The sequence below is a fragment of the Gigantopelta aegis genome, chromosome 7, assembly GCF_016097555.1.
Source record: "Gigantopelta aegis isolate Gae_Host chromosome 7, Gae_host_genome, whole genome shotgun sequence".
Lineage (NCBI taxonomy): Eukaryota > Metazoa > Mollusca > Gastropoda > Neomphalida > Peltospiridae > Gigantopelta > Gigantopelta aegis.
In genome coordinates, this window is record NC_054705.1 from 37,665,120 (window position 1) to 37,809,298 (window position 144,179).

The following is a 144,179-nucleotide window of genomic DNA, read 5'->3' on the forward strand; positions in this document are numbered from 1 at the left end:
GAGACTTGTTAACGATTGTAATTACATATCAAATATATTTTTCTGCGCAAAATATTAGTGGCTGTATATTAAACGAGTTTCTGATCGTTCTAATATTTGTATTAGGTTAAATTTCATCTTATTTCCTAAAATATAGTTTTTTCGTACGTACGAAATTATTTGAAGACAAGATCCTGTTTGGGCTTCTTACAAATATTAAGACGACCAGAAACACATTGAATATACAGACACTGATATTCTAAACAAGAAAATATATTTAATATGTAAGTTTAATCGTAGAAATATTTTATTAGTCGGAAACATCTTACAATGCAGAAAACTCGGGAATGTCCCTTTAACCCAAATGTGGCGCATAGTCAGTGTACACTGACAGTGTTTACACTGAGGAGGAGGGTTCTTCTTTAATATAAACGAATGTGTCAAGATGTGTGTGGCCGATGCGAGCACGGCTCAACACAACATCATTTTTCCTGCACCGTCTGTAGGAAGACTGCCACTCTCCCAGGACTGGCTTGACAGAATGAAGCTTGTTCCCAACCGCGCCATTCCAATCATCTTGCAAAGTTGAAAGAGTATATTGGTTAATGTGATATTTAAAACCACTGTAGGGAACACCAACACTGGCATGGGGCAGATTCAAAGCAGATTTGACAGTAGAATCTGCCTTTTTCATTGCCCTAAATGCCAACGTGGCTCGGTACCCAACAAAATATAACATCTTTATTGGCAATGAATACAAAGACACACTTTCGTATCAACATCCCAGCCAAGAGATGATCCAGCTTCATGTATTGTAATGCCTGGAGACACGAAAGTGAGTCTGTAAAAATAATATATTTGGATGCATATAGGTCTCACTACACAGATCATGTTCGGGTGAGATTCATTGATGACGGTCCACTATAGTTCCTAATTGTGACACAAGTTATGGTTCACATATTCACGTCTAGGAAATGGTGAAGAATTAAAACAATATGTATGTTTAATGGTAATCCTTCTGACTGTATTTTGCCCATGCAATTTTGTAATATTGTGCATTGACCTTTTGGGATGATGGATGTATAGCGCAAGAGACAGCCGGGGTGAATCGGTTAATGAACCACCTGTTCGGACCGGTACTACAGCCCGATGCAGTCATATAGCAAACAACTGAGACAGAAATGTTCTCAATTTTGGAATGAAAATAAATGCTTATATAATGTATGATCGCAATGGCGTATGTTGTCAGTGCCAACGAGAACCCGTTCTATTGGCAATCTTCATTTGAAGTTGGGCAATTTAACATGGGTTTCAATGGCAGATGACATCTGTGTAGTGAGACCATATGAATCCTTAATTTCTTCCAAGGCCTTAATGATTGTCCATGTTTCTGCAGTAAATATGGATGCCGAATCAGGCAATCTCATGGAAATTATTGTTTGATGGGGGAAAAAAACCCAATAGCAGAAGTCACAGAATTCCCATCCCATGATCCGTCTGTGTAAACAGGAATGTAATCAAGTTTCCTGTATTGGATTTCCATAAAATGTTGCTTATACATAACTGCATCTGTGCGATGTTTCTTCAGATGCACAAGGTCTTACCCAATTTTGGATGGTTTGATACACCAAGGTGACATTACAAAATATGAAGGAGTTAAAATCTCCGTTAAATCAATGTTGGAAACTGACAAAAAATGCTTAATGCGAAGACAAAATGTTCGAATGGCATTCGGCTTCGCATCAAACAACTTCATATATTCGGCAAATATTTAATCTTAGTAGCATACTGCAAAGAAAGATTTGCACGTCTTACACCTAAACTAGGTTCGTGAAAAAAGAATCAGTTGAATACAAAAAAAACAGTGCGTTGCGTTGCTGTTCATAACGTTTGGACCCACCTACCTCCTCGAGCGTTGTTCAATATTTGAATGACCCGAAATAGAATACTACATTCGTGTCCGTTAAATACGTGTCCGTTATCTTACAACTCGTCATTTAAAAACGTTTCAAACTAGCTTTCGCTCGTACCCCAGTGGTAAAGCGCTCGCTTGATGCGCGGTCGGTCGGGGATTGATCCCCGTCGGTGGCCCCATTGGGCTATTTCTCGCTCCAACCAGTGCACCACGACTGGTACATCATCAAAGGCTGTGGTATGTGCTATCCAGTCTGTGGAATGATGCATATAAAAGATCCCTTGCTACTAATGGAAAAGTGTAGCGGGTTTCCTCTCTAAGACTAATTATGTCAAAATTACCAAATGTTTGACATCCAATAGCCGATGATTAATAAATCAATGTGCTCTAGAGGTCTTGTTAAACAAAACAAAATTTAACTTGAACTTTAACAAGATGCATGCTTGTGCCAGGTTACCGATGGCGTTACACGCAATACTACTTATGATACTTCGTGTTGTGCGCGTTGGAAGATAGCTCGAGTCACTTCTAGCCCTCCCCCTTATTGATGTGTTGTAAAGGGGGGTCTAGAGTTTACTCGAGGTTCTAAAATCCAAACCTATACGTACCTTTTATTCTTTAGAACGACCATCAAAATTGCGCCAAACTTCCTTCTTCAAAATGCGCGCCCATTTCCCTTTGGCTTAATCCTACGGGACTTTCCAAATTACATAGCACTTTACCACCTTCCGCCTGTTACCGGCTACGGTTGGACTGCTGGATCTCCCTTGCACCTGCCAGTGCAGGCGGTCCCTCCTTTACCCACCCCAACTCTTTCCTGTCCTGGACGGAAGAACCGGCTGAGGCCGGTACTTGTGCCCAGGAGAGGCGTGCGCTACAACAGCTTGCTCTGAATGTGCACGTTAAACAATTTCCCTTTCCCCTTACTCGAGGACTTCCGCCTGTTACCGGCTACGGCCGGACTGCTGGGTCCCGTTCCACAAAGCGATCTTAGCCCTAAGATCACCTTAAGTGCATAGCTACCTTATAAGATCGCTTCGTGGAACGGGGCCCTGGTGCTCCTTTGTACCGGACAGTGCAGGCGGCCCCCATCCTACCCACCCCACACCTTTCCTGTCTTGGACGGAGGAGCCGGCCGAGGCCGACACTTATTCCCAGGACAGGCGTGCGCTACAACAGCTTGCTCTTAATGTGCACTTTAAACAATTTGGTCTTGGTCTACTCGAGGTAATTGCAAGATATATCTATACTAAACACCAAAAGAAACGCGAATACACTTTTCAGATTAAATTCTTTTATTAATATATTTTTATTATTATTATTATATATAGAAGTGTTTAACACATATTGAAATTAAGGAGAACTACAGATTGATACACAGTTTCAAAATTATTATACTTAAGTGAGGGTTTGTAACCAAGTAAACGTAGTCTAAGTACAAGTTATAACCACAATCCTGCCAGGCGCGTGTAGAAAATTGTACGAGATGGGGTTCTAGACTGTGGGGGAGTGAAATTTCTATGGGTGTATATTAAAAAAAAATCTCTTTCAGTAGGGTGGGGTGGTGGGTCCTGGGTCGACCCCAAACCCTCCCCTGTACACGTGCCTTTGCGTTTATTTTGATGTTCAGCATATTATAAATAATTGTGATACAGAAATACTTTTTTTTGCAGTGCTAGTCAGAGGGTACTCACACGGAATAATCATGGACCCACCCAGGATTCTGTCGGTCCGCCCTTGTCAACAATTTAAAAGTTCGTAAATTCCTGGGCCCCGTTTTACGAAGCGATCTTAGCGCTAAGATCACCTTAAGTTAATAAGCTAGTTGTTCACTTTAAAAAGGTGATCCCCGTCTTGGACGCATCCACCGGGGCATCTCAAATAATGTGCAGTCGTGCCTGAACCTTCAGTGGACGTAAGCACGAGACAAATGGTTGATTGATTGATTGATTGATTGATTGAGGTGATCTTAGTGCTAAGATTGTTAGGCAAAACGGGGTCCTGGGGATTAGCACGAAATTAATTAAACGGAGTATGATCCGTTCAGCAATTACGCATCGCTTTATAGTGGAACGACACACCAGTATAGACAGTTTGTTTTGTTCAATGACACTATTGACTATTGGATGTCAAACATTTGAGGATCGATTAAATACCGATCACGCATCAGGCGAGTGCTTTACCAGAGGCGGATCTAGGGGAGGGGGCGGGGGCCCGCCCCCCTAAATTTTGCGAAAGTTATAATTTTATTATTATTATATTAATTTCATTTTTTTTCACGATCCCCCTCCAAACCTCCCCCAAAGTTCCCTTGGTATTCCGCCTCATGTCATTACCCCCCCCCCCCCCCCCCCCAATTGGATTTTCTGGATCCGCCACTGTTTACCATGTGCGACGCCCCGGCAACCCTGTTTTTATTAACAAAGGAAAATCATTGTTATGTAGCAGAGTATTTTGTATCTAGTATTTATTACCCCCAACCCCCCTCCCCCAAAAAACCAACAAAAAACCCCAACAAAACATTTTGTAAAATTTTATCTTAGTGTTACGTAAATTTTAGAGGGACGAGTGGTCTTATCGTTACATGGGGAGAGGTATAAAAACAGGGTCCGTGTAACATGATAAGGAAGGGGTGGGGGGTCATGGCTCCCCATTGCCCCTCTCCCCTCCGTTACTGAGCTCAGAAGGCTGGAAACGCCGTATTTTAACAGCTGTAATTAAAGTTTTTCTTGGGGAAGCATGCCCTTCCCCTACCCTTTCCACTGACCTGACTGTACCACCCCACCCCACCCCCCGCTACTTTTAAATACACTCTGCCATTGTTTGCGTTATATAATTGTTGAAGTTTTTAAAAAGAAAAACGTTAAATAATTATTTAAAAACCAAGACATTAATTGTTAAGTAGACCTGTCTGAGGTTAATCGTTTTAAGGTCGACAATAACGCCAGATTCATATTATGTAAAATTGTTCCGGGGAGGGGTAGGTGGGTGGTTGGGTGAATCCGACATTTAACAAAGACGTATGACATTAAAAAAGAGCAAACACTGTATTCACAAGTACACTAACATTATATACTTGGCAGTATTCCACCCGTCCCCAGATGATCTATCCAAGAAAACCTTTAGTTACCACCAATCACACACCCCATTAAAACAAATAAATTCATTGAATTTATGAGCTAAACAGGTTTTCGAATCACTTTGAAATTCGGGATGCGGGGTGCTAGGTAGCGCGCCCCCGGAACACTCCCCTAGGATCCGCACCTGGGGGAGAAGGTGGGGGGTGGGAGACGAATCACACACACACATAGCGGAATACTCTCCTACTATTAAAATCCCAAGTACAACATATTTCGATACTAATAATATAAATATTTTGAACGCCAAAATAAAGAAATACAATATTCAGCGTTTTTTCTCTTTCGGCTGTTTACTTTTGCTGGCAAGTTGCTTCCATTCTTGTAAATTTTTCATGACTTTATTCAACAACGGGTCGGTATTTGAAAATACTTGTTGCAACGTTGTGTACAAAGGCATGCATATGCATTTTAAGAAGTGAACTTGCTGTTTTGGCATCTCGTGCCGGAAGTGCCGATCCATCATGGCTGTCACCTGCAATCCGTGTCTCCTCTCCTCATCCCCCTGCTTGTAGAACTCTTCGTATATATTATCAACAGTCGCGTAGTGCACATCCCAGTCCTTGGTCACACTACTCAAATCGGCCCCTAGCATCACGAGTCCCTTGAAACACTTTCTGCAGTCATCCTTGCGAATGTCAAAGCTTTTGCTCTTCAGCATTTTCGACATGACTCTGTGGTTGGCGTAGAAATTGGACACGTCTGTAGCGATGGTGTTTTGACAGATCTCCTTCAGCAGTAGCTTGTAGTCGTTTTTGGAAAGGAACGAACAGATATCATGGTCATCCATTTCCAGAATAGTGACCGTGTGTTTGTAATGGCTGTTCTGGATGATGGAACTGCTGTAGAGTTTGGCCAGTGGATGGTGGAATTCCTCATAGTATTCGTTGTTGAAGCCTTCGTGCTGAATATCGTGACACAATCCAGCAATAACCAATGCCATCATCTCCACCGTGTTAAACGTTTTTTTATTTCCCTTTAGTATACAGTACAACGTATGCACCGTGTGGATAGCGTGCAACCAGTTATGAAAAGGTACTGAACGGTAATTTTTCTTTACGGTCAAAACAAATCTGCACAATGTTTTCAGATGAAGCTTATGCTTACCGAACAGATCGTGCACCATATAGATGAACAGCTGCGGAAGGACATTCTCGTGTTCGTATGCGACGAAGGAAAACTGGCTAAAGGAATCGGGGAGCTTTTTAACGGGTACACTTTTTACGAGTGTCATGGCTTCTTCTTCCGACGAAACCATATGGAAGCGAAGGACTTCCATGCAAACCTTGCATCGGGCTTCGGATATCTTCAGCAGATCTGTCAACCTGGAACAATGAAGAGCCAGTGCGCAGTAGACTGCGTACGTGTCGAAGGCGTCTCCGTCCGAAGGCGTGAAGTGGTCGTTGCTGAGGCTGTTGATCAGTTGCAGGACCCCGACCACGCGCGACTTACACTCGACCGGCATGCAGAGGATGCTTGTCGTGTGGTAGCCGGTCTCCTTGTCCACCTCGGGGTTGAAGCGGCCGTCGCTGTAGGCGTTCATGACGTTCACCGTCTCGCCCGTTCTGTAAACGTAGCCGGCGATACCCTTGTCGCACGAGAAGCGGATGTTCTGCTTCTTGGAGAACAAGCACTTGCCGTTCTCCGTGAAGCCCTCGTCGAAGTAGTGCGCGTACAGCTGTCTGTTCTCCTCGTCAACGAGAAACATCGTACAGCGGTCCGCGTCCACCAGCTCCTTGATGGACCTGAGGATGGTCTCGACAAGATCTTCGAAGCCCATCTTGTCGTCGAGGACTTTCTTCGAGTTGTCCAGAAGGAAGTTGTTCAGCTTCGTCTGGTGATCGAGCAGCTTGATGATCTTAGCCTGGTACATGGAGGTGACCATCCAGTCAAAGAACGTGTCGCTCAACTGCAGCTCATGCTCATTGAAGGGCTTAGTCTCGCCGCTCCTGCAGAACTCCACCACGCCCAGAAAGTCTCCAGACGGGAGACACAAGGGGATGGAAAGGACGCGGTGCACGTCTCTCTCCGGACGACCGACACCTTTAGGGTACGTCCTCAACTCCCTGGGCAAATCCTTTACGTGTATGATCGAGCGGTGCACAGCGGCCTCCGCGCTAACTGTCGTCTTAATTGCTATCGGACCGTACGGCCGTGTGTCCCCGCCTTCGACGTATTCTTCGAGCTCCGAGTTACTGGTGCACGGCAAATACAGCGCAAACCAGTCGGCGTGTAGCGAGGCTGCCAGGATACGCGCTGAATTGAATATATGGTTAGGAATACTCTGCTGGTCGGTCTGTTTCAGGAAGAACTTGCTATGTAATTCAATAGACTTTATGCGAGTCGGATCGTTCAGGCCTAGCAGCTTAATGTCACTATTATTGGGACTGCCCATCGACGACCTCCTATATGGTTTCGATGAAACTAAATTGCGCATAACATCAATCAAAACACCCGGGTGATGGTTGAGGTAGTCCTTAACAGTTCTTGGGTTAACATCATTTTTTCTTGAGGGGTCCCGCGACGACTTGCGCTTACCCCAGCAGCAAACCATTTTGTGTAAGTTGTCTCTAGACCCTGACATGCCGTCAACCTAGTAAATTACCCTATACTTAACTATCTTGCAAACGACGTCATTTGTTTGTGACGTCACGTTCTTTGTGACGTCATTGATATGGTTACTGTATATAATGTGGCCCAGGAAATGGTATTTTCTGTTCGGGGCGTTCGAAGACCGTCACGTCGGTACTATCAATTACTCGTTGACTAAATGTTTGAGACAGAGAGATGCAGGCGCCGATGCAGGCGCCGATGCAGGATTTCTGAAAGGGTGTGTGTGTGTGTGTGTGTGTGTCCAAATATTCTTTTACACAGAACAATTAATATAGTCACGTTTCTCCTTAAAGGTTATGGTGGTTTTTGAAAAAAGGGGGTCCGAACTCCTGGACCCTCCCCCCCCCCCCTTGATCCGCTACTAGAATGGGGGGAGAGACAGACATACAGAGAGAGAGAGAGAGAGAGAGAGAGAGAGAGAGAGAGAGAGAGAGAGAGAGAGAGAGAGAGAGAGAGAGAGAGAGAGATGGGGAGGGAGTAAGAAAGACGACGGACCATTTCGTTTTCAACTGATACCATACTCGCCAGATCCAGACTCGGCTCCAGTATTTTAAGGACCTATTAAAGTCTGGGACGCCATTGGTTGGTCACATTATTACACTCACTTCGATATCATGTGACACCACAAAGAAATGACGTCACAGTAGTAACCGATCACCATCAAGGTGAAAACAAAAAATAGTGTTTGAAAAATAACCAAAAAAACTAAACAAACCCCCAAACAAACAACACCCCAAAATTCCCCACCTCCCACAGACCACAACAAGCAAGTTTTCAAGAACTCAGAATGGGAAATGCAGAAAGCGATCACCACGAAGAGGACTCAGCGTTAAGTGCGGTACACGTCAAGGCGTATCTCGAGGCTCATCCCACGTTTCTGTACAACCTGGTTCAAAACCGCCAGCCTAGCCCGGGATTAATACACGTCCCGCGGTCCCACTTGCACGAAAAGCGAACCCAATCGCCTGTGTCAAAACAAATTGATATCTGCACGAAAGAATGCAGCGATGTAAATTTGCACCATCTCGTCTACAATGAAGTGAAAATCTTCGCAAAGTCGCAACTAGCGGATTGGGTCTCTTTCTACGTGCCGACCGCAGATAGCAAGGATCTCGAGCTAATGGAGTACGTGGAAGACGAATCCACAGTGCCACGCTTTTGCGTGCAAGAAGGAACGACCGTGAGCGCTGAAGCGGCTCTACGCCGCACAACACTGTTGGTAAGGAACTTGCCCCAGGAAACGAAGTACGCGAACGGCGTTGGCCACCCGGAAAGAGACGTGCGCAGCGTGATGGCGGCGGCTCTGCACCTTCCGTCGGGCGAGTTTCTTGGGGTGATAGAACTGTGTAGGGATGGGACAAAGGATCCATTTGGAGAAGATGATATGCACCTGTGCAATTCCTACTTCGGTTGGCTGATTATCGCGCTGCACCAAGCGACGACTACACAACTGCTTCAACTTCAGGTGAAATTGAACAAATTTCTCTTGGAATCCTCGAAGAAACTTTTCGACGACAAGATCAGCATCGACAGCCTCGTGGAGAACATCCTGCAGTTCACAAAGACGCAGGTGAACGCCGACAGGTGCGCGATGTTTCTGGCAGACGAAGAGCGCAAGCAGTTGTATGCTCACTACTTTGACGATGGATCCATGGAAAACGAGAGGTCCGTGTTCACTAAAAAGCAGCACATTCGCTTTCCCTTTCACAAAGGGATCGCCGGTCACGTGTACCAAACTGGCGAACCCGTGAACATCGCGGATGCCTACACGGACGAGCGATTCAATCCGGAAGTGGACAAACAAACGGGCTATCGCACTAAAAGTATTCTGTGTATGCCGATCATTAACAAGTCTCGAGTGGTGGGTGTCCTTCAGATGGTCAACAGTCTTTCTAGCGACCACTTCACAAATGCCGACGAGAACGCTTTCAAGACGTACGCAGTGTACTGTGCCCTGGCGCTGCACTGTTCCAAGTTGTACGACCAAATCAACCAGTCGGACGCACAGGTGGAAGTTACCCGAGAACTCATGCAGTATCATATCGCCTCTCCCGAAGACGAGGCCAAAACGCTCCAGGCAACTATTCCCCTGAAAGAGGTACCGGAAGAAGTCCATATCTTCGACTTCAACGCTTACGCTTTCGCCGACAAGCTGCCGCAGCTGTTCGTCTACATGCTGCAGGATCTGTTCGGGAAGCACGTGTTCGAGTTGGGTACACTGTGCAGGTTTGTGCTCACGGTGAAGAAGGTGTACCGGCCCGTGGCCTACCACAACTGGTTCCACGCCATGCACGTGGCGCAGTCGCTGTACTGTATGTCGAAGAAGAACCGCCACACGTTCAGCACCCACGAATTGATGGCTCTAGTGATCGCAGGCGTCTGCCACGATCTCGATCATCGAGGATACAACAACACGTACTTCAAGGAGTTCAACCGCCCACTGGCCGTGCTGTACAGGTAGCAGTATACAGTTAGCTCCCTTGTGTACCCTTTACAGGTAGCAGTATATAGTTAGCCCCCTTGTGTACCCTGTACAGGTAGCAGTATACAGTTAACTCCCTTGTGTACCCTGTACAGGTAGCACTATAGTTAGCTCCCTTGTGTACCATGTACAAGTAGCAGTATGCAGTTAGCTCCCTATGTACACTGTACAAGTGGCAGTATACAGTTAGCTCCCTTGTGTACACTGCACAGGCAACAGTATATAGTTAGCTCCCTTGTGTACCCTGTACAAGTAGCAGTATGCAGTTAGCTCCCTTGTGTACCCTGTATAAGTGGCAATATACAGTTAGCTCCCTTGTGTACCCTGTACAGGTAGCAGTATACAGTTAGATCCCTTTGTGTACCCTGTCCAGGTGACAGTATACAGTTAGCTCCCTTGTGTATCCTCTACAGGTGGCAGTATACAGTTAGCTCCCTTGTGTATCCTGTACAGGTAGCAGTATACAGTCAGATCCCTTTGTGTACCCCGTACAGGTGACAGTATACAGTTAGCTCCCTTGTGTATCCTGTACAGGTGGCAGTATACAGTTAGCTCCCTTGTGTACCCCGTACAGGTGACTATACAGTTAGCTCCCTTATGTATCCTGTACAGGTGGCAGTATACAGTTAGCTCTCTTTTGTACCCTGTACATATGGTAGTATACAGTTAGCTCCCTTGTGTACCCTGTACAGGTGGCAGTATACAGTTAGCTCCCTTGCGTACACTGTACATATGGTAGTATACAGTTAGCTCCCTTGTGTACACTGTACAGGTGGCAGGATACAGTTAGCTTCCTTGCGTACACTGTACAGGTGGCAGTATACAGTTAGTGTACTGTAAAAGATACCTTTCTACTAATAGAAAAATATAGCGAGTTTTGTCTAGCTAAACAAAACAAACTTTAAGTTTGCTTCTAAAATAAAAACATATACTGGGTTTTCTCTCTGAAACTATGTCAAAGTTACTAAATGTTTGACATCAAATAGCCGATGATTAATAAATCAATGTGCTCTAGTGGTGTCGTTAAAACACAAACTTTAGCGTTATATTTTGTACTTCTAAAAAAAATTATATGATGGAAAGCCCAATTATATAGTAAGACTAGCAATACAGTATTATAAATTCAAACCACTGCATCATTTCCATTACACATGTCATCAGTGATGGAGGAACACCATTCCAAGATGGCCGCCCTCATCTTGCTACTGAAGGTGGCAAATATAGCTTATCCCTTGAGGGTGGCCATTACCAGTACCTTTTGGTGTCGTTAAAACAAAACAAACTTTAAACTTTTCTACCAGTTTTCAGTGATGGAGGAACACCATTACAAGATGGCCACCCTCACCTTCCAACTGAAGGTGGAAAATATATGCTATCCCTTCAGTTGCAAGATGAACATGGCTAATATCCCTTCAGTTGCAATATGAAGGTGGCCAATATCCCTTCAGTTGCAAGATGAACGTGGCTAATATCCCTTCAGATGCAAGATCAATGTGGCTAATATCCCTTCAGTTGCAATATGAAGGTGGCCAATATCCCTTCAGTTGCAAGATGAAGGTGGCTAATATCCATTCAGTTTCAAAATGAAAGTGACCATTACTTTTTTGGTGTCAATAAAAACAAAACAAATTTAACTTTTCTACCATAGATCGTCAGTGATAAATGAATACCATTACAAGATGGCCGCCCTCATCTTGCAACTGAAGGTGGAAAATATATCCTCTCTTCAGTTGCAAGATGAAGGCGGCCAATATCCCCTCTGTTGCAAGATGAAGGCGGCCAGTATTTCTTCAGTTGCAAGATGAAGGCGGTCAATATCCCTTCAGTTGCAAGATGAAGGTGGCCAATATCCCCTCAGTTGCAAGATGAAGGCGGCCAGTATTTCTTCAGTTGCAAGATGAAGGCGGTCAATATCCCTTCAGTTGCAAGATGAAGGTGGCCAATATCCCTTCAGTTGCAAGATGAAGGTGGCCATTACCAATACTTTAAATTTTCTACTACAGGTCGTCCGTGATGGAGGAACACCACTACAAGATGGCAACAACCATCTTGCAACTGAAGGGACACAACATCTTCTCGTTCCTGTCGAAAAACGACTACAAGACGATGATGCAGGAGATGTACGACGCGATCATCGCAACGGATCTCGCCAACTACTTCATTAACCAGAGCGCCCTGCTGGAGATTCTCGACAACGACGCGTTCGACATCCAGAACAAGGAATGCAGGAAGCTGTGCAAGGCGATCATGATGACGGGGGCTGACCTCTGTGCGATCGCCAAGCCACTGGACTCGCAGGAGGTGATCATAGAGGCCATTTACACAGAGTTTTACAAGCAGGGCGACGAGGAGAAGCAGAAGGGCATGCAGCCGGTCTGCATGCTAGACAGGAACAACAAGAACCAGATCCCGAAACAGGAAATCGATTTTATCAAGTTCATATGCAATCCTCTGTACACCACGTTAGATAGGGTGATCGTCGGGGTGAAGCCGTTGCTGGAAGGGACGCTGGCGAGTCTGGCACTGTGGCAGAAACTCAACGAGGAAGCGGAGAAGCCGAGCAAGTCTATCTGGTTGTAGAATTAAAATGATTGAAATCGAATTAACGGAATTACCATTCATTTCACACTGCCCCCTTTCGTTTCTCTCCTTTTGAATTCCATCTCATTTCTTCCCGATCTGGCAACTCCTTCTATCTTTCAACTTCTTTCAATGTCCACCTCCACATCCCAGTCCTTGTCTCTCAAACCACGACAGGTGCTCGTTTCTTGTGGCTATGTCTGCCACACATCTGCCATTCCCCCCCCCCATCAGCTTTTAGCTGTGGGCTTAGTCTGACCACTTTGAGGAGTGTCTACTAGTTACTTCTGGCATTGTTAAGAGGCACCTGTAACCACCTACTACGCTTATTTGGCAATTCGGAGCAGAACATAGCCCAGCGGTAAAGCGCTTGTGGCATTAAAATGACTGAAATTGAATTAACGGAATTACCATTAATTTTTCCTCATTTAGACTTATTTGGCAGTTCGGGGCAGGACATAGCCAAGCGGTAAAGCGCTCATTTGATGTGTGGTCGGTTTGGGATCAATTGTCGTCGGTGGGCCCATTGGGCCATTTCTCGTTCCACCCAGTGCACCACGACTGGTATATCAAAGGCCATGGTATGTGCTATCCTGTCTGTAGGATGGTGCATATAAAAGATCCCTTGCTACTAATAAAAAAAAATGTAGTGGGTTTCCTTTCTATGACTGTGTCAAAATGACCGCATGTTTGACATCCAACAGCCGATGATTAATAAATGAATGTGCTCTAGTGGTGTCGTTAAACAAAAATAAACTTTTAAAAATTAATTTGGCAATTCACTACAGGAAAGTCAACAGACTATTTTTTGTGTGGTAATTATGGTACATTTAATGTATACTACAGTCAGTCTATGGACGTAGCCCAGTGGTAAAGCGCTCGTGGCATTAAAAGGATTGAAATCAAATTAACAGAATTACCATTCATTTTACTCATTTAGGCTTATTTGGCAGTTCGGGGCAGTACATAGCCAAGTGGGTATGGCACATTATCCATGTTACCCTCTGGCAGAAACCTCACCTCCACCAGAAGAGAACTAAAAAGAAATTAAGAAAAAGAAGATTTTCTTTGTTTCCGAGATCCTCTGATGACCACTCTAGTAGCCCGTATTTTAATTCAGTTGCGGATCCAGGATTTTTGCAGGGGGGAGGGGTAAGGAAGGAAATGTTTTATTTAATGACACACTCAACACATTTTATTTACGGTTATATGGCATGTGGTTAAGGACGACACATATATCGAGAGAAGAAACCCGCTGTCGCCACTTCATGGGCTACTCTTTTCAATTTGCAGCAATGGATCTTTTATATACACCATCCCAACAGACAGGATAGTACATACCATGGCCTTTGTTACACCAGTTGTGGAACACTGGCTGGACAGAGAAATAGCCAAATGGGGCCACCGGCAGGGCAGCAGGGGGGTGGGGGGGGGGGGGAGAGAAGGTCTATATGTAACTTAGATAGTTGGATCACTGAATGCAGTTTAAGGTAAGTGAAAAAAGCATTTTGATCGTGAACAGGGGTGGTGGCTGAGACTCCCCTTGAAGCCCCTGAATCTGCATCTGGTACTAGTATTTTCAACCAAACTACATGTATGTGTTAATAAGGTGTGGTTTATTGCATTAAAAATACACACAAACTCAACAGTAAAAAACAACACAGAAAATGGTTAATAACAAGAATAATAAAAGCATATTTTAAAATATTATAATCACAATATTGTAACACACAATCACACGTTTGATATGTTATATAAACAGGAACCACAGGACTTAGTCGACAAAAGTGGGGGTGGGGGTGGAGAAGAGGCCCCCCCCCCCCCCCCCTCACAACAACTCGAAGTATAGGGGCAATCTAAATATGGATTTTAATTATTCTTTTATTTTTACTCAAAATTTCATCTCATTATATCACACTGTGAAAAAGTCCAGAAAACCTATGTGGGACAGACAGACAGATGAATGGCCCCTCAAATTTTAATGTCTCCTTAAGGTTGACAACAGTCACTTTTCGCACCCTTGTTTTGGCTTTGTACAAAATAAATTAAACATGTCCAACAATAATTTTTTGATATGATATATTTGACAAAAGGTACTTTTTATTTCTTTCATCTTTTAAAACTTAAAATTAATATTTTGTCCAGAATAATGAAAAAAAACCCAACCCCAACCTGTAAACAGCTTTGTCTGCTTGTTATAGATATTTGACAGGGGTCACGGTTAGTAGACCAGTTTATTAAAAAATTGTACCTTTACGAAATACGGATTTCAAGTGAAATTATGGTAAAATATGCTACATTTATTGTGTACGAACCCAAAACATGGGTGCGAAAAGTGACTGTCGTCGACCTTAATAACTATATTATAAAGTTAACCTTGTAAGATGTTTCCAAATAACAGATCATGTTTGGCGACTGAAATTACAAGTTAAATATGTTTTCTTATTTGGAAGGAAGGAAATATTTTATTAACGATGCACTCAACACATTTTATTTATGGTTATATGGCATCAGACATATGGTTAAGGACCACACAGATATTGAGAGAGGAAACCCGCTGTCGCCACTTCATGGCTACTCTTTTCAATTGGCAGCAACGGATCTTTTATATGCACCATCCCACAGACATGGTAGTACATACCACGGCCTTTGTTACACCAGTTGTGGAGCACTGACCGGAACAAGAAATAGCCCAATGGGCCCACAGATGGGGATTGATCCCAGATTGACAGCGCATCGAGCGAGTGCTCTACTACTGGGCTACATCCCGCCCCCTCTTATTTGATATACCAGTGTCTGTATTTATCCTGCAATCATTGTGTTCATTGGCAAAATATGATGACTAGATAAATCTCTATATTTTTTGGTCACTGACCAAAACATATAGATCACGTGACATAAGTCAGACTTGACTTGAGTAGTTCAGACTAGATTTTTTAATAAACATACTCATTAAATCATTTGTTTTAGTACAGTAAATACAAATAAATTTTAGTTTTGCGATAACAATACAAAACTTGTATATTTATTTATGAATTAGAGTTTAGAAACGCTTTATAAATGTGACAGAATGTAGCTAGTGTCTTACAAAGAATGATGTCATGTATATTGTATGACGTCATACAGCAAATGCCTTGCTAGGTTGACAATACTCGATTTGCGTACACAAAAAAGGAATAAATAATGATTTTCTGACTATTCCTGTAAGATTGCAGGATAAAAGAAATAACTAGTTACTGTCTTAAGATATCAGCTTTATCCTGCTCAGGTGGAAAGTTGAAGGAAGGAAAGAAATGTTTTATTTAATGATGCACTCAACACATTTTATTTACGGTTATATGGTGTAAGACATATGGTTAAGAACCACACAGATATTGAGAGAGAAAACCTGCTGTTGCCACTTCATGGGCTACTCTTTTCGAGGGAGCAGCAAGGGATCTTTTATATGCACCAGTTGTGGAACACTGGCTGGAACGAGAAATAGCCCAATGGGCAGGTTGAATGGCGAATGCAACTTGGTAGAGCCTCGCTGTATTCGCCATTCTAACCTTCGCAAGATAAAGCCGATATGTTAGGACAGTAACCACTTATTCCCTATATATTCAATATGTTTGTGGTCATAATACTTGTGATAGTAATTTTTCATTTTACTTAGTAATATATATTTTTCCTATGTACGAAATTATTGGAAGGTAAAATCTGACTTGGGTTATTATAAACATTAGGACGACCACAAACACCTCGTTTATACAGACACTGATATTCTTAACAGGAAAATACATTTAATAAACAATTTTTGTCATATCAGAGCTACACTGTATTGAAATTTCCTGTATTTCTTCAGTACTGTAAATCGGTATTGACATGATACCGATACTAAAAGAATCCTTCATATGTGTCCCATGTGGGACAGGGCCATTCCACCCGAGGGTACATAATTTGTTGTCAGGGACAAGGCTTGTCGAATCCCCGACATCATATTATGTATCCGAGGGTGGAATAGCCCTATCCCAAATGGATACATAACGGAGGATTATTTTTCTCCCATCCAGTAGATGAAAAGCAAGCATTTTGGGAAAATGTGAAAAACCTACATTTTTTATTTTACAATAAAATAATCTGAACTACTGAAAAGATCGTACCCAAAAATGGTTTATACTTAAAGTATAAACCGAAAATGAGGGTACAATTCCATTACGACAGCAGGTTTCCTTGTTTTTATGAAATATAAAAAAGCATTTCTTGTGTTATTGCGTCACCCAATGTTAATATCAGTCAAACAACAAAAGTCACATGGTCATGCAAGACCAATTTATTCCGCATGGGCTGACATCATGGAATACGGCTGTCTTGCATGGCTAGGGATGGGAGAATAAATGGTATATATATATATATATATATATATATATATATATATATATATATATATACACACAGTATAACCCCCAGCTCTAGTTGTCATCTAAAAGACTGTTAGTCATCAACAGGTTGCCATGGCAGCAAACTCAGGACAGTCCCTTTAAAGAAATGATTATCAGAACAATGAGGTACGACTATCACAGAATCCATACAGAATGTTCACGGGTTTTGTCCAAATCCTCAAACATTTCGAGAAACGAGAAGGAAGGATGGAATGTTTTATTTAAAGGTACAGACCCTAGTTCAAGCCCGTGAAAATGGAGACTAAGTTTTTTTTTTAATGTACAACCCTGCAAAACACATTTGGACAAAGGCTATCACAGAGAGAAGCTAAGTCTGTGATGTTAAAAACAAATCAAAAGAAAGTCGGTGATGTTTAAACAGGGAAATACCATCTAAAATAACAAGAACTTGTCCAATGACCATTACTTCTCTGACGAACGTGTCTTTTTAGAATTATGAAAAATGCTTTTTGGGGAATTACAAAAAACTGGATAACCAGAACCACTTCTGGTGTACAAAAAATGAATATTCTAAATAATAAAATGTAAGCACTAGTAATTTAAATGATCAAAAATGGCTTTAATAGTGAGAAATACATTGTAGTGTTTAAAAACTAGGGTCTGTCCCTTTAACGACACACTCAACAGATTTTGATTACATCCAATAGATGATTAGAAATAAATAAATTAATGTGCTCTAGTGGTGTAGCTAAACCAAAAAAAAAAAATTATTTGAGTGCAACATATTTCTTTTTGTCCTGATCACAGTGAAGGAAGGAAATGTTTTAACAATGCACTCAGCACATTTTATTTATGGTTATATGGTGTCGGACATGGTTAAGGACCACACAGATATTGAGAGAGGAAACCCGCTGTCGCCACTTCATGGGCTACTCTTTTCGATAAGCAGCAAGTGATCTTTTACATGCACCATCCCAGACAGGATAGTACATACCATGGCCTTTGTTACGCCAGTCGTGGAGCACTGGCTGGAGCGAGAAATTAATCACAGTGAAGTCTTTTTGGCACATCGATATTATTAATACCTTGAAAACAATTTATTCACAAATGCATTTCTCATTATCATAATCTAATTAATGCTTAACATTTCTGTGATTCCGAGGTGTAAATTGGCACTATCTGAGGTCAGCTTGTTTGTACTTACTAGGGGTGCAGAAAGTACTCGCCCACTCACCAAATGCGAGTAAACATTCTGACGGACGAGTTAAAGAATGCAACTATCAGTCTGACGGGTGGTCTGTCTTTTTGATCTTGTTTGCTATGTGATGTTGATCACTTACCAGGTGTTCTTAATAATGTGTTGTCAAAATATCTATCTTATCTTATCTTATCTTATCTTATCTTATCTTAATTATTGTATGTTAGTAAATTTTAGTTGGTTATGGCCCGGTGGCCTAGTGAAATATGTTCCATTTCTGCACCCCTGTTTACTATGGGCATGATTATTTTGTGTATATGTATTTTGAGCACAACATTTATGTCGATGACTTTACTGACATCCAAAGCCTGAACTATTTAGTATCACACTCTCTCTGTGGCGAAAGATTTGATTTTGTGCATATTACATAAAGAATACTACACTCATTTTCGCTAGATAAAATATTTACGAAATGAGTGAACTTCCCATGTTAGTATCTGATCGAACAAATGTGAGGTATGATACATTGGGAAGTTCACAAGGTTTTTTTTTTTTTTATTTAATCTAGCAAAAACATGAGTGATATTTTACTTATTACCCACCATCAAATAATGCTAAATCTGACAATAACTCAACAGGACATGCGGATGCACACAGCTTAGACCAAAGAAGATGACGTCACTTTCTTAAATGATGTGATTTTGCTAATAGTACACCAGAGAAGATGAAGTCACTTCCTTAAATGACATAATTTTGCTAATAATACACACCACCAGATTAGTACAAAATTTATATGACGCATTCAGACGTTCACTGGGTGGGTAATAAACGACGTTTATCACCATGACTTCGGTGCAGTCCGAAGCCTTGACGTTTCAACATCACACTATTCCTGCGGAAGGTTCGCTGAATTTGTCCGAATCCTCTAACGTTTTTGGAGTCCACACAGCGATCTTTCCATCCTTACTGCCTGCACCACTCATGACATAGCGGAGTTCGGCACAGCAGAGCGAGCGAACCGAGTCATCGTGGGCCTGAAGCTGTTTAAACTGCTCATGCGTGTCCGTGTTGTAAATGTAGATGAGGCCGACCTGATTTCCTTTAGTGCCAATCCAGAGCTAAAACAAGATTAAAAAAATAATATCTGATTATTAGTACCAACCCGAAGATAAAAAAAATTAAAACAATATCTGATTGTTAATACCAACATAGAGCTATAGAGATATAAAAACAGAATCTAATTTTAGTATCAACCCAGAGCTAGAGAAATAATAATAGTATCTGATTATTAGTACCAAGCCAGAGCTACACAAATAAAAATATATGATTATTAGTACCAACCCTAAAGTAAAAAACAACAAAACAATATCTGATTATTAGTACAAACCCAGAGCTAGACAAATAAAAAAAATCTGATTATTTGTACCAATCCGAAGCTGAAAAAACAAACAAACCAATATTTGATTATTACTACCATCCCAGAGCTATAAAAATAAAAATAATATCTGATTTTTAGTACCAATCCAGAGCTTTAAAAATAAAAATAATATCTGATTATTAGTACCAAACCAGAGCTATAAAAAATCCAAAAAAAATTAAATCCAATTTTTAATACCAACCCAGAGCTAGAGAAATGAAAACAGAAACTGATTTTTAGTACCTACTCAGAGCTAAAAATAAATAAAAAAAAATATTTGATTTTTCTTATCAACCCAGAGCCACAAAAATAAAAATAATATCTGATTTTTAGTACCAACCCTAAGGTAGAAAAACAAGCATTCTGAGAATACTGCTAAAGCAATACATACATATATGTTCCATACAGTGCCCAACAAATTTTAGTTTTTCCTAAATTCAAGGGCCATAACTGTGAAAAATGGGTAAATTACCATGAAAGTTAAAACTTGATCTGTAACAGAACATGATAAACTATATACAAAATTTCAGCTCAATATATTGAAAAATTGTAAAAATAAAAAAATCCAGAAAACTATATGTGGGACAGATGGACAGTCAGACAGACAGACAGACAGACAAACAGACAGACAAACAGACGGTCAATGATGAAACCTATAGTCCCCTCCAGTTGGTCTGGTGAGAGACTAAAAATTAATCTTTATGACTTATGAGTATCTTCCAACTATGCCGAGTTCAGACATAATTGTCACCGTAATTAAAAGTCAGTAATAAAAAAGTATTGAGGTACATGTTTAATCTTTGGAATTAAGAAAATGTCCATGGCAAAAAACATGCCGGTAGTAGGGGTGCACATAGTAGGTGGTTAACAATGCCAGAAGTAACTACTAAACACTCCCCAAAGTGGTCAGACTAAGCCCACAGCTAAAAGCTGATGGGGAACAGGTGTGTGGCACAGATAGCCACAAGAGACAAGCACCTGTCGCGGTTGGAGAGACAAGGACTGGGATGTGGAGGTGGACAACAAAAGAAGTTGAAAGATAGGAGGAGTTGCCAGATTGGGAAGAAATGATATGGAATTCAAAGGAGAGAAAGGAAAGGGGGCACTGGGATAAAAAAGAAAAAAAAAAAAAAAAAAACAAACAAAAAAACAACAACAAAAACAACATGCCGTTTAGGGTAAAAATTGAATATAGTCCACAGCAAAAAAGTGCTACGAAGAATTAAAAACTCTGCAGCAATCTCCTCGGCAATGGGTAGTTGTAGGGCTTGAATGTTACCTTAAATATTTTGATTTTATATAAAGAAAAATGTAAACACCCCAAAGGTCCCACCTTTTTCTCCGACAGAAGCATGGTGCTGATCCCCATGCAATCAAGCTGTATCGTGGACTTGAGCTGAGCCGTGTTTCGCTCCCACACAAGCAATAGACCTTCACGACGACACCCAGCCCACACCTAGAACACAAAGGAAAGGAATGTTTGTCTCAGGCGAGCTCTCCAACGACGGAGCCAAAACTTAACCCAGTGGTAAAGCGTTCGCCTTATGGACGGTTGGTTTAGGATCGATCCCCATCAGTGGGCCTATTGGGCTCTTTCTCATTCCAACTAGTATACCATGACTGGTATAACGAAGGCTCTGGTATGTGCTATCCTGTTTGTGGGATAGTGCATATAAAAGATCCCTTGCTACACATGAAAAATAACTGTTTTCCTGTCCTGGACTGAGGAGCCAGTCGAGGCAGGCACCTATGCCCATGACAGGCATGCGCTACAACAGGTTTTTTCTCTAAGACCATATGTCAAAATCAGGGGCGGGAATTGGTGAGGAAATCTAGAGGGGTCCTGGAAATTCTTGAAATCCTAGGTTAAAATCTGTGCCATCTGACACATTTTGGAGGAAAGGACGATTAAAATGTGAGGAAACGCAATGTTCCATGAGAGGAAAACAGCTGATCTGAGGAGAATTCCCACCCTTCCAAAAATAATGCTCTAGTGGCGTCATTAAACAAAACAAACATTTTCTACCGACTGATCGAGTTACATTTCATCTTTCCCTCATTTACCCACTCCACAATCCAGCTTGTCACCTCCTGTTTCAGTCAAAAGTTTGTTATCATTTGTTTCTCTTGTTCAACAATTATGTGGATTTTTATTGACATGGACTGTCATGGTAGAAAAGTTAATGTTTGTTTTGTTTAACGACACCACTAGAGCACATTCATTTACAGAGGCAGATCGGGGGGGGGGGGGGGGGGGGGGGGCCCAGGAGCCCGCACCCCCACTAAATTTTGCGATAGTTATAATTTTATTATATATTAATTTTCATATTTTTACGATCCCCCTCCAAACCTCCCCCAAAGTTCCCTTGACATCCACCTCATGACACTGGGGCCCCCCTAAATGGATTTTCTGGATCTGCCACTGATTTATTAATCATCAGCTATTGGATGTCAGAGTAAATGATCCTAGAAGAAACAAGCTACCGTCTTCCATATTTTATATGCACTTTCTCAGACATAACAGAACATACCTGGCCTTGATATACCAGTCGTGATTAACTGGTTGGGACGGGGGAAAACCCCACTTTCTTTTAAAACTAAATGTGAGTCAATATTATAAACATTTTGACAAATATTAAGTAAAAACATATATTTACTTACGTTCAATATTACTCCTTTTATACAGGTTAAATGAAAGCCTATAAAAGACTTACTTTTTAAATTAATCATGTTGCAGTATTTCCAGTGAATGCGTCAATATTATAAACATTTTGACAAATATCCAGTAAAAACAGACATATACATGATTTTGATATTTCATGGTCTTCCTTTCATATAGATTACATGTATGTGTATGTGTATAAAATACTTAAAAAAACAAATGAAGTGTGTTGCAGTAGGTGTATATTACCACTGTTCATTATTCCATATTAAGTTGACAGAGCTCTCAAGTTGGAACTTTGGCAAGGAGTGAGATTTTGTCTGGTCGGAGTTCGACATCGTAAATCCGAATAAACCGTCACGGGAAATAAGCGTGCTGACAATTGGTCAAGGTTTGAGATTCTGACCAATAAACAATGTGGACACCTATTATATGATTTTAATGCCTTACGATGCTTAACCGAGCCGGCCAACAGTCACAGGCTTGTTTGTCAGTCGTTGAGATTGAATGAACAACAAAAAATATATATGTATAAAAAAAAATTGCTATAATGTTTAAAATGCGTGAGAAAATCATGTACTGGCATGAGAGCGTGACACAACATTCAAATGCATGAGTCTCATGCCGAATGCATGACACCTGACAGCACTGAGTTTATTTTTGGGGATTTATCCAGGATGTTTCGCCAGGGTTCCAAGTCTGCTGAGATTGGCAAAATTATAGCAATTTATTCATAATCAGGATATTTTTTTTAGGCCACTGAATGATGCAGAACACCACTGTTAAATTAATTTATTAAAACATAAATAAATAAATATATACCGGCTTTGGTGGCGTCATGTTTAGGCCATCGGTCTACAGGCTGGTAGGTACTGGGTTCGGAGTCCCAGTCGAGGCATGGGATTTTTAATCTAGATACCGACTCCAAACCCTGAGTGAGTGCTCCGCAAGGCTCAATGGGTAAACCACTTGCACCCACCAGTGATCCATAACTGGTTCAACAAAGGCCATGGTTTGTGCTATCCTACCTGTGGGAAGCCCAAATAAAAGATCCCTTGCTGCTTGTCATAAAAGAGTAGCCTATGTGTCAGAATGACCATATATGTTTGACGTCCAATAGCCGATGATAAGATAAAAAATCAACGTGCTTTAGTGGCGTCGTTAAATAAAACAAACTTTTAAAATAAATATAGATTTTGGGAATTTTTGGTATAGAAATTGGGAATTAAAAAAAATTCAGTGCCACTTTTTTTGAGAAGGGGCCTACCGGTATGTTCAGACCCACAGAAGGCCTAGATAAATCCCTCATTTTTAAAAATAAAAAATTAAAAACTAAAAATTAAAAACTTTTGTACCTCATTGTCAGTTATTTCAAAACAGCTCATTTGTGATATTTTGCTTTGCTCTCTTGGCTCATACTTGAATGGAAATAACTGTTTCTGGTTACCATGGAAATCAATGACAACAATGTCTTGCCAGGTCCCTTAAAAAAACAAAAACAAAATGTAATTCAAAATATTCATTCTACATGTGACTGCTATTTTTTGCTATAGTCCGTCCCATCCTCCTACGTAACATGGTTTTAGTAAATAATAATAGGATATTAAACAAGCTTCCATTTTGTATCATGTTTATGTCCCGAGTGAAATAATTTTTAGTTGTCACAATCTTTAGCGAATGACAAGGAAAATTATTTGACAAGGGACATAAACAGTATTCGAAATGGTAGCGAGTTTAATATCCTATTTATTACCCATAATCAATCTTAATTTACATCACTAAACTCATTTGGTTGGCATTCCGATAAGGTTGTTGTGTGCCAATTTGAAACGTCACCAATACGTCCCACTTGGTGTTTTAACCTTTGAAATGTACCAATTTATTTTGGTTTGATGTATGGGTAATAGTTCACTTTGTTTGATGTAAAAAGAATAGTAAAAATGTTTTGAAAAATCAAAAAAAAAAAAAAAAAATGGTGAGCAATTTAGAGAACAGTCGGCTCGGAAATAAATAACTTGTAGTAAATTCCATAGTATGAGGGGTGGGTCATACATGTAAACCAGTGGTAAAGCGCTCGCTCGATGTGCGGTCGGTTTAGGATCGATCCCCATTAGTGGCCCCATGGGGCTATTTCTCGTTCCAGCCAGTGTACCACGACTGGTGTAACAAAGGCCGTGGTATGTACTATCCTGTCTGTGGGATGGAAAGAAAGATTTTTTTTTATTTAACGACGCACTCAACACATTTTATTTACGGTTCTATGGCATCAGACATATGGTTAAGGACCACACAGATTTTGAAAGGAAACCCGCTGTCGCCACTACATGTGCTATTCTTCCGATTAGCAGCAAGGGATCTTTTATTTGCGCTTCCCACAGGCAGGATAGCACAAACCATGGCCTTTGTTGAACCAGTTATGGATCCCTGGTCGGTGCAAGTGGTTTACACCTACCCATTGAGCCTTGCGGAGCACTCACTCAGGGTTTGGAGTCGGTATCTGGATTAAAAATCCCATGCCTCAACTGGGATCGAAATGCGAAACTTAATGCAAAAGTTGATGCTGCTGCTGCCACCATTGGAAAAGTAACACCAGTGCACAGGTCCAACGAGGGGTTTTGATCCTACGACCTAATAACCTGTAGTGAGTGCTCTACTGACGTAGTTAAATCCTGCCCCAGTGAAGCATAAAAACTACAGCTTACCACACCACAGTTTGTTGTCTCCTTGTCCCACCCTTTTATATACCAGTTGTGGGGGGCACTGGTTAGAATGGGAAAAAACAATGGGTCCAAAGGGTTTTGATCCTATGACCAAACATCTGAGATGAGCACTCTACTAAATGTGTTACATCTACAGCTTACCACACCACAGTTTGTTGTCTCCTTGTCCCACCCTTTGATATACCAGTTGTGGGGGCACTGGTTAGAGTGGGAAAAAAGGGTTTTGATCCTATGACCAAACATCTGAGATGAGCACTCTACTAAATGTGTTACATCTACAGCTTACCACACCACAGTTTGTTGTATAATGCAGTGTGTCCCACTCTTTGATATACCAGTTACAGGGCACTGGTTAGAATGGGAAAACCCCCCAGTGAATCCACTGAGAGGTTTTGATCCTATGATCAAAGAATGTTTGTGAGAAAAAGATCTAAATGGGAAACTTAATACGAAATGTTAATGCAAAAGTTGATGCTGCTGCCGTCATTACAAAAGTAACATCAGAAAGAAATGTTTTATTTAACGACGCACTCAACACATTTTATTTACGGTTATATGGCATCAGACATATGGTTAAGGACCACACAGATTTTGAGAGGAAACCCGCTGTCGCCACTACATGGGCTACTCTTCCGATTAGCTGCAAGGGATCTTTTATTTGCATGTCCCACAGGCAGGATAGCACAAACCATGGCCTTTGTTGAACCAGTTATGGATCACTGGTCGGTGCAAGTGGTTTACACCTACCCATTGAGCCTTGCGGAGCACTCACTCAGGGTTTGGAGTCGGTATCTGGATTAAAAATCCCATGCCTCGACTGGGATCCGAATCCAGTACCTACCAGCCTGTAGACCGATGGCTTACCACGACGCCACTGAGGCCGGTCCAAAAAAAAGAGAGTAACATCAGTGCATAGGTCCACTGAGGGGTTTTGATCCTACGACCTTAAAACCTGAAGTGAGTGCTATACCGACTGAGTTAAAGCCCGTCCCCAATGAAGCACGAAAACTACAGCTTACCACACCAGTTTATGGTCTCCTTGTCCCACCCTTTGATATACATGTACCAGTTATGGGGCACTGGTAAGAATGGGAAAAAAACAAATGGGTCTAAGGGGTTTTGATCCCAGGACCTAAGAACCTCAAGTGAGTGCTCTATCGACTACGTTAAATCCTGCCCCTAGTAAAGCATGAAAACTACAGCTTACCACACCACAGTTTGTCGTCTCGCAGTTTGAGCGATCGAAGACACTTGACGTTTTCTAGATGGATCTGTTCGACGCTCTTCAGGGTCTGGATCTCCCACTTAATAATCACGGCGTCGATACTCGCGGAATATGCGTACCTGGAAAACATTTTTACACAACATACAGTAGTATTTTGCCTCGGTGGCGTCGTGGTTAGGCCATCGGTTAACAGGCTGGTAGGTACTGGGTTCGGATCCCAGTCGAGGCATGGGATTTTTAATCCAGATACCGACTCCAAACCCTGAGTGAGTGCTCCGCAAGGCTCAGTGGGTAGGTGTAAACCACTTGCACTGACCAGTGATCCATAACTGGTTCAACAAAGGCCATGGTTTGTGCTATCCTGCCTGTGGGAAGTGCAAATAAAAGATCCCTTGCTGCTAATCGGAAAGAGTAGCCCATGAAGTGGCGACAGCAGGTTTCCTCTCAAAATCTGTGTGGTCCTTAACCATATGTCTGACACCATATAACCGTAAATAAAATGTGTTGAGTGCGTCGTTAAATAAAACATTTCTTTCTTACTTTCTTAAACATTTTGGGGGGGATTTTCACCATTTTCAAGGCACTGTTATATATATATGTATGTATGTGTGTGTGTGTGTGTGTGTGTGTGTGTGTGTGTGTGTGTGTGTATATATATATATGTATGTATGTATGTATGTATGTATGTATGTTTAATCTCAGGGCAGTATGGTGCTGATTAAGGCAAGATAGTGCTAGACTATCAAGGAATGTGCTGCACACCATGCTAAAACAAGCTAGGGAAGGCACTAATACAGTGAGCACACCACTAGAGTTACACAGAGTTTCACCCACTCCCACAGATGCCACTATGGATGTTTTGATCCTGATTCAATAAGTTGTGTAGCCTGGACTGAGGTGATATCGATATAAATCAAGGACTCGACCTTAATGGTAGCCTAGGACTTTTTTGCTACCAAAATATGCTTGTCTACCAGGTCTATGAGTACCAGGTCTATGATGTCTGGTGCTTAAGCTCATGAAATTTTTCGATCACAGTTGGTGGGTCCATTGGGTTATTTCTCGTTCCAGCCAGTGCTCCACAACTGGTGTAACAAAGGCTGTGGTATGTACTATCCTGTCTGTGGGATGGTGCATATAAATGATCCCTTGCTGGTAATCGCAATAATAGTCCATGAAGTGGTGACAGCGGGTTTCCTCTCTCAATATCTGTGTGGTCCTTAACCATATGTCTGATGCCATACAACCGTCAATAAAATGTGTTGAGTGCATCATTAAATAAAATATTTCTTTCTTTCTTTCTTCCTTATAAAACTTTAAGACTCAAGACTCTAATAAGAGTCTGAAAGACTAATGTCATGACAACGCCATACAAATTACATGAGTGTGACGTCATTAGAGATTGAGTCTGGACTCTACAAAGTTTTATAAGCACGGGCCCTGATATACCAGTGGGATACTAGATATTCAACTTCTACACCCATAATGTCATGTACCATGGCCTTCGATATACCAGTCATAGGGCAATCGTTCAGATGAGAATAAAACCAGACAGAAAACTGGCCCACCACTAGATCACACTGATATAATAAATCATCGGCTATTGGATGTCAAAGAATTTGGTAAATTTTGATATATAGTCTTACAGAGGAAACTGATATATTTTTTCATTAGTAGCAAAAATATTTTTTATACGCACCATCCTACAGACAGGATCGATCCTAGATGGACTGGGTATCAGGCCAGCTCTTTACCACTGGCAATATGCCCCGTCCACCCTTTTTGTTTTACATGGTAAGTGCATACGGTTATGATCGAAGTGACCTAGTTTTAGATAGCTGAATGCCTGTCACCAGAAAAAAAAGGGGCGGAACGTAGCACATATCACAACTTTTGGCTATTGGATGTCAAAGAATTTGGTAAATTTTGATATATAGTCTTACAGAGAGGAAACTGATATATTTTTTCATTAGTAGCAAAAATATTTTTTATACGCACCATCCCGCAGACAGGGTCAATCCTAGATGGACTGGGTACCAGTCGTGGAATGTGAAATACAGTGAAACTCCTCTTAACTGGACATCCTTGGGACCAAGTAAAATGTCCGGTTTTAAGAGGTATCCGGTTTAGAGAGGTTCCCTTCTGTACAGATATTTAAAAGAGGACCACAAAAAACGTCCGGATTTAAGGTAATTCCGGTTTCACAGAGGATCCGGTTTTGAGAGGTTTCAATGTAGTTCAATGGACCTACTGATGGGGAACGACCCTAGTAGACCAAGTTTTACCTGCCGTCTTTCGAGAGCTGAATGCCTGTGACGAGGTCGCGGTGTTCTGTCAGAGTCTTGTTGCAGGTCATCGTTTCCGTGTCGATGATAAAGATCCCGTAAGACCCTGCCCACAGTTGCTTGTTGCCGACGGCAACCATACAAGTCTGGAAAAACAGAATGGGTATATATATATATGTATATATAAATATATATGCATTTTTGTGATGACAAAATTGGTTGAGGTATATTATACAGTTGTTTGTCACCAACAACAGCCATACAAGGCTGAAAAACAGTGGGTATATACATGTATATATATATCGGAATTAGTTGATGTACAGTCAAACCTGTCCTAGAGGCCACCTGTAATCAGTGGTCACCTGTCCTAAGCAGCCACTTTTTTCTCTCCCAAACGATTTATAATGTAAATGCACCTGCAATAAGCGGTCACCTGTCTAATGCGGCCAACGGCCACCTAAATCGAATACCAAATTGCTAAAATACCTGTTTTAAGCGACCACATTAAATGTGTACTATTATACAAAAGGGATATTTTAACAACAGCAATAAGGTGCAGCAAATAACCAATCTTCACACCTTCAGGAATATTAGTACCGATTCAGTCCTAACATCTCTACTGTGTATCAATTAAGAAATTATGACTATGGAAAGCATCTAATTGCCTCTGGGCAGGCTAGGCTTGACATTTGTAGATTTTCTTACTACATGTATGACAATACACTGCATGAAGTAGAAATTAAATAATTAAATGTCAAACATTTATTTATATAGTAAACTGTGAAGCACACATCCATTAATTAGGAGTACAGATGCTAAAACAAGAAACGACAACATATGTTTTAAAGACTATATGTCGCAACCTGTAATCAGCGGCCACTTTTATCTACCCCCTTGTGTAACCGCTTAAGACATGTTTGACTGTATATATATATATATATATATATATATATACATTTTCTTATGACAAAATTGGTTGAGGTATATTACAGTTGTTTGTCACCAACAGCAACCATACAACCAGCAACCATACAAGCCTGGAAAACAGAGTGGATATACATGTGTATATATAATTATGCATTTTGTTTATGACAAAATTGGTTGATGCATATTATGCAGATTAAAATAAACAACTGATTTAATAATTATCTCCCCCTTTCTTGAACAATTTAACTAGTACTGTTGTCGTCGTCTATGACAACACATTCATCTAGCACTAGACACTAGCCTTCCCAAACACGCATCAGTGATGATAAACAAAGAGCGTCATTAAATAACATTTTAACAGTTTGCATTACACATGGAGTTATATCCCCTTAACTGGTACACAAAACAGTGGGGTAGAATGTATCAAACAGTAAACCTTGACCGGCCTCGGTGGTGTCGTGGTTAAGCCATCGGACATAAGGCTGGTAGATACAGGGTTCGCAGCCTGGTACCGGCCTCGGTGGTGTCGTTGTTAAGCCATCGGACATAAGGCTGGTAGATACAGGGTTCGCAGCCCGGTACCGGCTCACTCCCAGAGCGAGTTTTAACGACTCAGTGGGTAGGTACATGTAGGTATAAGACAACTACACCCTCTCTCACTAACCACTAACCAACTAATAACTAACACTCTGTCTTGTACAGACAGCCCAGATAGCTGAGATGTGTCCAGGACAGCATGTTTGAACCTTAATTGGATATCAACACACAAAAAATGTTAAAATGAAATGTATCAAACATAATTATTGCTAAAGTAGTTTTGGTTAACAAAACCACTTGAGCATATTGATTAATATTCAGCTGTTTGGTATCTAATTCATACACACAGTCTCAGAGAGGAAACCTGCAACATTTTTCCATTAGTAGCAAGTGATATCCACTTTCCCACAGACAGGAGAGCACATATCACGTCCTCTTGATATACCTGTCCAGTGTTCGAGATTAAAGCCGCACACCCTAGTTCCATCCAGCGAAAATAAATTATAATTTGGTGAATCTACAAACCTGTAACACACTTAGATCACGTTTTTATCAAATGGTAGTGAAAAAGCAGGTTTTATATCGATAAATACCATGGGAATCCCCATGTCCCAATTGCTTGAAATAATTTTGAAAGTTAATATTCTGATGTCACCGGTAGATGTCGCTCGAAGCACAACAATGCCTACGTCACGACAAATTTCACAGAGTGCGCACAGACTTGGGGTGCGTTCTTTTCACCTATCCTGGACATGTTCCAACTGTTCTGTCCTGGTTGTATCCCCTCTCCAGATATCGTAAGACTTAGCAAAATTATTGGTTTTAAGGATTTGTAACGTTTTGTATTGAGACACTTACTTGTCTGAACTTTATTGTTACTAAAAATGTTCACGAACTGTGAAGAAAAATCTCACAAATGAACAACAACAAATCGGATGTTGATTGCGCAAACCGTGCACGAGAAAACAAACCAAACCAAAATGATAACGGTCACGTGGTATACCAACGTCTGTGACGTTTACACAGGAAAATTCCCTCTAAAAATAGATTGGACCTCGCTTGCTTAATGTTTTTTTCTCGATAGCATGTCTTGTGAAAAAATGCAAAAAATGCATTTCGTGGTTTTACAAACATCAGGATTACCAAAAAGCACTTCAGGTGAATGGAAATGTGTATTCTAAATAATAAAATGTAAGTAAAGTGCAATTTTATTTGTGAAAAATGGGGTTTAATAGCGAAAAACAACGCCGTAATGGTTAACAAATAGCCGTAACTAGGGTGTGTCCCTTTAAAAAATTGCAACAGTATCCCAGTTGGATACTAACATTCAAAAATCTGGTATCCCACCTGAGAATTTAGTATCCCACTTTAATGAAATTCATAAATATCATCGTAACAAACTTGGACAACACTGTTCTCGTTCCCAGTCTATTGCAATGTGCAATCGCAATTGCGGTATTCGTGAAATTTGCAATCAAACGGAATCTATTTTTGAATAATACTAACAAAATTAATATTTAGCAGTAATTTATAAGTGATTCTGACATTATTAATGATAAACCTACCTGTATTAATTTTCTGCAGATGTGGAATCAATATCACAAATAAAATTTGAAGGGAGGAAACATCCAACAAAAACAATAGCGACTTAGCGGTGCCCAGTCTATTGCTACACCACTATTGCTCCAGTGTAGCATTAGACTGGGTATGATTTGGGGGAGATATTGTTATGGTATAGCATTAGACTGCGAACTCGAAAATACTGTTACTTAACTTCACCAGTAAATGACGACTTTCATTGTTTAGCGGAAAAAAACAACGCAGGATTAAAAAAAACCCCAACATTATATGGTATCGCGGTGGGATACTGGGTTCTTGAAGTCTGGTATCCAAAATTCAATTCTGGTATCCCCGGGATATCGGGATACCGTTAATCTCGAACACTGCAGTCATGGTAGCTGTTACCGGGCTGCTTACCCTGTACCTACCAACCAGGAGGAAAACCCACTTGAGGTGAATCGATCATATAACCAAACACCTCTGACAAGCACTCTTATCAACTTTATCTATATCCCACTCCACTACAATCATAATGTTTTATTTTAGGAAGGAACGAAATGGTTTATTTAACAACACACTCAACACATGTTATTTACGGTTATATGGCGTCGGACATACGGTTATAAGGGCCACACAGATATTGAGAAAGGAAACCCGCTGTCACCACTTCATGGGCTACTCTTTTTGATTAACAGCAAGGGATGTTTTATATGCACAATCCCACTGACAGGATAGTACATACCATGGCCTTTAATATGCCAGTCGTGGTGCACTGGCTGAACAAGAAATAGCCCTATGTTTTTTTATTTTAGATGCGTGTGAGATTTAAACATGTATAAAATAATTTAGCCATCATGGTTATATGATGTTGGACATATGGTTAAAAACCACAAAGATAATGAGAAAGGAAACCTGCTGCCGCCACACCATGGGTTACCCTTTTCGATTAGCAGCAAGGGATCTTTTATATGCACCATCCCACAGACAGGATAGTACATACCACAGTTTTTGTTACACCAGTTGTGAAGCACTGGCTGGAATGAGAAATAGTCCAAAGGGCCCACTGACTGGGATCGACATCAAACAAGACAAATTTATAAAGCATGACTTACACACATGTAAACCGGCCTTGGTGGCGTCGTGGCAGGCCATCGGTCTACAGGCTGGTAGGTACTGGGTTCGGATCCCAGTCGAGGCATGGGATTTTTAATCCAGATACCGACTCCAAACCCTGAGTGAGTGCTCCGCAAGGCTCAGTGGGTAGGTGTAAACCACTTGCACCGACCAGTGATCCATAACTGGTTCAACAAAGGCCATGGTTTGTGCTATCCTGCCTGTGGGAAGCGCAAATAAAAGATCCCTTGCTGCTAATCTGAAGAGTAGCCCATGTAGTGGCGACAGCAGGTTTCCTCTCAAAATCTGTGTGGTCCTTAACCATATGTCTGACGCCATATAACCGTAAATAAAATGTGTTGAGTGAGTTGTTAAATAAAACATTTCTTTCTTTCTTTTACACACATGTAAGTATATACATGTACATTTACAATGCTTAAACACTGGCGTAAGAAAAACGGGCTTCATGAATTCGGCCCATAATGTATACACACATTATAAATATAAAGACACATCTAATAAACTAAAGTACAACAATCGTAGCTCTAGATAGGACTGTGACATGATAACGTATACCTATTTCTTGTTCCAGCCAGTACACCATGACTGGAATATCAAAGGCTATGGTACGTGCTATCCTGTTTGTGGGATGGTGCACATAAAAGATCCCTTCCTATTAATGGGGAAAATGTAGTGGATTTCCTCGATGACTATATGTCAGAATTACCCATTTTTTTTACATACAACAGCCAATAATAAATAAATAAATAAATAGTGGTATTGTTGAACAAAGTTTAACTTTAACCTTGCTATTAATGAGAAAAAGTGTAGCAGGTTTCCTCTCTAAGAGTATATGTCAGAATGACCAATGTTTTACATCCAATAGCCGATGATAAATAAATCAATGTGTTCTAGTGTTGTTGTTAAACAAAACAAATGTTGACTGTTTTTTATAACGTATACCCACCACTGCCTTCTTCGTGTGGATTACACTAGTCTCAAGTTCCCAGTTGGTTGCATCAAACGCCTTGATCTTTCCATCACTCATACAACACCAGAGTCGTGGAGGTCGACTGTTGTCATGGTCTGTGTTGCCTGAAACATGTCAATAATCAGATGTTATTACACAGGTGTCTGTGTCATATCACATTTGTCACACAACATTGAGCAGTCATGGTCAATAATCAGATGTTATTACACAAGTGTCTGTGTCATATCATATTTATCACACAACACTGAGCTGTCATGGTCAATAATAAGATGTTATTACACAGGTGTCTGTGTCATATCATATTTATCACACAACACTGAGCTGTCATGATCAATAATAAGATGTTATTACACAGGTGTCTGTGCCATATCACATTTATCACACAACATTGAGCGGTCATGGTCAATAATCAGATGTTATTACACAGGTGTCTGTGTCATATCACATTTATCACACAACACTGAGTTGTCATGGTCAATAATCAGATATTAGTACCCAGTTGTGTGTCATATTAAATTTATCATACAACACTGATCTGCCTGAAACATGTCAATGATCAGATATTAGTAAACAGATGTATGTCATATTAAATTTATCATACAACACTGAACTGCCTGAAACATGGTCAATAATCAGATATTATTACACAGGTGGGTGTCATATCACATTTATCATAAAACACTGATCTGCCTGAAACATGGTCAATAGTCAGATATTATTACACAGGTGTCCGTGTAATATCAAATTTATCATACCACACTGACCTGCCTGAAACATGGTCAATAGTCAGATATTATTACACAGGTGTCCGTGTAATATCAAATTTATCATACCACACTGATCTGCCTGAAACATGGTCAATAGTCAGATATTATTACACAGGTGTGCGTGTAATATCAAATTTATCATACAACACTGACCTGCCTGAAACATATGGTCAATAGTCAGATATTATTACACAGGTGTGTGTGTGTCATACTAAATTTATCACACAAAATTGAGCTGTCATGGTCAATAACAGATATTATTTCATGAGTATATGTTGTATCAAATTTAGTAAATATCAGAGTATATGATGCTCTGGGCTGCCTAAAATACTGTCAAAAATAGATATTGGTCGACTGTTGTCATGGTCTGTGTTGCCTGAAACATGTCAATAATCAGATGTTATTACACTGGCATGCATGTTATATGAAATGTATTAACCTCTCTTAAACACAGTCAGATGTTATTACATGGGCAGTTGTGTCATATCAAATTTATTAAAAAAACCACCCCATCCTCTGTGATACACGGTAAATAATCAGATATTATTAAACAATAGTGTAAGATATTGCTCATGCCATAACAATCACTCAATATCTAACTAGTGTAATATCGGCATGACGTGAGCGTGATGTAGATCACTTGCTGCCCCAATTGGTAGAAAAATAACATGAAGTAGGTATCGACATCTGCTTACTTCTGCGTTGCGGCTTGTTTGCAGTTGGTTTGTAATAAATAAAATACTAAACTAGCTTGTCTGTCATACCATTTTTATGAAACTTGTGAACAGTGTTGGTATTTGACTCGCTTTCGCTCGTCAGATACCAAAACTGTTCACTCATTTCATGAAAATGGTATGACAGGCAAGCTTGTTTAGTATTCTATATTTACTACATGGACAGCTGTGTCATGTCATATTTATCAAACAATATGAATTTAACTCTACAATGATAAGACGAGGTGAGAGAAAAAATTAGCATCCTGCAAATAAAACCATTCCACAGTATGCTCAACTTACATCCTGGCACGTATAAGAGATATTCTACAGTCTGCTCAACTTACATCCTGGCACGTATAAGAGATATTCCACAGTATGCTCAACTTACATCCTGGCACGTATAAGAGATATTCTACAGTCTGCTCAACTTACATCCTGGCACGTATAAGAGATATTCTACAGTCTGCTCAACTTACATCCTGGCACGTATAAGAGATATTCTACAGTATGCTCAACTTACATCCTGGCACGTATAAGAGATATTCTACAGTATGCTCAACTTACATCCTGGCACGTATAAGAGATATTCCACAGTATGCTCAACTTACATCCTGGCACGTATAAGAGATATTCTACAGTATGCTCAACTTACATCCTGGCACGTATAAGAGATATTCCACAGTATGCTCAACTTACATCCTGGCACGTATAAGAGATATTCCACAGTATGCTCAACTTACATCCTGGCACGTATAAGAGATATTCTACAGTATGCTCAACTTACATCCTGGCACGTATAAGAGATATTCCCAGACCTGTCAACCTTTAGTCAAGAGAAAGCAGGAGGTGTGTGTTGAAAAAGCAGGAGATTTGGTCAAAAAGCAGGAGATTTTTTAAATTCACACAATTTAACCCAAAATCGCAAGATTTAAAAAAAAAATTATTACAATAAGTTATATGAATACTTTATAATGTCATATATACTTCTTAACTTTAGATCTTGGCATTAAAAAAAAAAAAAAAAAAATTATTATTATTATTTTTTTTTTTTTAAGTTTAAATATTATTATGATTTAATACATATTTAAAAAAAAAAATTTTTTTATCCAAAAATGTTAAGAACATGAACAAGAAATAAAAAAAATAATTAGTACATTTACGGTATTACACTTACAGCCTTACAGGTTGCGTTACATTATCATTTGTGGTTAGTGTACCTAAGTACCAAAGACAAATTTATATAAATCTTATAAATTAATATTCAGTTTTTACTATAATGAGGAACGGTGGCGTGGTACTGATTTAAAATCATTATAATGATGCAATAAACATTGTATTTTCATTAATCATAAGTAAAACCTCATTACGGACATCGTGTGAAATATACCGGAATTATACCCATTTCCGTGAGTAACTTTATGTCAATGTCAAACATTTTTTAATTGTACAAAAATAATTTCTTGAAGTGTACCCTTATAACCAACATTTTACCGCACAAACATACAAAATTAACTGACACAAGTATGTTTATACAGCTAATTGGTCTTTTCGTTGTCTTGCTGTGACATGTGATTTTAACATGCATCGTGTGTATCGCTGTCAACTCAGATTTGTCATAGTTGCATTATGTAATCCAGTGGGAAGACATTTTACAATTCAGAGGTGTTATTAAAAGTAAAGTTTGTTTTATTTAACGACGCCACTAGAGCACATTGATTTTTAATCTTATCATCGGCTATTGGAACTAAATTGGATAGTTTTTTTTTTTTTTTATATGGCAACACTGAATGTCAATACACAGCCTGTTTAATTAGCGGCAACACGCTTCGTAGCCATTACGATGACAACAAACATTTATAATAACACATCATTTTATAAACTCCATGTGCTTTTTTAACAATATAAATAGGCTATCCCACAATTCTCACTTCGGCAAAGGTTAAACAGTCGGGACAATTCGGCCTGTTACATTCTCGGAAACCGAAAGTAGTCGACATTTTCCGAATGAGAAAAAAAGGCAGAGTTACTTCCCTTCTGTTATTTTGACAAAAGAGGATCGATTTTGTTTTTATGCTTACAAAAATGTCATTTAACAGGAGAAACTGTCTCCCGCACAGGAGAAAGGAGATTTGATCAAATACCGGGAGACTCCCGCGGAATCCGGGAGGGTTGACAGGTCTGGATATTCCACAGTATGCTCAACTTACATCCTGGCACGTATAAGAGATATTCTACAGTATGCTCAACTTACATCCTGGCACGTATAAGAGATATTCCACAGTATGCTCAACTTACATCCTGGCACGTATAAGAGATATTCCACAGTATGCTTCTGATGCTCGCCAAAATTTGGGTCAATTCTGTGTTGCAGGGCCTGTATGGTACTTAATGGCAAACGGTGTCGGTCATTTTTCACATAGTCCGTGAAATAGCAGAGATTGTTGGCAACCGACCGTATCGACTCTGGTGGAAGGGCAAGATCTTCTTTGCTGTAACAAAAAAAGATGAAACATGATTTTCTAAACAAAATTATTGTATTTCGTTAACAGTTTATCTTAGGTTTCACTACACAGTTCACTTCCGGTGTAACAGGTCCAAAATATACCCACCACCAAACTACAATGTATACCCAGGGTTAAAGTAGGCTAGCTTGTTTTATACCCCTAACCCTAACCCTCATTTTTTATTACTAACCTATATACAAAATAAATAAATAAATAATAATAATAAACGCTTTAAAAGAAAAGCAACTATTGCTTTCATAAAAATAAGACTATCACAGATTAGTCAATTTAGAAGATATTTCAATATTCTCTAGCCCAAAATATACAAATTATGATGGGAAAAAACCCTCGGGACATTGAAATACAGACTAGAGAGGTATATTCTGGGTTAGCCTGTTTTATACCCAGGGGTATATTCTGGGCTAGTCCAATTTATACCCTGGGTATAGTTTGGCAGGGGATATATATTTTGGGCTATTGCACCGGGTGAGAGTTCATTCATCAGGGTCCACTATAGTTCCTAATTGTGACACATGTTATGGTTCACATATTCACTTCTAGGAATTAGGGAAGAATTAAAACAATATGTATATTTAATGGTAAGCCTTCTGGCTGTATTTTGCCCATGTTATTTTGTAATATTGTGCACTGACGTTTTGGAACATGGGTGTATAGTGCAAGAGACAGCCGGAGTGAATTGGTTCATGAACTACCTGTTCGGACCGGTACTACAGCCAGATGCAGTCATATAGCAAAAAACTGAGATGGAAATGTTCTCAATTAGGAGTGAAAATAAACACCTATATAAATTAATGTATGTTTGCAATGGTGTATGTTGTTAGTGCCAATGAGAACCCATTCTATTGGCAATCTTCATTTGAAATTGGGCAATTTAACATGGGTTTCAATGGCAGATGACATCTGTGTAGTGAGACCTTATATAACAGCAAATGTGAACAAATATGGCAACAGATATGGCAATACATAAATATCAAAATATTTTTTAATGAAATGTAGTTGAAAAGGTTATCTTCAGTTTAATTTTGGAACATTTACCAATAAAAGGAATTGTACAAAAATATATCCGTGTCATGTGACTATACAGTACTATATTTAACAGAATACATGACTGTATATCCCGACATAAATAACTGTGTAGAAAGTTTTGTTTTGTTTTCTTTAATGACACCACTAGAGCACATCAATTAATTAATCATCAGCTATTGGATGTCAAACATTTGGTAATTCTGATACATAGTAGTCATCAGAGGAAACCCGCTACATTTTTCCTAATGCAGCAAGGGATCTTTTATATGCACTTTCCCACAGATACTTCAGTATATACACAGCCTTTGATATAATGGGCCCAATTCTAAACTGACCATGCATCAGGTGAGTGCTTTACCACTAGGCTACGTCCAATCCCCGCAACAGTTTATCTTTTATGAATGCAAATATGGCAATATTTAATATTCAAAATATTTTTAATGAAATGTGGATGGAAAGTTTAGTTTGTGATTAAATGCGCTCTGTCACGAATGGTTGACCTAATTATTGACCCAACAAGGTATTATATGACAATATATACATTTGATTTGTACCTAAAAGTACTTTATTGAACCATCTACATAACCACCATATCACACTTATTACTGATATTTTATAAAAGTAATTGAATTATGGGTACAGTCCATAATTCTGAGAAAAATAACGGCTATTTGGAGAGCAGAGGTGTGACCTATTATTTTGAGTCACATGACGGGCATTCCCCGAATAACCACAGTGCCAAAACGATTTACCAAGCTTGTGTAACAAAAACGCTTGACCGTCCTCTGCGACGTAGGGTAAATAGAAGAAAAAAAACCCAATGAAAATAAGTTATTAAAAATTAATAAAAACATGTACTGAATGATATTAAGCTTATACATTAATTTATTTTAGTAACACAAGCATGTTAAATGTCGACAATCCCGATTAGTTAGGCCTTTGCATCCATGCGAAAAACTCTAAACATCTGGATCACAAACACCGTCATTTTCCACCTTGTCAAATTCATTATTATACAAAATATGCCATAACAGCTGACTTGGGATAGGAATTGTTACATTTTTAAAGAATACTCTGAACTAGACGGTGTTTATATATGATGTGACTATATATATATACGAATGCCGTATCTATAGCCTCCACTAAAGAGGGCTGGCTATAAATAAGTACATGTATTTGATTCATCCACCCCTGCGCATGCTGTAACCTCACCGTGGTGCAGGGGTGTAACATTCTCTTTGAGAATGGCCAATACAGCACAAATTGAAATTTTGAGTAATAGTCAGTATCTATCTGTGATATTTGTATTTTTGCACAGTTCTTTACACTGTTTTTATTTAAATCTTTAATTTTTATATTGATGTTGATCAGCACCTTATTTGTTTGCATTACCATAGTTTGACACCCAATAGCCGATGTATTTTTCATGCTGGGGTGTCGTTAAACATTCATTCATTCATTCATTGATCCATATTACAGAACCATCTGGAACAGGAGGAATACATACTAAGTACTGTACGAACAGTGCATTTTCTGAACAGGGGACGGGGTTGGGGAGTATATGAATTTAGCGGACCCTTTTGTGTACGTTTTCCATAGATATATGAATAGCGTCATATTGTCCCTACAGTACTAACAAAAAATTAATTATAAATAAATAAATAAATAAATAATAAATAAATAAATAAATAATAATAATAACAATAATAATAATAATGATGATGATGATGATGATGATGAAATAAATAAATAAAAATAACAATTACAAATTATCAGTGGCTGGGGTAGATTAACTGAAAGAGAAACTAACTACGGACAGTACACAAACTAACAACAGGGCTTGAACATAATAATTTTTCACCGATTGCAATTTTGAGGCTGCTTACGTAAAATGTTTAAAAAAGTTAATTTTATCGTAAATAAATATGACTAAAAGGTTATTTTGCTGTATTTTCGTCATGAAATAATCTATTTTTTATTATTTGCCATGTATATAGCTGGCCCTCATTTGCCAAGTCTATACATGGCGATCGTTTATATAAAATCCACAAATACATTATACGGTTGTCGTATATTTAGTCTCATCACTACGAGTCTGTTTTTCCATATTTTTATGACTTTTTACAAAAAGACTTCCAAATTTTAAAAATGAATCGTGTCATGGAATTCCCTCGATTGTAGTTCAATTAAAATATTTTGGATCATACAGTAACTAGGTTTGATATTCCAAATGAATATAATTTCCATTTATAATGCATATTTAGAGAAACAAGGCCCACTAAATCTGTGATTGAGCTCCTTTAATTTTTGAGAATTTACTAATGACAGAAATTGTTCTTCCAACATCTAGTAGAGACATATGGTTATAGTGCTATTTTTGACAGAATACATGACTGTATAATATTATTTTGACATAAGAATTGTGTAGAAAATTTTATTTTATTTTTGTTTAACGACACCACTGGAGCACATTGATTTATGAATCATTGGCTATCAAACATTTGGTAATTTTAACATATAGTCTTAGAGAAGAAACATGCTACATTTTTCCATTAGTAGCAAGTGATCTTTTATGTCCACCATCCCACAGACAGGATACCACATACCACAACCTTTGATATACCAGTTGTGATTAACTGGCTGGAATTAGAAATAGCCCAATGGGTAAATATGTGTAAAAATGCATGTAAAACTGAATGTTGGTGTGTAACCTAGCTCATATTTACAAACATTTCTTATTCTGAATTACCAAAAAAACAAAAGAAGAAAAATTGTCAACGTACATGCGTATTACAGCCTTCACCAACAGGACATTAAGCATTGCTTCATGAATGGCGGAGATATCTTTCATCGCCTCGGCAACGATCTTGCCTGATCTCATTTCCTCGATAAGCATGTACCAACAGTTTCTTTCTTCTTTCAACGATGCTGTGAACTTTATAGAACCATCTACAAAATAGAGTTACAATAGGCTTCTAAAAACAATGCAAACAATCATGTAGATGTCAGAAGCTCTCCAAACTATGAAAATTATGGACTGTCTCCAAACTATGAAGACTATGTATTGGCCCCAAACTATGAAGATTATGTATTGGCCCCCAACTATGAAGATTATGTATTGGCCTCCAACAATGAAGATTATGTAATGGTCCCAAACTATGAAGATTATGTATTGGCCTCCAACAATGAAGATTATGTATTGGCCCCAAACTATGAAGATTATGTATTGGCCCCCAACTATGAAGATTATGTATTGGCCCCCAAACAATGGCCCCCAACTATGATTATGTATTGGCCCCCAACAAAGATGCATTGATTATGTATTGGCCCCAACAACAATGCAGATTATGTATTGGCCCCCAACAATGCAGATTATGTATTGGCCCCCAACAATGCAGATTATGTATTGGCCCCCAACAATGCAGATTATGTATTGGCCCCCAACAATGCAGATTATGTATTGGCCCCCAACAATGCAGATTATGTATTGGCCCCCAACTATGAAGATTATGTATTGGCCCCAAACTATGAAGATTATGTATTGGCCCCAAACTATGAAGATTATGTATTGGCCCCAAACTATGAAGATTATGTATTGGCCTCCAACAATGAAGATTATGTATTGGCCCCAAACTATGAAGATTATGTATTGGCCCCCAACTATGAAGATTATGTATTGGCCCCAAACTATGAAGATTATGTATTGGCCCCCAACAATGCAGATTATGTATTGGCCCCCAACAATGCAGATTATGTATTGGCCCCCAACAATGCAGATTATGTATTGGCCCCCAACAATGCAGATTATGTATTGGCCCCCAACAATGCAGATTATGTATTGGCCCCCAACAATGCAGATTATGTATTGGCCCCCAACTATGAAGATTATGTATTGGCCCCAAACTATGAAGATTATGTATTGGCCCCAAACTATGAAGATTATGTATTGGCCTCCAACAATGAAGATTATGTATTGGCCCCAAACTATGAAGATTATGTATTGGCCCCCAACTATGAAGATTATGTAATGGTCCCAAACTATGAAGATTATGTATTGGCCCCCAACAATGCAGATTATGTATTGGCCCCCAACAATGCAGATTATGTATTGGCCCCAACAATGCAGATTATGTATTGGCCTCCAACAATGAAGATTATGTATTGGCCCCCAACTATGAAGATTATGTAATGGTCCCAAACTATGAAGATTATGTATTGGCCCCCAACAATGCAGATTATGTATTGGCCCCCAATTATGAAGATTATGTATTGGCCCCCAATTATGAAGATTATGTATTGGCCCCCAACTTTGAAGATTATGTATTGGCCCTCAATTATGATCCAATGACGATTGATTCTAGACCGACCACATATCAAGTGAACACTTTACCACTAAGTCCTACCTCTTTGTTGAGAATCTAAGACACACACCTTCATTCTGTATGACAAGTATATGTTTGTTGAAAATCTAAGACACACACCTTCATTCTGTATGACAAGTATGTTTGTTGAGAATCTAAGACACACACCTTCATTCTGTATGACAAGTATGTTTGTTGAAAATCTAAGACACACACCTTCATTCTGTATGACAAGTATATGTTTGTTAAGACACACACCTTCATTCTGTATGACATGTATATGTTTGTTGAAAATCTAAGACACACACCTTCATTCCGTATGACAAGTATATGTTTGTTGAAAATCTAAGACACACACCTTCACCTTCATTCTGTATGACAAGTATATGTTTGTTGAAAATCTAAGACACACACCTTCATTCTGTATGACAAGTATATATTTGTTAAGACACACACCTTCATTCTGTATGACAAGTATATGTTTGTTGAGAATCTAAGACACACACCTTCATTCTGTATGACAAGTATATGTTTGTTAAGACACACACCTTCATTCTTTATGACAAGTATATGTTTGTTAAGACACACACCTTCATTCTGTATGACAAGTATGTTTGTTGAAAATCTAAGACACACACCTTCATTCTGTATGACAAGTATGTTTGTTGAAAATCTAAGACACACACCTTCATTCTGTATGACAAGTATATGTTTGTTAAGACACACACCTTCATTCTGTATGACATGTATATGTTTGTTGAAAATCTAAGACACACACCTTCATTCCGTATGACAAGTATATGTTTGTTGAAAATCTAAGACACACACCTTCACCTTCATTCTGTATGACAAGTATATGTTTGTTGAGAATCTAAGACACACACCTTCATTCTGTATGACAAGTATATGTTTGTTAAGACACACACCTTCATTCTTTATGACAAGTATATATTTGTTAAGACACACACCTTCATTCTGTATGACAAGTATATGTTTGTTGAGAATCTAAGACACACACCTTCATTCTGTATGACAAGTATATGTTTGTTAAGACACACACCTTCATTCTTTATGACAAGTATATCTCCTTTGTTGAGAATTGTCCTCGACTGTAGCATCTCGATGTGTGCGATGTCTCTCAGCTTTATGATTTCCTTGAAAGCATTTGACACGTCTTTCAGGAAGAACAGCCTGAAAGAAATTAATGTTAAAATATTTTAAACTTTTATAAAGAACTGGAGAACATAAAAACATAGTAAATTTATTACACCATATTTCACTATTTGTAAAAAAAAATTTCAAAGCAATGTAGACAAAGGCATCCACTAGTTTCGGATTTGATACCCCCCTCGCCGGGTACAGCACCATATCAAAAGTGTTCGCGAAAATGACGTCAGTAACATGGAAGCGCTTTTCTACCTTCCGCAAAATGCGTGTTATTCTCAAGTTATGTAAAACCAAGTCTTTTGATACAATCCCTATTTATATCTTTTTTACGTAGCTACACTGGTGACGTCATAAATTAGTCGTCTGCTCCCTTGATCTTGAAGCAGACGGTGTTTTGCAAAATGGGTCGCAAATCCACAGATCTCACTACCGAGAAAAAACAACTGATTGTTGATTTAAAACCGCATGGCCACAGAAACTCAGAAATTGTCAAATTATTGATGGTGCCCGAGTCTACCATTCGATCAGTGTGGAAAAAATATTGTATAAGCGGAAGTGTTGAGAACGCCAAAAGAACTGGTCGACCACGAAAGATCACAATTAGAGGAGAATTATGTTTACTTTGGAGGGTCAAAACAAATCGCGGGAAAGTTCTTAGAGATATAACTGCTGATTTTAATCAAGGTAGGAGAGTAAAAGTTCATCCTGTGACAATTCAAAGAATTTTACACAAAAATAAGATTTTTAGGTGAGTTATTCGAGAGAAAAAAATGAGTATCCGTGAAGTGAAAAAATAAAATAAAAAATGTTGTGGTGCCTGGACAGGATATGGTGGGATGTTAATAACCAGTGGAGTCAAGTGATATTTAGTGATGAATCTCAGATAGTAATTGGCAAAAATCACCGTGTTTTTGTTTGGCGAGCTGCACATGAAGCATACCATCCCGAATGCATGTGTGTTCCAAGTCAACGAAGGGTGTCGATTATGATCTGAGGCTGCATTACATGGCATGGTGTTGGAACTTTATGTGTGGTTAATGGAAACATTAATGCTGAAAAGTATCGTGAAATACTTGACAATCATCTCTGGCCTGTTTTAGCACGACATTTTATCAATAAACCATATCGTTTTCAGGATGACAATGCACCTTGTCATAGAGCTCGATTAATCGAGGTATATAAACGTGAAAATAATATTCGTGGTATGATATGGCCTGCTCAGTCACCAGACTTGAACATAATAGAAAATATTTGGTTAAGAATGAAAAAAATACTGCAAAACACGCCCTAACCATAAAAATGTCTGAAGAGTTGTTCTCTGCAGTTCTTGACAAATGTGGAATATATTCAAAGTTTATATTTTTCACTTCCACGTCACATTATGGCTTGCAGTCATAACAAGGGACACTTGACCAAATAGTGAGGTATGGTTATTAATTCTACCAGCCGAATTTTGTTTTTAAAATTGACATACTGACCCGTGTTTACGTCGGCCATTTTGGATTATCACGAAAACTTTTGATATGACACTGTATGCTAATTCCTGGCCCTGATTACAATTTTTACAGCATTTTTTCTTCTTGTGAACTAACATTTTGTCAGCAAGTCTAATTCTGAATTAAATCCTGGCTCTAATTACAATTTTTAAGTATTTTTCTCTTCTGTATGGTCTAACCTTTACTCTCGTACCAAATGTAAATATTCACTGTAATTTATGTCGAGACTAAGCTATGCTGCATCATGGAACAGTCTGGCAATTACAGCAAAAAATTACGGTACCGGTGGTAAGTATATTTACCATGATAGTAGAGCTGAGATTGATTCGTGGGACAGAGCCCTGGACTAACCATTACTCTCGTACCAAATGTAAATATTTAACATAATGTATGGCCAGGGTAAGCTATGCTGCATCATGGAATAGGCTGGTGATCTTAAAAGAAAGTTATGGTCCCGATGGTAGGTATATTTATGATGAGAGTAGTGCTAAGATTGGTTCCTGGTCTAACCATTCATTTCGTTTCAGCTTATTTTCATGCTTATATCCAATTAAGGTTCAAGCACACTGTCCTAAGCACACACCTCAACTATCTGGGCTGTCTGTCCAGGACAGTGGGTTATATAGTTGTTAGTTGGTTAGTGGTTAGTGTAAGAGAATAGGGTGTAGCATCTTCATAAATCAAGGCTAACATTCGTTCCTCGTATTCAGCCTTGATACATGTCATCAAGAAATCGTGCCACAAAATGCTTAAATTTCATTGGATGCGATGAGATCTGACTGCAACAAATCGCAACGCTCCTTATAGATTCCCTTGTTATTGTAAAAAAAGATGGCAGCGTCAGCATCCGGCGGTTAATTTTTGATACATTGCTTTCAAGATTGTCACATGTTACCGATGCTGTGATTGGTCAGCGATGTCATCGTGTAAGAGACATAATCGGTGTTACAAATTTTCTTCCAATAGAGGGCGCTAGTAGTGGATATCAGTAATCTTGACTACATGTCTTCATAAATCAAGGCTAACATTCGTTCCTCGTATTCAGCCTTGATTTATGAAGATGAGGGTGTAGTGGCCTTCCACCTACCGATTGAGCCTTTAAGAACTTGCTCTGAGGTCTAATTCATAAAGGTCTCTTAGGCTCTGCTAGACAACAAAGCATCCTCTTTGTAAGTCTTTTAGCATTGCACTGCGAGATCGCAAAGTTGCGAGAGTTTAGTGAATATATAAGGCCCCTGGGTTGGAGCCAGTACCGGGCTGCGGACCCTGTACCTACCAGCCTGACAACAATGGTGGCACGTTGCGGTCATTTTCAGGGATCGATAGCGGATTGTGACAGCTAACTTGATAATAAATTTGATAGTTTTACCAACAATGAAAATCACCAAATATTGAAATATGAATCGTAGTTCGTTTTTTAAAAAACATTCTGGTCAGAAAACCACTGTTATTGGAAATAATAGGCATAAATACTGGACAGCTGGCCACAAATGCCGGTATGTAAATGTGACTTTAAATTTTTTTTGCCTAATTTTAGTCAACATTAACTGATCTAAAATATCATAAAAATTATAAAAACCCACAAAAATAATACTTACTTATTCAAATAATATGAACTTTATTTTATGTATTTATAATAAACTTGTACCCACTCAATGTCGTTTTTGTCAAAATTTAATCCAGTAGTCTAAAGGTTAACCACTGCACCACTTAGCCCTGGACTAACCTTTTGTCAGTGAGTCCGATTCTGCCAGTGCCAAAATCTGTTTTGATGAGTTGCGACAGACAGAGTATGAACTCCTGGTCCTGTAGCTTGCCGTGGCTGATGTTAATGTTTTGACAGAGGTGCTGATTCTCTTTATAGCACAAGACGAAACTCTCAAATGTCTGTTTGTCCACGACTATAAGAAAACATTGATAAAAAAGGGAGAGAACTCTTGAACATCAGTTTGTCTAGGACTATAAGAAAACATTGTTTAGAAAGGGAGACAACTCTATAAGAATAAAATTAATAACAAAGGGAAAAAACTTTTGAATGTCTGTCCCTGATTTTATTTCTTTCATTTCAACTTATTTTCGTGCTTATATTCAATTAAGGTTCAAGCACACTGTCCTGGGCACACATCTCAGCTATCTGGGCTGTCTGTCCAAGGCAGTGGGTTAGTTGCTAGTGGTTACTGAGAGAGAAGAGGGTGCAGTGGCCATACACCAATCCACTGAGTCATTGAAACTTGCTCTGGGTGGGTGCCAGTACTAGGCTGTGAACCCAGTACCTACCAGCTTTATGTCTGATGGCTTAACCACAACACCACCGAGGCTGTCCTGATTATAAGTAAACATTAACAAGAAAGGGAGAAGACTCTTGAACATCAGTTTGTCCAAGACTACAAAAAAAATATTGATAAGAAAGGGAGACAACTGTTGAATGTCAGTCTACTATAAGAAAACATTGATAAGGGAGACAATTCTTGAACATTAGTTTGTCCACAACTTAGACTGAAAGGCTATATCGCTGTATGTAGACATACACATTTTGCCATCATTGAGGAGGTACATGTATACTGAAGGTAGTCATTTTTATCCAGTGGCACAAAAGAGCTGTGAATGATGCTCCCGACTTGCAGCAATTTATATCATTGAGCAGGTGAATTTATATCATTGAGCAGGTCAATTTATACCGTTGAGCAGGTCAATTTATATTGTTGAGCAGGTCAATTTATACCGTTGAGCAATTTACATCACCGAGCAGATCAATTTACATCACTGAGCAGGTCAAGTTACACCATTGAACAGGTCAATTTACACCACTGAGCAAGTCAATTTATATCATTGAGCAAGTCAATTTATATCACTGAGCAGGTCATTTTATTTCATTGAGCAGGTCGATTTATATCGTTGAGCAGGTCGATTTATATCATTGAGCAGGTCGATTTATACATCATTGAGCAGGTCAATTTATATCTCAATGACGGCAATTGCCATCAGTGCTGTCATTAATTTCAAGCTCAGATATGCTGTGAACTTAAGCTTCTCATCACTTACTCTACTAGCCATCAGGCATGGCAACAGTAGTTATTTACTAGCCCAACATTGAATATCACTAGCCATGGGAGTGGGGCTACCATAATCTAGAAGATCTGTCGAGCATGGCAATAGTAGTTATTTACTAGCCCAGCGCCCTCAATAGTTTAAGAAGTAGCAGGCTACAACAGTGATGATAGCAGGGGGCAAAGCGGGGGGTCTGGGGGCCCTCCCCTAGAAACATTTGAAAAATCGAAGAAATTAAAGAAGAGAAAGCACTTCTTTTTTTTTTACCATCAACGAAAAGTACGCGGCGGCAAAAGCTGTTTCAGGCGGCGATTTGCCGCCGGAGACCGGGTACTTTTGAGGGCTCTGCTAGCCCAATGCTGAATATCACTAGCCATCAGAGTGGGGCTACCATAATCTAGAAGCCCTGTCTGGCATGGCAATAGTTGTTATTTACTAGCCCAACACTGAATATCACTAGCCATGGGAGTGGGGCTACCATAATCTAGAAGCCCTGTCTGGCATGGCAATAGTTGTTATTTACTAGCCCAACACTGAATATCACTAGCCATGGGAGTGGGGCTACCATAATCTAGAAGCCCTGTCTGGCATGGCAATAGTTGTTATTTACTAGCCCAACACTGAATATCACTAGCCATGGGAGTGGGGCTACCATAATCTAGAAGCCCTGTCTGGCATGGCAATAGTTGTTATTTACTAGCCCAACACTGAATATCACTAGCCATGGGAGTGGGGCTACCATAATCTAGAAGCCCTGTCTGGCATGGCAATAGTTGTTATTTACTAGCCCAACACTGAATATCACTAGCCATGGGAGTGGGGCTACCATAATCTAGAAGCTCTGTCGGGCATGGCGATAGTAGTTATTTACTAGCCCAACATTGAATATCACTAGCCATGGGAGTGGGGCTACCATAATCTAGAAGCTCTGTCGGGCATGGCAATAGTAGTTATTTACTAGCCCAACCCTGAATATCACTAGCCATCGGAGTGGGGCTACCATAATCTAGAAGCTCTGTCGGGCATGGCAATAGTAGTTATTTACTAGCCCAACATTGAATATCCCTAGCCATAGGAGTGGGGCTACCATAATCTAGAAGACCTAACTTACACATATCTCCATCCAACTTGATTAGCGAGTTGAACAGTCGGCATATCGTGTCGTAGTCATCCGCCATACAGTGTACACTCACCATCGTCACAAAGTCCTCCTTGGCTGAGAAATAAATAAATAAATGGTTTATTGAACAATATGCTCAACACATTTTATTTACGGTTATATGGCGTCGGACATATGGTTAAGGACCACACTGATATTGAGGGAGGAAACCCGCTGTCGCCACTTCATGGGCTACTCTTTTCGAGTAGCAGCAAGGGTATCCATAGACAGGATAGCACATACCACGGCCTTTGATATACCAGTTGTGGTGCACTGGCTGGAGCAAGAAATAGCCCAATGGGCCCACTGACAGGGACCGATCCTAAACTGACTGCGCATCAAGCGAGCGCTCTACCACTGGGCTACATCCTGCCCCTTCCTTAGCTGAGAGACACAAAATAACAGCAAGTTAAAAATGTTTAAACTAGAAATTCCCTTTATTTTCTCTAAAAAATCACGTGATTCGAATTTTAGGTGTTAAAATTAATTTCCAGCCTTCTGAGCACAATATAACAGGAAACAGTGTGTTGAGGGTGGGGGTGGGTGGGTTGGAGGGTGGAAGGCCCTCCTGTTCCATTGCCTCTAATTACCATCAGTCTGCAATCCCCTAAAGTACGACTATTACTCACAGGTGTGGATTAAGGGGTGCCGAGGGGTGAACACCCATTTTTTTTTGCCAATTTTTTTTTTTTAAATGACACCACTAGAGCAGACTCATTTATTATTTATCGGCTATTGGATGTCAAACACATGGTCATTTTGACAGTCATAGAGAGGAAACCTGCTATATTTTTCCATTAGTAGCAAGTGATCTTTCATACACACCATCCCTCAGACAGGCCTTTGATATACCAGTCGTGGTGTACCAGGTAGAACGAGAAATAGCGCAACAGGCCCATCGACGGGGATCGATCAGAGACCAACTGCGCATGAAGGGAGCGCTTTACCACTTAGTTACGTCCAGCCCACAAATAAAAACAATAAAAGCCTGTAAAAGACCTCTTACCATGCCCTGTGCCCCCCTTCGCAAACCCCTGGATCCATACCGGACTCCAAAATCCTCCAACCCCCTGAAGGTACATGTATTGCTATCACACTCACGTAAGTCAGGCTCCGGCAACTTGACCTGAAAGGACACAGAGTCTGCGCGTCCACAAACAACAGAAATCCACACCAGATGCCTCCCCCATCCCCCCCCCCCCCAAGGTATTGCGATCACTCACATAGGTCAGTCTCCGGCATATTGACCTGAAAGGACACGGAGTCTGTGTGTCCCAATCACAAACACCTGAATCCACACCAGATGCCTCCCCCCCCCCCCCCCAAGGTATTGCTATCACTCACATAGGTCAGTCTCCGGCATATTGACCTGAAAGGACATGGAGTCTGTGTGTCCCAATCACAAACACCTGAATCCACACCAGATGCCTCCCCCCTCCCCCCCCCCCCCCCAAGGTATTGCTATCACTCACATAGGTCAGTCTCGGGCATCTTGACCTGAAAGGACACGGAGTCTGTGCGGAGTCGGGTGGAGGCTAGATGGTTGTTGTCCTGCGACGTCTGTCGCATCACTTCGAGGTTGAACGACCGGCACCGACTGCGCACCGCCGCGTGGTGCTCTCGCGGAATCAGCTTGAACAGTTTCTGAACTGATCTGAAATTAAACATACAAAGGTAACAAAATAATTACTGACAAGACTTCCGACTTTCCCAGCATTCAGTTCATTCAGCCGGTATAATTAATATTTGTTAGAATTAATGTAAGTTTAGGGTTAGGATTAGTTATATGCAAATACCTTTTTAAAACATTTTGTTCTATAAAAGCAACATAATGCTTATATTTCGTAATCCAGTATCACGTTTTGCCTTTGACAAATTAGACATTTTGACTATTCTGTGTAAAATTTCCTCCACAAGAGTGCTTTTGTTGGTGCTTTTGGTAGAAATATAGCAATGAAGACACAATGAGGCATTATGGGAGTAAAGATGTGTTTTATTCCGCAGACGCTTGGTTCATTCCGTCAAAATACACCCTATGAGATTTATAAGTATTAAAATACAGTTTCACTTGTTGATCCACTGCATGTCCGAGTGGATACAGTGCTAGGCTACAGTTCCGATGGTCTGAAGTTCGAATCCCAGACCCTAGCACTATGTGGTTTGTAGTGTTTAATGCAATGTGCACTTGATATCGCTGTCCAATACATGCTGGAACGGTCAGCAGTCTGTCCCAATTACCACCCCCCCCCCCCCCAAAAAAAAAAAAGAGATAGAAGAAGTTTCACTAAAAGGAAAGATACATTTATTTCAAATTATTTTCGTACTTATATCCAATTAAGGTTCAAACACACTGTCCTGCACACACACACCTCAGCTATCCAGGCTATCTGTCCAGAACAGTGGGTTAGTTGTTAGTGGTTAGTGAGAGAGAAGAGGGCATAGTGGTCTTACACCTACCCACTGAGTTGTTAAAACTCGCTCTGGATGGGAGCCGGTACCGGGCTGCGAACCAAGTACCTATTAGCTTTATATGCCCAATAGCTTAACTACGACACCACTGAGGCTGGTTACATACAGAGGCTATAAACATGTGTGCTGCAATTTATGCAGGTGGGATGTAGACTGTAGCAAAATTATGAACATCCTAGGGTCTCACTATACAGATGTCATCTGCCATTGACACCCATGTTAAATTGCCCAACTTCAAATGAAGATTGCCAATAGAATGGCTTCTCGTTGGGACATACATTATTTAAGCATTTATTTTCATTCCAAAATTGAGAACATTTCCCATCCGAACAGGTGGTTCATTAACCGATTCACTCTGGCTGTCCTTTGCGCTATACACCCATGTCCTAAAAGGTCAATACTCAATATTACAAAATAACATGGGCAAAATACAGCCAGAAGGCTTACCATTAGACATACATATTGTTTTAATTCTTCCTCAGTTCCTAGAAGTGAATATGTGAACCACAACATATGTCACAATTAGGAACTATAGTGGACCATGATGAATGAACTCTAACCTAGAAGTGATCTGTGTAGTGAGACCTTAAGGGTTTGAGTTATGCTTCCATGTAAAAATATATTTTAAAAAGGAGAATTCGCTGAGCAGGGGTGTTTTGGGTAATAAAATTAATTCCAACTTTTCTCCGTTAAACGATATGTTTGATTTTGTTTGGCCGAGTGAATGTTATATCCTTAGATAAAAGACAGAAAATGGTGTTATTATGTGCAATGGATCAAGAAAAGGAAAACTGGTTTGTAATTATAAAAATTATTTGCTTTTGTTTTTCAATTAATAACTTTGATGTAAAATAGCTCCATGCACTGTGACACTGATAGGACAAAGTAAAAGATCTGGTTTTAAAGGGTTTTCGTTTAGAGAAGTTAGTTCAGAGAAGATCATAGAAAAACCCATCCGGTTTAGAGGGAATTCCAGTTTTGCAGAGTTTCACAGTACTATTTTTAGCCACAAACATAAACATTATCATTTATGGGATTTTATTTGGTATAGTCCAAGCTAAATGATAAATTGACTCTGTAGCTAGAAGCTGTGTGTTAATAGAGGTACAGTACAAACTAAACGATAAACTGACTCCGTAGCTAGAAGTCGTGCATTAGTAGATGACAGACTGTATAGATCTTCAAGAGCCTCGCTGAGTTTCCCGTCTGCGGCGAGGAACATTCCACGCAAATACAGGTATGACGCCCGCGGTTCAAGGTCACGACATTCCTGCAACACAAACACATGCATGTTAAAACCTAGTGTTCGTGAAGGAAAAGTGGTCAAATTTACGAAAAGCCTGTTTTTCTGAACTGCAGGTATTTAAGAATCATAAATGTATGTAAATATATATATATACAGTAAAGTAATCATAATGAACAACATGCTTAGAACGAACTACTGCATAGAACGAACTGATTGTAAAGTCCTGTTTTATCTCCCTATACATTAATAACCAAATTATGCAAATGTGTACAACGAACTACTGCAATAGCTGTATTAATATATATATATCTATACTGTAGATCCTGAAATGAATGCGATCATAATATTAATGCAAAAAATGCGAGTTAGTGTTATTCGCATTAATAATATGACACATTTATTTCTAGGTTTTGTCTATGTGTCCCACATTATTAAAACAAAAACAAACAAAGATTAAAATTCTAACATATTTCTAAAACAAAACTGGAAAACAATTCATCATAGATGAGACAGACTAAATGTCCTAGAATCAAGCAATATGCCAGCCATGTGTGACGATCACTGGGTCTTTGGCCACCCTGTCAAAAGCCGACCTGATCCATAGCGCGTGAATGGGTTTTAACACACTCATCCTGTGGTCGACCGTTTCTTTGTTTTTACTGTTCAAGTTCGCTGCACATTTGTCGGCATACCACTGGGTGAATTGTTCTTTCATTATGACTTTGAAATCGCCATTCACAGATATGGAAGATTCAGTTGTAGTGGCACATGTATGCTAATTAATGTTTAGCCAGATTTAGGTAACTATACATGTTACAAAAATGATTGCTGCAAAAATATGCTTTGAGTTGATCTGACCAAAAACATCCGGGACTAAGAGGATTAATTGATGTGTACGCTGGTCTGATGGTGAGTTAATCTCATTGAAGACAGCTCATGTAAGGGAAAAGTACACAGACGTGTGTCGTTAATATTTCAAAAGGAGGCCACTCGCATTAATTTCATGTCGCATTTTAGTCTGCCCACCGTCACTCGCATTAATTTAGGGACGTGTTAATTTCAGGATCTACAGTATATATTTACTGTATTAATATATATATACAAGACAAACAATATTTGTAAATTCAGCCCTAAATATTTGATGACACATGCAGGCTTCTAGAAACCCTGTTTCAGACTACCCCCCCCCCCCCCACCCCACCCCCCCATACCAATTGAAACCCTGTCTCCCTCGTCCCCCCCACTCTAATGTCTGGACCAGCCCTGTAGTTGTATATACTCACCTGAAGAGCCTTTGTGAGAAGTTGTACACACATACTAATGTACTGGGCCGAGTCGTTCAAGGTTGGCAGTTTAAATATCTGGAATTCCCTCTGCAGCAGGGATGACGGCCACACCGAAACAGAAACCTGTTTCTTCAGTTTTCGCTTCTGAGTACTGAAAAAATTCAAAAACATGCAACATACTTGACAATATGTTAAAATGTGCATATTTTATTTATTATTATTATTTTTATTCCATTACTCCTTTACTACATTTTTCCATTAGTTGTAAGGGATCTGTTATATGCACCATCGCACAGACAGGATAGCACATACCAGTATCTTTGATATACCAGGGGGGGAGGGGGGCGGGACGTAGCTCAGTGGTGGGCCCATTATGCTATTTCTCGTTCCAGCCAGTGCTCCACAACTGGTGTAACAAAGGCTGTGGTATGTACTATCCTGTCTGTGGGATGGTACATATAAAAGATAGCTTGCTGCTAATCGAGAAGAGTAGCCCATGAAGTGTCGACAGCGGGTTTCCTCTCTCAATATCTGTGTAGTCCTTAACCATAGGTAAATAAAATGTGTTGAGCACATCGTTAAACAAAACATTTCCTTCCTTGATATACCAGTTGCGTTGCATTGGCTGGAGCAAACAATAACACAATGGCCTAGATCCTAGACCGACTGTCCATCGGGCAAGTGCTTTACCACTGGGCTACGCCCAAACATCCCCCCCCCCACTAATTCCCCCCCCCCCCCCGGGACCCACTAATTCAAAATCTTTTAGTTAAACGTTTCATCTCTTATATATTATCAATTTATTGCCCAAAATGTGCTCTAGTGCCATTTGTATTCTATCTCTTTGTCAGTAAAATTTATGTTTTTGATTGAAACATATTTTATTGCATATAATGTACAAATGGATTGGGCACAAGTTATCCAACTTACGAGGCCCTCTCCTATTATTTATGTTTTGTGTGTTGTGGTTGTGGTTATGTTGTGTTGTGATATCTTGTGTTGGGATGTGTTGTGTTATATTTCTAACCGATTGTGAAACTGAATGTTGACAAGTTGTCATAAACCAATTGTAAGCAATGATCAATGATGAAATTCCAACCAATTGACAATACTAAAATAAAAAAATAAAGAAATGTTTTATTTAACAACGCACTCAACACATTTTATTTATGGTTATATGGCATCAGACATATGGTTAAGGACCACACAGATATTGAGAGAGGAAACCTGCTGTCGCCACTTCATGGGCTACTCTTTTGATTAGCAGCAAGGGATCTTTTATATGTACCATCCCACAGACAGGATAGTACATACCACGGCCTTTGATATATCAGTCATGGTGCACTGGCTGGAACGAGAAATAGCCCAAGGGGCCCACCAATGGGAATCGATCCCACACAGACCATGCATCGAGCGAGTGCTGTACCACTGGGCTACGTCCCGCCCCATACTAAAATAATGACACACCACACTTCTGTAAGCATATTATATTGAACTGATAAAAGCCGAGATCTACTGCCATGACATATTAAACATACCCTCATTCCAGCCAGTGCACCACTTACCAGTATATCAAAGGATGTGGTATGTGCTGTCCTGTCTGTGGGATGGTGCATATGAAAGATGTCTTTCTGCTAATGGAAAAAATGTAGTGGGTTTTCTCTCTAAGACTATATATCAGAATTACCAGATGTTTGACATCCAAGAGTCGATCATTAATAAATCAATGTGCTCTAGTGGTGTCGTCAAACAAAACATACTTTATCAACTGTACTACACCGGTGTGCTGTTTGAGGGTTCCAGGTTACTGATATTGCACTGATATAAGAAGAGATCTACTGCCGTAACATATTAAACGTACTACACCGGTGCGCTGTTCGAGGGTTCCAGGTTACTGATATAAGAAGAGATCTACTGCCGTGACATATTAAACGTACTGCACTGGTGTGCTGTTCGAGGGTTCCAGGTTACTGATATTGCACTGATATAAGAAGAGATCTACTGCCGTGACATATTAAACGTACTGCACCGGTGCACTGTTCAAGGGTTCCAGGTTACTGATATTGCACTGATATAAGCAGAGATCTACTGCCGTGACATATTAAACATACTACACCGGTGCGCTGTTCGAGGGTTCCAGGTTACTGATATTGCTCCGATATAAGCGGAGATCTACTGCCGTGACATATTAAACGTACTGCACTGGTGTGCTGTTCGAGGGTTCCAGGTTACTGATATTGCACTGATATAAGAAGAGATCTACTGCCGTGACATATTAAACGTACTGCACCGGCGCGCTGTTTGAGGGTTCCAGGTTACTGATATTGCACTGATATAAGCGGAGATCTACTGCCGTGACATATTAAACATACTACACCGGTGCGCTGTTCGAGGGTTCCAGGTTACTGATATTGCTCCGATATAAGCGGAGATCTACTGCCGTGACATATTAAGCGTACTACACCGGTGTGCTGTTCGAGGGTTCCAGGTTACTGATATTGCACTGATATAAGTGGAGATCTACTGCCGTGACATATTAAACGTACTACACCGGTTACTGATGCTCCGATATACGCGGAGATCTACTGACGTGACATATTAAACGTACCACACCGGTGCACTGTTCGAGGGTTCCAGGTTACTGATATTGCACTGATATAAGCGGAGATCTACTGCCGTGACATATTAAACGTACTGCACCGGCGCGCTGTTCGAGGGTTCCAGGTTACTGATATTGCACTGATATAAGCGGAGATCTACTGCTGTGACATATTAAACGTATTGCACCGGCGCGCTGTTCGAGGGTTCCAGGTTACTGATATTGCACTGATATAAGTGGAGATGTATCGCCGTGACATATTAAATGTACTGCACCGGTGTTCTGTTCGAGGGTTCCAGGTTACTGATATTGCACTGATATAAGCGGAGATCTACTGCCGTGACATATTAAACGTACTACACCGGTGTGCTGTTTGAGGGTTCCAGGTTACTGATATTGCACTGATATAAGCGGAGATCTACTGCTGTGACATATTAAACGTACTGCACGGGTGCGCTGTTCGAGGGTTCCAGGTTACTGATATTGCACTGATATAAGTGGAGATGTACCGCCATGAAATATTAAACGTACTGCACCGGTGCGCTGTTTGAGGGTTCCAGGTTACTGATATTGCACTGATATAAGCAGAGATCTACTGCCGTGACATATTAAACGTACCGCACTGGCGTGCTGTTTGAGGGTTCCAGGTTACTGATATTGCACTGATATAAGTGGAGATCTACTGCCGTGACATATTAAACGTACCGCACTGGCGCGCTGTTTGAGGGTTCCTGGTTACTGACTCTCCTGGCGTACTGTCTGGTCTTGGCCTCGAAGTCGGACCAGAAATCAGACTTATCGTTTAGTCGGTCCTGAATAAACGTCTTGAACATGTCGGTCTGGAACACCTGGAAGGAAGAAAGGAAATGTTTTATTTAATGTTGCCCTCAACACATTTTATTTACGGTTATATGGCGTCGGACATATGGTTAAGGACCACACACAGATATTGAGAAAGAAAACCCGCTGTCGCCACTCCATGGGCTACTCTTTTCGATTAGCAGCAAGGGATCTTTTATATGCACCATCCCACAGGCAGGATAGCACAAACCATGGCCTTTGTTGAACTAGTTATGGATCACTGGTCGATGCAAGTGGTTTACACCTACCCACTGAGCCTTGCGGAGCACTCACTCAGGGTTTGGAGTTGGTATCTGGATTAAAAATCCCATGTCTCGACTGGGATCCGAACCCAGTACCTACCAGCCTGTAGACCGATGGCCTAATCACGACACCACCGAGGCTGGTCAGAAATGAAAAGTTAACAGGCATTAATTCTGAGAGTACAGGGCCAAACATATTTTATATCTCCTGAATTCAAGGTTCATATATAACTCTGTGAAAAATAGGCAAATTGACATGAGAGTTAACATGATCTGTAACAGTACATGATAAAGCTATATTTATATAAAACAAAACAAAAATAATCTCAGGCATTGTATACATAAAAAAAGTTCAGAATTTGTTTTTTTCATATCTCATAAGTTTAAAGGCCATAACTCTGTGAAAAACGGGAAACTTGAGACGAAAGTCAAACTTGATATGTAAAATATCATGTTAAAGCTACATATGTATACACCAAATTTCAGCTCAATAACTCAAGGCAATGTGAAAAACAACAACCGGAAAACTGTATTTGGGATAGATGGACGGACAGACAGACAGACAGACAGATAAACTAAAAGGAAACTAAAAACAGACCTTGCCATTTAAGGACAGCTATCAGTCTTGCTCCACATCATTCCTCTAAGATTACTTCAAAGACAGTAATTTTTAATTCCCCTTAACATGTGAATTCGAAAACAGGATTAAATATGAATGCTCAGTGGTAATATCTTAAATAGCTCCCGTAATCTAAGTTAGGGGAGCAATTAATCACTCACCCAATTTTTTTTCATGGCAAGGTCAGAAAAAAGTTTGTTTTGTTTAACAACACCACTAGAGCACATTTGATTAATTAATCATCAGCTACTGGATGTCAAACATTTGGTAATTCTGACACAGAGTCTTCGGAGGAAACCTGCCACATTTTTTCTGATGCAGCAAGGGATCTTTTATATGCTCTTTCCAAAATACAGGACAGCACATACCAAGGCCTTTGATTATACCATTCTTGGGGCATTTGTTGGGATGAGAAAAACCCAGTGCATCCACCACTGAAAAATTATTTATAACCCTACATATACTTTCCTACAAACTGGACAGCTGCTAGTTACAGTAATATGATTGCGTGCCAAAAATTATGTAGTTTTCGATTTGTAGAACTCTTCGCTTTCTTCAGGCACACTGAGCATAAAGTCCAATAGCAGATGATAAGATAAAAATCAATGTGCTCTGGAACCGTCATTAAATAAAACAAAGTTTACTTTGTATCAGTTTGATTAGCAATATTACCTGTTTGTAGAACTCTTTACTTTCTTCAGGAACACTGCGCATAAAGTCGTCCTGGTTAAACAACTGGTGGTCTATCCGTAGTTCAGACAGCACTCCCCTGAAATAATAAAATGTGTTGAGTGCGTCGTTAAATAAAACATTTCCTTTGATCCTTCCTCTGAAATACAGTAGTACATATAAAAATGATGTAAGAATTGTTTGTCATTTCATTTCAACTTATTTTCGTGCTTATATTCAATTAAGGTTCAAGCACGCTGTCTAGGGTCCCGTTCCACAAAGCGATTTTAGCCCTAAGATCACCTTAAGTGCATAGCTACCTTATGTATTAAGGTGATCTTAGTGTTAAGATCACTTCGTGGAACGGGGCCCTGAGCACACACCTCATCTGTCTGGGCTGTCGGTCCAGGACAGTGGGTTAGCGGTTAGTTGGTTAGTGGTTAGTGAGAGAGAAGAGGGTGTATAGTGGCCATACACTACCCAATGAGCCCTTAAGAACTCGCTCTGGGTTAGAGCTGGTACCAGGCTGTGAACCCTGTACCTAGCTACCAGCCTATAGTCCGATGGCATAACCACTGCGCCACCGAGGCCGGTAACTGTTTTTCATTTTATGTGAATTTATTAATGTATAAACAGTAACAAATTGCATAAAACTGCGAAGTGTAACGAAGTGATTTTATACTAAATTTGTGACTGTTATACATTGATAAATTCACACAAAAAAATGACAAACTATTTTTATAATTATGTATACACTTAACAGGGAACAATTAATTCAGTATCGCTACACAAATTTCAGAGATCGTTACACAATTCTAAAACGTTCAATATTAGTTGCTTCTTAATGTTCAAATGATAAACAACTGCTGATAATCAAATTTTTAAAAACAAAATGTTCCCTGCCTAATACATAATATACATGTATATCACAAGCTGCAGTGACAATTATATAATATCACAAATAGTAATAGTGACAATTATATAATAATACAAACAGTAGTAGTGACAATGACATAACATCACAAACAGTAATAGTGACAATTATATATCACAAACAGTAACAGTGACAATTATATAATATCACAAACAGCAATAGTGACAATTATATAATATCACAAACAGTAATCGTGACAATTACATAATATCAAAAACAGGAACAGTGACAATAGTATGTGTAATATGACAAACAGGAATAGTGATAATTTTATAATATTGCCAACAGGAACGGTAACAATTACATGATATCACTAACAGGAATAGTGGCAATGGCATAATACCATAAATATCATAAATATCATAAATACCATAATACCATAATACCATAAATATCATAAATATCATAAATATCATAAATACCATAAATATCATAAATATCATAAATACCATAATACCATAAATACCATAATACCATAAATACCATAATACCATAAATATCATAAATATCATAAATATCATAAATACCATAAATATCATAAATATCATAAATACCATAATACCATAAATACCATAATACCATAAATATCATAAATACCATAATACCATAAATACCATAATACCATAAATATCATAAATACCATAATACCATAAATATCATAAATACCATAATGCCATAAATATCATAAATACCATAATACCATAATACCATAAATATCATAATACCATAAATACCATAATACCATAAATACCATAATACCATAAATACCATAATGCCATAAATATCATAAATATCATAAATACCATAATACCATAAATACCATAATACCATAAATATCATAAATACCATAATACCATAAATATCATAAATACCATAATACCATAAATATCATAAATACCATAATACCATAAATATCATAAATACCATAATACCATAAATACCATAAATACCATAATACCATAAATACCATAAATACCATAATACCATAAATACCATAAATACCATAATACCATAAATACCATAATACCATAATACCATAAATACCATAATACCATAAATACCATAATACCATAAATACCATAATACCATAATACCATAATACCATAAATACCATAAATACCATAATACCATAATACCATAAATACCATAATACCATAAATACCATAATACCATAATACCATAAATACCATAAATACCATAATACCATAATACCATAATACCATAAATACCATAAATATCATAAATACCATAATACCATAAATACCATAATACCATAATACCATAATACCATAAATATCATAATACCATAAATACAATAATACCATAATACCATAAATACCATAATACCATAAATATCATAATACCATAATACCATAAATACCATAATACCATAAATATCATAATACCATAATACCATAATACCATAATACTATAAATACCATAATACCATAAATGTATGCTTGAATATCAGAGAGGCTTGGAGGGTGGGAGTAACACATTCTACAAGAGTTGGTAATTATAATTAGAGGTTATTAAGCGAGCTTCCATTTCGTATCATGTTTATATCCAGAGTGAAAAAAATTTCACTTGTCATGAAGTACATAAATAAACATGATACGCATGTTTAATTCAGGGATTCCAGATTATGGTAGCCCCACTCCCATGGCTAGTGTTATTCAGTGTTGGGCTAGTAAATAACTACTATATCTAGCCCGATGGCTAGTGGGAAAAACCCCTTGTCAAATGCTGCATTTACATGTTTTGTAAATATAAATGTTTTGCCCCCTCTTTCCACCCCCAATCTAAGGATTTTAAAGCTCAATCGCCCTCTTTAGGTGACATATCTGATTATTACTATTAGTAAAATTATATTTATTTAAAGTAGGGCTAGTGAATTTTTAACCATGGCTAGTACTTTTTTAAAATCACTGATCCCATGACTAGTGGATTTTTATAAAATTCTAGAAGCCCTTGACTTTAATATCCTAATTATGACCCATAATCGATTTTAATTTATATTTATATCACTGAACTCGTTTGACTGATGTTCCAGTAAAATTGTAGTGAGCCAATCATATGACATCATCAAATAAGGGGGTAAGACGTAGCCCAGTGGTTAAACACTCGCTTGATGCACGGTCGTTTTGGGATCGATCCCTGTACGCTCAGATTAACAACTAATCGGTCGAATAGAAGTCATATACAACTGAAAAAAAAGAAATTTGTTTTGTTTAACGACATCACTAGAACACATTGATTAATTAATCATCAGCTATTGGATGACAAACATTTGGTAATTCTGACTCGTGGTCATCAGAGAAGACCTGCTACATTTTTCCTAATGCAGCAAGGGATCTTTTATATGCCCTTTCCCACAGACAGGATAGCACACACCACGACCTTTGTTCAGTTGTGGTGCACTGGTTGTAACGAGAAAAAAAACCCAATCAGTTGAATGGATCCATCAAGGTGGTTCGATCCTGCGACACAAGTACCTCAAGCAAGCACTCAACCGAATGAGTCATATACGATGAAAATCGAGTTGTAAGAGCACTCAGACTAACAACTAATTGGTCGTAGGAGTTGTATACGATGAGAATTGAGTTGTAAGAGCGCTCAGACTAACAACTAATCGGTCGTATGAGTTGTATACGATGAAAATCGAGTTGTAAGAGCGCTCAGACTAACAACTAATCGGTCGTATGAGTTGTATACGATGAGAATCGAGTTGTAAGAGCGCTCAGACTAACAACTAATCGGTCGTAGGAGTTGTATACGATGAGAATCGAGTTGTAAGAGCGCTCAGACTAACAACTAATCGGTCGTAGGAGTTGTATACGATGAGAATCGAGTTGTAAGAGCGCTCAGACTAACAACTAATCGGTCGTAGGAGTTGTATACGATGAGAATCGAGTTGTAAGAGCACTCAGACTAACAACTAATCGGTCGTAGGAGTTGTATACGATGAGAATCGAGTTGTAAGAGCGCTCAGACTAACAACTAATCGGTCGTAGGAGTTGTATACGATGAGAATCGAGTTGTAAGAGCGCTCAGACTAACAACTAATCGGTCGTAGGAGTTGTGAGATCAGAAAGGTGACCAACTCTGTACTGGCAGTTGGTAGTCTGGACTTGCATTATACGACGTGGATCGAGTTGTGAAGAGCACAATTACGACTAGCAACTCGACAGTGATAATAGAAATCGTGAGATCAGAAAGTTGGCCAACTTTGCACTGGCAGCTGGTAGTCTGGAGTTGCATTATACGATGAGAATCGAATTGTAAGAGCGCTGGACAGTCACAGAAGTAGTGAGATCAGAAAGTTGGCCAACTTTGCACTGGCAGTTGGTAATCTGAGCCTAGCGTAACCCACCTGAAAAGGTTGACCATCAGCTCGAGGAAGGCAAAGGTAATTTCCGTGTTAAACTGCTGACGTTTCTTCATCCGGTATTCTCTCTCGGATTCTGGGTTATAAGAGAACGGTCTGCAAGAACAACAAATATTTATTCATTATACAACACACAAAAATCCCTATAGTACCCGTCAACAGGTTCTGAGCCTCCTCGGTTTGGGTGAGTAAGAGTGTGGGTGTGTGGGACGTAGATCAGTGATAAAAAGCTCATCTGGAAGGAAGGAAATGTTTTATTTAATGACACACTCAACACATTTTATTTACGCTTATAAGGCGTCAGACATATGGTTAAGGACCACACAGATATTGAGATAGGAAACCTGCTGTCACCACTTTATGGGCTACTCTTTTCTATTAGCAGCATGGGATCTTTCATATGCACTATCCCATAGACAGGATAACACATACCACAGCCTTTCATATACCAGTCATGGTGCACTGGCTGGCGTGAGAAATAGCCTAATGGACCCACTGATGGGGATCGATCCTAGACTGACCGCACATCGAGCAAGTGCTTTACCACTGGACTATGTCCTGCACAGTAGCTCATCTGGAGCACAGTGGGTCTAGGATCAATCCCCGTTGGAAGAAAAACTGGGGTATTTCTCGTTCCAGTCAGTGTTCCATAACTAGTGTAACAAAGGTTGTGGTATGTACTATCCTGTCTGTGGGTTGGTACATATTGAGAATACTACATGAGTGGCTATTGGATATCAATTTATCTTACGAGTTGTTTAAAAATAGTATCTAACAAGTAAATACGTTTGGATACGTTTTTAAACAAAGAGTTGCAAAAAAAATAAACATGAGTTAAAAATAGTTTTTGTATAACGACACCACTAGAGCACATTGATTAATTAATCATCGGCTATTGGATGTCAAACATTTGGTAATTCTGACTCGTAGTCATCAGAGGAAACCTGTTACATTTTTCCTAATGCAGAAAGGGATCTTTTATATGCACTTTCCCAGAGACAGAAAAGCACATACCATGACCTTCGGAGCACTGGTTGGAATGAGAAAAAAAACAAGCAAGCAAGCACTACAAGCAAGGACTCAACCGACTGAGCTATGAATGTAGTATTCTATTTCTTACATATCCTCAAACACCAGGTTTAAAATAAATTGAAACATATTTTTCAACTAAAACATATTTATGGTGCTTTCGCAGCAGTTAACTTATAATTATGTCATAGAGCAATCAGTATCAGGTTAAATCACATGTCACAGAGCAATCAATTTCAGTCGTCATTATTTTATTGGGTGGTATAGTTGTCTTGCCCAGGTCATAACTACTGAGCAAACAATCACAAGTTATCTCCAACATAATATGCTGAAGGAAAGCATTTAATGACACACTCAACACATTTTATATATGGTTTTTTGTGGCGTCTGACATATGGTTAAGGACCACACAGATATTGAGAGAATAAACCCGCTGTTGCCACTTCATGGGCTACTCTTTTCGATTAGCAGGAAGGGATCTTTTATATGCACCATCCCACAGACAGGATAGCACATACCACGGCCTTTGATATACCAGTCGTGGTGCACTGGCTGGGGCGATCGATCCCAGACCGATCGTGCATCAAGCGAACGCTTTACCACTGGGCTACTCTTTTCGATTAGCAGCAAGCGATCTTTTATATGCACTATCCCACAGACAGGATAGTACATACATGTGTACCACGGCCTTTGTTACCCCAGTTGTGCAGCACTGGCTGGAACGAGAAATAACCCAATGGGTCCACTGACGGGGATCGATCCTAGACCGCCCGCACATGCAGGCGAGCACTGTACTAATATGTTGAAGAGGTTATTGATCTACAACAGGTCACCCTTTATACAGGTGTGTAAGAAGTAAAACATCCCTAGCGGTCATGGGTGTCAATCCGGCTTTAAAAGTGGGGGGACGTGTTAGTATTTGTGTGTGCGTAAATGTGCGTGCGTGTGTGTGGTGTGTGTGTGTGTGTAGGTGTGTAAGTGTGTGTGTGTATGTGTGTGTAGGTGTGTGAGTGTGTGTGTGTCTGTGTCTGTGTGTGTGTCTGTGTGTAGGTGTGTTTGTATGTGTGTTTGTGTATCTGTGTGTGTCTGTGTGTGTGTATCTGTGTGGTATCTGTGTGTGTCTGTGTGTGTGTATCTGTGTGTGTCTGTTTGTGTGTGTGTGTCTGTGTGTGTCTGTGTCTGTGTGTATCTGTGTGTGTGTGTGTGTGTGTGTCTGTATGTGTGTTTGTGTATCTGTGTGTGTCTGTGTATCTGTGTGTGTGTGTGTGTGTGTGTGTGTGTGTCTGTGTGTATCTGTGTCTGTGTGTGTGTGTGTGTATGTGTGTGTGTGTGTGTGTGTGTGTGTGTGATAAAGGAATGTCAATGAAAATCATAAAGCTACATATTAGTGGTTAAACTTTTAATTTTTGTTTGTTTTTTGTTATTGCTGTTGTTGTTTTTGTTGGTGGTGGTGTTGCTGCTTTTGCTAAACGAAATATAGATTGTCCCATGGTGTTGAAAAGTGAGGGGGGACGTGTCCCTCCTGTCCCCCACCAATCGACGCTCATGCTAGCTGTTAATTACTATAAAAAAATAGTAGCCTATAGTGATGACGGTGAGTTTCTTCTTTGTGGTCCTTCACCATATGTCCAACACCATACAACCATAAACAAGCATTTTGAGTGTACTGCTAAAGCAATACATGTTCCAACAAATTTTCATATCTCCTAAGTTCAAGGGCCATAACTCTGTGAAAAATGAGTAAATTGCCATGAAAATCAAACTTGATCTGTAACAGTACATTATAAAGCTATATACAAAACTGCAGCTGAATATCTTGAGTAATTGCAAAAATAAGTCCGGTAGATACACTTTTGTATCTATTAAGTTCAAGGGTCATAACTATGTTAAAACTGAGTAAATTGCCATGAAAGTCAAACTTGATTTGTAACAGTACATTATAAAATTATATACAACATTTCAGCTCAATATCTTGAGGCATTATAAAAAATAAAAAACATCCGGAAAAACTGTATGTGGGACAGAAATAAATAAAAGACAGACACAAACACAGACAGACAGAAAGACAGACACAAAATCAGACAGACAGAAAGACAGACACAAACACACACAGAGAAACACAGACAGACAGAAAGACAGACAGAAAGACATACACAAACACAGACAGACAGAAAGACAGACACATACAAACACAGACAGACAGAAAGACAGACAAACACAGGCAGACAGAAAGACAGACACAAACACAGACAGACAGAAAGACAGACACAAGCACAGACAGACAGAAAGACAGACACTAACACAGACAGACAGAAAGACAGACACAAACACAGACAGACAGACACAGACAGACAAACACAGACAGACAGAAACACAGACAGACAGAATGACAGACACAAACACAGAAAGACAGACACAAACACAGACAGACAGAAAGACAGACACAAACAGACAGAAAGACAGACACAAACACAGACAGAAAGACAGACACAAACACAGACAGAAAGACAGACACAAACACAGACAGACAGACAGAAAGACAGACACAAACACAGACAGACAGAAAGACAGACACAAACACAGACAGACAGAAAGACAGACACAAACACAGACAGACAGACAGAAAGACAGACACAAACACAGACAGACAGAAAGACAGACACAAACACAGACAGACAGAAAGACAGACACAAACACAGACAGACAGAAAGACAGACACAAACACAGACAGACACAAACACAGACAGACAGACAGACAGAAAAATGTAGATGAAACCTATAGTTCCCTCTGGTTGAACCGGAAGGGGACTAATAAAATGTGTTGAGTGCGTCATTAAATTTAAAAAAAAAAAAAAAAAAAATTCTCACCTCTGGACATCAGTCAGTTCCGTCTGAAACTTGATCTTTTTGCATACCTTCTTGAAGAGGAGTGCGGGTTCGGACGGAAACTTGGGGATGGATTTCGTGACAATCTCAAAGTTTGGCAATGTCTCCTCATTAACGCTCACAGTGCCATTGTCAATATTCACAACAACGAGACCACATATCTAGACAAGAGAAACACAAAGTGTATTTTAATTACAACCATCATTGTTAATGTTTACTCAGACAATATATCTGGACAAGAGAAAAACAAAGTGTATTTTAATTACAACCATCATTGTTAATGTTTACTCAGACAATATATCTGGACAAGAGAAAAACAAAGTGTATTTTAATTACAACCATCATTGTTAATGTTTACTCAGACAATATATCTGGACATGTATTTTAATTACAACCATCATCGTTAATGTTTGCACTCAGACAATCTGGACAAGAGAAAAACAAAGTGTATTTTAATTACAACCATCATTGTTAATGTTTGCACTCAGACAATATATCTGGACAAGAGAAAAACAAAGTGTATTTTAATTACAACCATCATTGTTAATGTTTGCACTCAGACAATATATCTGGACAAGAGAAAAACAAAGTGTATTTTAATTACAACCATCATTGTTAATGTTTGCACTCAGACAATATATCTGGACAAGAGAAAAACAAAGTGTATTTTAATTACAACCATCATTGTTAATGTTTACTCAGACAATATATCTGGACAAGAGAAAAACAAAGTGTATTTTAATTACAACCATCATTGTTAATGTTTGCACTCAGACAAAGTGTATTTTAATTACAACCATCATTGTTAATGTTTACTCAGACAATATATCTGGACAAGAGAAAAACAAAGTGTATTTTAATTACAACCATCATTGTTAATGTACAACCATCATTGTTAATGTTTGCACTCAGACAATATATCTGGACAAGAGAAAAACAAAGTGTATTTTAATTACAACCATCATTGTTAATGTTTACTCAGACAATATATCTGGACAAGAGAAAAACAAAGTGTATTTTAATTACAACCATCATTGTTAATGTTTACTCAGACAATATATCTGGACAAGAGAAAAACAAAGTGTATTTTAATTACAACCATCATTGTTAATGTTTACTCAGACAATATATCTGGACAAGAGAAAAACAAAGTGTATTTTAATTACAACCATCATTGTTAATGTTTGCACTCAGACAATATATCTGGACAAGAGAAAAACAAAGTGTATTTTAATTACAACCATCATTGTTAATGTTTGCACTCAGACAATATATCTGGACAAGAGAAAAACAAAGTGTATTTTAATTACAACCATCATTGTTAATGTTTACTCAGACAATATATCTGGACAAGAGAAAAACAAAGTGTATTTTAATTACAACCATCATTGTTAATGTTTGCACTCAGACAATATATCTGGACAAGAGAAAAACAAAGTGTATTTTAATTAAAAAGTTAAGGTTTGTTTCATTTAACGACACCCGTAGAGCACATTAATTTATTAATCATCGGCTATTGGATGTCAAACATTTAGTAATTTTGACATATAGTGAAAATTCACATTAAGTTTAAGTTAATCTACAAATGAGTAACACATTTGGATAAAGTTACCAGTGACTGAAACATGAGTCTGTGACTTTGAAATGGTGAAATACCCTCTGAAAATAAGACTCAAACACAACTCCATAATTGTTATATGTCTCAAACACACGTGCATTTTTAAAAATATGAAAAATGCATTTTGTGATATTAAAAACACCTGGATGACCAAAAACACTTCGAATGTACAGAAATGGATAATCTAAACAATAAAATCTAAGTAAAGTATGATTTCAGTTATCAAAAATGGCTCCAATAGTAAAACAATATGCCTTAGTATTTAAAAATTTGGGGGTGTCCCTTTAATGACACTGTAAGAGCATCTACTTGAATATAAATCACCGCCAAAATAAACAGAAATGCTACACATAGTAGATCTAAAACCAACACCACAGGATACCAGTGCCTTGTACAAGAATAACTTTACTTCATTTCATTTCAACATATTTTCATGCTTATATCCAATTAAGGTTCAAGCACGCTGTCCTGGGCACACACTTCAGCTATGTGGACTGTCTGTCCAGGACAGTGAGCTAGTTGTTAGTTTGTTAGTGAGAGAGAAGAGGACGTAGTGGTCATTTCAACTTATTTTCTTGCTTATATCCAATTATGGTTCAAGCACGCTGTCCTGGGCAAACACTTCAGCTATCTGGGCTGTCTGTCCAGGACAGTGTGCTAGTTGTTAGTTTGTTAGCAGAGAGAAGAGGACGTAGTAGTCATTTCAACTTATTTTCATGCTTATATCCAATTATGGTTCAAGCACACTGTCCTGGGCAAACACTTCAGCTATCTGGGATGTCTGTCCAGGACAGTGGGTTAGTTGTTAGTGGCTAGTGAGAGAGAAGAGAGTGTAGCAGACTTACATCTACCCACTGAGTCATTATAACTTGCTCTGGATGGGAGTCGGTACCGGGCTGCGAACCCAGTACCTACCAGTCTTACACCTACCCATTAAGTCTGTTCCCTGTGCCTACCAGCCTTACATCTGATGGCTTAACCACGACACCACCAAGGCCGGTAGCATAACTGAATGCATGTGACAAGACAAACAAACATTACCATTTTATTGGTTGCTACATTGTTTATGCAATCGACTATTCTTGTACGAGCAACCCGTATTGTGTGGAAGGAAGAAAGGAAATGTTTTATTTAACAACACACTCAACACATTTTATTTACGGTTATTATATGGCGTCAGACATATGGTTAAGGACTACACAGATATAGAGAGGAAACCTGCTGTCGCCACTTCATGGGCTACTCTTTTCGATTAGCAGCAAGGGATCTTTTATATGCACCATCCCACAGACAGGATAACACATACCACGGCCTTTGATATACCAGTCGTAGTGCACTGGCTGGGGCGATCGATATCAGACCGACCGCGCATCAAGCGAACACTCTACCACTGGGCTACGTCCTGGCCCTTTATTGTGTGGTGTCGCCTTAAGAGAACCTATAGGAATTAACATTACCTGTTTGACTAACTCCGAGTGCCTTTCGTGGCACCCCATCATGAAAGTGCCTGGTGCCTCCAACAAGTCTAGGTGTGTCTGGCAGATGATCGGCACGTAGGTGTATCTCCACTTGAAGGGCTGAATGAAGTGCAAAAAACTCTGTAACAAAACCAAAAACACTGTGTAATCCATGACGTAAAACTATATATGCTCCTTTTGACAGATTATGATGACGGATAAAGCAATGTCATATATGTATAGTAGCAGGATGTGACTTTTGATGTCACTCGTGTGACGTCACATGCATAGTGTACATGTAGGTATAAAGTGGCAGTAGCTAGTGGGAATTTCCCTATTAACTCAGTTGGTAGAGCGCTGGACTCTCATACTGAGAGTCAGTGGTTTGAATCCCATCAGTGGAGGTTGATTTTTCTGTTACATCTACATTACAAAATTATTCATTTGACCTCTAGGTCATCATCGTACAATGTGGCTGAAATAACAGAAATAATAGTTTTTCCCCTTTTTTATGGTCTGCAGGATAAAAATAATGTCTAGTTACTGACATCGGACATCTGCTTTATCCTGTTCAGGACGAATGAAAGATTCTGCTCGGCAGAGCTTCAAGGAATTTCCTATTCTTCCCATCACAGGATAAAGCAGATACCTGATGTCATTAACTAGTTATTCTCTATTTTTATATTAACATTAAATACTATTCTGTATTTGGTACATCAAAGGTTCTTTTATATTAAAAGTTTATTTTGTTTAACAACACCATTAGAGCACATTGATTTATTAATCACGGGCTATTTGTTGTCAAACATATTGTTATTTTGATACAGTCATAGAGAGGAAACCCGTTACATTTTTCCATTAGTAGTAAGGGATCTTTTATGTGCCCTATCTCACAAATGGGACAGCACATACCACAGCCTTTGATACACCAGTCATGGAGTACTGGCTGGAACGAGAAATAGCCCAATGGGCCCACCGATGAGGATCGATCCCAGACCAACCGCGCATTAAGTGAGCACTTTACCACTGGGTTACGTCCCACCCCACGCATTTTAAACACATCACTATAATATTGTGGACAGAATGAGGGAAATATATGGTGAAGAAAAGGTTTTAGGGCCAGTTCATTTTGCCTGAATATCTCCATCGTTTTTGCACGAATGTGGAGATTATGGTAATGACAATAATAAAACATTTTAAAACCTTAGAAAAAAAACCCCACCCCCACCCCACAGACAGGACAGCCTCCAGCCTCAGAGTTGGGGTGATAAAAACTGGCTGGCTGTAGAAAATGAATCTCCCCCTCAAACCCTCCCCCATTCCCTCCATGATCATGGTTAGTAGACTGTAGAAAATGAATCTCCCCCTCAAACCCCGCCCATTACCTCCATGATCATGGTTAGTAGACTGTAGAAAATGAATCTCCCCCTCAAACCCCGCCCATTACCTCCATGATCATGGTCAGTAGACTGTAGAAAATGAATCTCCCCCTCAACCCCCCCATTACCTCCATGATGATGATGAGTAGACTGTAGAAAATGAATCTCCCCCTCAACCCCCCCATTACCTCCATGATGATGGTGAGTGGACTGTAGAAAATGAATCTCCCCCCCTATTACCTCCGTGATGAAGGCGAGCAGACTGTAGAAAATGAATCTCCCCCTCAACCCCCCCATTACCTCCATGATGATGAGTAGACTGTAGAAAATGAATCTCCCCTCAACCCACCATTACCTCCATGATGATGGTGAGTGGACTATAGAAAATGAATCTCCCCCTCAAAAACTCCCCCCAACCACCCATTACCTCCATGATGATGGTGAGTAGACTGTAGAAAATTAATATCCCCCATCAAACCCTCCCCCATTACCTCCATGAGAATTGTGAGCAGACTGTAGGAGATGAATCCCCCCCCCCCATCAACCCCCTTGATAATGGTAAGGAGGTCTCACTCCTCAAACCCCACCCTATTACCTCTGTGATGATGGTGAGCACCCCCCCCCCGTATTACATCAACCTCCCCACCCCCTGTATCACCTCCATGATGATGGTAAGCACACCTCAAACTGACCACCCCCTGTATTACCTCCATGATGATGGTGAGCAGGCCTCAACATCCCCAACCCCCGTATTACCTCCATGATGATGGTGAGCAGGCCTCAACCTCCCATCCCCCGTATTACCTCCATTACGCTGGTGAGCAGACCTCAACCCCCCCCCCCCCCAATATTACATCCATGATGATGGTGAGCAGGCCTCAACCTCCCACCCCCCGTATTACCTCCATGATGATGGTGAGCAAGCCTCAACCTCCCCACCCCCATATTACCTCAATGATGATGGTGAGCAGGACTCAACCTCCCCACCCCCCGTATTACCTCCATGATGATGGTGAGCAGACCTCAAACTCCCCACCCTGTATTACCTCCATGATGATGGTGAGCAGGCCTCAACCTCCCCACCCCCCCGTATTACCTCCATGATGATGGTGAGCAAGCCTCAACCTCCCCACCCCCATATTACCTCGATGATGGTGAGCAGGACTCAACCTCCCCACCCCCCATATTACCTCCATAATGATGGTGAGCAGACCTCAAACTCCCCACCCCGTATTACCTCCATGATGATGGTGAGCAGACCTCAAACTCCCCACCCTGTATTACCTCCATGATGATGGTGAGCAGGCCTCAACCTCCCCACCCCCCGTATTACCTCCATGATGGTGAGAAGGCCTCAACCTCCCCACCCCCGTATTACCTCCATGATGATGGTGAGCAGGCCTCAACCTTCCCACTCCCCATATTACCTCCATGATGATGGTGAGCAGGCTGTAGGCCGAGGACAGGAAGACGATGCGCTGCTCGGTGACGATGGCCGTGAAGATGGTGAGGACGTCGTCGATGGAGAAGGAGAGGAAGACGAGGTGGAGCGGGATGTCCACCACCGGCTTCTCCGGGCAGTCGGCCGGGTACAGGTCGATCTTCAGATGGAATAGGTTCAGTCTCTGAAACACACAGTAACATACATGATCTTCAGTCTGTGAAACACACACATTAAAATACATGATCTTCAGTCTCTGAAACACACATTAAAACACATGATCTTCAGTCTCTGAAACACACACATTAAAATACATGATCTTCAGTCTCTGAAACACACACAGTAAAATACATGATCTTCAGTCTCTGAAACACACACATTAAAATACGTGATCTTCAGTCTCTGAAACACACACATTAAAATACATGATCTTCAGTCTCTGAAACACACACAGTAAAATACATGATCCTCAGTCTGTGAAACACACAGTAAAATACATGATCTTCAGTCTCTGAAACACACACATTAAAATACGTGATCTTCAGTCTCTGAAACACACACATTAAAATACATGATCTTCAGTCTCTGAAACACACACATTAAAATACGTAATCTCCAGTCTCTGAAACACACACAGTAAAATACATGATCTTCAGTCTGTGAAACACACACATTAAAATACATGATCTTCAGTCTGTGAAACACACACATTAAAATTAAAACACATGATCCTCAGTCTCTGAAACACACAGTAAAATATATGATCTTCAGTCTGTGAAACACACATTAAAATACATGATCTTCAGTCTCTGAAACACACACATTAAAATAAACGATCTTCAGTCTCTCAAACACACATTAAAATACATGATCTTCAGTCTGTGAAACACACATTAAAATACATGATCTTCAGTCTCTGAAACACACACATTAAAATACCTGATCTTCAGTCTCTGAAACACACACATTAAAATACATGATCTTCAGTCTCTGAAACACACATTAAAATACATGATCTTCAGTCTGTGAAACACACAGTAAAATACATGATCTTCAGTCTGTGAAACACACACATGATCTTCAGTCTGTGAAACACACACATGATATTCATACATGATCTTCAGTCTCAGTGAAACACACATTGAAATACATGATCTTTCTGTGAGTCTCTGAAACACACATTAAAATACATGATCTTCAGTCTCTGAAACACACATTAAAATACATGATCTTCAGTCTCTGAAACACACACAGTAAAACACATGATCTTCAGTCTGAAACACACACAGTAAAATACATGATCTTCAGTCTCTGAAACACACATTAAAATACATGATCTTCAGTCTCTGAAACACACACATGATCTTCAGTCTCTGAAACACACACAGTAAAATACATGATCTTCAGTCTCTGAAACACACACATTAAAATACATGATCTTCAGTCTGTGAAACACACAGGAAAATACATGATCCTCAGTCTGAAAACACACAGAGTAAAATACATGATCCTCAGTCTCTGAAACACACATTAAAATACATGATCTTCAGTCTCTGAAACACACAGTAAAATACATGATCTTCAGTCTCTGAAACACACACAGTAAAATACATGATCTTCAGTCTGTGAAACACACACATGATCTTCAGTCTCTGAAACACACAGGAAAATACATGATCTTCAGTCTCTGAAACACACACATTAAAATACATGATCTTCAGTCTCTGAAACACACAGAGTAAAATACATGATCCTCAGTCTCTCAAACACACATTAAAATACGTGATCTTCAGTCTCTGAAACACACACAGTAAAATACATGATCCTCAGTCTGTGAAACACACAGTAAAATACATGATCTTCAGTCTCTGAAACACACACATTAAAATACGTGATCTTCAGTCTCTGAAACACACACATTAAAACACGTAATCTCCAGTCTCTGAAACACACACAGTAAAATACATGATCTTCAGTCTGTGAAACACACACATTAAAATACATGATCTTCAGTCTGTGAAACACACACATTAAAATTAAAACACATGATCCTCAGTCTCTGAAACACACAGTAAAATACATGATCTTCAGTCTGTGAAACACACATTAAAATACATGATCTTCAGTCTCTGAAACACACACATTCTTCAGTCTCTGAAACACACACATTAAAATAAACGATCTTCAGTCTCTCAAACACACATTAAAATACGTGATCTTCAGTCTGTGAAACACACATTAAAATACATGATCTTCAGTCTGTGAAACACACATTAAAATACATGATCTTCAGTCTGTGAAACACACATTAAAATACATGATCTTCAGTCTCTGAAACACACATTAAAATACATGATCTTCAGTCTCTGAAACACACATGAAAATACATGATCTTCAGTCTGTGAAACACACACATTAAAATACACGATCTTCAGTCTCTGAAACACACATTAAAATACATGATGTTCAGTCTGAAACACACAGTAGAATACATGATCTTCAGTCTCTGAAACACACACATTAAAACACATGATCTTCAGTCTGTGAAACACACACATTAAAATACATGATCTTCAGTCTCTGAAACACACATTGAAATACATGATCTTTAGTCTCTGAAACACACATTAAAATACATGATCTTCAGTCTCTGAAACACACATTAAAATACATGATCTTCAGTCTCTGAAACACACACAGTAAAACACATGATCTTCAGTCTCTGAAACACACACATTAAAATACATGATCTTCAGTCTCTGAAACACACACATTAAAATACATTATTGTCAGTCTCTGAAACACACACATTAAAATACATGATCTTCAGTCACTGAACCACACACATTAAAATACGTGATCTTCAGTCTGTGAAACACACACATTAAAATACATGATCTTCAGTCTCTGAAACACACACAGTAAAATACATGATCTTCAGTCTGTGAAACACACACATTAAAATACATGATCTTCAGTCTCTGAAACACACACAGTAAAATACATGATCATCGATCAGTGTCTGAAACACACACAGTAAAATACATGATCATCAATCAGTCTCTGAAACACACACATTAAAATACATGATCTTCAGTCTGTGAAACACACATTAAAATACATGATCTTCAGTCTCTGAAACACACATATTAAAATACATGATCTTCAGTCTGTGAAACACACATTAAAATACATGATCTTCAGTCTGTGAAACACACATTAAAATACATGATCTTCAGTCTGTGAAACACACACAGTAAAATACATGATCTTCAGTCTAACACACACATTAAAATACATGATATTCAGTCTCTGAAACACACACATTAAAATACATGATCTTCAGTCTCTGAAACATACACATTAAAATTAATACATGATCATTCAGTCTCTGAAACACACATATTAAAATACATGATCTTCAGTCTGTGAAACACACACATTAAAACACATGATCTTCAGTCTGTGAAACACACACATTAAAATACATGATCTTCAGATGGAACAGTTTCAGTCTGTGAAACATGAAACATTATTATTACACACCCATTTAATCTTATTATAGTTATAAAGACAATTCTGACCGTGTATATCTAACAAGATGACATTACTAAATTACTTATGAGCAGCATATTAATATGATACTGGTATCCTTTTTATACACAGAACATTATTTTAATGTTTTGAATCCACAAAATTTTCACGATTACTTGTGATGTATAAGTCACATGTGGTGTATGGTAAAAACTAGGTCATGGTTAATTTCTTTCTTTCCAGATAATATTATTATCTTGACTTACAATTGCCACATTGCCTGCCGGGGGGACGGGAGCCATTGTCAACAAGTGAGTGTAGTCCTTCACGAATGTGAACATCTCCTGGACGTCTTGGTTTATGTGTTCAACCATACTGAAATACACAACAAAACCATAGTGTATTACACAACAAAACCATTCTGAAATATGCAACAAAACCATAGTGAAATACACAACAAAACCACATTTAAATATACAACAAAACCATAATGAATACACAACAAAACCACATTTAAATACACAACAAAACCACATTTAAATATACAACAAAACCAAATTTCAATATACAACAAAACCATACTGAAATACACAACAAAACCATACTGAAGTACACTAAAAAAACTACAGTGAAATACACCTTTTCTTATTTAGAATCATCAACTGATTAACAATAGATTATTCGGGGGGTTTTATGTTAATATTTTCTAAAGCAATGTAATATAAGTTATATATCAGTCTGCCCCACTTTTAAAACCTGATCGACACCAATTCTCCTATTTAATTTTGAAATGTATCCATCTCACGTTTGCTCGTTAGATACATTTTAAAACAACTTGTATGATACATGGTATCTAACAGTCATGTACTATTCTCTATGGTATCTAACAGTCACTCCTGTACTATTCTTTATGGTATTTAATGGTCAGTCATGTACTATTCTCTATGGTATATAACGGTCAGTCATGTACTATTCTCTGTGGTATCTAACAGTCACTCATGTACTATTCTCTATGGTATCTAACGGTCAGTCATGTACTATTGTCTATGGTATCTAACAGTCAGTCATGTACTATTCTCTATGGTATCTAACAGTCACTCATGTACTATTCTCTACGGTATCTAACGGTCAGTCATGTACTATTCTTTACGGTATCTAACAGTCACTTGTATTATTCTCTATGGTATCTAACGGACACTCGTGTACTATTCTCTATGGTATCTAACAGTCAGTCATATACTATTCTCTATGGTATCTAACGGTCACTCATGTACTATTCTCTATGGTATCTAACACTCACTCACATACTATTCTCTATGGTATCTAATGGTCACTCACGTACTATTCTCTATGGTATCTAACGGTCACTCATGTACTATTCTCTATGGTATCTAATGGTCACTCACGTACTATTCTCTATGGTATCTAATGGTCACTCATGTACTATTCTCTATGGTATCTAATGGTCACTCATGTACTATTCTCTATGGTATCTAATGGTCACTCATGTACTATTCTCTATGGTATCTAATGGTCACTCACGTACTATTCTCTATGGTATCTAATGGTCACTCACATACTATTCTCTATGGTATCTAATGGTCACTCACATACTATTCTCTATGGTATCTAATGGTCACTCGATCATGTACTATTCTCTATGGTATCTAATGGTCACTCATGTACTATTCTCTATGGTAGTATTTTCTATGTAAAACAGGTAAAACAATATAAGATTTTCCCTCAATTAGTTTGACATAAATTCTTTCTCTCGATGAATACTAAATTCTGAAACATTAACACCGAAGATAATAACCTACCATGACAGACACTCCTTCATGGTGTAGAAATACGGATATTTTGAGATCAGCACGCAGCACTGTGGTAAATATCCTTTGATTTCGTCCGACATAGGTACGGAATTCTTCACATCAAGACTCATCTCAATGGTCTTTGTTTCAAAATTCTATAAAAATAAACACAGACAAGAACTGGGATGTGGAGGTAGATGGCAAACTCAATTGTTTTCATTTTGGAGTTCTAAAAAAACAAACCCATAAAGAGAAGAATTGGGGTGTGGAGTTGGACAGCAAATTTGATGGTCTTTCGTTTCGAAATTCCACAAAAATAATCACAGAGACAAGAACAGGAAAGTAGGGATGGACAGTAAACTCAATAGTCTATGTTTCAGAATTCTACAAAAATAATCACAGAGACAAGGACTGGGATGTGGAGGTGGACAGTAAACTCTATGTTTCAGAATTCTTCAAAAATAAACATAGATACAAGAAATGGGATGTGTATGAGTGAACAGAAAACTAAATGGTCTTTTGTTTTGGAATTCTACCAAAATAAACATAGTGGCAAGGACTGGGATGTGGAAGGTGGACAGCTTCAGAATTCTACCAAAATAAACATAGTGACAAGGACTGGGATGTGGAAGGTGGACAGCTTCAGAATTCTACCAAAATAAACATAGTGACAAGAACTGGGATGTGGAAGGTGGACAGCTTCAGAATTCTACCAAAATAAACATAGTGACAAGAACTGTGATGTGGAAGGCGGACAGCTTCAGAATTCTACCAAAATAAACATAGTGACAAGAACTGTGATGTGGAAGGCGGACAGCTTCAGAATTCTACCAAAATAAACATAGAGACAAGAACTGTGATGTGGAAGGTGGACAGCAAACTCAATGGTCTACGTTTAGAATTTTACAAAAATAAACATAGAGACAAGAACTGTGATGTGGAAGGTGGACAGCAAACTCAATGGTCTACGTTTAGAATTTTACAAAAATAAACATAGAGACAAGAACTGTGATGTGGAAGGTGGACAGCAAACTCAATGGTCTACGTTTAGAATTTTACAAAAATAAACATAGAGACAAGAACTGTGATGTGGAAGGTGGACAGCTTCAGAATTCTACCAAAATAAACATAGAGACAAGGACTGGGATGTGGAGATGGACTGCAAAAAAGAAGTTGAAAGATAGGAAAAGCTGACAGATTGGAAAGAAATTAAAAGAAGAGAAAGAAAATGGGGCAGTGGAATTTAAGAATCCTTTTTTTTTTAATTTAAAAAACAGAAACAGAAAAATAAGCATGTGCAGCAATTAAACTGTGTGAAATGGTGACACATTCATGCAAACATTTGCCATGCTTTTTATTATTTTATTCATACCTATATGAACCTAAACGGAATAGCACTCAATCCCTATAATTAAATTATTTTTTACTTCTAGAACAATAACACTCAATAATACAAAGTATTAATATAAATAGAAAGAAAAACACTACAGCTTTTGTATCAATCTGTCTGATATTTAACTGGCTGTCATGGTTAAGCCATCGGACATAAGGCTTGTAGGTACAGGGTTCGCAGCCCAGTACCGGCTCCCACCTAAAGTGAGTTTTAGCGACTCTGTGGGTAGGTGTAAGACCACTACACCCTGCTCTCTCTCACTAACCACTAACAGCTAACTCACTATCCAGGACAGATATCCCAGATAGCTGAGGTGTGTGCCCAGGACAGCATGCTTGAACGTTTGTTGGATATAAGCATGAAAATAAGTTGAAATGAAAATGTGTGATATTCTAACATATAAAACAAAAAATCTGTATCACTTTGTGACATGTTTGAGAAGTCTATAAAAAAATAAATAGTAAAGAACAAAATAAATTCTGGCACTACCCATGGTGACTGTGAAACAGAGTGATATACCTTCTGAATGATATATGGCTTGTAGAACGTGATACAAGTTGCGTATGTCTTTCTCCCGTAGTCGTCAGTAAACACGAGGAAATGGACGTGCGTGTCTGGCTTCTGACAATACACCTTAGCATGGTCTGAAAGTAATATGAAATACATGTATTCAGAACTTCACATACTTTGCTTTTGCTTCATATTTATTACACAAGTTTATTTTGTAAACTCAATGTTTGCAGTCTCTGTACTTCTGTGCACCCACCTGGCATCCTCATCCTCTGCCGGTAACAAAGCTGGTCTGACTCACGGCACCAACTAACGACCGCCAGTTGTAGGGGAGATAGTAGGTGGTTACAAGTGCCTCTTAACAATACCTAAAGGGTGTATACTACCAAATCAAATCCCATAGACGACAATAGTAACATATGTGGCTAAAACTCCTACCTGCAACGTATCAACCGACATAAACGCCACGGATATAAATACTACCACCCCTTACATTTAAAGTGAATCAGAAACAAATGGGGGTCAAGCTGCTCGTCAAGCGTCTATGACTACCCTAGTTTCGCACAAAATTCGAGTACTTTTTTTTACAGGTACCCCATACATGTTTCAAGCACAAGGCTATACTTGACACATTGGTACTAGATGAAATAAAATTGCACATTTTTTTTACCCAGATGAAACTATTATTTTTTACAACCAACACACTCTCATTTATAACCAATCACAGGACTTGTGGTGTTCACTTCTCTATCAAAAGTTGGGTGCACCTCAAACTTTGACCCAGCCGGAAGTTATTTGGTTTAGTACTACCTATACTGATAACATACATTTTTCAAAAAGTGTCCAGCTATGTGTCTTTATGACAACCAGGATCTGGTGTATTCTGACATAAACTGACAACCTCACTGAAACTGTTGTTTCTACAGTGCAACCTAATATAATGTACACCTCAAAAAGCATATATATTGCATATAGTTTTGTACAAATGCATTATGTCATATTAAACAACAAAATGTTTTAAAATAAAACTCCAGAAGATATTTACTTTCAGTTGGGTGTGTATATATGTAGAGGCAACAAAGATAGTCAGAGTACCTCTACCCCTTTAAAGAATTCCATTAAAACACATGCACTTGATTGACCCCTAGATTATGAAGACCTTAACAGGCACGTCAAAGAAATATCAGTATTAAAAAAATACACTGTCTGAGGAAGGAAACACAAACATGACTGTACCTGTATGAAGTAATGACTTAATGTCCTGAACATTAGTGTTGGGAAGGAAATCCTGTATGCTGGGTGTGGGTGTCTTCAAGTTACTAGGTGTGCGAATTTTAAATCCATCGGCCATGCTGATTTTCATAATGAACCATCAAAACTATTGGCAGCCACCAATATTCCTGACTGTATTTTATTTATAGCCTACTGTAGTTGGAGGTTTTAATAGTTGTGATATCTGGAATAATCATGCAGCTTTAACACATTTATTTTTGATTAATTACTGAAAAAAACTATTTTTAAATGACAAAATTACCCGAACATCTATTTTCTTGCATTATTTTCTAATCCAGATGAATACAATATGTACATTAGATGTATTCCTACAATCTGTAATCCAGCATTTTATTTAGCTAGTAACATTAGGTAATACAGCTTTAACAATAAAATAAATTATCAACTCAATCCAAGGTAGATAATCAAATCTGAAAATATTGGTTCTGAATCTAGTATAAACTCAAAATGCTTTTCATGATAGCTAACTAAGTGATTATTAAGAGAAAAAAATGATCTGGAGATCTAAGTATATGTTTAACAACCTTATTGTTATGTACAAATAAGAACAGAAGGCACAATAGTGACAACAAATTTAAGTATGTTTTTGGTAAAGTTTTTCTTCAAATTTACTTTAAATTTTGCATAAAACTACAAATTTGTCTAAAATATAACTTAGCACCCTATAAATAAGTCAAAATGACAATAAAAATCAACTTCTTTACAAATTTGAGTTTTCAGAATTTCATACATAAGAAATTAACAATGTTAATGGAAACTAAAGACATTAACCCACTATTGGCACATGCTATTTTTAATATAAAAATAAATTGCTATTAAAATCTTAGTTCAGGTTGCCTATATATAATACCATATTTAAGAGCAGTTGTATATGGCAAGTCAAATACCATGTAAAAAGAAATTATTGAAATCTTTACAGTATGAATTATAGGCCAAAACCAACTTTCTTCAGTGCTAACTTTGATTCAAACTCCATTCAGAGCCATGTACAGAGATTATTGTCAAGGTCAAGGTCATTGTGAACTTGCATGATCGAGTGATGGCTAATTAATCAACCAGTATAGTTTAATTAAATAAAATGATAAAACCATAATATTTTTTTATTATGCACTGAATATGTGCTATAGGGTGTATAGTACCAAATCAAATCCCATAGACGACAATAGTAACATATGTGGCTAAAACTCCTACCTGCAACGTATCAACCGACATAAACGCCACGGATATAAATACTACCACCCCTTACACTTAAAGTGAATCAGAAAAAAATGGGGGTCAAGCTGCTCGTTTCTGAGGTAACGGGTAGCGTCTATGACTACCCTAGTTTCGCACAAAATTTGAGTACTTTTTTTTACATGTACCCCATACATGTTTCAAGCACAAGGCTACTTGACACATTGGTACTAGATGAAATAAAATTGCACATTTTTTTTACCCAGATGAAACTATTATTTTTTACAACCAACACACTCTCATTTATAACCAATCACAGGACTTGTGGTGTTCACTTCTCTATCAAAAGTTGGGTGCACCTCGAACTTTGACCCAGCCGGAAGTTATTTGGTTTAGTACTACCTATAGTAACTACATACCATACTGAACACTCTCTGAAGTGGTCAGACAAAGCCCACAGTTGAAGCTGATGGGAAATGACAGGTGTGTGGCTCGGAAAGCCACAAGAGACAAGCACATGTCACAGTTGGAGAGACAAGGACTGGGGTGTGGAGGTGGACAGCGAGAGAAATTGAAAGATAGGAGGAGATGCCAGATCGGGAAGAAAGGAGATGGAATTCAAAGGAGTAAAAGAAAAGGGGGCAGTTGGATTTAAAAATGATGATATTAATAAAAACAAATAATAAAAATTAATTGCTAGTACCTGGGAAACAGAAAGAAGGCACGGATCGTATCGTCTCGACTGACAGTGGTAGCTCTGCTTGTCCAATAGCCGTGGACTGCCTATCCGACAGATGGCGCTTCATCACCTCCGCACTCACCGTGATGCACCGTTTCTTCTCCTTCATCGTGAAACTCTGCGACCGGATTCTCGACTCCAACTGAATCGAGTGCATCACGTGCTCTCCGGAGCTATCTAGAGAAGAAACCTGTAGGGGCGGGTAGAAGGGGTCTTCCTGGAGTTCCGGGTGGAAATGGATGGCCTTCGTTGCTGAAACTGCGGCCAGAACTTGGGCATCGTATTCTTGGTAATAGATGTTCTGGAGGGTCTGATCAAACCGGTCATTCTGTGGACATAAGAAAAAGTTAAAGGCACAGATCACTGACCTATTAAATGGCCTAACAAAGCATTACGTGAAACATATGTACGAGGTCTGTCCAGAAAGTATCCAGCCATTGTGAATATCTTCAGAACTGGTAATGCGATTTTGATGTAACTTGGCACGCACTGAGCCAGGCATGTACTGCATGTGTATAATCATCCACAATCATGTTGGCACTATTTGTTTGGCTGGCAGACTTCGTTGAGCAAGCGTGGGTGCTGTGTTACTGTCGCATTCACAATGGCCGAGTGAGTAGATCAGCGAATCTGCATCAAGGTTTGCTACAAACTTGGACATTCGTCTGCGGAAACTACTCGAGTGATTAAGAATGCTTTTGAGAATGATTAGTGATGTCCAAATAAAAAATTTGTACAGACGCTTTAAAGATGGCTGGGAATCCTGTGAAAGTGATCCACGTTCTGGAAGGCCTTCATCAAGCAGAACACCCGAAAATGTTGAATGTGTGCGGGCTGCAATCAAGAAAAATCGGCGATTGACAGTGCAAGAATTAGAAGAAGATCTAGGGATTCCACAGACTATTGTTTCACAGATTTTGATGGAGGATCTTGGCATGAAACGTGTGGCAGCAAAATTCATTCCGTATCTTCTGTCACAAGAGCAGAAGGAATTTCGTACTGTTGTTGCAGCGGACATGTTTCAAAACGCTACAAGTGATCCACATTTCCTCAATCAGATCATAACCAGAGATCAGTTGTGGGTCTATGGCTATGACCCTGAAACAAAAGCCCAATCTTCCCAGTGGAAGACGCCTTTGTCTCCATGTCTGAAGAAGGCGCGGCAAAGTCGGAGCAATGTCAAAGTCATGTTGACGGTGTTTTTTGATCATGAAGGTGTTGTTCACCACAAATATGCTCCTCCAGGCCAGACAATAACGAAGGAGTACTACATCGAAGTTCTTCAGTGGCTGAGAGATGCAGTAACAAGAAAACGGTCACACCTGTGGGCAAGTGATGACTGGCAGCTTCATCACGACAATACGCCCGCCCATTCTTCACGTCTCGTGCAGAGCTTTTTGGCAAAACATCGCATCTCCCAGGTCTCTCAGCCCCCCTACAGCCCAGATTTGGCTCCCTGCGATTTCTGGCTTTTCCCAAAGCTGAAATCGCCGTTGAAAGGGAGGAGATTTCAGACCGTGGAGGAGATTAAGGAGAATGTGACGAAGATGCTGATGGAGATCCCCAAAAAGGACTTTGCACTGTTTTGCAAAATGAAAGGAACACTGGGAGAAGTGTATGAGGTCCCAAGGGGAGTACTTTGAAGGGGATTAAGGCGGCATTTTCCTAAAGTCCGAACCAAAATGTTAACAACTACGAAAAATTGCTCTCCTACCTTTATTTTTCGTTAAATTTTATACTCACATTTTGTCCTGACAGAAATCTAGGAAAAACCATTGCAATGACACAGATTCCACATACTAGATGATAACCATGTCACCAATATCGACTTCGCTGAGATCACATAGGGCAAAAAGCATGTAATTTTGTGCTGGCTGCCATTTTGACTTTTTATGGAATATTCTCCAAGAGGGGTGAAAGGATATGTCTTAATCTAGCAATGTCATAACATGTTATCATATAAAAGCAAACATGATGACGTCATATTAATTTTTTTAATTATTTTTTGTTTGTTTAAATATACCACTAAAGATCATTGATTTTATATTAATTATGTCACATACTTTGGAGGCTTTCACCCCTCTTGAAGAGTATTCCATAAAAAAGCAAAATGGCAGACAGCAGAAAACTGCATGTATTTTGCCCTATGCTATCTCAGCAAAGTCGATATTGGCAACATCGTTACAGTCTCATATATGTGGAATCTGTGTCACTGTAATGGTTTTTTCACAACTTGTGTGTGAACAAAATTTGGGGGAAATGTAACGGTAATTAAAGGTAGGAGAGTAATTTTTTGTAGTTGTTAACATTTTGGTTCGGACAGTAGGTAAGCCATATATTTTTTTATTATATATGGCTGGATACTTTCCGGACAGACCTTGTATTTCATTTGTCCCTGAATGTACTTTATTCAACAATCTACTTAACCATCATACTTTGAATTATGGCAATCGTCCATAATTTAAAAAATTAATATTGCCAAGAGGATTGACATGGATTTCACTCCATCATGGTTTAGTTAAGGTGATTCAATAGCCAGATTTGGTTTCTAAACATTGATGTAATTTTCATTTATTATCCACTTTTGGAGAAATAAGTTTATTATCCACTTTTGGAGAAATAAGTTTATTATCCACTTTTGGAGAAATAAGGTCCTTAAATCTGTGACAGTATGCCTTTAAAGGGACATTCCCGAGTTTGCTGCAATGTTTAAGGTGTTATCAACTAACAGAGACTTTTTAACGATTGTAATTACATATATAATATATTTTTTTGCATAAAATATTAGTGGCTGTATATTAAACGTGTTTCTGATCATTGTTATATTTGTATTAGGTTAAATTTCATTTTATTTCCTAAAATATGTTTTTTTCGTATGTACGAAATTATTTGAAGACAAAATCCAGTTTGGGCTTCTTACAAATATTAAGACGACCAGAAACACATTGAATATACAGACACTGATATTTTAAACGTAATGGTAGAAATATTTATTAGTCGAAAACATCTTACAATGCAGCAAACTCAGGAATGTCCCTTTAAGAGTTTGTTTTTGTTTAACGACACCACTAGAGCATATTGATTAATTAATCATCGCCTATTGGATGTCTAACATTTGGTAATTCTGACATGTAGTCATCAGATGAAACCACCGGCTCCAACCCAGAGTGAGTGCACCGCTAGGCTCAATGGGTAGGTGTAAAGCCACGTACACTGACTTAACCCACTTCACGGGTGCGATTATGGGTGTGTCTCCCGAGTGTATGACCCCCACATGGGGGATGATTACCCGGCATGCACTGCAGGTTCCGTGTACTCCAGACTGTGTCACATACTGAGATAGCTCAACTGACAGCAAGCGTGGAGCGCAGTCCTGTGAAGTATTACTGTGGAATTACTGCAGCTTCACCATTCATATGTCATCATCATCCATGTTTGTAATGTTCCCCCCCCCCCCCCCATAAAAAAAGGAAAAAGAGTCTTTGTCTCTGTGTTAAATGTTTGTGGTGTTTTTGAGAAAGAAAAAATATCAGTATATTATACTCTAAACTTTTCACAATAAATTTAATTTTCATTTACCAGTAAAACAAAAAATCTGGTGACACTTTTTATGGACATGAAATTGACATGTAGACAAATGAATAACCTTAAAACTTTAATACAATAAAAAGATATACATGTATATTCTTAAAAAAAAAGTAGGGAAACTCTAATAAGAATTTAGAATTGCCAAAATTGTAAGGTATATTAGCTGTGGGGAATGGTTATATGATAATAGTGAATTAATTGGGCAAACATTACAACCGGTAGTTCAGTATTACAGTAGGTTTTATGACCACCAAAGATCTTGAAGGACGATTGGGGTCAGAAGTGAAATTTGAAAGTTGACGTTTTTTTTATCAGTAAATCACAAATTCAAACAATAAAAATGACTAAAAACAAAACAATAACTGTATGATCAATAGAATGAAAAAGATTGACAAATGGATTGATTAATGGACCTTCCTGGAAATTGTCAAAATTGAGAATGACACCCCACACACGTGTACGGGGCAACTGCGTGATGCACGTGCAAACTATGGAATGTATTTCGGTGTGTTGATAAATAGACATGAACGTTCTTTACTAGGATGTCTGTAGTCTAATAGTTCATATTAATATTTCAGGTTCCCCTACTTTTTTTGAAGAGTATATATTGTCCTTGAAACTTAATAAAAAAATTAATAAGCACTTGTTGTGGGAAGTCAATATGCAACTCTGACCCCACCCCTTTTTTTTATTATTGCATTTCATTTATAAACAAACATTCTGCAAGTTCTACTAAATCAATACATGTCTCCTACCGTGCCCTACAAGTTTTTGTATCTCGAAAGATCAAGGGCAGTAACTCTGTTAAAAATTGATTAATCGCTATGAAAGTCAAACTTGATTGTAACAGAACATGATAAAGCTATACACAAAATGTCCCCCAAAAACTCTATGTGGGAATGATGGACAGACAGACAGATAGACAGACAGACAGACAGGAGAGAGACAAAACCTATAGTACCCTCTGGTTGGACCTGTTGGAGACTAAACTTTCATATTTTAAATAAATAAATATGCACGAAATTTTTATATAGTACCTCTAGGTCTTTGTTGACCAATATCAAGCCAGTGTTGTCATCAATTCCAACTATTAGCATCAAGTCCACAAACCGATTATAAATCTCAGCAGTTAGTTTTGGTGCCATCGTGGGTGAATAACTCTCAAGGCAGCATGGGTAGATAACTCTTAAAGCATCGTGTGTGGGTAACTCTTTGGGTCAGCCAGCCATATCTGTTTGAAAGCAAAAAGGAAATTAACTTTAGTTGGAAAACATCATGGCTTGAATTTAAACAATTGATGATTTTTAAAACTTGTTGTTTGTGTATTCTGTAATTCCTAAAAAATAGAAACTTTTCATGTTGTTAGAGATACAAAGTCATACGGGCTCCCATTTGTTTTGGGGGGTTTTTGGGGGGGAAGGGGGGCAGTCTGGTTTTTACCCGAATTAAACAAAAATGCTTGCATGTGGATAACAACATTTATTCATATTAGTATTACTACCAAACAGCTATATCATAGGGATGCAAGTGAATCACTATGCATTTTAAGAATGATGGAAATACATGGTTGAAAAAAAAAAATGATGCACTAAACACATTTTATTTACAGTTATATGGCATCAGACATGGTTAAGGACCACACAGATATGCAGAAATGGATCTTTTATATGCACTTCCCACAGACAGAGAAGTACATATCACAGCCTTTGATCTACCAATTGTGGCACACTGGGTGGAATGAAAAATAGCCCAATGGGCCCACCAATGAAGATTGATCCTAGACTGACTGTGCATCAAGCGAGCACTTTAACTCTGGGCCAATACACAAAGATACACACTAACCAAGCTATATATGTTTTGTTTTTGTGGGGTGTTTTTTTTGGGGGGGGGGTGGTGGTGGTGACTTGGCGGGGGGAAATGTCCTACAACTGCCTCAAGAGGGGGCCTCTATTCCTACGGGACTGTAAATAAAATTCAATGCTCCTAATCGGAAGGGATATGCTAATTTTAGACGGATAAAGAGGGCAGGGGGAATGTTTGTTTAAAGGTCCGTATGAACAAGAGTCTCCCACATGTGGGGCAATTTTGTTTTTGTCTTAAATAAAGATAAAAATATGGCTTGTGCCCCTTCCACTAGATAGTGTGCCCCCACCCAACCCCAAGACCTCAATATTAGAGATCATGGCCCCTACCATTAGAGATTATGCCTCCGGATTACACCGTTTCTCATTACCGGCTGCGGAATAGATATTACGCTAATTTCAGATGGATTATGTAACCGTCTGTTCATATCAGAAGATAAAAAATGGCTTAGCCAAAATTTTAGCCACTTGCAAATTTTATTAGCCATTTTTTGTCAAAATTAGCCAGTGGCTAATTTGGCTACCGACTGTGCTGCCTCCCGAATCCAGATATCGTTCCTAGTTCCTAGAGAGAGAGAGAAAGAGAGACAGAGAGAGACACAGACAGAGAGAGAGAGAGAGAGAGAGAGAGAGAGAGAGAGAGAGAGAGAGAGAGAGAGAGAGAGAGAGAGAGAGAGAGGAAGAGAGAGAGAGAGAGAGAGAGAGAGAGAGAGAGAGAGAGAGAGAGAGAGAGAGAGAGTAAGAGAGAGAGAAAAAGAGACACACACACACACACAGACAGACAGAAAGGGACAGAGTGAGAAAGAGAGAGAGAGAGAGAGAGAGAGAGAGAGAGAGAGAGAGAGAGAGAGAGAGAGAGAGAGAGAGAGAGAGAGAGAGATGTTATGATGGTTACAATATCCTAGCACAATTATAATTTATATACTAGTAACAATATTTAACAAGTGACAATGTCATTAGGTAGGAGGTCTAGCAAATGGTAAGGAATGACTAAGGTACGGAATGACTTTTCACAATGGTACAAAATTACTTTGGTACAAAATGACTATAGTACGAAATGACAAGGCAGAATGGTACGAAATGGATGTTACGAAATCACCATGTTATATAATAACATTACCTCCCCCCCCCCCCCCCCCCAGCTTATTCATTTACACTATTTTGTGTGGAGGGATGGGGAGGGTACCCATGCATACTGGTGTTTAAGTTCTATGAGGTTTTTCTCTTAATTAATTTTCAAGTTTATAGGATTAATTAACATTCAACGGGGGGGGGCATTACAATGATTATATTTACAGTTGGAGTTTGCTCGTGCTCGACCCTCCCCACCCACTCCCGATTCCGACGCCTATTATATATGTGTATGAAAGTAAGATTTTTTATTTTTTATTTTTATTACTAGTGATTTATTTTTTACTTTCGTTTTTGCAAAACCCGGAAGACGCCATGCAGGCGTTTACAAACCCGGAAGCACCCTTTCGGCCTTTGTTCTAATTTATTAATATTTATATTTAAACCTGTAATTCACACTACATGTCATCAACAGCATTACAGCCAAATATTGTAAACATACCTACACGTGAACTAACTATTTCGGAATGACTAAACTTACTCAATTTATTTTAACAGGTGCGACAGCTACCTGTGATGAACTTTGAGGTGCGACGAACTTTGGCCATCACGAGACATTCTATATTTAGAACTCGAACTCGGACTTGACTCCTCTACAAGATTCCGGACGTACACTTACGCTAGCGTCAGACTACCCACTACTACGGCAAAGTGTGCCAAGTTTCTGCTTTCACGACTTCTACGACTGTCCAGTTGCTAGTCGTATACGACCGATCAGTTAACTGCTATCTGAGCGCACCCCGTCGTAAGTTGGCAGATGCTGAGATGGGGAAATTTACAACGCAACTGTCGAGTTGGCCAACTTCATCGTGTCAGTTGATGCTAGTCTCAAACTATCAACTGTTACGACAAAGTTGGCCAAATCGATGGTATGCTTTGATATATCACCAACGTGTGTGTGTGTGTGTGTACGTGTGTGTGTGTGTGTGTGTGTGTGTGTGTGTGTGTGTAGAATGTGCATGCAACCGACGTTTATGGGAGGGGGCGGGGGGGGGGGGGGGTGTAGAGTCATGCTCCCCGGAAGATATATTTAGAACAGGGACGGGTCTCAACCATCCCCCAGAAACCATCCCCCTGCATGCGCAATAATTCTGAATCAAAACTATTAATGGTAGTCGCCTAAATCTTAAGGCAGAGATGAATTTTGTTTGTTGAATGCAGGAAGTTGCATTTCAGGACATGTAGTTTTCAAAATTTTACCGGAGAGAATAACCCCGATCCCCCTAGAAACTATGCTTTGCGTCCTCGATCTCAACCAGCCCCCTTCCCCACCCTCACAATGTCTACTTGCTTCCACCGTGCTTGATACGCGCCTGCTTTCATCACTTCCTATTCCAGATGTGAAGGAAGGAAATGTTTTATTTAACAAAACATTCAACACGTTTTATTTACGGTTATATGGCATCAGACATATGGTTAAGGACCACACATATATTGAAAGAGGAAACCCGCTGTCGCCACTTCATGAGCTACTCTTTTCGATTAGCAGCAATGGATCTTTTATATGCACCATCCCACAGACATGATAGCACATACCACGGCCTTTGTTACACCAGTTGTATAGCACTGGCTGGAACGAGAAATAGTCAAATGGGTCCATAGACGGAGATCGATCCCAGACCGACCACGCATCAAGCGAACGCTTTATCACTGGGCTACGTCCCGCCCCCTAATTCCAGATGTGATGTAGGAATAGAATGGGTCCGCTACATGTCATCGGCTATCGGATATCAGACATTTGGTCAGTGAGATACGCAGTAAAAGGAAATCTGCACTGTTTTTGTTATTGGCTGCAATTTATAATTCATATGCACTTTCGCACAGACAGCATCATGAGCGTGTGCAGGGGTAGGGTTTCGGGGATCGAAACCCCTCCCTCCTCAATAAAATAGTCTTTTTCCTCAATATATTTTCGAGGGGAGCATAGCTTATCTCACCCCTATAAACGTCGGACGCCACATTCTAGACCCCCGCCCCTTCTAAAATTCCTGCGCATGTGCCTGTAATCACGACTGTCATTGATATACCAGTCGTGGAGCACTGGCTGGGAAAACCACCAGCCAGAAAATGAGGCTTCCGATGGGCTTCAATCCTTATATCCATGTACCAATTTATAGCTAGATCTCGCCCTAGCTCGATATAACAAATATATGAGCTGGAAATTCATAATGCTTCCTTAAGCTCTCATAGGCAACATCACATGCGAGAGTTCAATGAATTCGGCGGCGTTGTAGTTAAGTCATCGAACACAAGGCTGGTAGGTACTGGGTTCGCAGCCCGGTACCGGCCTCGGTGGTGTCGTGGTTAAGTCATCGAACATAAGGCTGGTAGGTACTGGGTTCGCAGCCCAAAATACCATGTTACACCGGCTCCAACCCAGATCGAGTTTTAACGACTCGATGGGTAGGTGTAAGACCACTACTCCTTCTCTCTCACTAACCACTAACAACTAACCCACTGTCCTGGACAGACAGCCTAGATAGCTGAGGTGTGTGCTCAGAACAGGGTGCTTGAATCTTAATTGGATTATAAGCACGAAAATAAGTTGAAATGAAATGAATAAGTAACTAATAGGCCTATTAAAGAGAATAACCAACTCGCTACGAGAAGATAGGTCTACGTAGGCCCATATATGCTAAACTCTGTTTTACCACCTTAAAGGCATACTGCCACGGATTTAAGAACCTTATTTCTCTAAAAATGGATAATAAATGAAAATTACATTAATATTTGGAAACCAAATCTAGCTATCACATCATCTTAACTGAACCATGATGGAGTGAAATCCATGTCAACCCTGTTGACAATATTAATTTTTGAGTTATAGACCATTGCCATAATTCCATTTTTTTAATATTAATTTTTTTACGAAATATCATTAATAAATGGAGTATGATGGCTACGTAGATGGTTGAATAAAGTACATTTAGGGACAAATCAAATTTATATATTTTTAGGTAATACTTTGTCAGGCTATTTAATAGGTCAGTGGTCTGTGACAATATGCCTTTAATTCACTTGGACAGATAGTCCAAAATTAATCATAACCGTTCATCGTAGATATTAATTATTCTCCAAAATTTCACTGTGATGCGGATAGGATGTGCGACTACCCGCCTAAAAGATTTTACCTTAGGAATCTAATTGTAGATTAACTGAACTTAGTGTTACTTTTCATGGACTAAAACTAGAGTCTGTACCTTTAATATATAATTCTTTATAACAGATCATACAGTTGTTTTACATATAATTATGACGTGTTAAATATTTTCTGTTCTTTACCTTCAGTAATGCTGTTAATAAAAATTGGGAGGTCAAAGGTCAATGGGTGCAAAATAACGAGTGGTGTGTGAAAGTTAAAGTTTGTTTTGGTTAACGACATCATTAGAGCATATTGCTTAATTAATCAGAGGAAACCCGCTAAGCCTACATTCCTCCTAATGCAGCAAGGGATCTTCGACAGGTACCTTCCCACAGACAGGAAAGCACATACCACGGCCTTTAACCAGTTGTGGTGCACTGGTTGGAACGAGAGAAAAACCCCATAATCACTTGAATGGATCCATCGAGGTGGTTAGATCCTGCAACGCACGTACCTCAGGCGAGCACTCAAACGACGGAGCTAAACTCGGACCAAACCGTGATGTGTGAAAACAAAATGTTCACGAACTGCGAAGCTGACATAAAAATCGTATTCGAAAAAATATCATGAAATGGTCTATTTATTATATACGGTACATCTTTCCAAATGTTTTGACAATATCTTTCGTTTTTGCTTAATATATTTCGCTCATCCTATCGATGGACTTTTTTTTTAAAGAAATATTAATAAAAATTATCTTTATATGAGTATTAAATTAATAATCATTTAATAATACTACGGTGCAAACAAACCTGACAAAACGATCCTCTCTAAACCCCCATAAAAACGAAACGTGAAGTTAAACTTTTAACTTACACTAAGGACAGGGCATAGTGTCATCATTATTTAGCTTCGTATTCAATCAGTTTTAGATATTTTATTGTAACTGTACTTCATATCCATTTTTATAGGTATAATTATTAACTTATTATTATTTATATTTTTTAATACGATTAGATGCATTGACAATTATCAAACTTAAAAACGAAGAAGCGACACTGGCCTCAATAATTAAAACGTAATAATTTACAAGGGAGTTAATTGAATTATGAATTTGTTCACAAAAATATAAATAATATGATTTCTATAGTTTTACTGTAACTAAACTAGTGAAAATATTATGATTTTTTTTCTTCTTTCTTTTTTTTTTTTTTTTAAATCTTTTTTTTTTTTTTTTTTACCGAATATCACTTGGTTTCTGTAGATCTATAACGTCCATGGCTATGTATATAATAAGTCATATTATATGACGCTACAAAGAAATGACGTCACTATATGTATTTCAGGTTGAACTGTGATGTTACGTCTCCATAGACGTGAGTATATCTATTTGCATTATGCAGTTACATAATAATGAGACAACCTACAGTCGATTGCTAACAATTCAAAACGGATGTATCGCCTATATGAAAAAGAACCAGGTATGATATACTTATTGACCTAAGGGATGCTACTTTACCACGTGCGTAGGAAAGTGCCAAGGGGGGGGGGGAGCACACACATATATAAAACACTTATAAATATATAAAAACCATCGCTGCTGCTACACATTGGGCCCCTTGCCCTCCCCGCTTTCTACGACAGTGTTTACTGGAGGTGTGTGTGTGTGTGGGTGTGGGTGGGTGGGTGGGTGTCCTCTGACCTAAATATTTTAAAGCTGCAGTTGCAATAAACATTAGGCCTATATCAGTAGCGCCACAGTGTAAAACATAGTGGTACGGCTGGCAGTTCCCAGACTCTCCTTTCAAATTACGTGTAAGAACATTTTCACAGATAAAACAAATATAGCACACGCGCGCGCGCACACACACACACACATGGCACGGCAATGACTGTACCGTCTACGCCGCCCCTGTATATAAATATCAGCAAAAGCTCCGAAAGCGAAGGGTGAGTGTGACATTCCCCCCCCCCCCCCCGCTCCCTTACTATGGCTGAGGTGACCCAATTATAGCCTCTCCCCAGTTCCAACGTCTATAGAATAATCCGATAGGCCTATAGCAAGCATTACACCCACCTCAGGTTTGTGTGCAGGGGAAGAATTTCGGGGGTCGAAACCCCTCCTTGCTCGAGCAATTTGTTTTTTTGTATCAATACATTTTCTGGAGGAGCATATCTCGTCCCCCAATTTACTTCGCTTGCCACAGACTACAACTCCACCCTCTTGTCTCATAAGCCTATGACAAAGTTAGAAGGAAATCGTTTTCAATGACCTACAAGTATAGGGGAGACCGGGTCTAGTTGTTACACGGGCAAGTTGTTACAAGGTCATTGACTCCCATCTTACAGTAATAGAGGGCGAATGACTATGTAATATGTAAAGCGTATCTTTAGTACAACAACAGGTATTTTTTTACCCTAAAAGTGACATTTTGTCGCTAATGTTTTTCTTTTATAACTCAAGCAGTTATGGATGTAATGCATTCATTTGTAGATATATAAGAAGTGCTGGTATTGGCCTTCGAGTGTACAGAAAGTAAGACTGTGGCCACGTTTTTTTTTTTTACCGTACACTTGCATATACTAAAAAAGTCTGTCGGTGCTAGTTGTTACAGGGAGGTTTCACTGTTAGTTTACAGATAAGTTATGTTTACCTCGTTCAGGAGACTCATTTATTTCATATTATTTTATGAAAAGTGAAATAAAAGGATTATTTCATTAATTATATTGTGTTTTATAGTTGTAACAATTTGCCCCACCATTTATGATGCAGGGTAAAAACTTACCCCGTACATGGGGCAATTTGATACAGTTGACACCACCACATTAATGAATCAATAACTAATTAATGTTAATATGTTGAAGGTTTTTCATGATTGTTTTAATAAATAGAGATATTTTCCTACTTATCCTCAAAATTTGGTTTCTGGAATTATTATACTTTATGTACTATGGCACTAAATGTAAAAATTGTAACAACTAGACCCGGTCTCCCCTACCCCTTGTCTACTAAGCTTATTACAAAAAACGGGGTTGAAAGAAAATCGTGCCTTTTCCCCTGACCTCTGTCCCCTTTCCCCTGACCTCTGTCCCCTTTTCCCCTGACCTCTGTCCCCTTTCCCCTGACCTCTGTCCCCTTGCCTCATAGCGCTATGATAAAAAAGTTAAACGGAGTCTTTTTTCATGACCTTTATCTAATTTTCTCGTTAACTTATAAAAAAAAAGTTAAAAGGAATTTTGTTTTTCATTACCTCTACCCCCTTGTAATTGTAAGCGTATTAAAAAAGGGAAAGGAAATCGTTTTATCAAAGGCAAATGAGAAGACCTCCCAAAGTAGCGAGCCCTGAAAGAAAGTTAGGAGAAATGCTCCCCGCTTAATTTTGAAAGACTGATACTGAAAGTTGCGTTTTCAGAGCAATTTAGTTCTGTATATTGTGGATGATTCAAGAAAAAGCCATCAAAAAGGGCACTTCTAACGGGTGGAGTGGGGTAGGGATGTAACCCTCCTGTGGACCCGCCAGTGACGAAATGTGAGGTTTACGTACCTTTGATCGGCAAGTGCAATTCACGTATCTCACACGTAGAGTAGTTTATCTTACACTGACATGTTTCATCTCATTTCCATTATAACTTATTTCCGTGCTTATATCCAATTAAGGTTCAAGCACGCTATCCTGGGCACACCCCTCAGCTATCTGGGCTGTCTGTCCAGGACAGTGGGTTAGTTGTTAGTTGGTTAGTGGATAGTGAGAGAGAAGAGGGTGTAGTGGTCTTACACCTACCCATCGAGTCGTTAAAACTCGCTCTGAGTGGGAGCCGGTACCGGGTTCCGAACCCTGTACCTACCAGCCTTATGTCCGATGGCTTAACCACGACACCACCGAGGCAGGTTACACTGGCATGTGTGGAGAGCGGAACGTAGCCAAGTGGTAAAGCGCTGGCCTGATGCAAAGTCAGTCTACGATCGATCCCCGTCGGTGGGCCCATTGGACTATTCCTCGTTCCAGACAGTGCTCCACAATTGGTATTAGCAAAGAAAAAATGTAGCGGGTTTCCTCTGATGACTGCGTATCAGAATTACCAAAGGTTTAATATCCAACAGCCAATGATTAATTAATCAATATGCTCTAGTGGTGTCGTTAAATAAAACAAATTGTAACTCGCAAGATATATTTTGAACAATTTGTAAGATAACACAGGCAATCGGAAGCTGGGGTTGGGGTGGGGCAGGGTTTACTGCCCATAACTCTGACCATGTAGATTTACGTATATTTGTATTCAGACAATTTAAATTAATGTATCTCGTAATTGTCGATGATATTAGAAACTATTTTAATACAACCAAGCGCATTTTATTCCATTTTTTGTTTTGTTTTACAATTTGAACAATATCTTCTTTCAGTTACAGTTGTATGTCATTTGTTCGTCTTGAAAGGAAATGGTTTATTGAGAGAGGAAGCCTGCTGTCGCCACGTCATGGGCTACCCTTTTCGATTAGCAGCAAGGGATCTTTTATATGCACCATCCCATAGACTGGATAGCATATGTCACGGCCTTTGATGTACCAATCGTGGTGCACTGGCTGGAGCGAGAAATAGCCCAATGGGCCCACTGACAGGGATCGATCCCAAACCGACCGCGCATCAAGCGAGCGCTATACCACTGGGCTATACCGGTCATGGTCCAGCCAGTGAACCACGACCGGTATATCAAAGGCCCATTGAGATATTTCTCGTTCCAGCCAGTGGATATGATATTTCTGTAAAACAAATATCAATGAAATACCAACTGCGTTAATTATGTCTCTCAGTATACCTGCTAGATATTGATTTCACAGCCAGGTCCATCTGGTCGAGTTAAAGTTAGCTTGTTTTGTTTACCGGCACAATTAGAGCACATCGAATTATGACCAATAACACGTAGTCGTCCGCCATTTTTTTCATTAGAAGCAAGGGATCCTATATATCCCGTTTCACAAAAAAAACGAGAGAAAAAAAAGAGAGAAAAAAAAAAAAGATGAAGCTAGTTTTGTTTAACGACACCACTAGAGCACATTATTTATTAATCATCGGCTAAAAAATTTGGTCATTTTGACATCTAGTCTTAGAGAGGAAACCCGCTACATATTATCATTAGCAGCAAGGGACCTTTCATATGCACCATCCCACAGGCAGGATAGTACATACCACGGCCTTTGATATACCAGTCGTGGTGCACTGGCTGGAACGAGATATAGCCCAAATGGCCCACCGACGGCGATCGATTTCAGTTTCACAAAGACAAGGCAGCACATACCATGGTCTTTGATATACCAGTCGTGGTACACTGGTTGTGAATATTTTTTTTTTTTTATTATTATTTTTTAAAATCAGAGAATGGGTTCACTGAGGGGGTTCGATCCGACGACCCATACACATCAAGCGAGCGCTCGTCCGACCTCGATATAGATTCCGCCCCATCCATTTGGTTACGGAGTATTAGATAAAGCTATTTACGTGAATTCACTGCCAGATCCCAATTTTTATGTGGGGGGCGGCGAGACGTGCTGATGGAATATTGATACTGAATATGAAAGCGCGGTATCAGGAACAGTGCTGTAGGGTGCAGGTAGATGCCATATAGGATGTCTGTCTGTGTGTGTGTGTGTGTGTGTGCGCGTGTGTGTAGAGAGGCGGGGCGGGGGGGGGGGGTAGCCAGTAGTTCTATAGTTTGTTTTGTATAACGACACCACTGGAGCACATTCATGTATTAATCATAGGCTATTGGATGTCAAACATGGTCATTTTGACACAGTCATAGAGCTGAAACCCGCTACATTTTTCCATTAGTGGCAAGGAATCTTTTATATGGACCATCCCAAAGACAGGATAGCACATACCACGACCTTTGATATACCAGTCGTGGTGCACTGGCTGGGACTAGAAATAGTCCAATGGGCCCACCGATTAGAATCGAACCTAGACCCACCGCGCATTAAGCGAGCGCTTTATCACTGGGCTATTCCCCCCCCCCCCCCCCCACACACACCTCCCGACAGTAAGAGAGCAGGACGGGCATTTGGACAATAATAAGAGTATTATAACTGTCCACATGTCCGTCTTGTTTCCTTACCAGCAGAGAACTCGGGCAAGGCGGGACGTAGCCCAGTGGTAAAATGCTCGCTTGATGCGCGGTCGATCCAGGATCGATCCCCGTCGGTGGACCCATTGGGCTGTTTCTCGCTCTAGCCAGTGCACCACGACTGGTATATCAAAGGTCATGGTAGGTGCTATCCTGTCTGTGGGATAGTCCATATAACAGATCCCTGCTAGCTACTAATGGAAAATACAGCGGGTTTCGTCTCTAAGACTATATGTCAAAATTATCAAATGTTTGACATCCAATAGCCGATGATTAAAAAACCAGTGTGATCTAGTGGTGTCGTTAAACAAAAAACCAAACTCGTTTCCCGTCAGAGAACTCGTGCTGTGTGGGGGTGGGGTGGGGGGTGGGGGGGGGGGTGGGGTGGGGGGGGGGGGTGAGAGTGCATCCGCCTTCTTACCCTCACAGCGCCCCCCTCCAAACAAATATCTGGAACAACCCAATGCCATGGCACGGTGTTCGATTAATTAGTTTTCGCTGACGGAATTTCGCGTTAATGTCTTAGCAGCTTTAATGCAGTCTACAGCGGATTCAAGAAAACACCAGTGGCTAAAAATAGACCGAAAATCGATACGTAACAGAGATTTCACAGTGGGTGGAGGTTGCTGTGTGCTTACGCTTCCAGTTGCTGAGATGTAAACAGGTCGTGTTTTTTTTTGTCGTTGTCGTTGTTTACAGGGGTTTTTTTTTATATACAAAACGTGAACGGCCACCATTGGTGCATTAACGTCGTGCATGGACTCCTGTCGTAAGTATGCTACAGTGTTTACAACGTTCACTACTCCAGAATCTAGGTCCTGTTAGTACGCGACTGACCCGTTCTTGTTTTACGTGAACAATCCACCTTTTTCTGTGGAAGCACCCATTGTTTTGGTTACGTGTTTTTTTTTTGTATCGTGTAAACTTCAGGCGTGTTAATTAACTTTCTGTGGTCTCGCATACATGATTTAGTATTATTTATGTTTAACTATGTCAATATAATTTAATTAGTTGATACCCAATGACGCAATCAAGCTTTCCCGGATGTAGAGTGCTAACATGACCTAAAAACCATTTGCAAAACCAGGCCATTGACTTATCGCGTTTTATGCGGTGACTGTACTGTTTGCTCATTATTCTTCAGCCATATAATATGCTATTTGTTTTCATTCTTATATTTAATTAAAGTTCTAATATTGTGTTCTGGGCAGATATGTTAGGTATATAAGGTGTGTTTAAGAGTTGAGGGCATCCCCTAATAACACACACAAACACACACACACACACACACCACGCACTGTCTACGCCAGGCTTGTATATTGAAGTGGGGGAAACCATACTATGAATTTCCCCTGTGCTCCCTCGCTATGCCACTGACACACGCGTTCGCGCATATATATATATATATATATATATATATATATATATATATATATATATATATATATATATATATATATATATATATATGTATATCGAGAGAGAGAGAGAGAGAGAGAGAGAGAGAGAGAGAGAGAGAGAGATGGAGTGGGACAGGGAGAACAAATACATATGACATACATACACAGTGTACACATGTGCGTACGGACGTGCGTACATAAATACATATGACATACATACACACACACATACATTTACAGAAATGCACACATACACGCACACACATTTTTGACATATAGTTTTAGAGAGGAAACCCGCTACATTTTCCCATTAGTAGCAAGGGATCTTTTATATGCATCATACCAGAAACAGGATGACGCATATCACGGCCTTTGATATAACCAGTTGTGGTGCACTGACTGGAGCGAAAAATAACCAAGTGGGTCCACCGACGGGGATCGATCCCAAACCGACCGCGCATCAGGCGAGCGTTTTACCACAGGGCTATGTCCCTCCCTCCTACACATCAGAGACTGTGGCTGCACCTCTAGAGCTTGTGTCCAGAAGGGAAGGGAACTGTATTAACCTGCCCACATCCTTACGGTTCAGGCACGCCCACCATGGATTCGGGTTCTGACTCCGCTAGCCCACGATTCCATGGCGGGGTGTGTGTCCAGATGGTGTTCCCACGGTCATGTATAACTTTTTATAACAGACGTTTCTGTGTAGGAATTGTAGCTGGGGTGGTGGTGATTAGACCGGCGAGTAAAATTTATGAGGGTGGGGTGGGCAGTAGAGATAATTTTAATCATATTGTGGGGTGGGGTGGGGGTCGAAACATGCTCTCCTTGATGATTAATTAATATGCTATTTGTGTTCATTCTTATATTTAATTAAAGTTCTAATATTGTGTTCTGGGCAGATATGTTAGGTATATAAGGTGTGTTTAAGAGTTGAGGGCATCCCCAAATAACACACACACACAAACACACACACACACACACACACACACACACACACACACACACACACACACACCACGCACTGTCTACGCCAGGCTTGTATATTGAAGTGGGGGAAACCATACTATGAATTTCCCCCGTGCTCCCTCGCTATGCCTCTAGTGCTGCCGTTAAACAAAACAAACTTCAACTTTTCTCTCATGGACAAAAATAAAATTTGCTTGAGCGGGGAGGGGGTCGACCCCCCCCCCCCCCCCCCCCAATCCCCAACCCCTCCCTGCGCACGCGTCTGTCACCTCAGGCACCTTGTTTTCATTTCTGGTACATTTCTGACTTATTTTTGTCACTCTCAAGTTCTTTTGATATCATTGTTACTTAGATAAATATTTCGTTGCCAAGAAACCAGCGTATTAACTCTGCGGATAAAAACCAGTAGACGGAATTAGTTTTGTCTTACACTTACGTTCATAATGCAGTTTCCTTAGCCTGTGTAGTGAAAACAGGAAGTGGCGTAGCGTGGGCGGGGCCACCGGGGTGGATGGTGGAAGGGACTCGGGGAGTGCTAACGGTCCAATGGAGCGCAATACTTGCCTTGCCCTGGGCGCCATGAAAACAGGTTCTCTGTCTCTATATGTCTGACATACTGTCTCACTCTCATCCCACCTCCCTCTGATGGGCGGGATGCAGCCCAGTGGTAAAGCGCTCGCTTGATGCACAGTCGGTTTGGGATCGATCCCCGTCGGTGGGCCCATTGAGCTATTTCTCGTTCTAGCCAGTGCGCCACGACTGGTATATGAAAGGCCGTGGTATGTGCCATCCTGTCTGTGGGATGGTGCATATAAAAGATCCCTTGCTGCTAATCGAAAAGAGTAGCCCATGAAGTGGCGACAGCGGGTTTCCTCTCTCAATATCTGTGTGATACTTAACCATCTGTCCGACGCCATATAACCGTATTTAAATGTGTTGAGTGCGTCGTTAAATAAAACATTTCCTTCCTTATTTGTTTATGTATTAAATTTATTTATTTATTTTAATTAAATTTTGTATGTCATGTCTGTTTAGGCCAGAACAAAACTGAATTGCATACTTTTTACTATAGGTTAAGTAGGCTATCCTATTGAGAAGGGTCAGGTCAGGTCATAGGGCTTAACGTGCACATTCAGAGCAAGCTGTTGTAGTGCTTGCCAGCCATAGGCGCAGGTGTCGACTTAATACGACTGCTCCGTCTAGGACAGGAAAGTTTGGGGTGAGTGGGACCGCTCACGCTGGCACGTGCAAGAGCGGGTGGGGGCTACAGCCAAGATAAAGTACGCGCAGTTCTATCTTTAGTCTTTTTGTACTGCATTATCAACAATTACCTGGCTGTTCTAGCATTTTGGCTTCACCCCTGTATTAAAATAATATTTAATATATTTAATTGAGTGATAAATTGTCAAATAACTTTTTTATTTACATACAAATGCAGCTGTAGAGATGTTTTAGTAAAATGGCGGATTTAAAAAAAAGCTGGTATGGGTTTAAAACTCAGTAATAATATATGTTTAAATAATAAGATTTAACGTTATACCGGCCTCGGTGGTGTAGTGGTTACGCCATCGAACTTCTGGCTGGTAGGTACTGGGTTCGTATCCCACCTGAGGCAATGGGGGAATTATTCATGCCAGTACCGGCTCCAACCCAGAGTGAGTGCACCGCTAGGCTCAATGGGTAGGTGTAAGGCCACATACACCGAGTTTCACCCACTTCACGGGTGCGATTATGGGTGTGTCTCCCGAGTGTATGACACCACATGGGGGATGATTACCCGGCATGCACTGCAGGTTCCGTGTACCCCGGGCTCGGATGACCGTGGAGCACGGACCTGTCAAGTAGTCCCATACCGAAATGGAAATACTGCGACTTCACCATTCATCTCATCATCATCCATGTTTGTAATGTCCAAAAATACAAAAAAAAAATGTCTTTGTCTCTGTGTTAAATGTTTGTGGCGTGTTTTTAAAAAAGAAGAAAGAAAAAAAGAAAGAAGATTTAACGTTATTCGTTATATGCCAATTCATTAATTGGTTCCCTTTTAACGCAAACGGACTATACTTTTTTTTTGCCTAATCATTTGTAAAAAAACGTATAGCTTTTGCCAATACCCCCTCCCCCCCCCCCCCCCCCCGTCCCCTCAAAAAACCACAACAAAAATCCCCAAACACCAACAACAACAAAAACCACAACAAAACAAAAAACAAACAACAACAAAAAAAATGAAAAAACAAAAAAATGAAGAAAAGAGAAAAAAAGAAGAAGAAAAGAAACCCACAACAAACCTTCTTACGTATGTGCACTTTATTGTTTCTTGCAGTGTTATTTGTGAGTCCTAGAAGAAGCATGACCCGGGCCAGCATCCAGCACCTGGGTATGACCTTGCCGGCCTGCGAGTCGCTTCCGGACGGCAGCGCCTTTATCATTGACGTCATGACCGGAACTCAGCTGACGCGCATTTACCACATGATAAGGGAGGCATCCCGAAACGGCAACGGCTTCAGCGTCGACGAATTCGAAAGCGAGGCCGACTTCCGGTCGGAAGTCAAAGACGGACATCCGTTCGCCATCATGCGGAAGGACGGCGGCGAGATGGTTGCCGGGGTTGTTATCATCCACAGCAAGTACTTCCGGGGCAGGCACGTGGCCGACCCGTACATAATCGTGGAGAAGTCGAACCGCAACAAGGGAATAGGGTGTCTCTGCTTCAGTCTGTGTATTCGGTATGCGAAACAGCTCGGCTTCATGGGCATGTACATAGACACGTTTTCCACCAACACCGCCATGATCAAGATCATAGAACGCTTCTCCGGATTCGAGCGCGTCGGAGTCCTGCCCATGGGAGGTCAGATTTCTGACGGAACAATAGTCAGTTCGTATATTTACTACAAAGATTTGAGAACAGCCTAGGCTTGTATCACCATTCCCATGATGTTGTTAAATGATATTAATGTTAGTTTTTTTGTTGATTGGTTGGTTGGTCTTATGAGAGGATGTGTTTGAGATTCATAAATACACCAGTGATACGTGTTAAAGAGTTCTGGCAAGAAAACCCCCAACAAAAAAACCCAAAAGAAATAAACCCAACAACCACAAAATAAAGAAACAACACAATTCTGTGCCAATATCCACAAACGGTCCAAAGGTATGACAAAAATCAACCAAAGAGATGTATGGTTATATTGATCAATTCTAAAAAAAATCTGCCAAAGAAATTATGATTAGTAATTTACATTGGTTTATTCTAACACAAATCCATAAGAGGTTATAAGGATATTGGTTTATTGTAACGAAATCCACAAGAGACTTATGATTACATTGGTTTATTCTAACAAAAATCCACGAGAGATTATGATTACATTGGTTTATAACAAAAATCCATAAGAGATTATGATTACATTAGTTTATAACAACATTCCACAGAAGATTATGATTACATTGGTTTATAACGAAAATCCATGAGATTTGTGATTTCATTAATTCATTCAGCAAAATCCACCAAAGAGATTTATGATTACATAGTCAATTCTAACACAATTCCTCCAAAGAGGTTTATGATTGCATAGTCAGTTCTAACACAATTCCACCGAACATTTATGATTACATAGTCCGTTCCAAACCAAAATCACAAAGAGATTATGATTACATTGGTTTATTGTGACACAATCCATCAAAGAGATTATGATGACATTGGTTTATTGTAACACAATCCATCAAAGAGATTATGATTACATTGGTTTATTGTGACAGTCCATCAAAGAGATTATGATTACCTTGGTTTATTGTGACACAATCTATCAAAGAGATTATGATTACATTGGTTTATTGTGACACAATCCACAAGAAACTTATGATTACATTGATCAATTCTAAAACTAAAATCCACAAGAGATTTGTTATTTCATGGATTTATTCTAACAAACATCCAACAAAGAGATCATGATTACATTGATTTATTGCAACACAATCCACCAAAGAGATCATGATTACATTGATTTATTGTAACACAATCCACCAAAGATATTTATGATTACTTTGGTTCATTCTAACAAAAATCCCCCAAATACTGACTTTGGAGATGCCAACAAGAAACTGGAAAAACCAGTAATGTATTCATTCGCCTTTCAGCAAAAGGGAGTTGTATTATCTTCAGAGCTGTGGTGGTGGTGGTGGTGGTGCTTACATCTACTTAAGGTTCATGTACGCCCATCCTGTACACAGTATCTGACATCACTAGTTGCTCTGCGCGGGCCAGATCCGTTTGTACTGAAGGAGCATGATATGAAATGTTTGGCGTGATGGTCTATACCAAAGCCTTTGACAAGCATATTGCTTTGTTCTACCAAAAAAACAAAAAAAACAACAACTAACAAACAAACACCCCCCCCCCCCCACAAAAAAAAAAAAAAAAACAAACCCACACACAAAAAAACAACACACACACCCCGAAAAAAATCCCAGCACCCCCCCCCCCCCCCCCCCCAACAACAAAAACCCCAATATGTGCATGTAAGTACACTGCTATAGGTTCCACAATGTTCGAAAATTACAGACAATTGGTACACATAATTCATTATCAGCTTTCTGATAATCCTATGCAGATTTTGCTTTCCATCTTAAAGACTTGTACAACTATTCGAATTAAAGTGACAGACCCTAGTTTTTAAACACTACGACGTATTTGTTCCACTATTAAAGCCGTTTTTTTGATAATTTAAATTATAATTACTTATATTTTATTATTTAGAATATTCATTTTCGTACACCTGAAGTGGTTTTGGTCATCCAGGTGTTTGTAATGCCCCCAAATGCATTTTTCATCATTCTAAAAACGCACGTTCGTCTGAGAAGTAATGGTTTAATATCGATACCAGCTCTGTTTATTTTAAACGATATTTCAGTGTTTGATTGAAACATTTTATTGCTTTTTAAAGAACAAATGGATTAGGCATAAGTTATACAACTTACTAAGCCTTCTCCATAATACATACATTTTACGCTAGTAAAATATTTTTGCAATTTAAATATGTACAGAAATAAATATTATTGAAAAAGAGAAAGACGAAAGTAGAAAGGAAACGGGGGAAAAAAGACGCAATAAAGTTTTCTATGTGTTCTATAATTAGACAGCAGGTTTGCTAAAGGAAAACACAAAACACAAGTCATCACAATGATTACGTAATGGCTACAAAAATAATAATAGCAATAAAATAAAAAAATAGTAATAATTTTAAAGATCCATACTTTTATTTACTAATTAAGGGACACGTTTTGTTTCATTTATATACTTATGTACATGAAAAAAATATTTCTTTATTGTCCTCTTCACTTACTGTTTTTACCATTTAAAACTTAGTTGTAAATCTATTGGCTGAAATGTTTGTAATGAATTCCAAAGAGAGCGTCTTTGCCTTTCACATAAAATGCATTCACAGAAAAAAGATTTTTTTTCTTCAAAATTATATCCACAACTGCACGAGAAGTCGGTGCTAAGACCAACTCTGTAATATAAGTCTGCTTTTAAATCTCTACACCTGTGTCTTAACTTGGTATGCAATACATTTTCTCTTCTATTACCAAATGAATAGTATGGCGCATCGCAAAGGACATCGGGTTTTATGCTTCATTGTTTAAACATCGCAGACTTCAGCTACTGGGGCGAGACGTAGCCCAGTGGTAAAGCGCTCGCTTGATGCGCGGTCGGTTTGGGATCGATCCCCGTCGGTGGGCCCATTGGGCTATTTCTCGCTCCAGCCAGTGCACCACGACTGGTACACCAAAGGCCGCGGTATGTGCTATCCTGCCTATGGGATTGTGCATATAAAAGACCCCTTGCTGCTAATCGAAAAGAGTAGCCCATGAAGTAGCGACAGCGGATTTCCGTCCTCAATATATGTGTGGTCCTTAACCATATGTCCGACGCCATATAACCGTAAATAAAATGTGTTGAGTGCGTCGTTAAATAAAACATTCCGTCCTTCCTAAATTTAGCTTCTCTCTGTTATAATCATATCCAAATGTGTGTTGCAGGTTTGTAGATTAACTAAACTTGGTTTCCATTTTCATGAGCTGAAACTAGGGTCTGAGCCTATAAGAAATTAGTGCCAACTATGTCAACATTAAGATGATCAGTATTAAATTGGATGTCGCAATTATTAAAAAATAAAAATAAAATTTACATGAAATGAGAATAAAGTTTATATGAGTACAAGCTGCTTTATTGGTATTTGGTAGCCAAAATGGCGGCTGAGGGTTTCTTCTCTTTCATCCTATCGACCAAATAATCATGATAGAAAACAATTAGTCGTAGTTTAATTTAAAATGTGCTGAAGTGTTAAAGAAAGATTCCTTTGTTATCTTTGGGCTACAGTCTTTTACGTTTCAAAACAAAAAACAATTAATAAAAATATTTAATATAAAATATTATGCAAATTTTATAAAACCCTCCCACATTCAGACACCCGTGAATGCTTGTGTAATACCAACTATTTTATTTGTTATTGGGTAACCATAGTAATCAAGTCGGAGGTAAAAGTATGCTGTTTATATATTGAAAAACAAATGCATTATTTAAATATAACCGTGTTCATTGTATAGATAGCTAATCATGTATACCCAGTTATTGTATTGCTGGGAGCTACTGTATCAGTATATATGTATTTTTATGTTGTAACATATCTCTTTTGATGCTAAATGGGTCACCACCACCTACCCCCGTTCTCTCTCTCTCTCTCTCTCTCTCTCTCTCTCTCTCTCTCTCTCTCTCTCTCTCTCTCTCTCTCTCTCTCTCTCTCTCTCTCTCTCCTCCCTACCCCCATGTATTGAATTATTTAGTATTAAATCTTTATGCCAAAATGACTGAATCTTTTTTTGTTGTTGTTTTCACGTTGTTATGTTTTCATATAATGTTTTGCTGTCATTGTTTTGATATAATGTTTTGCTGTCATTCAGCATTTATTAATATAATAGCAAAATATAATGTTCATTACTACACGTTTCGGTATACTTGTGTGTTATCGTTGTTTTTTCCCAATATATTCTGTTGTTATGTGTGCGTATGTAACTGGAAAATGTGACCGATTTTCAGATGTTAATTTAGTTATTGTAACAAGTTTGATTTTCGTCGTTAACATACTGTTTAAAGTCCTTTTTTCTTCATGTTGTATATTATTGCTATCATTTACTTTAGTTTACCTTTTTGTTGACTGTTTCTTTTTATTTGTGGAAGAGAAAGTGAAATCAGACGTCAGAAAGTAAAACCGTTTATTACTCGTGTAAATTATGTTGTGTTTTTATGAGACCAGAGGCGGATCGGGGGGGGGGGGGGGGGGGGGGGGGGGGGGGGGGGGGGGGGGTGTGGGGGGGGGGGGGGCAGTTATAATTTTATTATATATTAATTTTAATTTTTTTACGATTCCCTCCAAACCTCCCCCAAAGTTCCATTGCCATTCCGCCTCATATTATTGCCCCCCCCCCCCCCCAATGGATTTTCTGGATCCGCCACTGAAGACATTTATGATGAAGAACACACAACGGCCAATAATGCACTAGACAGTACAGACAGTGGACAACAGAGTCGAGTTCGGCTAGCAAACGTTTCGCTGACGTTCGCGAACTATTTGATTGGATTCCGACGTTGCCATTTGGTTTACTGTGAAGCGCAGAAACCAGTCTAGCGGGTGTTTTTCTGCTCAGTCTTGCTGAAATCGCGTTTTGAGGAAGTGACGTCAGTAAAATGTCGCCCAAGTAATGTTGTGTCAGGTCTCACTACACAGATGTCACTTGCCATTGAAATCCATTTTAAATTGCCCAATTTGAAATGGAGATTGCCAATAGAACGGGTTCTCGTTGGCACTATCAACATACAACATTGCGAACATGCATTATATAAAAATTTATTTTCACTCCAAAATTGAGAACATTTCCGTCTCAGTTTTTCTTTTCTCTATGACCGCATATGGCTGTAGTACCGGTCCGAACAGGTGGTTCATTAAACGATTCACTCCGGCTGTCTCTTGCGCTGTACACCCGTGTTCCAAAAAGTCAATGCACAATATTACAAAATAACATGAACAAAATACAACCAGAAGGCTTACCATTAAACATACATAGTGTTTTAATTCTTCCCCAATTCCTAGAAGTGAATATGTGAACCACAACGTGTCACAGTTAGGAACTATAGTGGACCGTAGCCCATGAAGTGGCGACAGCGGGTTTCCTCTCTCATGCTCTGTGTGGTCTATAACCATATGTTTGACGCCATATAACCGTAAATAAAATGTGTTGAGTGCGTCGTTAAATAAAACATTTCTTTCAATGAGAACTCTCACCAGGAAGTCAGCTGTGTAGTGAGACCTCAAACGTATGTTGCCGACAAATTTTTGGGGCGGGTCTTAGTCCAGTGGTAAACCGTTCTGCTGATACGCGGTCGGTCTAGGATAGTCCCTCGTCTGTGGACCCATTAGGATATTTCTCGTTCCAGCCAGTGAACCACGCCCGTATATCAAAGGCCCATCGGGATATTTCTCGTTCCAGCCAGTGAACCACGCCCGGTATAGCAAAGGCCCATTGGGATATTTCTCGTTCACACACTTTGACATCTCCCCTGTTTCGAAATAAAGTATATTAACTTGTAAATTACCACGTAACCTCTGTTGGAGCCTATGGCCCATTGTGGACTGATACATTATGTTTTGTGAACAATGTCTATAAAAATACACACTTCGACCTTTCCCCGTTAATGAATAAAGCACGTTAGGTTGGAAACAACCACGACATCTTCCCATGGTAGGCCAGGCAAGTTATGAAAAATATGGGCTGACCTGGAACAAATTGCAACAGTACGTTTTATTGGTGGAAGTTGTTCCATAGGACCCCCCCCCCCCCCCCCCCCCCCAACATTATATCCAAAATCAGCCAAAATCCGACCACGGGAAAGTGGTTAATTAGCATATATCCAAGATGGCCGCCAATTTGAACTTTGAGGCCCTATACCTCCTTAATGGCTGGCCTAGGACCCTATAAATGTATTACAAGTGGGTATAAAAGTGATGCCAACGAATAAGTCTAGGATTGGGCTATTTATCGTTCCAACCAGTGCACCACGACTGGCATATCAAAGACCGTGGCATGTGCTATCGTGTCTGTCGGATGGTGCATATAAAATATCCCTTGCTCAATATCTGTGTGGTCCTTAACCATATGTCTGACGCCATATAACCGTAAATAAAATGTGTTGAGTGTGTCGTTAAATAAAACATTTCCTTTCTTGACACCTTTCCTGGTTAGGAATAAAGCAAACTAGGTTGTGGGACACTATGGCCCGTTGTGGAATTAGGTATATTATGTTTTGTGAACAATATCTATAAATATACACACTTTGATCCTTCCAAGTTTGGGACGGCATTTAGCTCAGTCGGTTGAGTGCTTGCCTGCGGTGCTTGCGTCGCAGGATCGAACCACCTCGGTGGACCCATTCAACAGTTTTGGCGTTCTAATCAGTGCACCACAACTGGTCAAAGGCCGTGGTATGTGCTATCCTGTCTGTAGGAAAGTCATACAAAAGATACCTTGCTGCTAATGAAAACATATAGTGGGTTTCCTCTGATGACTAAGTGTCAGAATTTTCAAACGTTTGACATCCAATTTAGCCAATTAATGAATGGGCTCTAGTGGTGTTGTTAAACAGAACACATTTTAAACTTCCAAGTTTATGAATGAAGCAAATTAAGTTGAAAACGACCATGATTTACAAACTGACAGACTGTCCAATAATGGAATAAAGTTTGTTTTGTTTAACGACACTACTAGAGCACATTGATTTATTAATCATCGGCTGTTGGATATCAAACATATGGTCATTTTGACAGTCAGAGAGAGGAAACCCGCTACATCAGTAGCAAGGGATCTTCTTTATGCACCAACCCACAGACAGGATAGCACATACCACGGCCTTTGATATACCAGTCGTGGTGCACTGGCTTGAACGAGAAATAGCCCAATGGGCTCACCGACGGGGATCGATCCTAGACGGACCGCGCATCAAGCGAGCGCTTTACCACTGGGCTACGTCCCCCCCCCCCCCCCCCCCAATTATGGAACAAGTTAACGTCCTGTGTCTTTTAGTGGAATAATCTATTTCTTACACAGCACAAACCATGGCCTTTGTTGAACCAGTTATGGATCACTGGTCGGTGCAAGTGGTTTACACCTACCCACTGAGTCTTGCGGAGTACTCACTCAGGGTTTGGAGTCGGTATCTGGATTAAAAATCCCACGCCTCGACTGGGATCCGAACCCAGTACCTACCAGCCTGTAGACCGATGGCCTAACCATGACGCCACCGAGGCCGGTTTCACCATTTCAAAGTCATAGACTCATGTTTCACTCAATTGTAACTTGATCCAAATGTGTTACAGGACCCCGTTCCACAAAGCGATCTTAGCCCTAAGATCACCTTAAGTGCATAAGTACCTTATGCACTAAGGTGAACTTACTGCTAAGATCGCTTCGTGGAACGGGGCCCTGGGTTTGTAGATTAACTAAACTTAGTGTTAATTTACACGGGTTGAAACTAGAGTCTGTCCCTTTAAACAATGACCGGCCTCGGTGGCGTCGTGGTTAGGCCATCGGTCTACAGGCTGGTAGGTACTGGGTTCGGATCCCAGTCGAGGCATGGGATTTTTAATCCAGATACTGACTCCAAACCCTCAGTGAGTGCTCCGCAAGGCTCAATGGGTAGGTGTAAACCACTTACACCGACCAGTGATCCATAACTGGTTCAACAAAGGCCATGGTTTGTGCTATCCTGCCTGTGGGAAGCGCAAATAAAAGATCCCTTGCTGCTAATCGGAAGAGTAGCCCATGTAATGGCGACAGCGGGTTTCCTCTCAAAATCTGTGTGGTCCTTAACCATATGTCTGACGCCATATAGCCGTAAATAAAATGTGTTGAGTGCGTCGTTAAATAAAGCACTTCTTTCTTTCATGTGTCTGTGACGCGTATATCAGCTACAGGTGCAACGGCTGTAAATAACGTTTAGTCGAAAAATATGTTAAAATTTGCTTAAAACCTGGTTTTTGATAATATATAGCAAACAGAATAATACATTCGTGTCGGTTAGATACCATTTATCTCACAACTCGTTGTTTAAAAAAGTTCGCTCGTTAGATACATTTTAAAACAACTCGTTGTGAGATAAATGGTATCTAACGGCCACTCGTGTATTATTCTAATTCTAGGTTGAAAACGACCACAATTCGAAAGTGGAAAACTGGCTGTGGGAAAGTGCATACAAAGATCCCTTTCTGCTATCGAATAAATGTTGAGATACTCCTCGTTCCAGCCAGTGCCCCACGACTGGTATATCAAAGACTGTGGTATGTGCTGTCCCGTTTGGGGGATGGGGCATATAAAGATTCCTTGCTATTAATGGGAAACTGTAGCTGGTTTCCTCTCTAAGACTATATGTCAGAATTACCAAATGTTTGACATCCGATAGCCGATGATTTATTAATCAAATGCGCTCTATTGGTGTCGTTGAACAAACGAAAACTTTAGAATTATTTGAGACAGTCCTGTTGTCCAGTAGATACGCTGCTTAACAACCAAGCTGAAGTTTGTTTAACGACGCCACTGGAGCACTGATTAATTCATCATCGACTAGTGGATGTCAAACATTTAGCAATTCTGACTCGTAGTCCTCAAAGAAAACCCGCTACATGTTTTCCTAATGCAGCAAGAGATCCTTTATATGCACTTTCCCTCAGACAGGATAGCACATACCACGACCTTTGACCAGTTCCTGAGCTGTCCACGGCCATCACCTATCTGTCTCAACTTCCTCCACGGATGCAGTGCTTCCCTACACCCACCTGGCATCCTCGTGCTCTGCCGCTAATAAAGCTGGTCTGTCCCACGGCACTAACTAGCGACCGCCGGTAGTAGGGAGTATAGTAGCAATCTATTGAAATAGTTGTAGACCAGTGGAGCTGATTTCAATCAGATTAGTTTAGTACGTGGATAACAAGTGCCTCTTAATTTGATATAGTAGGTGGATAACAAGTGCCTCTTAATTTGATATAGTAGGTGGTTACAAGTGCCTCTTAATTTGATATAGTAGGTGGTTACAAATGCCTCGTAATTTAATATAGTAGGTGGTTACAGGTGCCTCTTAACAAACGTTCGTTTTGTTTAACGACACCACCGGAGCACATTGATTAATTAATCATCAGCTATTGGATGTCAAACATTTGGTAATTCTGGTCATCAGAGGAAACCCGCTACATTTTTCCTAATGAAGCAAGGGATGTTTTATATGCACCATCTCACAGACAGAACAGCACATACCACAGTCTTTGATATACCAGTCGTGGTGCACTGGCTTTTAGTCATCAGAGGAAACCCACTACATTTTTTTCTAATGCAGAAAAGCATCATTTATATGTACTTTCCCACAGACAGGAAAACACATACCACGGCCTTTGTCCAATTGTGGTGCACTGGTTGGAACGAGAAACGCCCAATAAGCTGAATGGATCCACCAAATTTATTCGATCCTGCGACTCCAACACCTGAAGCGAGCACTCAACCGACTGAGCTAAATCACGCCCTGCCTCTTAACAATGTCATAAGTAACCACTGAACACACTCCGAGTTGGTCAGACGAAGAAAGAAAGGAAATGTTTTATTTAACGACGCATTCAACACATTTCATTTACGGTTATATGGCATCAGACATATGGTTAAGGACCACACAGATAATGAGAGAGGAAACCCGCTGTCGCCACTTCATGGGCTACTCTTTTCGATTAGCAGCAAGGGATATATTATATGCACCATCCCACAGACAGAATAGTACATACCACGACCTTTGTTACACTAGTTGTGGAGCACTGGCTGAAACGAGAAATAGCCCAATGGGTCCACCGATGGGGCTGGTCAGACGAAGCCCATAACTAAAAGCTGGTGAGAAATGGCAGGTGTGTAGCACAGATGGCCACAAGTGACAAGCACATGTCGCGGTTGGAGAGACAAGGAATGGGATGTGGAGGTGGACAGCAAAACAAGTTGAAAGACAGGAGGAGCTGCCAGACTGGGACTAAATAAAATGGAATTTAAAGTAAAGAAAGGAAAGGCGTCTGTGGAATGAAATTTTTTTAATTACCCCCCCCCCCCCCCACAAAAAAAAAAAAGAAGTAAAAAAAAAGTTTTTTTAAAAAGAAGAAGAAAAGAAATGAACTAACATTTACCTTTCCTAATATTAGATGGAGCTATATAGCCTACTTTGTCATGAAAACACCCCCTTTCGCTGTTAAAGGTGAGCGCAACATAATTACCACCTCGTTAGACAACTTTGCGGGCTTCTTACATCAACATGGCAGACTCCACAACAGAGGTGAGACAAAATCGTCATGGAGATTAAAACTGTTCATATATCCATGGCAACCGAAACCCGAAAGAACGTAGAACGGCCAGGTGTAGAGATCACGAATGTATCATATTTAATTTTTTTTCTACCTGGAACCAACTGAAGACAACTCATGAGGATAGAAAATATTTAGACGTGTGCGTCTCTCTTTGTTACGTAACAGACGCGTTTTCATCAATCGCAGTCGTGCATATAAACCAGGTAATTATATAATATGTGACATGCAATGGGGCCGAAATAATGAAGCATGTTTTTTTTAAAGGAAGGTATTTAATCATTGTAAAATGTTTGTAGTTAATGGTACTTGGTGATGCCTCGACCAGAAGCGGTCAGGCCCTCTATAAGGGTCCTATGGGCAACCTAGGGAGACACCACAGCACCGTAAAGGTCTAACATTAACGAGATACTCTCGATTCTCTAATATCAAAACCTATATTAGCTCGGCCATTTACCTTTTGACCGACCGTTCAAAATTGCGCCAAATTCCCTCAATCAAAATTGCGCATCCTTTTCTCTTTGGCATTTAACTGCTTCATTCAAATTCCATAGCACCACCACCACCCCCACCCGCCTGCTACTGATTTGATCGGGCTGCTGGTGCTCCCTTGCACCTGCCAGTGCAGGCGGTCCCTCCTCTCCCCTCCCACCACCTTTCCTGTCATGGACGGATTTACGCTACAACAGCTTGTGGACGTAAAACCCTATGACATGACATGACATTTGTAGTTACACGCGTGTGAGACTTAAAGCTGCAATGTCTGGTTTCAATCGTATATAATCAAGTTCTAAGTTCAAATACAAGCATAACTGCACTTTTAATTCACTTGCGAGTTGTCGTCATTAACGCATATCGTCAAATGCTTACTAGCCAGTTAGAACAATTTTCGCCATTTTGTAATACCGAGCGGATTCTAGCAGCCACTTCCTAGCAGCCAATTACGCTAGCAGCCAATTTCAGCAGACACGCATGGCGACGTTCTAAACACCGGAAACATACGCCTTTTATAATGTGTTTTGTGGTGTGGGCTATACGAAACTGGTTGGACATCCTACATTACCGTAGTACAGACTGATTTTTAAAGTGATACTTCAGATATTATAAAAGTGCTTAATAAAACGGTTAAGTTGTATTTATACGGATATTAGTAACAATAAGACTGTGAAAATTAGTCTTGGTTGTTATTTTGTTTTTGTGTTGTTATTATATAAAGATACTCTTTAAAACTCTAAAATTCTTAAGTTGTAGTGAATAATAAAAATTAGCATAACAGTTTTTTTTAAAGGTGTGTGAAATACAGGTAACAATCGAAAGGCGTACGAGTCCGGTGTTTAGAACGTCGCCATGAGGGTCTGTTGAAATTGGCTGCTAGCGTAATTGGCTGCTAGGAATTGGCTGCTAGAATCCGCTCGGTTTTTGTAATGCAACAATAGCCGAACCGTACTATTTTTAGCCCAGAGGGAGCCCGGCAAAAGTGTCCCACTTTCAAAATAGTGGGTTTATTTTTAACTTAGAAAAGCCAGTGTAGTGAAACCAATTCGGAGTGCGGCGTCTTATATGCACCAAACGTAATGGCATTTTCTGTTCTAAATGCTTAAATAATAAAAAATATTCCAGACAATGCACGTTTAAAACAGGCTCCGTAAATTCGACCCAATATGTATACGTAGGGCGTGTGATGAAAAGATCCGCTATCGGCAGTTGACTAGCGAAAAGTATTCTATTATGTTACTGTAGTTCGTCCCATCATTCTATAAAACTGTGTTTTGTAAATAATTTTAATTTGGTTTGACGTAAGAAGACAAGTACAGGCATTTTGGAAATGATACAAAATATTATTTTTATGTGCAACTTACAAATCAATCGGCTCTGAAATAAATAATTTGTAGTCAATACCATAGCATGAAAAAAGGCGTTTTCTGTGGGACGGACTATAGGCACTAATTAGCATTTGACCTCTTCTTAAGTGCACTTTCCCGCAATATTTTCTTTTCTTCAATTGGTAATTCTGAATCGGGTGAGCATACTCTACATTTTACATTTGGTTCCAAGGATGGAACTTTCATACCAATTAAATCCCTAATTAGCACTAATTAGAGTCTTTCTTAAGTAGGGATTTGGGCTCAGTGAGATGTCCTCTAATAAGTAGCAAAGGAATTTCAGAACAATTAAATCCCATTTTGGAGGTAATTTCAGTAGCGCCCCCTATTTACTCCCGCACCAGATTTACGTAAGAATTGGGTTTCTGTAGTCAGTTGGGGTCCCTCTACACCTCAACCACCTCAAACCTTTTGGAACTCTCGCAACAATTAAATCTCACTTGGCTCCCGGTCTAATATATTCGGGAAAGATTTGACTTTGAACTATTTTAACATGCCCCTATACCACTAAGATTTCAGGCATGTCCATCCCGGGTCCCGTCTCTGGATAGCCAGGGGTTTGACCCGGGACAGAATCGGTCTGGCAAGATGACCGTGTCTGAAACCTCATAACCATGTATTTCCCGGCAGCATTCTACCCACAATACTAGTTGTAATCCAGGGCCGGGACGTAGCCTAGTGGTAAAGCCCTCGCTTAATGCGTGTGATCAGTTTAGGATCGATCCCCGTCGGTGGCCCCATTGGGCTATTTCTTCTTCCAGCCAGTGCTTCACAACTGGTGTAACAAAGTCCGTGGTATGTACTATCCTGTCTGTGGAATGGTGCATATAAAAGATCCCTTACTGCTAATCGAAAAGAGTAGCCCATGAAGTGGCGACAGCGGGTTTCCTCCCTCAATATCTGTGATGTTCTTAACCATATGTCCGACGCCATATAACCGTAAATAAAATGTGCTGAGTGCGTCGTTAAATAAAACATTTCCTAGTTGTAATCCATGTAAAAATGCGTTGTGATTCGTTTCCAACCCTATATAGCAGTTTGGTAGTAACGTAAATATGAAGAAGAAAAAAAAGAGTGAAAATCATTCGGGAAAATCAGCTTGCGCCGTTCCCACTACGAAAATGGAAGCCCGTACGCCAGTGATAGCTTATTTTTAAAATGAAGAAGGAAGGAAATGTTTTATTAAAAGGGATCTTTTATATGCACCATCCCACAAACAGGATAACACATACCACGGCCTTTGATATACCAGTAGTGGTGCACTGGCTAGAGCGAAACATTTAAAAATGATGTACGATAATAAATTAAACGATGCATACCACTGAGAAGCTCTTTATCATCTACTGCACGTACTTTTCCTTTTTATTATTTGTGTGCTTATATCCAAAAAAAGGTTCAAGCACAGTGGGTTAGTTGTTAGTGGTTAGTGGTTAGTGAGAGAGAAGAGGGTGTAGTGGTCTTACACCTACCCATCGAGTCATTAAAACTTGCTTTGGGTGGGAGCCGGTACAGGGGTACGAACCCTGTACCTACCAGCCTTATGTTTGATGGCTTGACCACGACGCCACCGAGGCCGGTATAACGGTACATATGTCCGTCAAGCTAAACGAGTACACGGGCTAGTCCAATATCTATATCTATATCTATGTATATAAACCCCCAAATCCATCTGTAATGTCATTATGACTGTAAATTCTGTTACTTTTTAGACATACATCATCAATTGTCGTGACCGGCCTCGGTGGCGTAGTGGTTAGGCCATCGGTCTACAGGCTGGTAGGTACTGGGTTCGGATCCCAGTCGAGGCATGGGATTTTTAATCCAGATACCGACTCCAAACCCTGAGTGAGTGCTCCGCAAGGCTCAATGGGTAGGTGTAAACCACTTGCACCGACCAGTGATCCATAACTGGTTCAACAAAGGCCATGGTTTGTGCTATCCTACCTGTGGGAAGCGCAAATAAAAGATCCCTTGCTGCTAATCAGAAGAGTAGCCCATGTAGTGGCGACAGCGGGTTTCCTCTCAAAATCTGTGTGATCCTTAACCATATGTCTGACGCCATATAACCGTAAATAAAATGTGTTGAGTGCGTCGTTAAATAACACATTTCTTTCTTTCTTTCAATTGTCGTGAGGAAGCAGGTCGAAGACACGAACTGAAGACCTAAATCACCACCATGCAAGGCCAGAACTTGAGCACGAACCATTCGTCCGTCGTGTCCGGATTGGACGGAGACGAAATCATACAAGTGCTACACCCTCAAAGGAATAATCTGTGTAAGCAGAGGTGGATCTAGGGGGAGGGGGCAGGGATCCGCGACAGTTATAATTTTATTATATATTATTATTAAAAATTTATGATCCCCCTCCAAACCTCCCCCCAAAGTTCCCTTGGTATTCCGCCTCATGTCATTGGTCCCCCCTAATGGATTTTCTGGATCCGCCCCTGGTAAGTGCAGACTAAAACGAGGAGGCGGGACATAGCTCGGCGGTAAAGCGCTCGCTTAATGCGCGGTCGATTTGGGATCGATCCCTCGTCGGTGGGCCCATTGGGCTATTTATCGTTCCAGCCAGTGCACCACGACTGGTATATCAAAGGCCGTGGCATCTGCTGTCCTGTCTGTGGGATGGTGCATATAAAATAATCTCTTGCTGCTAATGGAACAAAATGTAGCGGGTTTTCTCTCTAAGACTAAATGTCACAGTTACCAATCTCATTAAAAATTTGGAAATCATGGAATCAATTTTCTTTTTATCCATCTGTTTTTCTGTGTTCCGCCCCTGCGCCTGCCCCAAGAAAGCGGGCACATGGAAAATAGCATTACAGAAGTGATGCAGAGAAGTGATTTAGTTGTGCTGCCATGGATGACGTTTAGGTGACTAGCTGACTGTGTGCATGATTGGCTGAGTGACTGACTGACTGATTGGTAAAACTGAACTGGTTGTCTGTCTGACTGACAGGTTGACTGGTTAACTGACTGGCTGGTTGACTGACTAACTAGATGGTTGACTGACTGGCTGACTAACTGATTGGCTGGCTGGCTGACTGATTGACTGACTGACTGGCTAGCTGTCTGACTGACTGACGGACTTACGTGACTGACTGGCTGGCTGGCTGACTGACTGACGGACTGACTGACTGACGGGTTGGCTGATTGATTGACTGGCTGGATGACTGACCGACTATCTGATTGACTGGCTGACTAACTGACCGACTGACTGACTATTGAAGTACTGGCTGACTGACTGGCTGATTGGCTGGCTGGCTGACTGATTGACTGGCTTACTGGCTTATTGATTGACTGATTGACTGGCTGATTCACGAGACTGGCTGACTGACTGGCTGACTCACGGGACTGACTGACTGGCTGGCTGGCTGGCTGGCTGACTGACTGACTGGCTGGCTGACTGACTGACTGACTGACTGACTGCCTGACTGACTGACTGACTGACTGACTGGCTGGCTGACTGACTGACTGACTGACTGACTGATTGTCTGGCTTACTGGCTTACTGACTGACTGACTGACTGGGTGATTGGTTGACTGGCTGGCTGACTGGCTGGCTGGGTGATTGATTGACTGGCTGGCTGACTAACTAACTAACTAACTGACTAACTATATGGCTGACTGACTGATTGACCGACTATCTGGCTGGCTAACTCAGTGATTGGTTGGTTGTTGGCTTGTTTAGCCGGTCGATTGATTTCAATGACTTCATTCACTGAAACGCCACCAAGTTAATGTTCTTGTTTGTAAATAAAATCTTGCTGTTGTTGTTGTTTCTATGTTGCAGTCAACCTGTGTCGCGACAACCCGCTGACGGTGATCGGTCGGCGCAAGCAGCTGGTGAAGATCCTCATCCTCAGTCTGCTACCCATCCTCGCCTTGCTCAGCTTCACCATGTACGACCTGAACGACACACTACAGGACATGGCCGACGTGGAGGAGGTCAGTATATCTTAGCACACCATGGGCGGATCCATGGGAGGTCAGTATGTCTTAGCACACCATGGGCGGATCCAGAGAGGGAGGTCAGTATGTCTTAGCACACCATAGGCGGATCCAGAGGAGGGAGATCAGTATACTTTAACACACCATGGGCGGATCCAGAGCGGAGGTCAGTATGTCTTAGCACACCATGGGCGAATCCAGAGGGGGGTGGTCAGTACAGTGTGTCTTAGCACACCATGGGTAGATCCAGAGGAGAGGGGGGGGGGGGGTCAGTATATGTTAGCACACCATGGACGGATCCAGAGGGGGAGGTCAGTATATGTTAGCACACTATGGACGGATCCAGAGGGGGGTCAGTTTGTCTTAGCACACCATAGGCGGATCCAGAGGAGGGAGATCAGTATACTTTAACACACCATGGGCGGATCCAGAGCGGAGGTCAGTATGTCTTAGCACACCATGGGCGGATCCAGAGGGGGAGGTCAGTATGTCTTAGCACACCATGGGAGGATCCAGAGGGAGGAGGTCAGTATGTCTTAGCACACCATGGGCGGATCCAGAGGGGGAGGTCAGTATGTCTTAGCACACCATGGTCGGATCCAGCGGGGGAGGTCAGTATTTCTTAGCAGACGATGGGCGGATCCAGAGGGGGTAGGTCAGTATGCTTTATCACACCATGAGCGGATCCAGAGGGGGGTATGGCACACCATGGGCGGATCAGTATGTCTTAGCACACCATGTGCGGATCCGGAGGGGGGGGGCACACCATGGGCGGATCCAGGGGGGAGGTCAGTATGTCTTAGCACACCATGGTCGGATCCAGCGGGGGAGGTCAGTATTTCTTAGAAGACGATGGGCGGATCCAGAGTGGGGAGGTCAGTATGTCTTAGCACACCATGGGCGGATCCAGAGTGGGGAGGGTCAGTATGTCTTAGCACAACATGGGCGGATTCAGGGGGGGGGTCAGTATGTCTTAGCACACCATGGGCGTATCCAGAGGTGGGGGGGGGTATGTTAGTATGTGTTAGTGCACCATAGGCGGATCCAGAAGGGGGAGGTCAGTATGTGTTAGTGCACCATAGGCGGATCCAGAAGGGGTAGATCAGTATTTCTTAGCACACCATGGACATTCATAGGGCGGAGGTCAGTACATGCATGTCTTCAAACGCACGTACTGAGGGGAGGTCTCGGTGGTGTTGTCGTTAACGACTAAAATTACACAGTAAATATTGTTTCTTCTTTATAATATAGGTGTCTGTATATTCAGTGTTTCTTGTTGTCCTGTTATTTGTATGTAGCCCAAACTGAAATTGGTCTTCAGACAATTTCGTATGTACAACCCCCCCCCCCCCCAAATATATATATATATATATATATATATATATATATATATATATATATATATATATATATATATATATATATATGTATGGAAACGAAATGAAGCTAGTACAATACTGGGACGATGAGATACACATTTAAATATTCAGACACTGATATTTTATGAAGGAAAACGTATTTAATTCAAATTTGTTGTCCTTGAAACGTCTCAGGTAGTCCGCAACATCTTCGCAACGGCAACAAACTCAGGACTGTCCCTTTAAGGCGGGTAAGTACAGGGATAGCATCCCGATGATACCTGCTCTCACCTAGAGTGCGTATTAACGACCCAGTGGGTAGGTGTATGGCCACTACATCGACGTCGCTATCACTTACCACTAACAAACGTAAGCACTAACTCTCTGTCCTGGACAGACAGCCCAGATAGCTGAGATGTATGTGTTCAGGAGAGCGTGCTTGAACCTTAATTGGATAGAAACACGATGACAAATATAAATGAATGAAAGAGGTACGGTTTTGGGGCGTTGAATCCCAGTGCTAGAAGAAAATATATTCTTTTGTAATGTATTTTCCGGAGAAGCATGACCCGAACCCACCTCCTAAAGACTTGGCTTTTCGCAGTCTAGACCTTATTCTAATTACACGATGAGAGGGAGGGGTCTAGCTGTCGATAGAGCGCTCACCTAAGATTTTCTTTTTCCTCCAGATTTAACTGTCTTTTCTTTTCTTCGGTGGATCCATTCAGCTGATTGGGTTTTTTTCTCATTCCAACCAGTGCTCCACAACTGGTCCGAAGGCCATGGTATGTGCTTTTCTGTCTCTGGGAAAGTGCATATAAAAGATCCCTTGCTGCATTAGGAAAAATGTAACAGGTTTCCTCTGATGACTACGAGTCAGAATTACCAAATGTTTGACATCCAATAGCCGATGATTAATTAATCAATGTGCTCTAGTGGTGTCGATAAACAAAACCATTTATTTTGCAACTCTTTGTTTAAAAACGTATCCAACTTACTCTTTGCTTGTTAGATACTATTTTTAAACAACTCGTAAGATAAATTGATATCCAATAGCCACTCATGTAGTATTCTCAATATGTACCAACCGACAGACAGGATAGTACATACCACAACCTTTGTTACACTAGTTATGGAACACTGAATGGAACGAGAAATAGCCCAGTTTTTCTTCCAACGGGGATTGATCCTAGACCCACTGTGCTCCATATGAGCTACTGTGCAGGACATAGTCCAGTGGTAAAGCGATCGCTCGATGTGCGGTCAGTCTAGGATCGATCCCCGTCAGTGGGCCCATTGGGCTATTTCTCATGCCAGCCAGTGCACCACGACTGGTATATGAAAGGCCGTGGTATGTGTTATCCTGTCTATGGGATGGTGCATATAAAAGATCCCTTGCTGCTAATCGAAAAGAGTAGCCCATGAAGTGGCGACAGCGGGTTTCCTCCCTCAATATCTGTGTGGTCCTTAACCATATATCCGATTGACTGAATAAAATGTGTTGAGTGCGTCGTTAAACAAGACATTTCCTTCTTCCTCTTTGAGGAGAGGGAGGGGTCTAGCTGTCGGAAGAGCACTCGCCTAAAACAAATTCCCTCAGACTTAACTGTCTTTTCTTTTCTTTTGCAGACTTTATCTGCTGTCAAAATCAGCGTAGAGCTGGGAAAGTTCCTCAACAAGATCCAGCGAGAGCGGGACATGTCTGTGCTGTACTTCAGCATCCTTGGCCCCCAGACGAAGACCTTCCTGCTGAACGAATACCTCCTCACCGACCAGGCCCTCAACGAGCTATCCACCTGGCCGCTGATCGCGGAGTCGACGTCCGTCCACCACTCCAAACGCAAACTGCACTACTTCCTCAACCAGCACCGGCAGTCACTGTACCAGAAGGCCTTCGCCATCTACGACGAGATTGAGTTCTACAACTCGCTCATGGAGCCGTTCATCGAATGGTTCTACGACGCCATCAGCGAGTCCAGGATGACCTTCATGTGGAAGATCCTCGTCTCGTACAACAAGATCGTCACCAGCATGGAGCAGATCGGGATGGAGAGGGCCCTGGGGGTCGTCTTCTACGTCAACGGCAGCTTCCCGAGCCAGGACGTCTACGAGACATACAACATGAACGTGAACGTCTTCAAATCCAACTACCGCTCGGCGGTCACCTACTGGAACGAGGTGGACGCCATCTTCCAGAAGGGCGTGTCGAAGCACGGGACCAACCTGACGGCGGTGATCGAGAAGTTCCGCTACGAGATCCAGCACTCGGTGAATACCAAGCCGTCTGTGCTGAAGGCTCAGTGGTGGTTCGACAACATGACGCTGTATCTGGACAGTCTGCTCGTCATACAGGAGGATCTGGCACTGGTCGTCAATAATGAATTGGAGGCCAGCATCAGCGGAGAAGAGAGGTATACAAAGGACACTGGGAGTGGTTTTTTGTTTGTTTGTTTTGTTTTGGGTTTTTTTTTTTGTTTTGTTTTGTTTTTTGTTGTTGTTGTGGGGTTTTTTTTGTTGGGTTTTGTTGTGGTTTTTAAATTATTTTTTTGTTGGTGTTTTGTTTTTGGGGGGCGAGAGGGTGTTTTGGGGAGTTTTTTTCGTTTTCCAAATTTATGTCCATGCTTATATCTAATTAAGATAGTAGTGGTAGAAATGATAGTTCTGACGCACTTTCGCCCATTGGATTAACATTGGAGAGGTGCTGTCCCATGTTAATCAAATGGGCGAAAATGCGGACATTTTTGTCGACATTTTTTCTGGACACCTATATGTATAGCCTACGGATCTGGCTCTGGTCGTCAATAATGAGTTGAAGGCCAGCATCAGCGGAGAAGAGAGGTATGCAAAGGACACTGGGAGTGTGGGGTTTTTTTTTTTTTTTTTTTTTTTTTTTTTTTTATGTCCATGCTTATATCTAATTAAGGTTCAAGCATACTGTTCTGGATGCACATCTCAGCTTTCTGACTTGCCTGTCAAGAAAAGGCAGGGACGTAACGTGGTCTACTTTAAATATGAACCTAACGGATAGTTTTCTTTACATTTGTTCTGGACACCTAAGGGCCAGTATCAGTGGACACGAGAGGTATGCAAAGGAACTGGTAATTGTTTTTCAATTTATGTCCATGCTTATATCCAAGTACGATTCAAGCACGCTGTCCTGGGCATACAACTCAGCTTCGTCCTGGCCAAAACTTCACAACTCGTATAACAAAGGCTGTGGCATGTAATATTCTGACGGATGGTGCATATAAAAGATCCCTTCCTGTTAAAGGGAAAGAGTTTTGATTGATTGATTGATTGAATGTTTGTTTAACGACACCCCAGCACAAAAATACATATCGGCTATTGGGTGTCACAAATGGTAAGTATATGAACATATTTATATGCACTCATGTAAAACCACAGTGTAAGGAGCTGTGGGGGGGAAGTATAATACAATATATAAAATCAAGTTAAGTATATCTTAAAATTTTGTATAGAAGTCAAAGTGTTTTAAAAACTTTACAATTAACATTGGATGGAATTTAAATGATTCCAAAACATTTCTGTTGCCAAATATATTATTTCTTGTCGGCTTGAGATGATCACACTCCACCAAAATGTGCCGCACAGTCAGTGTACACTGACAGTGTTCACACTGAGGAGGAGGGTCCTTCTTTAAATAAAATGAATGCGTCAGTATGGCCGATGCGGGGCACGGCATAAGAACTACTTCATCCTTCCTGCATCGCCTGTAGGATGACTGCCACTCTCCCAGGACTGCCTTGACAGAATGAAGCTTATTCGCAACCGCACCGTCCCAATCATCTTGCCAAGTCGAAAAGATATATTGGTTAATATGAAATTTAAAATCACTGTAGGGGACACCAACATGGACACGGGGCAAGTTCAAAGCAGACTTGGCAGCAACATCTGCCTTTTCGTTACCCCTAATGCCAACATGGCTGGGTACCCAACACAGTATAACATCTTTATTGGCAATTGATAAAAAGACACACTTTCGTATCACCATCCCAACTAAGGGGTGCTCCAATTTCATGTACTGTAGAGCTTGAAGACAGGAAAGTGAGTCTGTAAAAATAATATACTTGGATGCATATGAATCCTTAATCTGTTCCAGGGCTTAATGATTGCCCAAATTTCAGCAGTAAAGATTGATGCTGAATCGGGCAATCTCATGGAAATATTGTGTCTGATGGAAACACTGTAGCACAAGCCACCGAATTCCCATCCCGTGATCCGTCTGTGTAAACAGGAATGTAATCACAGTACCGCTCTTGGATTTCCATGAAATGTTGTTTATAAATAACTGCATCTGTGCGATCTTTTTTTAGATGCACAAGATCGAATACAATTTTTGGTGGTTTGATACACCAAGGTGGCAAAATAAAATATGAAGGCGTTTCCAAAATGTCTGTTAAATCAATGTAGCCCGTTGCGTAGCGGTAGCAGGTGACATCTGTCATTATCTCATTATGTGGTTCTTAACCATATGTCCGACGCCATATATAACCGTAAATAAAATGTGTTGAGTGTGTCGTTAAATAAAATATTTCCTTCTTCCTCTCTCAATATCTGTGTGGTCCTTAACCATATGTCCGACGCCATATAACCGTAAATAAAATGTGCTGAGTGCGTCGTTAAATAAAACATTTCCTTCTTCCTGTCTCAATATCATATGTCCAACGCCATATATAACCGTAAATAAAATGTGTTGAGTGTGTCGTTAAATAAAATATTTCCTTCTTCCTCTCTCAATATCTGTGTGGTCATTAACCATATGTCCCACGCCATATAACCGTAAAATAAAATGTGTTGAGTGTGTAGTTAAATAAAAGATTTCCTTCTTCCTCTCTCAATATCTGTGTGGTCCTTAAGCATATGTCTGACGCCATATGTAACGTAAATAAAATGTGCTGAGTGCGTCGTTAAATAAAATATTTCCTTCTTCCTCTCTCAATATCATATGTCTGACGCCATATATAACCGTAAATAAAATGTTCTGAGTGCGTCGTTAAATAAAACATTTCCTGCTTCCTCTCTCAATATCTGTGTGGTCCTTAACCATTATGTCTGACACCATATAACGGTAAATAAAATGTGTTAAGTGCGTTGTTGAATAAAACATTTCCTTCTTCCTCTCTCAATATATGTGTGGTCCTTAACCATATGTCTGACACCATATAACCGTAAATAAAATGTGTTGAGTGCGTCATTAAATAAAACATTTCCTTCCTTCCTTCCTAATAAAATGTGTTTCCTTCCTTCCTTCATTATTTTTGTTTTTACCAGAAAACTTATAATCTGCATCATCGTCCTCGTTGTGGACTTCCTCGTGTGTCCAGTGGTCATCATGCTCGTGCGGGCTCTCACCCGAGACATACAGACGTACGCGCAGTCGCTGGTGACCAAGACCAGGCAGCTGCACAGGAAGATGAAGGCCAAGGACAACCTGCTCTACCAGATGGTGCCCAAGCCGATCGCGGAGAAACTCAAGAGCTGCGAGAACATCGAGGCGGAGTACTTCAAGGCGGTGACGATCATGTTCTCTGAGATCGAGGAATTCACGGACATCGTGACGCTCTGCACGCCGTTCCAGATCGTGCACATCCTGAACAGTCTCTACACGGCCTTCGATGAGCAGCTGGCCAACCACGAGGTCTACAAGGTGGAGACCATTAATGACTCCTATATGGTCGTATCAGGTGAATATTAAAATATTGTTGTTCTTCTTCGCTCTGCCCTCTCTCTCTCTTTCTCTCTGTGTGTGTGTGTCTCTCTCTCTCTCTCTCTCTCTCTCTCTCTCTCTCTCTCTCTCTCTCTCTCTCTCTCTCTCTCTCTCTCTCTCTCTCTCTCTCTCTCTCTCTCTCTCTCTCTCTCTCTCTCTCTCTCTCTCACACTAGATGTTTAGATGGGTGTGCGGTGGCCTTTCATTATTATTTTGTATTATTAGGAGCGGGATTTAGCTTAATCAGTGGGAGGAAATGTTTTATTTAACGACGCACTCAACACATTTTATTTACGGTTATATGGCGTCAGACATATGGTTAAGGACCACACAGCTATTGAAGGAGGAAACCCGCTGTCGCCACTTCATGGGCTACTCTTTTCGATTGGCACCAAGGGATCTTTTATATGCACCATCCCATAGACAGGATAACACATACCACGGCCTTCGCTGTACCAGTCGTGGTGCACTGGCTGGAGCGAGAAATAGCCCAATGGGCCCACTGACGGGGATCGAACCCAAACCGACTGCGCCTCAAGCAAGCGCTTTACCACTGGGCTACGTCTCGCCCCAAGTGACAAAGATGGCAACGTCCTATGCCGTTGTATTTGTGGAATTAATTTTTGTACCTTGTATTTAACACGATGTATGCACGATACTGTGGGTTTTTTTCGTTTTTTTAATGTTATATTTTCTCGATTAAGTCCATATTCTCATAAACTTAGACCGATGAAACTAATTAATTGGCTACACCTACCAAAATTCAAATTAGCGGCAAGGATCTTTTATATGGAGGGGCCGAGACGTAACCCAGTGGTAAAGCGTTCGCTTGATACGCGGTCGGTTTGGGATCGATCCCCGTCAGTGGGCCCATTGGACTATTTCTCGCTCCAGCCAGTGCACCACGACTGGTGTAATAAAGGCCGTGGTATGTACTGTCCTGTCTGTGTGATGGTGCATATAAAACATCCCTTGCTGCTAATCGAAAAAAGTTGCCCATGAAGTGGTGACAGCGGGTTTCCTCTCTATATATCTGTGTGGTCCATTAACCATATGTCTGACGCCATATAACCATAAATAAAATGTGTTGAGTGCGTCGTTAAATCAAACATTTCTTTCCTTCCTTCCTTCGACCCCAAAATAATACTATTTAAACTGAATAATGTAAAATAAATTATAAAAAAAAAATTACTATTTGGGTTTCTTTTGTTCAATGTATTATTTACGTTACGTTATTACATATTCATATTCATTATAGCTCATTTTAAAGGCGTATTGTCACTGACCACTGACCTATTAAATGGCCGATCAAAGTATTACCTGAACAAAAATATATTTGATTTTCCCCTACATGTACTTTATTCAAACATCTACGTAAACACCATACTCCACTAATTAATGATATTTAGTGAAAATAATTGAATTATGGCAATGGTCCATAATTCAAAAACTAAAATTGCCAAGAGGATTCACACGGATTTCACTCCATCGTGGTTCAATTAAAGTGATGCGATAGCTAGATTTGGTATTCAAAAATTAATGTAATTTTCATTTATTATCCAGTTTTAGATAAATAAGATACTTAAATCCGTGACAGTATGCCTTTAATTGAATTTTTTTTTTTGCTCTCGTCCTACGACGTTGTTTTTTATTCACGGGGCAGGAAGTAGCCCAGTTGTAAAGTGCTCCCTTGATGCGCGGTCGATTTGGGATCGATCCCCGTCGGTGGACAGACCTATTGAGCTATTTTGCGTTCCAACCACTGCGCCACAACTGGTATATCAAAGGCCGTGGTATGTGCTATCCTGTCTGTGGGATGGTGCATATAAAAGGTCCCTCGCTACTATTGGATAAATGTAGCGGGTTTCCTCTCTAAAGACATAATGTCAAAATTACCAAATGTTTGCCATCCAATAGCCGATAATTAGCAATCAATGTGCTCTAGTGGTGTCGTTAAACAAAATGACAATATATTTCAGGTCTCTCCATGCGAATCAAAGAGCAGCACGCTCGAGAAATAGCTAACCTGGCCCTTGACTTCCAGAGTATGACCCGACAACGACGCTTCATCACACACGGGGACAAGTGCATTGAATTGAAGATTGGTATCAACACTGGTGAGTCATCTCAGGGGCGGGGCGGTAGGGGTCGGGTGGGGTGGAGTGGGGGCGATGAGTTGAAGATTGGTATCAACACTGGTGAGTCATCTCAGGGGCGGGGCGGTGGGAGTGGGGGTGGTGGTGGTGGTGGTGGTGGTGGAGGTGTTGAAGATTGGTATCAACACTGGTGAGGCGTCTAAGGGGTGGGCGATGGGGGTCGTGTGAGGTGGTGGTGGTGGAGGTGTTGAAGATTGGTATCAACAGTGGTGAGTCATCTCAGGCGCGGGGCTGTGGGGGTCGGGTGGACGAATTAAAGTTTGATATCAACACTGGTGAACAAAACCTCAAATTCGGACACAATATTACATGTATTTCCATCATTCTACCCTCAAAATTAGTTGTAATCCATGTAAAAATGCACAGTGATTGGTTTACAACCCTATATAGCTTGTTTGGTAGTAATGCTAATATGAATAAATGTTGTATCTACATTCTGGCATTTTCGTTTAATTCAGACAAAAACCAGCCTGCCCCCCTATGAAAATGGGAGCCCGTACGCCTATGAAAGTCATGACAGTTTTGTTTTAGTCTTGCAGACACTTTTATGCATTTATTAAAACTTTAGTTTTGTTTTTTGTTTTGCATTTTTATCGATGTTATAGAATGGGACGGGGGCGATTATGAGTTAATTAATACTATAGTTGTGTTTGTATTTTACTTTAGTGAGCTAACTGGTGCACCACGACTGGTATATCAAATGCTATCCTATCTATGGTGTCGTTAAACAAACCAAACTTTAATTTTAACTATCAAACTTTAATTTTAACTTTGTATCGATGTTTTAAGATGGGACAGTGAGATTGTGAGTTTATTAAAACTGTACTTGTGTTTGTGTTTTGAATTATTAAGCGATGTTAAAGGATGGTGTGCCGAGATTGTGAGTTTATTAAAACTGTACTTGTGTTTGTGTTTTGAATTATTAAGCGATATTAACGAATGGTGTGTCCAGATTGTGAGTTTATTAAAACTGTACTTGTGTTTGTGATTTGAATGTTTAAGCAGTATTAGAGAATGGTGTGTCGAGATTGTTAGTTTATTAAAACTGTACTTGTGTTTGTGTTTTGAATTGTTAAGCGATGTTAAAGAATGGTGTGTCAACATTGTGCGTTTATTAAAACTGTACTTGTGTTTGTGTTTTGAATGTTTAAGCAGTATTAGAGAATGGTATATCGAAATTGTGACTTTATTAGTGTGTTTGTGTTTTGAATTAGTAAGCGATGTCAAAGGACTGGAAAGTATGATTACTGTTTCAAACAATGTGCTGATGTGACGTAAGGAACATATTACCTTCCTTTCTTCCAGGCCCCTGCATGGCTGGTATTGTGGGAACCATCAGGCCAAGGTATTGTCTTTTTGGCGACACCGTCAACACTGCATCGAGAATGAAAAGTTACGGAATGTGTGAGTATTTTAAATACACTATCTCCACTTTCTAATTATTATTATTTATTTTTTTACATATTTTATTTATTAAAATTGAAACACTATTTCGACTTTCCAAAATTTTACATATTTTATGATTTAATATTGAAACACTATTTCGACTTTCCAAAATTTTACATATTTTATGATTTAATATTGAAACACTATTTCGACTTTCCAAAATTTTAGATATTTTATGATTTAATATTTGAAAACATTGTCTCGACTACCCACTATTTTCACATATTTTATGTATTAAAATTGAAACACAGTATTTCGACTTTCCAACATTAGTATTTAAAAACACTTTATCGACTTTCAACAATTTAATGTATTTTATTTAAATACAATATTTAGACGTTTCATATTAACGAAATATATTTTATTACATATATATATATCAAGAAAAGTTTTCAATATTGTATGTATGGTAATGTAAATCATCTTATCCTAGATTATATCTCATTATATTTGTTCCTCTAACACCGTTGCAGAGTGTGATAAAAGTTCAGGGGCCCAAACTCTCGCAACTTTGCGATCTCGCAGTGCAATGCTATAATACTTGTAAAGAGGAGATTTTGTTGTTTAGCAGAGCCTAAGAGAGTTTTGTTAATTAGGCCCCAGCTGTTCTGTAATTGTTGAACAACCTGTTGTGTGCATTTATGTTTGTTTATGTACATTTTGTGCGGTTTTTGTGTATCTATGTATGTTTTTGTGTATTTATGTGTGTTTTTGTGCATTTATGTATGTTTATGTGCATTTATGTGGGGGCTTTTAAAACTTTTTGTGTATTTATATGTGTATATGTACGTTTATACATATTTATGTGTATATTTATGTGTGTTTATGTATATTTATGTGCGTGTTTATGTATATTTATGTGTTTTGTTTATGTATATTTATGTGTGTTTATCTGTATTTATGTATGTTTATGTATATATATTTTTGTTTATGTGTATTTATATGCGTTTGTGTGTATTTATGTGCGTTTATGTGTATTTATGTGCATTTGTATATTTATGTGTGTTTTTGTGTAGATACTAGTATATAATAATTATCTTTTTGAGTGTTTTATGTGTATTTATATGCGCTTATATGTATTTATGTGCGTTGGTGTGTATTTATGTGCGTTTATGTATATTTATGTGTGTATGCATGTGTATTTATGTGTGGTTTTTATGTAGTTATATAATAATTATGTTTATGAGTGTTTGATGTTTATTTATGTGCGTTTATGTGTATTTATGTGTGTATGTATATGTGTATTTATGTGTGGTTTTTGTGTAGTTATATAATAATTTTGTTTATGAGTGTTTTATGTATATTTATATGCGTTTATGTGTATTTATGTGCGTTTATGTATATTTATGTGCGTATGTATGTGTATTCATGTTTTTTGTTGTTGTGTATTTATATAATTATGTTTATGAGTGTTTTATGTGTATTTATTCGTGGTTCCTCAGCAGGAAGAATACATCTGAGTGCGAGTACTTTCAACTCCTTGATGAAAACCACCAACATGTTAAGTATGACTGCAAGAGATCCCATCGTCATCAAGGTAACCTCTCTTAAAGGTCCTATGTCGAAGTTGAAACTGCAATATATTGTTATTTTCACATTTATTTGCAATAAATAACTACAGATTAATCGATCCCACGCATAATCTTTCCATAATTAACTCAATAATAATATATTTTTTTAAAGTTTTGTACAAGAGGGATTTTCCGAATAAATTGTGTCTAATAGCATGGTCACCATCTTTTTTTTTCTTTTTTTCCCCCACTGCCCCCTTTCTTTTTTACTCCTTTGAATTCCATCTCATTTCTTCCCGATCTAACAGGTCCTGTCTTTCAACTTCTTTCGCTGTTCACATCCACATCCCAGTCCTTGTCTCGCCAACCGCGACAGGTGCTTGTCTCTTGTGTCATTTCCCATCAGCTTTTAGCTGTGGGCTTAGTCTGACCACTTCGGAGAGTGTTCAGTAGTTACTTCTGGCATTGTTAAGAGGCACCTGTAACTACCTACTTTGCTCCCCTACTATTGGCGGTCGTTAGTCAGTGCCGTGGGTGCATGGTCACCATCTTTGTTTCTTTGTCAGAATAGAATAGAATAGAACAGAACAGAACAGAGCAGAACAGAGCAGATCAGAGCAGAACACTCCAGAACGATTCTTTGTCAGTTGTCTGCTAAGAATTATGAGAAAAACTTAGTGCGTCGAATGTGTACGCATAAAACAGTGACGTCACTAGATAATGTGCGTGACACAATCTCAATATTCCCCCTAAAATACTCTCTTTTTTTAACTAGTAAATGGAATTATTTGGTTGTAATTTTTTATAGGCATATAGCTGAAGGTATACCCCTCTCTCTGTCTCGCCGTCTCCCTCCCTCTCCCTCTACCCCTCTCTCTGTATGTCTGTCTGTCTGTCTGTCTGTCTGTGTGTGTGTCTCTCTCTCTCTCTCTCTCTCTCTCTCTCTCTCTCTCTCTCTCTCTCTCTCTCTCTCTCTCTCTCTCTCTCTCTCTCTCTCTCTCTCTCTCTCTCTCTCTCTCTCTCTCTCTCTCTCTCTCTCTCTCTCTTTTTAAGGGGTCCGAAAGAAAAAACCCCACTCTAATTTAACTTCAGTAGAGACTTAACGCACACAGTTTTTACACCACTATTACTGGGGTTAGACCCATATTTCAAACTTGCATAACCTAACAGTCAAATCGTTCTATTTGTTGTTTTGTTCCTGTCAGGGGAAGGGCATCATGCAGACATATTGGCTGAACGGACACATTTCAGGAACCACTGGAGACAACAGCAGTGATACCACATTCCACGAAGGCGACTCTCACCTCGGTGTGTAAAGACAGACCAGGAGTGACCGAACGATGCTTTTAGGACGGGAGGTTTCAGTGATGCCGCACCCCACGAGATCGACTCTGACCTCGGGATGTAAAGACTGACCAGGGCCCGTGCTTATAAAACGTTTAGAGTCCACACTCAATCTCTAATGACGTCACACACATACAATTTGTAATGCGTTGTCATCGCATTACTGTCCCAGACTCTATTAGAGTCTCGAGTCTAAAACTAAAATAGTTTTATAAGCACCAGGCCAGGGGCCTGATTCACAAAGCTCGCTTACGCTCACTTACGAAATATCTCATCCTCTTTACAAGTATTTTTGCATTGCACTGCGAGATCGCAAGGTTGCGAGAGTTTTGTGAATTAGGACCCAGGAGTGGCCGAAGGATGTTTTTAGGACGGGAGTCATTACAATGTCCCCAAAAGGACACCTACAGTATTCCAAAGACAACGAGCATTTCACATTTTGTCTGAGACGTGTAAACATTTTGACTATGAATAGCTGGTGGCAACATTTTGACTAAAACAAGTGGCAACATTTTGACTAAAACTAGTGGCAACATTTGACTAAGATTAGAGGAAACATATTGCATTTATATTGGACAAGTCGCAACATTTTGACCAAGAGAAGCGGCAACATTTTAACTAAAACTAGTGGCAACATTTTGATTAAGACCGATGTTTAGTGGCAACATTACGAATGGTCCTTACTTTATACAATAGAATTAGTTTAATTTTTATTTTAAAGTGACAAAACTTTTTATTTTTACATCAGGTTTTTAAAAACAACTTGTATTTTTACTTTAAGGCAACTGGCAACATTTTGTACTTTTATTTTAAGATATGTGTCAAAAGTTTGTGTTCTTACTTTAAAACAAGTGACATTTTCTATTAGTACTTTAGGACAAGAAACAACATTAAATTTTGTATTTTTATTTTAAGACAAGAGGAAACATTTTGTCTTCTTGCTTTAAGACAAGTAACACCATTGTGTAGTTTTACGTAAAACAAGAGGCAAAATTTTAGTTTTTTATTTTAAGATAAATGACAACATTTTTGTGTTCTTACTTTCAGACACTTGGCAACATTTTGTACATTTGTTTTAAAATTAGTGACAACGTTTTCTATATTTAAATTTTTCTTTTAAGACAAATGACAACAGTTTGTAGTATTATTTAAAGAAAACATCATTTTGTAGTTTTAGAGGCAACATTTTTTTTCTTCTTTTTTCTTTTAAGAAAAGAGGCAATATTTATTCGTTTTATTTTAAGACAAGTGGCAACAGTTTGTGCTTTTATTTTAAGGAAGCTGACAACATTTTGTATTTATATTTTAAAACAAGAGGAAATTTTATATTTTTATTTTAAGACAAACAGCAACATTTTAGATTTTTATTTTAAAACAAGTGACAATATTTAACATTTTTACTTTAAGACAAGTGGAAACATTTTGTATTTTTATTTTAAGACAATCAGGAAACATTTTATATTATTATTTTAAGATAATCAGCAACATTTTATATTTTTATTTTAAAACAATGACAATATTTAACATTTTTACTTTAAGACAAGTGGAAACATTTAGTATTTTTATTTTAAGACAAATGATAAAATATTGTGTGTGGTTTTTAAAGACAAATGGTATGATTTTGTGTGTGTCTGTATTTTCCTACTGACGTTTATTGTTAGTCCCCTACCTACCCAACTGGAGGGGACTGCATGTCATTTCCGTCTTTATGTCTGTCTGTCCGTCTGTCTGTCTGTCCCACATAGGTTTCCAGATGTTTTGTTTTTACAATACATTGATATATTGAGCTGTAATATTGTGTATAGCTGTATCATGTAGGCCTACTGTTATAGATCAAGTTTGACTTTCATGACGATTTACCCATTTTTCACAGAGTTATGGCCCTTGAACTTAGGAGATACGAATATTTGTTTTCCGCATTTAAACAAAAAAAAATTGTTTGTTTTCCCCCCACAGTGCTTTGCGTGTGTGTTTTGTTACAATTCTTTCTTTTGTTATTATGGTATGATAGATTTTTAACAAAAATATTTGTTCACATCTAGATACATTAAACTTACTATTTTTTTTTTTTTTTTTTTTTTTTTTAAAGTTTTTATTTCTGGTGGGGGGTTTTCTGTGTGTGTTTGTTTCCTGTTCAAATATCTCTGTCAGTTTATTTTCTGTACATTTCGGGAAATGTAACTTCAAAATGTAATTATTGAAAAAAAAATTCCTTTCGTTTCCTTGTGCTTTTGTATTTATTAATAAAAGAAATTTTAACATTTTGAAACTTGTTTTTCCCTGGTTAGTGATGGCGGTTGGAATTGGTGTTGTGTTTTACTTAGAAAATATGATCCATATATATATATATATATATATATATATATATATATATATATATATATATATATATATATATATATACTAGTATGCACAAAACATCCATCCACATCCATCCATCCATCCATCCATCCAATCATCCATCCATCCATCCATCCAATCATCCATCCATCCATCCATTCATCCATCCAATCATCCATCCACCCATCCATCCATCCGTCCATCCATCCAATCATCCATCCACCCATCATCCATCCATCCATTCATCCATCCATCCATCCATCCATCCATCCATCCGTCCATCCATCCATCCATCCATAGATCCATATATCCATCCATCCATCCAGAGGGACGTATCCCAATAGTGTAAAAACGGCCATAGTATGTAGTATCCTGGTTGAGAATCACACAGATACTGAAAGAGAAAACCCGCTGTCCCCACTTCAAGGGCTACTCTTTTCGATTAGCAGCAAGGGATCTTTTATATGCACCATCCCACAGACAGGATAGTACATACCACGACCTTTGTTACACCAGTTGTGGAGCACTGGCTGGAACGAGAAATAGCCCAATGGGCCCACCGACGGGGATCGATCCTAGACCGACCGCGCATCAAACGAGCGCTGTACCACTGGGCTACGTCCCGCCCCAAATGCTAAGTGATGCAGTGAATTAGGTAGTTACTCTCAAGATCATTATGTTCACGGTTACCATAGTTTCACACCCAATAGTCGATGTATTTTTCGTGCTGGGATGTCGTTAAACATCTATTTTAATCTAATCTAATCTCAAGATAATAAAGCGGGGCCCTGGAATAACGGCTCAGACAGCCGAGGAATGTGCCCAGGAAAGCGTGCGTGAACCTTAATTGGATTATAAGCACGAAAATATGTATAAATGAATGAAAGAAAGATATTATGCTTCGAACACGTGAACAACGAGCGACCCACCAGTTGACCTTTCTGTACTGGGGATGAACTACCTCACGTTATCAACAACAAGTAGGTGCCTTGTATCACGTTTACAAGCAGGCGTATACTCAACGACAAAACAAAAACACCGAAGGAAGGAAATGTTTTATTTAACGACGCTCTCAACACATGTTTATTTTACGGTTATATGGCGTCAGACATATTATATGGTTAAGGACCACACAGATATATTATATGGTTACGGACCACACAGATATTGAGAGAGGAAACTCGCTGTCGCCACGTCATGGGCTACTCTTTCCGATTAGCAGCAAGGGATCTTTTATTTGCGCTTCCCACATGCAGGATAGCACAAACCATGGCCTTTGTTGAATCAGTTATGGATCACTGGTCGGTGCAAGTGGTTTACACCTACCCATTGAGCCTTGCGGAGCACTCACTCAGGGTTTGGAGTCTGTATCTAGATTAAAAATCCCATGCCTCGACTGGGATCCGAACCCAGTACCTACCAGCCTGTAGAAGGAAGGAAATGTTTTATTTAACGACGCTCTCAACACATGTTTATTTTATGGCGTCAGACATATCATATGGTTAAGGACCACACAGATATCGAGAGAGGAAACCCGCTTCATGGACTACACTTTTTGATTGGCAGCAAGGGATCTTTTCTATGCACCATCCCACAGACAGGGTAATACATACCACGGTCTTTGATTATGCCAGTCATGGTGCACTGGCTGGAACGAGAAATAGCCCAATGGGCCCACACGACAGGTATCGATCCCAGACCGACCGTTGGGTGTCGAACCGCGCTGCTCCAAGAAATGTTTCTTTTATGTAATGTATTATCCGGCCTCCCTTAAAAACTTCGTTTGTTACAGACTACACCTTCTGGTATTGTGTAATTAAATCTTAATATTGGGATCGACCGCGACGGTGGGCCCGTTAGGCTATTTCTCGTTCCAACCAGTGCACCACGACTCGTATATCAGAGATCATGGTATATGTTATTCTGTCTGTAGGATGGTGCATATGAAAGATTCCATGCTGCTAATCGAAAAGACCCACCGCGCATCAAGCAAGTGCTTTACCACTCGGCTACGCCTCGCCCCCCCCCCCCCCCCCCCCCCCCACACACACCTCCATTAGAGATTATCCCCCACAAAGAGATTGTGCTCACCACTTCAGATATCGGTCCCACGTGCCTAACAAAACAAAAACAATATTTGATAATACAAGTGTGTTGTGTGATTGTGTAATGACCCCACATCACGATAACGTGAGAAGAGTTAAAAATAATAATGATTATGAAAAGACGAAGAAGATTAATATGTTCTCAGCCTGGACACAATAGATCTGAAAAACACGATACTCTCACACGATTCACGCACAATGCGCCTAGATATTTTTTTTATCGAAAACTCTTAAAGTCACAGACCCTAGTTTTTAAACACTACAGACTTTTTTTTACGTTTTTATTTTGTTTAACGACACCACTAGAGCACATTGATTTATTAATCATCGGCTATTGGATGTCAAACGTATGGTCATTTTGAAACAGTCTTAGAGGAGAAACCCGCTACATGTTTCCATTAGTAGCAAGGGATCTTTTAGATGCACCATCCCACAGACAGGATAACACATACCACGACCTTTGGTATACTAGTTGTGGTGCACTGGCTGGAACGAGAAATAGCCCAATGGGCTCACCGACGGGGATCGATCCCAAACCAACTGCACATAAAGCGAGCGCTTTACCACTGGGCTACGTCCCGCCTTTTTTCTTCTTTTTTGGTCCCTAAGATGTTTTTAAAGGAAATTTCCTTGTTTCAACGTCACAGTCTCTTGTTTAACTCTATTGTGTCTTTAAGGCGGGGCGTAGCCCAGTGGTAAAGCACTCGCTCGATGCGCGGTCGGTCTGGGATCGATCCCCGTCGGTGGGCCGATTGGGCTATTTCTCGTTCTAGCCAGTGCACCACGACTGGTATATCAAGGGCTGTGGTTTTATGCTATTCTGTCTGTGGGATAGTGCATATAAAAGATCCCTTGCAGCTAATCGAAAAAAGTAGCCTATGAAGTGGCAACAGCGGGTTTCCTCTCTCAATATCTATGTGGTCTTTAACCATCCGGCGCCATATAACCGTAAATAAAATGTGTTGAGTGCGTCGTTAAATAAAACATGTCTTTCCTTCCTTTCTTCCATGATGACCAGAAACAATTCGGGTGTATGGAAATGGATAATCTAAACAACCAAATTTAAGTAATGTATAAATTAACTAATAAAAAAACCCCGGCTCTAACAGAGTAAAATACTTCAATGTCCAAAGGCCGTGGTATATGCTATCTTGTCTGTGGGATGTGCATATAAAAGATCCTTTGTTACTAATTGAAAAATGAATCGGGTTTCCTCTCTAAGACTATTTGGTAAACATTTGGTAATTGTGTACATCAAATAGCGGATGATTACTAAATCAATGCGCTCTAGTGGTGTCGTTAAAAAAAAAAAAAATCTTTTAAAATAATTATTCAGTGTATAATCTATAAAAACTAGGGTCTGTCACTGAAATATAACATGTAACGCACAACAGTTCACCGGTATCACGTTCGCACAAGATGAAATCAGTACTATTCACCAGACAACAAACCAGTTTCTCGGCTGAGCCCCAAACGAATTTGCTGTTTAGAAGAGGAAAAAAACAAAGAATAAGAAAAAAAAAGAAGGGAAGCCATATTAAGTAACAATTGACAATAGACTGGCATTAAGTGCCGCTAGTATTCAATCTGTGTTTATATATAGGCCCTATTTACGTCCACAGCTAACAACAGATGAATTTCTATAAGAAATAAGTCAAGCATTTCAAAACAGTTTAGGACGGGGCGTAGCCCAGTGGTAAAGCGTTCGCCTGATGCACAGTCGCTTTAGGATCGAAAACGTTTGTTTTATTTAACGACGCCACTAGAGCACATTGATTTTTTTTATCTTATCATCGGCTATTGGACGTCAAACATATGGTCATTATGACACTGTTGTTTTTAGAGGAAACCCGTTGTCGCCACATAGACTACTCTTTTACGACAGGCAGCAAGGTATCTTTTATTTGCGCTTCCCACAGGCAGGGTAGCACAAACCATGGCCTTTGTTGAACCAGTTATGGATCACTGGCAAGAGGTTTACATCTACCCACCGAGCCTTGCGGGGAACTCACTCAGGGTTTGGAGTCGGTATCTGGATTGAAAATCCCATGCCTCGACTGGGATCCGAACCCAGTACCTACCAGCCTGTAGACCGATGGCCTAACCACGACGCCACCGAGGCCGATCCCCGTCGGTGGGCCCATTGAGTTATTTCTTGCTCTAGTCAGTGCACCACGACTGGTATAACCAAAGGCTGTGGTATGTGCTTTCCTGCCTGTGAGAAAGGTCATATAAAAGATCTCTTGCTGCATTAGGAACGTAGCCCAGTGGTAAAGCTCTCGCCTGATGCACGGTCGCTTTAGGGTCGATCTCCGTCGGTGGGCCCATTGGGTTATTTCTCGTTCTAGCCAGTACACCACGACTGGTGTACGAAAGGCCGTGGTATGTGATATTCTGTTTGTGGGATCGTGCATACAAAAGATCGCTTGCTACTAATAGAAATGTAGCGGGTTTCCTCTCTAAAACTACATGTTAAAAATTACCAAATAGTTGACGTGCAATAGTCGATGATTAATAAATCAATGTGCTCTAGTAGTGTTATCAAACAAAACAAACTTTTAAAAACAGTTTTAGCAGAGCCGTGCCTAACTGGATGATAAGGGAGGGGGAGAGGGCAGTTCAACTCCGTCCCTAAAATAAGAAAAACGTGTCCCCTTTCAATTTGAAAGTATTCTTTATGGTTTGAACGTAACCAAACCTGGAGATGAACCTTTAGTACTGCAGGGCGAGACGTAGCCTAGTGGTATAGCGCTCGCTAGATGCGCGGTCGGTTTGGGATCGATCCCCGTCAGTGGACCCATTGCGCTATTTCTCGCTCCAGCCAGTGCACCACGACTGGTACATCAAAGGCCGTGGTATGTGCTATCCTGTCTATGGGATGGTGCATACAAAAGTTCCCTTGCTGCTAATCGAAAAGAGTAGCCCATGAAGTGGCGACAGCGGGTTTCCTCTCTCAATATATGTGTGGTCCTTAACCATATGTCTGACGCCATATAACCGTAAATAAAATGTGTTGAGTGCGTCGTTAAATAAAATATTTCCTTCCTTTAGTACTGTACCCCGATTTCTTTTCTATATCATCCCCCTTATTTTGTTCTGGGTACGGCCCTGTGTAGAGATCTGAACAATGTGAATTCAGTGGTTTGTCTTTCCGATCATCTTTCCCACGGAGCGCACTCACTTCGTGCGTCATCGGTTTCTATTTTAAGTTCTCAAAACTCGTCTGTCACCCCCCGTCCCCCCCCCCCCCCCCCCCCCCCCCCGTCGTCCATCCCCATGAACAGAGGCTGCAGCAATGATATATTGTTCTTTTTTTTAAAAGCCGATGTTGCACTTAAGCCTTTCATTATAGTACAGATTATATACGAGTGAACATGTTTAAAGGGACAGACCCTAGTTTCAACCCGTGAAAACTAACACTAAGTTTAGTTAATCTACAAACATGTAACACATTTGATTAAAGTTACAATTGAGTGAACAAGGGTCTGTGACTTTGAAATGGTGAAATACCCTCTAAAAATAGACTAAAACTCTACTCCATAACTGTTACTTCTCAGACGCACGTGCGTTTTTAAATATAGGAAAAATGCATTTTGTGATATTAAAAACATCAGGCTGACTAAAAACACTTCGAATGTATAGAAATGGATAATCTAAACAATACAAATCTAAGTAAATTATGATTTCAGTTATCAAAAACGATTCTAATAGTGAAATAATATTACCTAGTGTTTAAAAACTAGGGTATGTCCCTTTAATATGCATATTTACATGTGTACATGTATAATAATGACTGAACAAAACCACCACCAAAACCACCACCATCACTACCACTACCGCCACCACCACCACCACCACAACGACCACCACCGCCATCACCACAACCACCACCACCACCACCAACAACAACAACGATAAAAATAACGATAACCATGAGAATGAGAATGAGAATGAAAAAAAATAATGTTTTGTTTAACGACACCACTGGAGCACATTGATTTATTAATCATCGGCTACTGGATGCCAAACATTTGGTGATTTTGAAATATAGTCTTAGAGAGAAAACCCGCTACATTTTTTCCATTAGTAGCAAGGGATGTTTTTATATGCACCATACAACAGGCAGGATAGCACATACCACGGCTTTTGATATACCAGTCGTGGTGCACTGGCTGGAACGAGAAATAGCTCAATGGGCCCACTCACGGAGGATG

The 144,179-nt window shown here is 39.8% G+C and overlaps 5 protein-coding genes across 10 annotated transcripts; 3 read left to right on the forward strand and 2 right to left on the reverse strand.

Annotated features, from left to right (window-relative positions):
- Nucleotides 1-4,420: 4,420 nt before the first annotated feature.
- LOC121377097 (cAMP and cAMP-inhibited cGMP 3',5'-cyclic phosphodiesterase 10A-like) lies at nt 4,421-7,677 on the reverse strand. Its single transcript, XM_041504972.1, has one exon. It carries the CDS (start codon nt 7,613-7,615, stop codon nt 5,300-5,302), a length of 2,316 nt encoding a protein of 771 aa, XP_041360906.1. The 5' UTR covers nt 7,616-7,677; the 3' UTR covers nt 4,421-5,299.
- Nucleotides 7,678-8,117: 440 nt separating this feature from the next.
- Nucleotides 8,118-12,728, forward strand: LOC121377098 (cAMP and cAMP-inhibited cGMP 3',5'-cyclic phosphodiesterase 10A-like). The gene is made up of 2 exons (XM_041504973.1): nt 8,118-10,101; nt 12,130-12,728. Exons 1-2 carry the CDS (start codon nt 8,432-8,434, stop codon nt 12,704-12,706), a joined length of 2,247 nt encoding a protein of 748 aa, XP_041360907.1. The 5' UTR covers nt 8,118-8,431; the 3' UTR covers nt 12,707-12,728.
- A 5,277-nt stretch (nt 12,729-18,005) lies between these two features.
- On the reverse strand, nt 18,006-91,847 carry LOC121376744 (DENN domain-containing protein 3-like). 3 transcript variants are annotated; one of them, XM_041504509.1, is made up of 26 exons: nt 91,627-91,847; nt 89,190-89,383; nt 84,529-84,892; nt 81,369-81,493; nt 79,466-79,611; nt 77,912-78,020; nt 74,098-74,295; nt 71,292-71,432; nt 68,199-68,377; nt 64,287-64,397; nt 59,983-60,079; nt 58,294-58,436; nt 54,987-55,140; nt 53,591-53,727; nt 51,461-51,642; nt 49,941-50,045; nt 47,508-47,682; nt 44,179-44,309; nt 41,541-41,706; nt 37,502-37,695; nt 33,700-33,827; nt 28,596-28,741; nt 26,293-26,429; nt 23,721-23,848; nt 21,037-21,159; nt 18,006-19,404 (listed from the first exon to the last, which is right to left on the reverse strand). In XM_041504509.1, exons 2-26 carry the CDS (start codon nt 89,295-89,297, stop codon nt 19,168-19,170), a joined length of 3,864 nt encoding a protein of 1,287 aa, XP_041360443.1. In that variant the 5' UTR covers nt 89,298-89,383; nt 91,627-91,847; the 3' UTR covers nt 18,006-19,167. The 3 variants fall into 3 exon arrangements, with proteins under 3 accessions (XP_041360443.1, XP_041360444.1, XP_041360445.1); XM_041504510.1 differs by lacking the exon at nt 91,627-91,847 and having other exon boundaries at nt 89,190-89,525; XM_041504511.1 differs by lacking the exons at nt 84,529-84,892; nt 91,627-91,847 and having other exon boundaries at nt 89,190-89,304.
- A 3,369-nt stretch (nt 91,848-95,216) lies between these two features.
- LOC121377474 lies at nt 95,217-107,099 on the forward strand. 4 transcript variants are annotated; one of them, XM_041505479.1, is made up of 2 exons: nt 95,217-95,603; nt 105,040-107,099. In XM_041505479.1, the coding sequence occupies exons 1-2, from the start codon at nt 95,585-95,587 to the stop codon at nt 105,627-105,629; spliced, it is 609 nt and encodes a 202-aa protein (XP_041361413.1). In that variant the 5' UTR covers nt 95,217-95,584; the 3' UTR covers nt 105,630-107,099. The 4 variants fall into 4 exon arrangements, with proteins under 4 accessions (XP_041361413.1, XP_041361412.1, XP_041361414.1 ...); XM_041505478.1 differs by having other exon boundaries at nt 95,219-95,708; XM_041505480.1 differs by lacking the exon at nt 95,217-95,603 and adding an exon at nt 100,965-101,116.
- An 18,168-nt stretch (nt 107,100-125,267) lies between these two features.
- LOC121378061 (receptor-type guanylate cyclase gcy-17-like) lies at nt 125,268-136,919 on the forward strand. The gene is made up of 6 exons (XM_041506160.1): nt 125,268-125,746; nt 128,628-129,040; nt 131,043-131,180; nt 132,525-132,623; nt 134,108-134,202; nt 135,382-136,919. The coding sequence occupies exons 1-6, from the start codon at nt 125,268-125,270 to the stop codon at nt 135,490-135,492; spliced, it is 1,335 nt and encodes a 444-aa protein (XP_041362094.1). The 3' UTR covers nt 135,493-136,919.
- Nucleotides 136,920-144,179: the final 7,260 nt, after the last annotated feature.

Excerpts from the sequence above, each read along its gene's own strand:
- LOC121377097 (XM_041504972.1), bottom strand. The coding sequence starts at position 7,615 with ATGTCAGGGTCTAGAGACAACTTACACAAAATGGTTTGCTGCTGGGGT.
- LOC121377098 (XM_041504973.1), top strand. The coding sequence starts at position 8,432 with ATGGGAAATGCAGAAAGCGATCACCACGAAGAGGACTCAGCGTTAAGT. Across the intron at positions 10,102-12,129 it reads CCACTGGCCGTGCTGTACAG|GTCGTCCGTGATGGAGGAAC; the intron begins GTAGCAGTATAC and ends TTTCTACTACAG.
- LOC121376744 (XM_041504509.1), bottom strand. The coding sequence starts at position 89,297 with ATGGCACCAAAACTAACTGCTGAGATTTATAATCGGTTTGTGGACTTG. Across the intron at positions 55,141-58,293 it reads TCAAACAGCGCGCCAGTGCG|TACTCAGAAGCGAAAACTGA; the intron begins GTACGTTTAATA and ends GAATTTTTTCAG. Across the intron at positions 50,046-51,460 it reads GATGCCCGAGACTGACCTAT|CCAAGGAGGACTTTGTGACG; the intron begins GTGAGTGATAGC and ends TTTATTTCTCAG.
- LOC121377474 (XM_041505478.1), top strand. The coding sequence starts at position 95,681 with ATGTATCGCCTATATGAAAAAGAACCAG. Across the intron at positions 95,709-105,039 it reads CCTATATGAAAAAGAACCAG|TGTTATTTGTGAGTCCTAGA; the intron begins GTATGATATACT and ends TGTTTCTTGCAG.
- LOC121378061 (XM_041506160.1), top strand. The coding sequence starts at position 125,268 with ATGGAGCCGTTCATCGAATGGTTCTACGACGCCATCAGCGAGTCCAGG. Across the intron at positions 129,041-131,042 it reads CTCCTATATGGTCGTATCAG|GTCTCTCCATGCGAATCAAA; the intron begins GTGAATATTAAA and ends AATATATTTCAG. Across the intron at positions 131,181-132,524 it reads GAAGATTGGTATCAACACTG|GCCCCTGCATGGCTGGTATT; the intron begins GTGAGTCATCTC and ends CCTTTCTTCCAG.